This window comes from Argiope bruennichi, chromosome X2, assembly GCF_947563725.1.
Source record: "Argiope bruennichi chromosome X2, qqArgBrue1.1, whole genome shotgun sequence".
Taxonomy (NCBI): domain Eukaryota; kingdom Metazoa; phylum Arthropoda; class Arachnida; order Araneae; family Araneidae; genus Argiope; species Argiope bruennichi.
Window position 1 is genome coordinate 44054134 of NC_079163.1, and position 121896 is coordinate 44176029.

The following is a 121896-nucleotide window of genomic DNA, read 5'->3' on the forward strand; positions in this document are numbered from 1 at the left end:
TATTTAAATACCACTTTCTGTTCATATTTAAATGTGTTCTAATGTAAGGGATCAAAAAAAAGTTACTTGAATTATAAATTGGACCTCTGTTCATGAATTCGAGAAATGTGTCTTGATACAACAAATCATGAACTTATGGTATAAAATCAATGTTTTTTGCTTCTTGACACTTTCTATTTGTATTTTTCATTCTTTATTCTTGTTGCTGCTGCAACAGAATATTTGATCTCATTATTCTCAGTTTAATTATTAACTTCTAATTGTATTGTTCACTTAAAATGTTTGTATTCTATTTCTTTTGATATCAAATATTGGAACATTTCTGTGTGTTAGTAAGACTAATTATGTTTCTCATTCCACTATATTCTTTTCTGGGCCTATTTATAAAATTAAAAACTGAAAATATTGCTTTTTTATGATATAAGGTATTTGAAAAAGTAAAGCTTAATTTTTTACAATATCAAGAAAGTATGCTGAGTTGTTATTACATTTGAATTTTAATTATATCTAAAATCTCTGTTATATACTAATCTCAATGCAGAATAAAATCTGCTTTCTCTCTGATAAACTCCATAATTAATCTGTATTTTGAAAAACTGAGATTGGGATTTCATGTGTAAATATTTAATTGTATGAATTTTTAAAAATAATACTTTATGGCCTAATGTGTTTGTGTTTTACATTTCTTTAACAATACTGCATGTTGAATTTAACCATTTTTTGCATTTCCTTTTATAGGTATGGAAAGTTATGAAAGTTTCTCAGTTGAAATGCAAAGAAGGAGTTAATGTAATCCTAAGACATTAATCAGGTGTGTATATTTTTGTTTGTCCTTCCTATTTTTAATTTTTTTTTTATTTAATTACCACTTTTGGTTTATATTTAAATGTGTTCTAATGTAAGGGATCCAAAAAGAATTACTTCAATTATAAATTGGACCTCTGTTCATGAATTCGAGAAATGTGTCTTGATACAACAAATCATGAACTTATGGTATAAAATCAATGTTTTTTGCTTCTTGACACTTTCTATTTGTATTTTTCATTCTTTATTCTTGTTGATGCTGCAGCAGAATATTTGATCTCATTATTCTCAGTTTAATATTTAACTTCTAATTGTACTAATCACTTAAAATGTTTGTATTCTTTTTCTTTTGATATCAAATATTGGAACATTTCTGTGTGTTAGTAAGACTGATTATGTTTCTCATTCCACTATATTCTTTTCTGAGCCTTTTTATAAAATTAAAAACTAAAAATATTACTTTTTTATGATATAAGGTATTTATAAATGTAAAGCTTAATTTTTTGCAATATCAAGAAAGTATGCTGAGTTGTTATTACATTTGAATTTTAATTATATCTAAAATCTCTGTTATATACTAATGTCAATGCAGAAAAAAATCTGCTTTCTCTCTGATAAACTCCATAATTAATATGTATTTTGAAAAACTGAGATTGGGATTTCATGTGTAAATATTTAATTGTATGAATTTTTAAAAATAATTGTTTATGGCCTTATGTGTTTGTGTTTTACATTTCTTTAACAATACTGCATGTTGAATTTAACCATTTTTTGCATTTCCTTTTATAGGTATGGAAAGTTATGAAAGTTTCTCAGTTGAAATGCAAAGAAGGAGCTAATGTAATCCTAAGACATTAATAAGGTGTGTATATTTTTGTTTGTCCTTCCTATTTTTAATTTTTTTTATTTAATTACCACTTTCGGTTTATATTTAAATGTGTTCTAATGTAAGGGATCCAAAAAAACTTACTTCAATTATAAATTGGACCTCTGTTCATGAATTCGAGAAATGTGTCTTGATACAACAAATCATGAACTTATGGTATAAAATCAATGTTTTTTGCTTCTTGACACTTTCTATTTGTATTTTTCATTCTTTATTCTTGTTGATGCTGCAGCAGAATATTTGATCTCATTATTCTCAGTTTAATAATTAACTTCTAATTGTACTGTTCACTTAAAATGTTTGTATTCTATTTCTTTTGATATCAAATATTGGAACATTTCTGTGTGTTAGTAAGAATGATTATGTTTGTTATTCCACTATACTCTTTTCTGGGCCTTTTTATAAAATTAAAAACTGAAAATATTGCTTTTTTATGATATAAGGTATTTGAAAAAGTAAAGCTTAATTTTTTACAATATCAAGAAAGTATGCTGAGTTGTTATTACATTTGAATTTTAATTATATCTAAAATCTCTGTTATATACTAATGTCAATGCAGAATAAAATCTGCTTTCTCTCTGATAAACTCCATAATTAATCTGTATTTTGAAAAACTGAGATTGGGATTTCATGTGTAAATATTTAATTGTATGAATTTTTAAAAATAATTCTTTATGGCCTTATGTGTTTGTGTTTTACATTTCTTTAACAATACTGCATGGTGAATTTAACCATTTTTTGCATTTCCTTTTATAGGTATGGAAAGTTATGAAAGTTTCTCAGTTCAAATGCAAAGAAGGAGCTAATGTAATCCTAAGACATTAATCAGCTGTGTATATTTTTGTTTGTCCTTCCTATTTTCAAGTTTTTTTTTATTTAAATACCACTTTCTGTTCATATTTAAATGTGTTCTAATGTAAGGGATCAAAAAAAAGTTACTTGAATTATAAATTGGACCTCTGTTCATGAATTCGAGAAATGTGTCTTGATACAACAAATCATGAACTTATGGTATAAAATCAATGTTTTTTGCTTCTTGACACTTTCTATTTGTATTTTTCATTCTTTATTCTTGTTGCTGCTGCAACAGAATATTTGATCTCATTATTCTCAGTTTAATTATTAACTTCTAATTGTATTGTTCACTTAAAATGTTTGTATTCTATTTCTTTTGATATCAAATATTGGAACATTTCTGTGTGTTAGTAAGACTAATTATGTTTCTCATTCCACTATATTCTTTTCTGGGCCTATTTATAAAATTAAAAACTGAAAATATTGCTTTTTTATGATATAAGGTATTTGAAAAAGTAAAGCTTAATTTTTTACAATATCAAGAAAGTATGCTGAGTTGTTATTACATTTGAATTTTAATTATATCTAAAATCTCTGTTATATACTAATGTCAATGCAGAATAAAATCTGCTTTCTCTCTGATAAACTCCATAATTAATCTGTATTTTGAAAAACTGAGATTGGGATTTCATGTGTAAATATTTAATTGTATGAATTTTTAAAAATAATTCTTTATGGCCTAATGTGTTTGTGTTTTACATTTCTTTAACAATACTGCATGGTGAATTTAACCATTTTTTGCATTTCCTTTTATAGGTATGGAAAGTTATGAAAGTTTCTCAGTTGAAATGCAAAGAAGGAGCTAATGTAATCCTAAGACATTAATCAGGTGTGTATATTTTTGTTTGTCCTTCCTATTTTTAATTTTTTTTTTATTTAATTACCACTTTTGGTTTATATTTAAATGTGTTCTAATGTAAGGGATCCAAAAAGAATTACTTGAATTATAAATGGACCTCTGTTCATGAATTCGAGAAATGTGTCTTGTTACAACAAATCATGAACTTATGGTATAAAATCAATGTTTTTTGCTTCTTGACACTTTCTATTTGTATTTTTCATTCTTTATTCTTGTTGATGCTGCAGCAGAATATTTGATCTCATTATTCTCAGTTTAATAATTAACTTCTAATTGTACTGTTCACTTAAAATGTTTGTATTCTATTTCTTTTGATATCAAATATTGGAACATTTCTGTGTGTTAGTAAGAATGATTATGTTTGTTATTCCACTATACTCTTTTCTGGGCCTTTTTATAAAATTAAAAACTGAAAATATTGCTTTTTTATGATATAAGGTATTTGAAAAAGTAAAGCTTAATTTTTTACAATATCAAGAAAGTATGCTGAGTTGTTATTACATTTGAATTTTAATTATATCTAAAATCTCTTTTATATACTAATGTCAATGCAGAATAAAATCTGCTTTCTCTCTGATAAACTCCATAATTAATCTGTATTTTGAAAAACTGAGATTGGGATTTCATGTGTAAATATTTAATTGTATGAATTTTTAAAAATAATTCTTTATGGCCTTATGTGTTTGTGTTTTACATTTCTTTAACAATACTGCATGTTGAATTTAACCATTTTTTGCATTTCCTTTTATAGGTATGGAAAGTTATGAAAGTTTCTTAGTTGAAATGCAAAGAAAGAGCTAATGTAATCCTAAGACATTAATCAGGTGTGTATATTTTTGTTTGTCCTTCCTATTTTTAATTTTTTTTATTTAATTACCACTTTCGGTTTATATTTAAATGTGTTCTAATGTAAGGGATCCAAAAAGAATTACTTGAATTATAAATGGACCTCTGTTCATGAATTCGAGAAATGTGTCTTGTTACAACAAATCATGAACTTATGGTATAAAATCAATGTTTTTTGCTTCTTGACACTTTCTATTTGTATTTTTCATTCTTTATTCTTGTTGATGCTGCAGCAGAATATTTGATCTCATTATTCTCAGTTTAATATTTAACTTCTAATTGTACTGTTCACTTAAAATGTTTGTATTCTATTTCTTTTGATATCAAATATTGGAACATTTCTGTGTGTTAGTAAGACTGATTATGTTTCTCATTCCACTATATTCTTTTCTGGGCCTATTTATAAAATTAAAAACTGAAAATATTGCTTTTTTATGATATAAGGTATTTGAAAAAGTAAAGCTTAATTTTTTACAATATCAAGAAAGTATGCTGAGTTGTTATTACATTTGAATTTTAATTATATCTAAAATCTCTGTTATATACTAATGTCAATGCAGAATAAAATCTGCTTTCTCTCTGATAAACTCCATAATTAATCTGTATTTTGAAAAACTGAGATTGGGATTTCATGTGTAAATATTTAATTGTATGAATTTTTAAAAATAATTCTTTATGGCCTAATGTGTTTGTGTTTTACATTTCTTTAACAATACTGCATGGTGAATTTAACCATTTTTTGCATTTCCTTTTATAGGTATGGAAAGTTATGAAAATTTCTCAGTTGAAATGCAAAGAAGGAGCTAATGTAATCCGAAGACATTAATCAGGTGTGTATATTTTTGTTTGTCCTTCCTATTTTCAAGTTTTTTTTATTTAATTACCACTTTTGGTTTATATTTAAATTTGTTCTAATGTAAGGGATCCAAAAAGAATTACTTGAATTATAAATTGGACCTCTGTTCATGAATTCGAGAAATGTGTCTTGTTACAACAAATCATGAACTTATGGTATAAAATCAATGTTTTTTGCTTCTTGACAATTTCTATTTGTATTTTTCATTCTTTATTCTTGTTGATGCTGCAGCAGAATATTTGATCTCATTATTCTCAGTTTAATAATTAACTTCTAATTGTACTGTTCACTTAAAATGTTTGTATTCTATTTCTTTTGATATCAAATATTGGAACATTTCTGTGTGTTAGTAAGAATGATTATGTTTGTTATTCCACTATACTCTTTTCTGGGCCTTTTTATAAAATTAAAAACTGAAAATATTGCTTTTTTATGATATAAGGTATTTGAAAAAGTAAAGCTTAATTTTTTACAATATCAAGAAAGTATGCTGAGTTGTTATTACATTTGAATTTTAATTATATCTAAAATCTCTGTTATATACTAATGTCAATGCAGAATAAAATCTGCTTTCTCTCTGATAAACTCCATAATTAATCTGTATTTTGAAAAACTGAGATTGGGATTTCATGTGTAAATATTTAATTGTATGAATTTTTAAAAATAATTCTTTATGGCCTTATGTGTTTGTGTTTTACATTTCTTTAACAATACTGCATGGTGAATTTAACCATTTTTTGCATTTCCTTTTATAGGTATGGAAAGTTATGAAAGTTTCTCAGTTCAAATGCAAAGAAGGAGCTAATGTAATCCTAAGACATTAATCAGCTGTGTATATTTTTGTTTGTCCTTCCTATTTTCAAGTTTTTTTTTATTTAAATACCACTTTCTGTTCATATTTAAATGTGTTCTAATGTAAGGGATCAAAAAAAAGTTACTTGAATTATAAATTGGACCTCTGTTCATGAATTCGAGAAATGTGTCTTGATACAACAAATCATGAACTTATGGTATAAAATCAATGTTTTTTGCTTCTTGACACTTTCTATTTGTATTTTTCATTCTTTATTCTTGTTGCTGCTGCAACAGAATATTTGATCTCATTATTCTCAGTTTAATTATTAACTTCTAATTGTATTGTTCACTTAAAATGTTTGTATTCTATTTCTTTTGATATCAAATATTGGAACATTTCTGTGTGTTAGTAAGACTAATTATGTTTCTCATTCCACTATATTCTTTTCTGGGCCTATTTATAAAATTAAAAACTGAAAATATTGCTTTTTTATGATATAAGGTATTTGAAAAAGTAAAGCTTAATTTTTTACAATATCAAGAAAGTATGCTGAGTTGTTATTACATTTGAATTTTAATTATATCTAAAATCTCTGTTATATACTAATCTCAATGCAGAATAAAATCTGCTTTCTCTCTGATAAACTCCATAATTAATCTGTATTTTGAAAAACTGAGATTGGGATTTCATGTGTAAATATTTAATTGTATGAATTTTTAAAAATAATACTTTATGGCCTAATGTGTTTGTGTTTTACATTTCTTTAACAATACTGCATGTTGAATTTAACCATTTTTTGCATTTCCTTTTATAGGTATGGAAAGTTATGAAAGTTTCTCAGTTGAAATGCAAAGAAGGAGTTAATGTAATCCTAAGACATTAATCAGGTGTGTATATTTTTGTTTGTCCTTCCTATTTTTAATTTTTTTTTTATTTAATTACCACTTTTGGTTTATATTTAAATGTGTTCTAATGTAAGGGATCCAAAAAGAATTACTTCAATTATAAATTGGACCTCTGTTCATGAATTCGAGAAATGTGTCTTGATACAACAAATCATGAACTTATGGTATAAAATCAATGTTTTTTGCTTCTTGACACTTTCTATTTGTATTTTTCATTCTTTATTCTTGTTGATGCTGCAGCAGAATATTTGATCTCATTATTCTCAGTTTAATATTTAACTTCTAATTGTACTAATCACTTAAAATGTTTGTATTCTTTTTCTTTTGATATCAAATATTGGAACATTTCTGTGTGTTAGTAAGACTGATTATGTTTCTCATTCCACTATATTCTTTTCTGAGCCTTTTTATAAAATTAAAAACTAAAAATATTACTTTTTTATGATATAAGGTATTTATAAATGTAAAGCTTAATTTTTTGCAATATCAAGAAAGTATGCTGAGTTGTTATTACATTTGAATTTTAATTATATCTAAAATCTCTGTTATATACTAATGTCAATGCAGAAAAAAATCTGCTTTCTCTCTGATAAACTCCATAATTAATATGTATTTTGAAAAACTGAGATTGGGATTTCATGTGTAAATATTTAATTGTATGAATTTTTAAAAATAATTGTTTATGGCCTTATGTGTTTGTGTTTTACATTTCTTTAACAATACTGCATGTTGAATTTAACCATTTTTTGCATTTCCTTTTATAGGTATGGAAAGTTATGAAAGTTTCTCAGTTGAAATGCAAAGAAGGAGCTAATGTAATCCTAAGACATTAATAAGGTGTGTATATTTTTGTTTGTCCTTCCTATTTTTAATTTTTTTTATTTAATTACCACTTTCGGTTTATATTTAAATGTGTTCTAATGTAAGGGATCCAAAAAAACTTACTTCAATTATAAATTGGACCTCTGTTCATGAATTCGAGAAATGTGTCTTGATACAACAAATCATGAACTTATGGTATAAAATCAATGTTTTTTGCTTCTTGACACTTTCTATTTGTATTTTTCATTCTTTATTCTTGTTGATGCTGCAGCAGAATATTTGATCTCATTATTCTCAGTTTAATAATTAACTTCTAATTGTACTGTTCACTTAAAATGTTTGTATTCTATTTCTTTTGATATCAAATATTGGAACATTTCTGTGTGTTAGTAAGAATGATTATGTTTGTTATTCCACTATACTCTTTTCTGGGCCTTTTTATAAAATTAAAAACTGAAAATATTGCTTTTTTATGATATAAGGTATTTGAAAAAGTAAAGCTTAATTTTTTACAATATCAAGAAAGTATGCTGAGTTGTTATTACATTTGAATTTTAATTATATCTAAAATCTCTGTTATATACTAATGTCAATGCAGAATAAAATCTGCTTTCTCTCTGATAAACTCCATAATTAATCTGTATTTTGAAAAACTGAGATTGGGATTTCATGTGTAAATATTTAATTGTATGAATTTTTAAAAATAATTCTTTATGGCCTTATGTGTTTGTGTTTTACATTTCTTTAACAATACTGCATGGTGAATTTAACCATTTTTTGCATTTCCTTTTATAGGTATGGAAAGTTATGAAAGTTTCTCAGTTCAAATGCAAAGAAGGAGCTAATGTAATCCTAAGACATTAATCAGCTGTGTATATTTTTGTTTGTCCTTCCTATTTTCAAGTTTTTTTTTATTTAAATACCACTTTCTGTTCATATTTAAATGTGTTCTAATGTAAGGGATCAAAAAAAAGTTACTTGAATTATAAATTGGACCTCTGTTCATGAATTCGAGAAATGTGTCTTGATACAACAAATCATGAACTTATGGTATAAAATCAATGTTTTTTGCTTCTTGACACTTTCTATTTGTATTTTTCATTCTTTATTCTTGTTGCTGCTGCAACAGAATATTTGATCTCATTATTCTCAGTTTAATTATTAACTTCTAATTGTATTGTTCACTTAAAATGTTTGTATTCTATTTCTTTTGATATCAAATATTGGAACATTTCTGTGTGTTAGTAAGACTAATTATGTTTCTCATTCCACTATATTCTTTTCTGGGCCTATTTATAAAATTAAAAACTGAAAATATTGCTTTTTTATGATATAAGGTATTTGAAAAAGTAAAGCTTAATTTTTTACAATATCAAGAAAGTATGCTGAGTTGTTATTACATTTGAATTTTAATTATATCTAAAATCTCTGTTATATACTAATCTCAATGCAGAATAAAATCTGCTTTCTCTCTGATAAACTCCATAATTAATCTGTATTTTGAAAAACTGAGATTGGGATTTCATGTGTAAATATTTAATTGTATGAATTTTTAAAAATAATACTTTATGGCCTAATGTGTTTGTGTTTTACATTTCTTTAACAATACTGCATGTTGAATTTAACCATTTTTTGCATTTCCTTTTATAGGTATGGAAAGTTATGAAAGTTTCTCAGTTGAAATGCAAAGAAGGAGTTAATGTAATCCTAAGACATTAATCAGGTGTGTATATTTTTGTTTGTCCTTCCTATTTTTAATTTTTTTTTATTTAATTACCACTTTTGGTTTATATTTAAATGTGTTCTAATGTAAGGGATCCAAAAAGAATTACTTCAATTATAAATTGGACCTCTGTTCATGAATTCGAGAAATGTGTCTTGATACAACAAATCATGAACTTATGGTATAAAATCAATGTTTTTTGCTTCTTGACACTTTCTATTTGTATTTTTCATTCTTTATTCTTGTTGATGCTGCAGCAGAATATTTGATCTCATTATTCTCAGTTTAATATTTAACTTCTAATTGTACTAATCACTTAAAATGTTTGTATTCTTTTTCTTTTGATATCAAATATTGGAACATTTCTGTGTGTTAGTAAGACTGATTATGTTTCTCATTCCACTATATTCTTTTCTGAGCCTTTTTATAAAATTAAAAACTAAAAATATTACTTTTTTATGATATAAGGTATTTATAAATGTAAAGCTTAATTTTTTGCAATATCAAGAAAGTATGCTGAGTTGTTATTACATTTGAATTTTAATTATATCTAAAATCTCTGTTATATACTAATGTCAATGCAGAAAAAAATCTGCTTTCTCTCTGATAAACTCCATAATTAATATGTATTTTGAAAAACTGAGATTGGGATTTCATGTGTAAATATTTAATTGTATGAATTTTTAAAAATAATTGTTTATGGCCTTATGTGTTTGTGTTTTACATTTCTTTAACAATACTGCATGTTGAATTTAACCATTTTTTGCATTTCCTTTTATAGGTATGGAAAGTTATGAAAGTTTCTCAGTTGAAATGCAAAGAAGGAGCTAATGTAATCCTAAGACATTAATAAGGTGTGTATATTTTTGTTTGTCCTTCCTATTTTTAATTTTTTTTATTTAATTACCACTTTCGGTTTATATTTAAATGTGTTCTAATGTAAGGGATCCAAAAAAACTTACTTCAATTATAAATTGGACCTCTGTTCATGAATTCGAGAAATGTGTCTTGATACAACAAATCATGAACTTATGGTATAAAATCAATGTTTTTTGCTTCTTGACACTTTCTATTTGTATTTTTCATTCTTTATTCTTGTTGATGCTGCAGCAGAATATTTGATCTCATTATTCTCAGTTTAATATTTAACTTCTAATTGTACTAATCACTTAAAATGTTTGTATTCTTTTTCTTTTGATATCAAATATTGGAACATTTCTGTGTGTTAGTAAGACTGATTATGTTTCTCATTCCACTATATTCTTTTCTGAGCCTTTTTATAAAATTAAAAACTAAAAATATTGCTTTTTTATGATATAAGGTATTTATAAATGTAAAGCTTAATTTTTTGCAATATCAAGAAAGTATGCTGAGTTGTTATTACATTTGAATTTTAATTATATCTAAAATCTCTGTTATATACTAATGTCAATGGAGAATAAAATCTGCTTTCTCTCTGATAAACTCCATAATTAATATGTATTGTGAAAAACTGAGATTGGGATTTCATGTCTAAATATTTAATTGTATGAATTTTTAAAAATAATTCTTTATGGCCTTATGTGTTTGTGTTTTACATTTCTTTAACAATACTGCATGTTGAATTTAACCATTTTTTGCATTTCCTTTTATAGGTATGGAAAGTTATGAAAGTTTCTCAGTTGAAATGCAAAGAAGGAGCTAATGTAATCCTAAGACATTAATCAGGTGTGTATATTTTTGTTTGTCCTTCCTATTTTCAAGTTTTTTTTTATTTAATTACCACTTTCTGTTCATATTTAAATGTGTTCTAATGTAAGGGATCAGAAAAAAGTTACTTGAATTATAAATTGGACCTCTGTTCATGAATTCGAGAAATGTGTCTTGATACAACAAATCATGAACTTATGGTATAAAATCAATGTTTTTTGCTTCTTGACACTTTCTATTTGTATTTTTCATTCTTTATTCTTGTTGATGCTGCAGCAGAATATTTGATCTCATTATTCTCAGTTTAATAATTAACTTCTAATTGTACTGTTCACTTAAAATGTTTGTATTCTATTTCTTTTGATATCAAATATTGGAACATTTCTGTGTGTTAGTAAGAATGATTATGTTTGTTATTCCACTATACTCTTTTCTTGGCCTTTTTATAAAATTAAAAACTGAAAATATTGCTTTTTTATGATATAAGGTATTTGAAAAAGTAAAGCTTAATTTTTTGCAATATCAAGAAAGTATGCTGAGTTGTTATTACATTTGAATTTTAATTATATCTAAAATCTCTGTTATATACTAATGTCAATGCAGAATAAAATCTGCTTTCTCTCTGATAAACTCGATAATTAATCTGTATTTTGAAAAACTGAGATTGGGATTTCATGTGTAAATATTTAATTGTATGAATTTTTAAAAATAAATCTTTATGGCCTAATGCGTTTGTGTTTTACATTTCTTTAACAATACTGCATGTTGAATTTAACCATTTTTTCCATTTCCTTTTATAGGTATGGAAAGGTATGAAAGTTTCTCAGTTGAAATGCAAAGAAGGAGCTAATGTAATCCTAAGACATTAATCAGGTGTGTATATTTTTGTTTGTCCTTCCTATTTTTAAGTTTTTTTTATTTAATTACCGCTTTCGGTTCACATTTAAATGTGTTCTAATGTAAGGGATCCAAAAAGAGTTACTTGAATTATAAATTGGACCTCTGTTCATGAATTCGAGAAATGTGTCTTGATACAACAAATCATGAACTTATGCTATAAAATCAATGTTTTTTGCTTCTTGACACTTTCTATTTGTATTTTTCATTCTTTATTCTTGTTGATGCTGCAGCAGAATATTTGATCTCATTATTCTCAGTTTAATATTTAACTTCTAATTGTACTAATCACTTAAAATGTTTGTATTCTTTTTCTTTTGATATCAAATATTGGAACATTTCTGTGTGTTAGTAAGATTGATTATGTTTCTCATTCCACTATATTCTTTTCTGGGCCTATTTATAAAATTAAAAACTGAAAATATTGCTTTTTTATGATATAAGGAATTTGAAAAAGTAAAGCTTAATTTTTTACAATATCAAGAAAGTATGCTGAGTTGTTATTACATTTGAATTTTAATTATATCTAAAATCTCTGTTATATACTAATGTCAATGCAGAATAAATTCTGCTTTCTCTCTGATAAACTCCATAATTAATCTGTATTTTGAAAAACTGAGATTGGGATTTCATGTGTAAATATTTAATTGTATGAATTTTTAAAAATAATTCTTTATGGCCTAATGTGTTTGTCTTTTACATTTCTTTAACAATACTGAATGTTGAATTTAACCATTTTTTGCATTTCCTTTTATAGGTATGGAAAGTTATGAAAATTTCTCAGTTGAAATGCAAAGAAGGAGCTAATGTAATCCTAAGACATTAATCAGGTGTGTATATTTTTATTTGTCCTTCCTATTTTTAATTTTTTTTTATTTAATTACCACTTTCGGTTTATATTTAAATGTGTTCTAATTTAAGGGATCCAAAAAGAATTACTTGAATTATAAATTGGACCTCTGTTCATGAATTCGAGAAATCTGTCTTGTTACAACAAATCATGAACTTATGGTATAAAATCAATGTTTTTTGCTTCTTGACACTTTCTATTTGTATTTTTCATTCTTTATTCTTGTTGATGCTGCAGCAGAATATTTGATCTCATTATTCTCAGTTTAATAATTAACTTCTAATTGTACTGTTCACTTAAAATGTTTGTATTCTATTTCTTTTGATATCAAATATTGGAACATTTCTGTGTGTTAGTAAGAATGATTATGTTTGTTATTCCACTATACTCTTTTCTTGGCCTTTTTATAAAATTAAAGGCTGAAAATATTGCTTTTTTATGATATAAGGTATTTGAAAAAGTAAAGCTTAATTTTTTGCAATATCAAGAAAGTATGCTGAGTTGTTATTACATTTGAATTTTAATTATATCTAAAATCTCTGTTATATACTAATGTCAATGCAGAATAAAATCTGCTTTCTCTCTGATAAACTCCATAAATAATCTGTATTTTTAAAAACTGAGATTGGGATTTCATGTGTAAATATTTAATTGTATGAATTTTTAAAAATAAATCTTTATGGCCTAATGTGTTTGTGTTTTACATTTCTTTAACAATACTGCATGTTGAATTTAACCATTTTTTCCATTTCCTTTTATAGGTATGGAAAGGTATGAAAGTTTCTCAGTTGAAATGCAAAGAAGGAGCTAATGTAATCCTAAGACATTAATCAGGTGTGTATATTTTTGTTTGTCCTTCCTATTTTTAAGTTTTTTTTATTTAATTACCGCTTTCGGTTCACATTTAAATGTATTCTAATGTAAGGGATCCAAAAAGAATTACTTGAATTATAAATTGGACCTCTGTTCATGAATTCGAGAAATGTGTCTTGTTACAACAAATCATGAACTTATGGTATAAAATCAATGTTTTTTGCTTCTTGACACTTTCTATTTGTATTTTTCATTCTTTATTCTTGTTGATGCTGCAGCAGAATATTTGATCTCATTATTCTCAGTTTAATAATTAACTTCTAATTGTACTGTTCACTTAAAATGTTTGTATTCTATTTCTTTTGATATCAAATATTGGAACATTTCTGTGTGTTAGTAAGAATGATTATGTTTGTTATTCCACTATACTCTTTTCTTGACCTTTTTATAAAATTAAAAACTGAAAATATTGCTTTTTTATGATATAAGGTATTTGAAAAAGTAAAGCTTAATTTTTTGCAATATCAAGAAAGTATGCTGAGTTATTACATTTGAATTTTAATTATATCTAAAATCTCTGTTATATACTAATGTCAATGCAGAATAAAATCTTCTTTCTCTCTGATAAACTCCATAAATAATCTGTATTTTGAAAAACTGAGATTGGGATTTCATGTGTAAATATTTAAATGTATGAATATTTAAAAATAATTCTTTATGGCCTAATGTGTTTGTGTTTTACCTTTCTTTAACAATACTGCATGTTGAATTTAACCATTTTTTGCATTTCCTTTTATAGGTATGGAAAGTTATGAAAGTTTCTCATTGAAATGCAAAGAAGGAGCTAATGTAATCCTAAGACATTAATCAAGTGTGTATATTTTTGTTTGTCCTTCCTATTTTCAAGTTTTTTTTATTTAATTACCATTTTCTGTCCATATTTAAATGTGTTCTAATGTAAGGGATCCAAAAAAGGTTACTTCAATTATAAATTGGACCTCTGTTCATGAATTCGAGAAATGTGTCTTGATACAACAAATAATGAACTTATGGTATAAAATCAATGTTTTTTGCTTCTTGACACTTTCTATTTGTATTTTTCATTCTTTATTCTTGTTGATGCTGCAGCAGAATATTTGATCTCATTATTCTCAGTTTAATAATTAACTTCTAATTGTACTGTTCACTTAAAATGTTTGTATTCTTTTTCTTTTGATATCAAATATTGGAACATTTCTGTGTGTTAGTAAGACTGATTATGTTTCTCATTCCACTATATTCTTTTCTGAGCCTTTTTATAAAATTAAAAACGAAAAATATTGCTTTTTTATGATATAAGGTATTTATAAATGTAAAGCTTAATTTTTTGCAATATCAAGAAAGTATGCTGAGTTGTTATTACATTTGAATTTTAATTATATCTAAAATCTCTGTTATATACTAATGTCAATGCAGAATAAAATCTGCTTTCTCTCTGATAAACTCCATAATTAATCTGTATTTTGAAATACTGAGATTGGGATTTCATGTGTAAATATTTAATTGTATGAATTTTTAAAAATAATTCTTTATGGCCTACTGTGTTTGTGTTTTACATTTCTTTAACAATACTGCATGTTGAATTTAACCATTTTTTGCATTTCCTTTTATAGGTATGGAAAGGTATGAAAGTTTCTCAGTTGAAATGCAAAGAAGGAGCTAATGTAATCCTAAGACATTAATCAGGTGTGTATATTTTTGTTTGTCCTTCCTATTTTTAATTTTTTTTTATTTAATTACCACTTTCGGTTTATATTTAAATGTGTTCTAATGTAAGGGATCCAAAAAGAGTTACTTGAATTATAAATTGGACCTCTGTTCATGAATTCGAGAAATGTGTCTTGTTACAACAACTCATGAACTTATGGTATAAAATCAATGTTTTTTGCTTCTTGACACTTTCTATTTGTATTTTTCATTCTTTATTCTTGTTGCTGCAGCAACAAAATATTTGATCTCATTATTCTCAGTTTAATATTTAACTTCTAATTGTACTGTTCACTTAAAATGTTTGTATTCTATTTCTTTTGATATCAAATATTGGAACATTTCTATGTGTTAGAAAGACTGATTATGTTTGTTATTCCACTATACTCTTTTCTGGGCCTTCTTATAAAATTAAAAACTGAAAATATTGCTTTTTTATGATATAAGGTATTTGAAAAAGTAAAGCTTAATTTTTTGCAATATCAAGAAAGTATGCTGAGTTGTTATTACATTTGAATTTTAATTATATCTAAAATCTCTGTTATATACTAATGTCAATGCAGAATAAAATCTGCTTTCTCTCTGATAAACTCCATAATTAATCTGTATTTTGAAAAACTGAGATTGGGATTTCATGTGTAAATATTTAATTGTATGAATTTTTAAAAATAATTCTTTATGGCCTAATGTGTTTGTGTTTTACATTTCTTTAACAATACTGCATGTTGAATTTAACCATTTTTTGCATTTCCTTTTATAGGTATGGAAAGTTATGAAAGTTTCTCAGTTGAAATGCAAAGAAGGAGCTAATGTAATCCTAAGACATTAATCAGGTGTGTATATTTTTGTTTGTCCTTCCTATTTTTAATTTTTTTTTATTTAATTACCACTTTCGGTTTATATTTAAATGTGTTCTAATGTAAGGGATCCAAAAAGAGTTACTTGAATTATAAATTGGACCTCTGTTCATGAATTCGAGAAATGTGTCTTGTTACAACAAATCATGAACTTATGGTATAAAATCAATGTTTTTTGCTTCTTGACACTTTCTATTTGTATTTTTCATTCTTTATTCTTGTTGATGCTGCAGCAGAATATTTGATCTCATTATTCTCAGTTTAAAAATTATCTTCTAATTGTACTGTTCACTTAAAATGTTTGTATTCTATTTCTTTTGATATCAAATATTGGAACATTTCTGTGTGTTAGTAAGAATGATTATGTTTGTTATTCCATTATACTCTTTTCTGGGCCTTTTTATAAAATTAAAAACTGAAAATATTGCTTTTTTATGATATAAGGTATTTGAAAAAGTAAAGCTTAATTTTTTGCAATATCAAGAAAGTATGCTGAGTTGTTATTACATTTGAATTTTAATTCTATCTAAAATCTCTGTTATATACTAATGTCAATGCAGAATAAAATCTGCTTTCTCTCTGATAAACTCCATAATTAATCTGTATTTTGAAAAACTGAGATTGGGATTTCATGTGTAAATATTTAATTGTATGAATTTTTAAAAATAATTCTTTATGGCCTAATGTGTTTGTGTTTTACATTTCTTTAACAATACTGCATGTTGAATTCAACCATTTTTTGCATTTCCTTTTATAGGTATGGAAAGTTATGAAAGTTTCTCAGTTGAAATGCAAAGAAGGAGCTAATGTAATCCTAAGACATTAATCAGGTGTGTATATTTTTGTTTGTCCTTCCTATTTTTAATTTTTTTTTTTATTTAATTACCACTTTCGGTTTATATTTAAATGTGTTCTAATGTAAGGGATCCAAAAAGAGTTACTTGAATTATAAATTGGACCTCTGTTCATGAATTCGAGAAATGTGTCTTGTTACAACAAATCATGAACTTAAGGTATAAAATCAATGTTTTTTGCTTCTTGACACTTTCTATTTGTATTTTTCATTCTTTATTCTTGTTGATGCTGCAGCAGAATATTTGATCTCATTATTCTCAGTTTAATAATTAACTTCTAATTGTACTGTTCACTTAAAATGTTTGTATTCTATTTCTTTTGATATCAAATATTGGAACATTTCTGTGTGTTAGTAAGAATGATTATGTTTGTTATTCCACTATACTCTTTTCTGGGCCTTTTTATAAAATTAAAAACTGAAAATATTGCTTTTTTATGATATAAGGTATTTGAAAAAGTAAAGCTTAATTTTTTGCAATATCAAGAAAGTATGCTGAGTTGTTATTACATTTGAATTTTAATTATATCTAAAATCTCTGTTATATACTAATGTCAATGCAGAATAAAATCTGCTTTCTCTCTCATAAACTCCATAATTAATCTGTATTTTGAAAAACTGAGATTGGGATTTCATGTGTAAATATTTAATTGTATGAATTTTTAAAAATAATTCTTTATGGCCTAATGTGTTTGTGTTTTACATTTCTTTAACAATACTGCATGTTGAATTTAACCATTTTTTGCATTTCCTTTTATAGGTATGGAAAGTTATGAAAGTTTCTCAGTTGAAATGCAAAGAAGGAGCTAATGTAATCCTAAGACATTAATCAGGTGTGTATATTTTTGTTTGTCCTTCCTATTTTTAATTTTTTTTTATTTAATTACCACTTTCTGTTCATATTTAAATGTGTTCTAATGTAAGGGATCAGAAAAAAGTTACTTGAATTATAAATTGGACCTCTGTTCATGAATTCGAGAAATGTGTCTTGATACAACAAATCATGAACTTATGCTAGAAAATCAATGTTTTTTGCTTCTTGACACTTTCTATTTGTATTTTTCATTCTTTATTCTTGTTGCTGCTGCAACAGAATATGAGATCTCATTATTCTCATTTTAATATTTGACTTCTAATTGTACCGTTCACTTAAAATGTTTGTATTTTAGAAAATACTTCTATGATTATTTCTTTTGATTTGAAATATTCGATTATTTCTGTGTATTATTAGGTCTGATTGTGTTTCTCATTCCAGTATATTCTTTTCTCAGCCTTTTTATAAAATTAAAACCTGAAAATAGTGCTTTTTTTTATGATATATGGTATTTGAAAATGTAAAGTTTATTTCTTTGGCATATCAAGGAAAGTATGCTCAGCAGTTATTACATTTGAATTTTAATTATATTTGAAATGTCTTTTACATACTAATGTCAATGCAGAATGAAATCTGCTTTCTCTCTGAAGAACTTAATATTTAATATGTATTTTGAAAAACTGAGATTGGGATTTGATATGTAAATTTTTAAAAATAATTATTTATGGCCTAATGTGTTTGTGTTTTACATTTTTTTAACAATACTGCATGTTGAATTTAAATAATTTTTGCATTTAGTTTTATAGGTATGAAAAGTTATGAAAGGGACTTAGTTGAAATGCAAAGAAGGAGCTAAACTAATCCGAAGGTATTAATCAGGTGTGTATATTTTTGTTTGTCTTTCATATTTTCAAGTTTTTTTTATTTTTTTAATAACCACTTTCTGTTCATAAACTTATGGTATAAAATTAATGTTTTTTGCTTCTTGTCACTTTCTATTTGTATATTTCATTCTTTATGCTTGTTGCTGGTGCAACAGAATATTAAATGTCATTACTTTCACTTGAATATTTTACTTCTAATTGTACCGATCGTTTAAAATGTTGGCATTAATGAAAATACTTCTAAATCTATTTGTTTTTATTTCAAATTTTCAATCATTCCTATGCGATATTAAGATAAATTATTATTTTTTTCTTGGAGTACATTTTTTTTCAGCTTTTTTTATATTAAAAACTGTGAATATATCTCTTCTTAGACTGCAAACTATTAAAGCATGTAAAGTGTTATAGGAAGATTAAGAAAAGCATACATATTTTTATTACAGTTTGAATTTAATTATTTTTATAATCTCAGTTTCATTCCGGTATTAATATTTAATATTGATGTAAATTATTTATATTTACTGATATCGTATAAAATATAACAGACACATAAATTAAAAAAGAGAATATAAGAATTTAAATACTTGTCAAATCAAAATTTAAATAAAGCCATATTTTCAGTAATACAAGAATATTTATACTCCAAATATTAAAATTACTCATAATGCTAAAATAAAAGGAAATAATGATAATTTGCAAATAATTTCTTAAATATTCATAGAACTTTTTAACAAATGTTGAAATAAAATGGAAGAATGTAATTTATGTCAATAATTAAAAAATGAAATGTGTCTTGAATATCAGTTTTTTGTTCCAACAAGTAAGTGAATTTTTCTTGAACTTGTTTCATTTGACACAATTTCAAATGAATATGTTATCTACATAGAGAAAAAACTTTATATTGCAACTGAATAAAACTGAATTTTCAAAACAGAAAATAAAATGTAATGAAGTTTTGACACCATATGAACAATAAATGAGGTCATCAATTATGTTCTATTTAGTAATTATGCAAATTCGTTTTATGTTGTATTCATCAAAATGTAATAAGGAAACAAGCTTATTGTGCAAAAAAATCAATATTCTAAATACTTAGTAAATCAAAAGTAAATATATTTTTAAAATATTAGTTCAATCTATTGACCTAGATGCAAAGTCAATCAAATTATTTAGATATCAAGGAGATAAAGTCCAATTTGATATTGGTGTAAATCATTTATGATCCTTGGTATAAAATAAAATATAGCAAGTAGTCAAATCCATTAAAAGAGATAAGAATTTTTTTCTAAATATTTAACAAAACAAAATAAAATAAAATACATGAACAATTTCAAGAGAAATTTTGCCTCCTAATAATAAAATGTTGACTCATCTGTCCTGTAAATAATATGAAATCAAAATAATTTGCACATAAATTCTTAAATATTGATACAACTACTAACAAACGGTTGTTTGAATACAGTGGGAGTATGCTATTTATGTCAATAATTGGAAAACGTAAATGTGTGTTGAACGTCAGTTTTTATCCCATCAAATGAATATGTAAACTACATGGTGAGAAAACTTTATATTGCAATTGAATAATGCTGAATTTTCAAAGCAGAAATTAAAAACTGAATGAAGTTTAGGCACGATATGAACAATAAATGAGTTCATCAAGGATGTGCGAATAAATAATTATGCAAGTTAGTTTTGTTATGTTGTATTATTCAAAATGTAGCAAAAAAAAACAAGCTTATTGTGCAAAAAAAAAAATCAAATACTTATTGAATCAAAATTAAATATATTTTTATATATTAGTTCAATTTGTTGGCCTAGGAGCAAAATCAATCAAATTATTAAGCTCCCAGTGGTATGAATTCCATTTTAATATTCTTGTAAATCATTTATTCTCCTTGGTATTTAATTACAAGTAATAACAGAAAATCAAATATATATAAATGGAGAATATTTTTAGTAAAAAAATATACAAACCTTAACTTTTATGGAAAACTTTTTCCCCAGTATAAAACTACAAAGAATTTTCGTGCTATAAACAAAAGGAAATGATAATCATTTGCAAGTGATTACTTAAATATTTATATTTAAATATTATTAATAGTGATTACTTACATATTTATATTTAAATATTATTCATAGTGATTACTTAAATATTAAAATTGGATAATGAAAATGAGTTTTGAACATGAATTTTTATTCCAAGATCAAATGATTATGTAATCTGCTGAGAGAGAAATTTTATATTGCAATGGAATAAAGTTGAATTTTAGTGGAATTAAAAACTAAACATGATTTGACACCAAATGAACAATTTTCGAGACATTCACTGAAAATGTGTTATGTAATAATTAAGAAATTATCTTTGATATGTGGTATCTGTCAAAATGTACCACAGAAACAACTTATTGTGAAAAAGATTAAATATTCCAAATTCTTAGTAAAATTAAACAGATTTTTAAAATATTAGGCCAATCTGTTGACCTAGGAGCAAAATCAATCAGATTGTTTAAGTTATCATTGGCATAAAGTCCAATTTAATATTCATGTAAATTATTTATGATACTTGGTATCATATAAAATGTGCCAAATAATCAAATCCGTTAAAAAAAGAGAGCAATTCATTCTAAGCATTTAACAAAACAAAATAAAAGCAAACACCTATGAAGTTTAAAAAAAAAAAAAAATGCCGCCAAATAATAAAAATTAGACTCATCATGCTATAAATAAAATGAACTGATAATAATTTATAAATATTTTTTTTAATATTCACACAATTATTAAACAGTTGTGTAAATATAATGCAGAATGTAATTTTTGTCTGTAATTGAAAAATGAAAATGAGTTTTGAAAAAAATGAAAATGAGTTTTCAAAAAATTTTGAACACTTGTATGCTCTTAATGATAGAATACTACTCAAATATTTCCAGGATTTAATTATTAATTGATCATTAGATTTAATTACCTTTGAATTCCATACGGGGCAAACAATTGTTTGTGAATTTGAGGGGAAAAAATGATTTTCAATTCCATAATATTGATTGTGTGAATTCTTGATTTTTAAGCATGAACAAATGACGAGGGAAACACCTGAGCTGTGCTTCATATCCAAATTTTTACACCACCAAATAGTACGAAGTAAGTGAAATAGCCAATAATAAAGATTTTCTGGGTTACAGCTTACATTCTCTAGACTTCGGAAATGCAATCCGATTCGAAATTAATGAACAAAATCCAAACACTACATTATTTTAATTCCTAGCAAAAAATTTTGAAATAACAAAATTGTTTGTAATTAAAGAAGCGATAAAAGAGATAAATAGCAAAAAGCACTAAAAAAGCTTAAATATCGTAATTCGCTATAATATATCCAGGCTGATTCATTTACATTGAAATCGTTAATGTGAGTGTATTTCTTGCATAGTAAAAGTTAGGTTGAAGAATTAGTAATAAAGTAAAAATTTATGTACGCAAGATATGACTTTTTTTGAAAATTAAATTTAGTTTTTATGAACTATTTACTTATTTAGAAGAAAGAATAATCCAGGACAAAGAATCGTAATTCAGGAATTTCCCGCATATCTGTAACATTTGGTTAGTTCATCGCAATGTAATGCTACTAGTGTAACTTTAAAACGAAGTGCATTTATTTTTTGCTTCAAGAAATTGTTTAGTCTCTTTCTATCCAAAAGATATGGTTTGAAATAGTTGTTTGCAGTAAAATTGTGAGAAAAAGTGTTAAAAAAATGATTTATTTACATAAGATTTTATTCAGAAATTTTGGGCTGTTTCAGAGAGCTCCGATTTAATTCCGCTTTGACAGAATTAACTGCTTTTTGTTCAGAACAGAATCTTTTTAATAAATGACGAAAGAAACCGTTATTTTCTAGTAATTTTTCATTGCACAAGTAGTTTGTAATTTCATTCCTTTGTATGTCAACATTTCAGCTAACTTTCAAAAAAGTTTCAGAGCGGTTTTCATTCTTTTTGAGAGTGAATATTGTAGCTGACACGCAAAAAATTTAAAAGAGTTTTTATTTCGTTCAACCTTGGCAGAAAGTTAACAGGTTTTTTTTTTTTTTTTTTGTTATATTAACAATTTTTATATTGCAGTAAAACAGTTTTAGTTTATTTGTTGTTGTTGAATAAAAGGATTCAGAAAAGAATATTCTTCTCAAAACGGCAAAAGAAATCATGAATTTTTTGTTATTTGCACTGTACAAGCGATTTGTAATTTCATTCATTTATTAATGAATATTTCAGCTAATACTCAAAAAAATTCTGAGTTTATCTCCTAGATATTATCATCATTTCTTAGCCTCACGTTTCTATGATTGAAAGCACCCTTTCGGCAGCTGTTATGGTGGGTTTTTCTATAGCTAATTACAACTGATTTCTTTTTATTTCAAATATCATTGATTATTCATATAATATAATACAAAACAGAATTAAGAAACCATTTTGAAGTAATAAAATTTTGAAGTAATTTCTAGTAATTTTTCATTTTGCGAATTTCTAGTAATTTTCAATTTCGGAAAAACATTTTGAAGTAATAAAATTCCGAAAATTCTTTTTTTCGGAGAACTAACATTTTTTTTTTTTTTTTAATTCTTAGAAAATACTTTTTTTCATTGAATAGGAAGATAAAAGTTTGATTTTTTTATACATATTTGATGCTTTTGATATTTGTTTAAAATAGATCAAGATATTATTATTGCAGGGTAACAAGTATTACCTCGTTTGTTTTATAAAAATATTCGGATGTATTTAGATTTAAGTAAAAAAATTATTTTTAGTTCAATATATAAAGCACGTAAACAATCTTGCGAAAACACAGTTTCTAATTTTTTCTAGTTTATATAATTTTACGACTGCATACGATCGTTGAATCTCAGTTCTTAAATAAAAATGTTTTATATTTTTCTAATCAGTATATAACAAACTTGTCGCTAGAGCAATCGGGAAAAACTATAAACATCTGCCATTCCTCGCTTAATATTAAACATCACTGACTAAAAATATTGTTTTTAAGATTACGTAGTCTTTATACCATTGAAAAATGAAAGTTTGCAAATCAAACAGTTGTAATTTTACTTCTGTAAACAATAACTGGATTCTAAGTCCACTCATAGCCCTTCCGCGACGGTTGTGCCATATATGCATCACCTACGAAAGTCTCTCACAGCCGTGCGTACCATTCGTACATTTCTAGAAGTCGAACTCAATGGGACGATGATGCATATGTGCATTTTAAATTGGAACAAATTTTAAATGCCACTAGACAACTCCCTGAGTCCATTATTTTTGAAATAAATATAGTTTTAGTATCCTAACCTTCAATTTGATCATATTCAGCCTGACTTTGGTATTTTACTCATCAACTATTGCGGGGGAGGAGTAAGAGTATTGTACATAAACAAAACTGGGTTGTGTAACTTTCCACCTGATAAAAACAATCGCGTTTTTAGTCTCCCTCCGAAATCTTTTTTTTCCCCTCCTTCTTTTCTTGTTATAACTGTGTAACTGTAACTTTGTTGTATTTTTCGTAGCTTTCGGATACATTTCGCACACTTCTCTTTTTATTACGGAAAGCCTTGGTTTCGATTTATTCTGGCATGAAAACGTTGTTTGTCAGAGGAAGAATGAGCCCGTATTATGAATGAACTAACAATCTAGAAAAGTAGCAAAAATGACGACGTTAGGGCTTAAAGTTTTTTTTTTTTCAAAGCTAGGCTTAGCTACGCAAAACCCCCGTCTTTTCACATATGCTCCGCCCCGTACGTGCATTTCGGATAGACGCCTCCCGTCCCTAAACGGATAGAGATTGGTCTTCAAATTTGAAATAACTATATGCTCGATTCTCACCTTAAAATTTAACAACAAGACTAACTGCTTAAAAACAAGAGGATGCTAATTCAAATAAATAAGACATTTTTCTTTTGATGCTTTGACTCCTCTAAAGTGAAAATTTATGAACTTAAATTTTTCAGGCAAGAAAGCAAATATTGCTAGAACTGTAAATAACTGTAAACAATGACTGTTTTATTAATTTTATTCTAGATTAGTATGATTTTAGAATTAATCGCTTTAAAATTCAAAGCATTTATCAAATATAAATAAATGAATAAAACTTGTTATATCTGTTTCTGTTTATTTCTGTATAAAAACATTAGATAAGAAGATGTATTCAAAACTTTATTCATCCTTGAATTAGCTGCCTCTAGCGAAATAGTGCAGCCTCTCCTACCACTGCTTCATCAATTCTCAAACGCCTCGCTGATTGGTCCATTCATCTACCCCAGCCACCATGCCCTTCTCCCTTACCCAAGAGAACTGCGCCTTCAACTGGTGTCATCGATTCTGTTTGCTCTCTGCGAGTTTTCTACAGCTACCAACAGATGGCAGTGTAAAACCAGTTCTCCTCTCTTCTCTACTGTTAGATTTCCCTAAATCGCAGCATTACTAATGCAAATTGGAATCCATGGCAGAATCTTTCTTGCTGTAATTATGGAAAGCTCAATAAGTATTTTTGAGGGGAAAAAAAGCAATAAGAATAATTTTTGTGAATTTGCATTTTTTTTCTTGTATGAAACATACAAATTTGTAAGTCGCTTCCGTTTTCACATAAAAAAAAGCGAAAAGAGATTATTAGGAAAAAATTTGTACTATATTTCGTAATCCAAAATAATAATAATAATAAATAAATAAATAAAATAAAAATAATAATTCTAAATGAATTTTAGAATCGTATAAATCAGAATTCTAAATATAACAATATTATTTTACAAAAAAATCGCTAAATTTGTAATCGACCACACAAAAGTGAATATTTACTATTAACTTTTCTATCAAAATACAGTTATTGAACCCATTCCCTTGGATTTTTCTAGAATAAAATCCTTCCTTAAGAGCAAAAAATCGAAATTTTGGAACTTAAGAAACCAATCTATAAAACTAAAAAATCTACCCCTGAAGCTGACAACATACCAACTATATGGCTCAAAAATCTCAATAACGATCAATCAACTTCAAATTATTTTGAAATTATTTCAACATCAATTTGATTCGGTTGACATCCTTAAACAGTGGAAGCATCATTCCGATCATTCCGATTCCCAAACCAAACAAAGACAAAACCAAGACTTCTTCCTATCGTCTCAACCTCAGTTTTTTGCAAAATCGTCGAACACATCCTCATTTAATGCTATACTTATTATTTAACTTGTAATAAAAAAAATTACAAGTAGCCTGCATGATTTTATACCCTTCAGAGATATCTAAACTGCAATTTACAACATTCATACAAAAATCGCAAAAGCTCATGAACAACAACAACAAAAAAGATGTAAATCGAATATTAAAAGTGCTTATGGTACCGTCAATATTAATGGCCTTCGTTTTAAATGCTCACAACTGGCAAAATGGTTGACCAACTTCCTTCAACCCAGAACTTTCCAGATATCTAAATCCTGATCAGAGACTTACCTCAGTGTGGTGGACTTCCATCTATTTATTCTATTTGCCATCTTTATGCACGACTTCCATGAAACCCTAAAGGAAGGGGTTGAATGTATTCTCTTTGCGGATGATATTTTTGTTTTCTATAGCCATCATTCCTGGGAAATTATTTTCAAAAAAATTCAGAACACATTGGAAAACATATAAAGTGGTGCAACTACTGGAAATTAGAAATCACTTCAGAGTAAAGTGCAATAGCTGAATTGTGCAAGAAAAAATTGCATCGTATCCATGCGTTTCTTCCCTTTAAAACGGAATGAACTTATTAAATTTCTTGGTATGCATTTTCTATAAAAGGAATCAAAACTTAGTATTTCTTATAAACCATGCACTCGAAAAGATAAATAGTCTGAAGATATTTGCATCAAAACACATGGCCACAGAACTAAAGATATTATTAACATTACAAATAACATAATTTTCAGCATATTTTATTATGCTTGTAGCCTAAACACTAAGTTTTCTGAGAGTCAATTTAAAGCATGCATCACTATTCAAACAATAGCTATGTGAATTGATCTATGTCTCCCAAAATGAACTCCGAATATCATTCTCCTAAAAATTGTTCCACAGGAAATTCTCTCTGATGTAATCAAAATGTAATAAAGAAACAAGCTTATTGTTCAAAATAATTAATATTGTAAATACTTAGTAAATCAAAAGTAAATATATTTTTAAAATATTAGTTCAATCTATTGACCTAGATGCAAAGTCAATCAAATTATTTAGATATCAATGATATAAAGTTCAATTTTATATTCGTGTCAATCATTTATGATCCTTGATATGAAATAAAATATAACAAGTATATTGCAGTTTGCAGTCAAATCCATTAAAAGAGAGAAGAATTTATTTCTAAATATTTAAAAAAAAATAAAATAAAACACATGAATAATTTCAAGAGAAATTTTGCCTCCAAATAATGAAAAGTTGACTCATCTGTCCTGTAAATAAGATGAAATCAAAATAATTTGTAAATAATTTTTTAAATATTGATACAACTACTAAACAGTTGTTTCAAGACAGTGGGAGTATGCTATTTATATTAATAACTGGAAAACTAAAATATGTGTTGAACATCAGTTTTTAGTCCAAGATCAAATGAATATGTAAACTACATGGTGAGAAAACGTTATATTGCAATTGAATAAATCTGAATTTTCAAAGCAGAAATCAATAGCCGAATGCAGTTCAGGCACCATATGAACTATAAATGAGGTCATCAAGGATGTGTGAAATAATAATTATGCAAGTTAATTTTGTCATGTTGTACTGTATAATAAAAATTAGAATCATCATGCTATAAATCAAATGAAATGATAGTATTTTGTAAATAATTTTTTTAAATATTCACACAATTATTCAACAGTTGTGTAAATAAAATGCAGAATGTATTTTTTGTCAAGAATTGAAAAATGAAAATGTGTATTGAACATCAGTTTTTATTTCAAGTTACAAATGAATATGTAATCTATGTAAAGATATATCTTTATGTTGCAATAGAATAAAGCTGAATTATAGCGAAATTACAAACCAAGCATGATTTGACACCAAATGAACAATAAATTAAAGATTTAGTTATGATGTGTGATATAATAATTATGTTTTGTGGTATCGACAAAATGTAACAAAGAAACAGGATTATAGTGCAAAAAAAAAAAAAAAAAAAATCCTAATTCTTATTAAATCAAAACTAAGCAGATTTTTATAGGGAACCTCTCGTCTTTTTGCTTCTTTTCGAGAAGAACTGAAATTCAACTTGCTTCAATACCGATATTCTTCTAAATCTTAATGGTATTCTGATGGAATTTTTATGAATTTTCCTATACATCTGACTTTGAATTATGGAAAAGAAATATATTATATTTTAGGCATACGCATTATTATTTTTTTTTCTGAAAAATTAAAGTCAAGATTATGTGGCCAAAGATGGATAGCAATGACATCATTGAGCTGACGGAAGAATATAGAAAGAACTCCTGAAAAACTTATGGAAGTGTATTCTGTACCAGGAGCAAGAAATTGCAGAGGAGATTTGATCCGGAAAGAAGAAAATAATAGCTTCAACAGATCAGCAGCCTTCCATTGAAATAAAGGAAATGCTGAAAGCTACTGTCTTATCACCCTGATAAGGTAGTAGCTATACACACTCCTAATTAATTTACGAATAATGCTGTGCTTCATTTTTGTCAAATTTCGAAGCGTATCCTAAAACAAATGTCTTTAGACAGTTTTCTTGTGAAAAAAACATGCATTAAAAATAGTAATTTATATTCTAATATTTTTTTTTCTTCTTGAATGGAACAGATTGTCCTATTTTAAATGGTTTTCTCTGAATACTTTTTTTTCTTTTTTTTATTAGTGCGCAACAAGGATGTAGCATTCTTTCGAGAAAGATTCTGGAACGAATTACGCCTATTACGCAAGGTACCACTGTACATGTTTCTTTAAATATATAAAAAATATTACAAAAGTATTTGATCAAATAAGTGATTTGATAATGATTTAAGACAATGAAGGAAAAAAAGGGACAAGTTAACTAACAGCCATCCATGAACTGAAAATAATCTTTGTGAATTTGGACTATAATGAACCAGTGGCTCTCAAAGTATTTATATTAATGCTGAATGACATACGAACAATGAGATTTAAGAGTCCCCTCAATAAACAGAAGGGTTAATATAAAAATGTCTTAGGAGAGTTGCATTCAGCAACATATCCAGACAAAGAATCCACAAAATATTTAATTTCATTCTTCTTAACAGAGCATTTTAAAATAATTCTTTACTTTTAAATTGTCTTTACTTTTAAATTAATAAATACTTTTAAATTACTTTTAAATTGTTACTTAAAAATTGTCACATTCAATTATTTTTCTAGTAGTACATCATCCAATTATCATAACCTCAAAGAAATTTACTAATAATGCAAAAGAATGCTCACTTTAATTAGTCGTCAGTTGCAACCTTGATTCTATAAAAAAAAAGGTGGGAAAAACTTGAGAAACTGAACATTTAATATATCTCGAAGAAGCACTAGAAAGCCATCTAAGAAAGTAAAACTATTTACTTTAAACTATTTACTTTCTCTCTAAAACAATGCTATATTCAGTAATAAGGAAAGTTTAGATACGCTGAATATTTGTTCTGTATATAATCATAATGCCTTCCTGGTTGTGGAAGAATATAATCATCGTTTTTTCGAATCACTAGCATCCTTCTAGTAACTGCGTTTACAGAAAGAATTCAATAGCAGGATCATTTAAACTTATATTTTGGCTAATTTTTCAAATTAGTCTCATGCTAATGTACGAATAATCAGTCCAAAACTCAACATTCTATAACCGACAGCGTAGAATTTATTCCAATATAATAACTGGCATCCATAGAGAATACACACAGTCCATGGATTTTTACAACAGATTCAGAGACAACTATACGATCGATGTCTAAAATATTGCAGTTGGGCCCAATAGTAGGTATATTTAAAATCCTCAATTATCTGAATATGGTGAAAAGAAAATCAAACATTTTGAACTTAAAGTAATACAATGCTGAAAAGATATATAGTGAAAGAACAGAATATTTATTATAATGAAAGAAAGAAATGTAATCAATGAACATTTTCTTTTTTCAAGTAGCATTAATTTAAACTGGTAAAAAAAAAAAAAAGGAATTTATTGCAGAAAATGCCGCATTACACAAAACAGCAAGGTTTTAACTATTAATTTCTCCGTGAAAATTTCTATATATAAGTTAATATAATCTTAATAAAAAATACACCTTGAATGACTCCGCATTTTAAGGACACTCATTTCAAACCGATTAGAAATACATATTACATTTCATTCAAAAAGAAAGAAATTATGAATCCCGCCTGAAGACTCTGAAGGGTCACCTTCAGATATTAGCGTTCTCTAGATACAATGCATCTTTTATTATAGTCTATGTATTTTCTGTAGGCGGTTCAAGGTCACGTTTTCTCCCTCGTTACTGGTTGTCTGCGTCGCAGCGCTAAAGCAGATAACAGAGTCAATCTTTTTTTTTTTTTTTTTTTTTTTTTTTTTACACATCTGTAAGGTACTTCTAAATTAACGTCCTTACTGAAACGTACTGGCGTGGAAAAAAAAAAGCCTTGTTGAAACCATGGCAACGCAGAAGGAGAAAGAAAGAGTAGTAGGGAAAACGAGTGTCCTTGAAACGCCTACAGAAATTAGACAGAGTATAGTTTGGTCCAGAAAAAAAAATTTATTTTTAATTGAATTTCATAATGATTGCATTTTTGATTAATTTCAATTAAAACCGATATTTAACTCATTAGATGTGGGATTATTCAATTATATGTACAAATACCAAGAAGGATTGCAAACTTTTCTAAATTCTTTTTCGCCAAAACTGATATAATTTCAAACAAGAAAAGAAAACCTGAATCAAATGGTACTAAATAGTATATTAAAATGCGAAATAATTATTTTCCAGTTTCGCAATGGTTCCAACATTTAAACCAAGTGTCTTGACATCCCAAATTTTAGACTGAATAATTTAAATATATGTTGCCGTAAGTTATGGATCATCCTCTTGAAATTTCAATAAATTTTTAATCAGAAATTCTTCAAAGAAAGATAAGACACAGAGATGACCATTATCGATTTCACTAGAACAAGATTATTAAAATTTCGCGATTCAGAAAGGGATTCATGTGCGTTTAGTAAAATTGACATCCCGTTTAGAATTTATTCTATGTCTGTGTTTATATGGACCGGGGAATTTTCAATCGTAATTAAATGATTAGAACGATACCTGAGGAACACCGCAGTCCGTAGAGAACTTATCAATATCGAAAATTATATCGTACGGTCTAAATAATTATTTAATGTTATCTAAAAACTAGAGTAATAGGAATATTTGTGACTTGAGACTCTATTTTTTTCCCCTCTAAGCAACTCCTTTCATTGTTTTCTGTGTAAAAAACGAAGTAAAATCTTTTCTTGCTCCGCCACGAAAGTTCATGGTAAATGCCAATAACTATCACCTAACTAGAAAGAAGAATGGAACACTTTAGTACATGATAATATTGATTATTGCAACTGATTAAAACCTTAAATAACTTAAAATTTATTTAACAAAAGGGCATTTAAAATTATTTTTCATTTTAAAGTTTTCGAAATTTAGTTTGAAATTATGAAATTAATTTGATCAAAATATAATAATGTTGTCTGTTATTAATATTTAAAAAAAAACTCTTTTATTGATTTTCAACTGAAATATCATTATTATATTAATTATCAATAATAAAATGTTTTGTCAGATTATGAGAATTTGCTACATAAAACTGCTCACACAAATAATTAAAATTAAAAAAAATTACCTGATTTTAGTAGGAATGACGAATATTTTACGAGCGGTAATTACGTAACCAATGTCAAAAAGTCACAAATACCAGTGATCAATACTTTTCAAAGAGGAGTGTGATTCAAATTCTTGATACGATCTTAATGGTGATATTCCGATTACAGGTCTTGGATCTCATTAGAATGTAACAATCGATACGATCTGTCCAATGGAAGCTCTCGAACAAGAGTTCAATCATGCATAGGGAAAGTCCCTTACCCACTAAAGTGAACGAACCGGTTATTCTTGGAATTATCGTATCATTGAATTGCATATCACTGAAATTTATCGGAGCCTTGACTTCGCTGGAATGTGTGAGGCTTCACTGGAAAGTGCGGAGACACTTCATGGGAGTGACCTTGACTTTCCGATATTCGCATTTGACGATGCACTATTCCATAAAGATCATTTTTAATTCCTTTTGATATGACTTTGATTGCATATATTCTGTTTACTACTGGTGCCATCTGCTGGTAGAATAGAGAACTAAAGTCAACATTTTTAAGAAATGACTTATATATATAATTCAAATTTTTTCTGAAAATTGTTTACTCCAATAAAAAAATTAAATAAATAGTTTAAAAAAATCAAATTGAAGAAGTAAGCTGAAATGGATAAATTAATTCAATGGCACGTTACTTAAATTAGTAAATTTAGTATTAATTACAATTAATAAACTTTGTATTTAATACTAATTAATAAATTTTAATTAAAACTATGATTTAAATAACAGATATTTGGAACAAAAATTAAAAAATAACAATAGCAAAATTATTTGTTATTCAAAAAATCGTGGATTATGCATCTCTAGATTTCAGTTAGGAAAGTCTAATCTCTAACTTTTCAGGAAGTTCGAATTTGCCAAAACAAAGGCCCAAGAAACGTAAGGGATTCTAAATGTTTAATCGGAGCCTAAGGAAATAACTGAATACCCTCATATTCTTAATGGTTTCCCTGAAATGGTGAAATATGGGGAAAAGTAACAATGTTCGCTATTACTTTTCATAGTTGTAACATTCTTATAAGCACTAATAATTTATGGTAAAGTTTGAAATATCAACTTTAAGAGAATTAACTAACAAAGTAATAAGTAAATTTATACAAATGTATATTTTGCAAAGCGATGAATAAGAAGAAAAAAAAAATGTTACATACATTTGTGGTGAAATATATTCATTTCAGGATAGCGAAGTGAACTGAAAAAATAAAATATTTCCTGTCTACATTTACAATTTTAAATTATTTTTTATTTCTAGCTTAGCTGGGTATGTTGCAGTTATGACAGTTATAAATTGTATCTGAGTAATATCTCTGTGATATTAAGATTGGATTTGCTTATTATTTCTTTCGAAATAAGTACGTACGCAAAAATTGTGGCAATCATTTGCCAATAAGGTTGGGGACTTAAAGATGAGTTCTTCGATATTGGACTCAGTTTTGATTAATGTTCATCACCACATTACTCTTCCTTTAATGAGTCGGAGGTGAGACGAACGATATTTTGTTCTGTTTCTTGCTATTATTAGTGGTGATATTTGCTGTTGCGCCTTACCCATTTTTATTGTCTGAATATTTATCAGCTTTATTTATTTATTTTTTCGTTCATTATTTATCAGCTTGATTTATTTGTTGGCGGATTATTTATTAGCTTGATTTATTAATTTTACAGTATTCTTGATTTTGGCAACTTTTTTAGATGGTTTCCTGGTCTTCGTTTTTTTTCTTGGTGGAGATTTGGATATCCGTTTCTTAGTTGTGAGTGGTCGCTTTGGACTTCTGATGAGTTTCTGTTTCTTAGATTGTGGTAATCATGGCCTAATGTGTTTGTGTTTTACATTTCTTTAACAATACTGCATGTTGAATATAAACATTTTTTGCATTTCCTTTTATAGGTATGAAAAGTTATGAAAGGGAATTAGTTGAAATGCAAAGAAGGAATAAATTTATCTTAAGTCATAAATAATCAGGTGTGTATATTTTTGTTTTTATTTTAATATTTTTAAGTTTTTTTTTTATTTAATTACCACTTTGTGTTCAGAATTCGAAAAATGATACAACAAATCATGATTAATAATAATATATAACTTAGGATAAACAAAACTGATAAATATTCAGACAATAAAAATGGGTAAGGCGCAACAGCCAATATCCCCTCTAACAACAGCAAGACACATGACAAAATATCGTTCGTCACAACTCCGACTCACTTGAGGGGAAGTAATTGGTGACGCTTTATAAGCCAGACAACAACTACGAGACATGAGTAATTACTTCTGTCTTGTAGTCATGTTACTTGGCTACAAAGCCAAACATTGCAAGTTCGGTCCTCGCTATAACCAAATCGCTACAGAGCTAAACTAATCTTAAGACATTAAGAGGTAGGTGTGTATATTTTTGTTTTTCTTTCGTATTTTCCAGGGTTTTTTATTTAATTAACACTTTCTGCTCATATTAAATGTGTTCTAATGTAAGGGATCAGAAAAAAGTAACAAATTATAAATTGGACCTTCGTTCATGAATTCAAGAAATGATAGAACAAATCATGAACTTATGGTATAAAATCAATATTTTTTTTTTTTTGCTTCTTGCCACTTTCTATATGTATTTTTCATTCTTTATGTTTGTTGGTACTATAACAGAATGTTTGATCTCATTATTCTCATTTTAATATTTCTTCTAATTGTACCGTTCACTTTAAATGTTTGTATTAAAGAAAATACATCTAAGACTATTTCTTTTCATTAGAAATATTCAAATATTTCTGTGTGTTATTAAGACTGATTATGTTTTACATTCCAGTATATTCTTTTCTCAGTCTTTTTATAAAATTAAAAACTGAAAATATTGCTTTTTTAGGGTATAAAATAGTTCAAAATCAAAAGTTTTTTTTTTTCTTTTTCACATATCACAAAAAGTATGCTCAGTTGTTATTACATTTGAATTTTAATTATATCTAATATCTCTGTTACATATTAATGTCAATGCAGGATGAAATCTGCTTTCTCTCTGATGAACTTAATAATTAATCTGTCTTTTGAAAAAACAGAGATTGGGATTTGGTGTGAAAATATTTAATTGTATGAATTTATAAAAATAATTATTTATGACCTAATGTGTTTGTGTTTTATATTTCTTTACAAAAATTCATGTTGAATATAAACATTTTTTGCATTTCCTTTTATATTTATGAAAAGTTATGAAAGGCACTTAGTTGAAATGCAAAGATGGAGCTAAACTAATCTTAAGACATTAAGAGGCAGGTGTGCATATTTTTTTTCTTTCATATTTTCAAGGTTTTTTTTTTTTTTTTTTTTTTTTAAATAATGCTTTGTGTTGATATTTTAATGTGTTCTAATGTAAGGGATCAGAAAAAAGTAACATGAATTATAAATTGGACCTTTGTTCAGGAATTTGAGAAATGATACAACAAATCGTGAATTGATGGTATAAAATCAATGTTTTTTACTTCTTGCAACTTTCTATATGTATTTTTCATTCCTTATGTTTGTTGCTACTGTAACATAATGTTCGATCTCGTTATTCTCATTTTAATATTTTGCTTCTAATTGTACTGTTCACTTAAAATGTTTCTATTAAAGAAAATACTTCTAAAACTATTTCTTTTTCTTTCAAATATTCGAACATTTCTGTGAGTTATGAAGAGTGATTATGTTTCTCATTCCAGTATATTCTTTTCTCAGACATTTTATAAAATTAAAAACTGAAAATATTGCTTTTTCAGGTACATGGTATTTGAAAATGTAAAGTTTATTTTAGGCATATAAAGAAAAGTTGTTATTACATTTGAATTTTAACTATATTTAAAATCTCTGCTACATACTAATGTCAATGCAGAATGAAATCTGCTTTCTCTCTGATGAACTTAATAATTAATCTGTATTTTGAAAAACTGAGATTGGGATTTGATGTGTAAATTTTTTATATGTATGAATTTTTAGAAATAAATATTTATGCCTAATGTGTTTGTGTTTTACATTTCTTTAACAACACTGCATGTTGAATTTAAACATTTTTTGCATTTACTTTCATATGAAATATTACTTTACTTCATATTACTTTCATATGAAAAGTTTTGAAAGGGAGTTTGTTGAAATGCAAAGAAGGAGCTAAACTAATCTTAAGACATTAATCAAGTGTTTATATTTTTGTTTTTCTTTCATACTTTGAAGGGTTTTTTTTAAATTTATTTACCGCTTTGTGTTCATATTGAAATGTGTTCTAATATAAGGGGTAAGAAAAAAGTAACATGAATTATAAATTGGACCTTTGTTCCTGAATTTAAGAAATGTGTCTAGATGCAACAAATCATGAACTTATGGTATACAATTAATGTTTTTTGCTTCTTGCCAATTTCTATTTTTAATTTCATTCTTTATGGTTGTTGCTGCTGCAACAGAATATTAGATCTCATTATTCTCATTTTAATAGTTTTATTCTAATTGTACCATTCGCTTAAAATGTTTACATGAAAGAAAATACTTCTAATTCTGTTTGTTTTTATTTCAAATTTTCAATCATTCCTATGCTATATGAAGAGAAATTATGTTTCTCCTTTGAGTATATTTTTTCTCAGTTTTTTTAAAATTAAAAACTGTGAAAATTTATCTTCTTAGACTACAAAATTTTAGAAGGTGTAAAGTATTATTGTGATATTAAGAAAAGCATGGCAAATTGTTATTACAATTTGAATTGAATTTATTGCTATAATCTCGGTTATATTCTGATATTAATATTTTATATTGATGCAAATTATTTATGTTCCTTGGTATCATATAACAGACAAATCCATTAAAAAAGAGGATATATGAATTTATATATTTGTCAAAGCAAAATTTAAATAAAGCCATATTTGCAGTATTATAAGAATATTTATTCTCCAAGTATTAAATTCACTCATCATGCTAAAATAAAAGAAAATAATAATAATTTGTAAATAATTTCTTAAATATTCATAGAACTTTTAAACAAATGTTGAAATAAAAAGGCAGAATGTAATTTACGTCAATAATTAAGAAATGAAATGTGTCTTGAATGCCAGTTTTTTATTCCAACAAGTAAGTGAATTTTCCTTGAACTTGTTTCATTTGACACAATTTCAAATGAATATGTAATCTACATAGAGAGAAAACTTTATATTGCAATTGAATAAAACTGAATTTTCAAAACAGAAAATAAAAACTAATGAAGTTTTGATACCATATGAACAATAAATGAGGTCATCAAGTATGTTCGATTTAATAATTGTGCAAGTTAGTTTTGTTGTGTTGTATCAATCAAAATGTAATAAAGAAACAAACTTATTGTTCAAAATAATTAATATTCTAAATACTTAGTAAATCAAAAGTAAATATATTTTTAAAATATTAGTTCAATCTATTGACCTAGATGCAAAGTCAATCAAATTATTTAGATATCAATGATGTAAATTCCAAATTTATAATCGTGTAAATCATTTATGATCCTTGGTATGAAATAAAATATAGCAAGTAGTGAAATCCATTAAAAGAGAGAAGAATTTATTTCTAAATATTTAACAAAATAAAATAAAACACATGAATAATTTCAAGAGAAATTTTGCCTCCAAATAATGAAAAGTTGACTCATCTGTGCTGTAAATAAGATGAAATCAAAATAATTTGCAAATTATTTCTTAAATAGTGATACAACTACTAAATAGTTGTTTGAAGACAGTGGGAGTATGCTATTTATATTAATAACTGGAAAACTAAAATATGTGTTTAACATCAGTTTTTATTCCAAGATCAAATGAATATATAGATTACATGCTGAGAAAACTTTATATTGCAATTGAATAAAGCTGAATTTTCAAAGCAGAAATTAAAAACCGAATGAAGTTTTGTCATTATATGGACAATAAATGTGGTCATCAAGGATGTGGGAAATAATAATTATGCAAGTTAGTTTTGTTATGTTTTATTATTCAAAATGTAGCAAAGAAACATGCTTATTGTGCAAATAATAAAAATAAAAAAATCGAATACTTATTGAATCAAAACTAAATATATTTTTATAATATTAGTTCAATTTGTTGGCCTAGGAACAAAATCAATCAAATTATTAAGCTACCAATGGTATGAATTCGATTTTAATAGCCTTGTAAAACATTTATTATCCTTGGTATCTAATTACAAGTAATAACAGAAATTCAAATATATAAGTGGAGAATATTTCTAGTAGAAAAATTTACAAACCTTAACTTTTATGGAAAACATTTTCGTCAGTCTGAAACTACCCAGAATTTCCATGCTATAAACAATAGGAAATGATAATCATTTGCAAATGATTACTTAAATATTTATGCAATTATTAATTGCTCGTGGGAATAAAATGACTGTATGTAATTTAAATAAATAATTGGAAAAAGAAAATGTGTGTTGAACATGAGTTTTCCAAGATCAAATGATTATGTAATCTGCATAGAGAGAAATTGTATATTGCAATGGAATGAATTTGAATTTTAGTGGAATTAAAAACTAAACATCATTTGACAGCAAATGAAAAATTAACGAGGCATTCACTGAAAATCTGTTATATAATAATTAAGGAAATTATCTTTGATATGTGGTATCTGTCAAAATGTACCACAGAAACAACTTATTGTGAAAAAGATTAAATATTCCAAATTCTTAGTAAAATTAAACAGATTTTTAAAATATTAGGCCAATCTGTTGACCTAGGAGCAAAATGAATCAGATTGTTTAAGTTATCAGTGGCATAAAGTCCAGTTTAATATTCATGTAAATCATTTATGATACTTGGTATCATATAAAATGTGCCAAATAATCAAATCCATTAAAAAAAGAGAGCAATTCATTCTAAGCATTTAACAAAACAAAATAAAAGTAAACACCTATGAAATGTCAAAAAAAAAAAGCTTCCAAATAATAGAAATTGGACTCATCATGCTATAAATAAAATGAAATGATAGTAATTTGCTAATATTTTCTTAAATATACGCATAATTATTCAACAGTTGTGTAAATAAAATGCAGAATGTAATTTTTGTCAATAATTGAAAAATGAAAATGTGTATTGAACATCAATTTTTATTTCAAGTTCAAATGAATATGTAATCTATGTAAAGATATATCTTTATGTTGCAATAGAATAAAGCTGAGTTTTAGCGAAATTACAAACCAAGCATGATTTGACACCAAATGAACAATAAATTAAAGATTTAGTTATGATGTGTGATATAATAATTATGTTTTGTGGTATCGACAAAATGTAACAAAGAAACAGGATTATAGTGCAAAAAAAAAAAAAAAAAATCCTAATTCTTATTAAATCAAAACTAAGCAGATTTTTATAGGGAACCTCTCGTCTTTTTGCTTCTTTTAGAGAAGTACTGAAATTCAACTTACTTCAATACCTATATTCTTCTAAATCTTAATGGTATTCGGATGGAATTTTTATGAATTTTCCTATACATCTGACTTTGAATTATGGAAAAAGAAATATATTTTACGCATACACATTAAATTTTTTTTTTTTTCTGAAAAATTAAAGTCAAGATTATGTGGCCAAAGATGGATAGCAATGGCATCATTGAGCTGACGGAAGAATATAGAAAGAACTCCTGAAATATACACTCCTAATTAATTTACGAATAATGCTGTGCTTCATTTTCGTCAAATTTCGAAAAGTATCCTAAAACAAATGTCTTTAAACAGTTTTCTTGTAAAAAAAACATGCATTAAAAATAGTAATTTATATTGTAATAAATATTTTTTCTTGAATGGAACAGATTGCCCTATTTTAAATGGTTTTCTCTGAATATTTTTTTTTATTATTATTATTAGCGCGCAACAAGGATGTAGCATTCTTTCGAGAAAGATTCTGGAACGAATTACGCCTATTACGCAAGGTACCACTGTACATGTTTCTTTAAATATATAAAAAACATTACACAAATTATTTGATCAAATAAGTGATTTGATGATGATTTAAGACATCATTTTTGTTTTCTTTTGCTGTTGTGGTTGTTCTTTGTCTTGAATTATTTTTCGCCATCTTGCCTTTGTTAAAGTTATTCATCATGATCCATTGCTGAATTAGAGCAAAGAGACATACGTCTGTAAGTAGCAACCAGAGCAGCGTAAAATAAAAGCAAACATTCTGATGAGAAATTAGATCAACATTTACTAAGTATAAATTGCTTTTTCAGCATTTTAAAGAATTTGCAATGAAGAACGATGTAATGTAAATATTGTATTATTACCATTAAGATGTCAAATATTAGAGTAATATGTGAAATTTCAATGGAAATTTGCAAGATATAAAAAATTAAACAATAAATTTATTAAATAATTTTGCGCAAAATATAGAAAAAAATTTCAATATTTTTCATTTATTACTTTATCTTGTGATCAAAAAGAAGATTTCTTATGATTTTAGAAAAAAAAAAAATTATCATTTACAGGCAGGAATATATTACATTCTACACACTTTGAATGTTGTCTTGGCTCAACTTCCCTAAAAGCATTCATTTCATATCTTCCTCGTAATGAGACATATATTTCAAATAGTGGTGCATACTTGTGCCGCCATCCATAAACTGAAAATAATCTTTGTGAATTTGGACTATAATGAACCAGTGGCTCTCAAAGTATTTATATTAATGCTAAATGCCATGAGAAAAATGAGATTTAAGAGTCCCCTCAATAAATAAAGAGTTAATATAAAAATGTCTTAAGAGAGTTGCATTCAGCAACATATCCAGACAAAGAATCCGCAAAATATTTAATTTCATTCTTCTAAACAGAGCATTTTAAAATAATTCTTTACTTTTAAATTAATAAATACTTTTAAATTGTTACTTAAAAATTGTCACTTTCAATTATTTTTCTAGTAGTACATCATCCAATTATCATAACCTCAAAGAAATTTACTAATAATGCATAAAATTGCTCACTTTAATTAGTCCTCAGTTGCAACTTTGATTCTATAAAAAAAAAGGGTGGAAAAAACTTGAGAAACTGAACATTTAATATATCTCGAAGAAGCACTAGAAAGCCATCTAAGAAAGTAAAACTATTTACTTTCTCTCTAAAACAATGATATATTCAGTAATAAGGAAAGTTTAGATACGCTGAATATTTGTTCTGTATATAATCGTAATGCCTTCCTGGTTGTGGAAGAATATAATCATCGTTTTTTCGAATCACTAGCATCCTTCTAGTAACTGCGTTTACAGAAAGAATTCAATAGCAGGATCATTTAAACTTATATTTTGGCTAATTTTTCAAATTAGTCTCATGCTAATGTACGAATAATCAGTCCAAAACTCAACATTCTATAACCGACAGCGTAAAATTTATTCCAATATAATAACTGGCATCCATAGAGAATACACACAGTCCATGGATTTTTACAACAGATTCAGAGACAACTCTACGATCGATGTCTAAAATATTGCAGTTGGGCCCAATAGTAGGTATATTTAAAATCCTCAATTATCTGAATATGGTGAAAAGAAAATCAAACATTTTCAACTTAAAGTAATACAATGCTGAAAAGAAATATAGTGAAAGAACAGAATATTTATTATAATGAAAGAAAGAAATGTAATCAATGAACATTTTCTTTTTTCAAGTAGCATTGATTTCAACTGGTAAAAAAAAAAAAAAAAAAAAAGGAATTTATTGCAAAAAATGCCGCATTACACAAAACAGCAAGGTTTTAACTATTAATTTCTCCGTGAAAATTTCTATATATAAGTTAATATAATCTTAATAAAAAATACACCTTCAATGACTCCGCATTTTAAGAATACTCATTTCAAACCGATTAGAAATACATATTACATTTCATTCAAAAAGAAAGAAATGATGAATCCCGCCTGAAGACTTTCTGAAGGGTCACCTTCAGGTATTAGCGTTCTCTAGATACAATGCATCTTTTATTATAGTCTATGTATTTTCTGTAGGCGGTTCAAGGTCACGTTTTGTCCCTCGTTACTGGTTGTCTGCGTCGCAGCGCTAAAGCAGATAATAGAGTCAATCTTTTTTTTTTTTTTACACATCTGTAAGGTACTTCTAACTTAACGTCCTTACTGAAACGTACTGGCGTGGAAAAAAAAAAAGCCTTGTTGAAACCATGGCAACGCAGAAGGAGAAAGAAAGTGTAGTAGGGAAAACGAGTGACCTTGAAATGCCTACAGAAATTACACAGAGATAGTTTGGTACAGAAAAAAATTTATTTTTAATTGAATTTCATAATAATTGCATTTTAGATTAATTTTAATTCAAACCGATATTTAACTCATTAGATGTGGGAATATTCAATTATAAGTACAAATACCAAGAAGGATCGAAAATTTGCCAATTTCTTTTTCGCCAAAACTGATATAATTTCATATAACAAAAGCAAACCTGAAACAAATGGTACTAAATAGTATATGAAAATGCGAAATAATTATTTCCCAGTTTTGCAATAGTCTCAACCTTTAAACCAGGTGTCTTGGCATCCCAAATTTTAGACTGAATAATTTAAATATATGTTGCCGTAAGTTATGGATCATCCTCTTGAAATTTCAATAAATTTTCAATCAGAAATTCTCCAAAGAAAGAAAAGACAGAGATTACTCTTATCGATTTCACCAGAACAGGATTATTAAAATTTCGCCATTCAGAAAGGGATTCATATTTATTTAGTAAAAATGACATAGCGTTTAGAATTTATCCTATGTCTGTTTTATATGGACCTAGTAATTTTGAACCGTAATTAAATGATTAGAACGATACCTGAGGAACACCGCACTCCATACAGAACTTATTAATATCGAAAATTATATCGTACGGTCTAAATAACTATTTAATATTATCTAAAAACGAAAGTAATAGGAATATTTGTGACTTGGGCGTCCTCATTTTTTTAATTTTATTTATTTATTTATTTTACTCTGCAAGCAACTCCTTTCATTGTTTCTGTGTAAAAAACGAAATAAAATCTTTGATACAATGATATCTTATAAAACGGCTGGGAATTCAGCCGTTTGATATTAGAGTATTGCAGTGGAAATGATGACAAATAAAAAGTCTCCATAGATTCGGTCCGACAAAAGGAAATGTTTAATTTAAACACACATGATGAGCTATTTACAGATATGACGGGGAAAACTTATAAATACATAAACGGTCATTACAGGACCTGAAACCAGTACCGAACCGAACAATCTTACAAACATAATGACACGTATTTATATCATGTCTTAATTCTAAAATTTTTATATAAGCTACAATTGCCAGGTTAAATAAATGTCAGATACGATACCGATTTAATAGTTAAATGTTTAATGTCACGTAAAGTGATTTACTCATACTAATGGCGCACAATATCAGGTTCAAAATGCATTGCATCATTTTTCAGTAAAGTACGAGAGACAAAATAATTTGGAATTTAGAACCTTAATGCCGAAATTTCCTAACAATGGCCCGCCTCTCACGTACTTCCAAAAAGAACTTAAAAATTTGATTCACTTCACCCGACATTATACATTACAAATATTGACATTTTAAGATTTATAACAAATTTTAATACATTCACAGAAATAACATGCTTGCAGTCCATCTGGATTCAAGGGGGACATATAGGAGTTTCCAATATTATAACATGGGACTTACAAAAATAAAATCTCCTCTCCAAAACGACGATGCATCCCTCAAAACGAGCCAACAAAGACCTAGTAGAAACACTGACAGATTACATTTTCACCTCCTTCGAAACGGTATTGGAGGCCGCTCGTACTCTTCGGAAAGTGTGTACTCGATGAAAGATTGAATCGACGTGGACATTAATTTCCTCTCATCCATATAAGTAGCATCACATGAAAATAGAAAAACATTTTAGTATAACATATATATATTCAAAAAAAAAAAATTGCCACAAGGCAAATTATGAACAATTTGCCAGTATACAAACTGGACGTTGACATTTTAAATCAAAATTTTATCTAAACATTTGGACAAACCCCTTTTAGTTAAAGGTTTTGTAAAAAGGTCAGCAAAATTCATTTTAGTATTTATATACTTTAAAGTGAAAAGTTTTTCTATAACTAAATTTCTGAGATCATGATATTTTATGTCAATGTGTTTAGTAAGCGAATTTTCCACAGAAGATTTAGAGAACTCAACTGCAGCTTGATTATCACATAGAAGATAGCTAGTTAAATTAGCTTTTATTATATTATGTTTTTCGAATTACTTTAATATACGGATGATCCACACAAGTTCTTTTGCCGATTCACAGAACGATATATATCCACTCTCCATAGTGGACAAACTAACACATTTTTGTTTGAAAGTCCTCCAAATTACTGGTGAATGATCAATGAAAAGAATAAGACCTCCAATTGAAATTCTATCATCTCTATTAGCTGCGAAATCAGCGTCACTATAACAATTTATATTTATATCATTTATTTCAGATATTCTTAATTTATAAGTTTTAGTATGATCAATATAGCCAAGTAATTTGAGTAGAGTATTCCAATGTACTAATCCTGGATTACTTTGAAATTAAGATAAGATATTAACGGCATGACAAATGTCAGGTCTCGTCCTACCTGAAATAAACGATAAACATCCCAAAATATTTCTATACCGGAGTTTTGACATTTCCGTAATCTCAGCTTCAGTACTAGGACATTGGGTTTTGGAAAGAACTGTACCAACTGCAATAGGTAATGAAACAACAGGATAGTCATACCTTTTATATTTATTGCAAACTTTATGGATATATTGCAACTGATGAATGAAAAATTCATCTCCCATTTCTTCAAATTGAACCCCAAGCAAAGTACGTGTTTTGCCTAAGATTTTGAGATCAAAATGGGTACTTAAACGATTTATTACCTCTTCGATTAAGATGTCGGTTTTTGAAAAATGACTATGTCATCGACATAAAGTAGCAAAACGACATTATCCTGATAAGAATATACACAATTTGTCCAATCCAATTTCTTAAAGTTTAAATTTTCTAGCACAGTGAACCATTCCCTCATAGATTGATGCAAACCATATAACGCTTTATTTAAATGACATACGTGGTCAGGTTTATTAGGGTCAACAAATCCTTGTTGTTGTGTCATAAAAATACTTTCCTGTATTGTGGCATATAAATATGCACATTTAATATCAAGTTGACGATGTCGCCATTTTTGTTTACATACCAACACAGAAAAACACATCCTAATAATTGAAAAATTTACCACAGGACTGAAAACCTCATCATAGTGAATACCTTGAATTTGTCTAAAACCCTGAGCCACTAGTCTTGTTTTATATCGCACTATAACACCCTTTTCAATAAGTTTTATGGTATAAACCCATCGACAACCAATAACTTTGCCATTTGCAGGTTTTGGTACGAGATCCCAAATTTTATGTTCTTTTAAAGCACTAATTTCCTCTTCCATAGCTTTATACCGTTGATCACTCTGGGGGGTTCTCAAAGCTGTGTTAAAATTAACTGGGATTTGAACCTCTAGTCAATCTGATACGTTGGCCTCTTCCATATGTACAATTCCTAAATATTTATTTTTTCCAGAAAAGTTAAATAATGATTTTTCATACTTTAAATTATGTGCCTTACAGTATTCCTCAACATCTTTATGACGATGTAGGCGTGCTTTCAAACCTTGAACGTAATAATAAATGTCAGTTCTAGACTTATCTTTACGTGGAACAGCTCGTCTTTCCCAAATAACCTTATTGGAAGTTTGATTGTTATTCGATGTTCCCTCCCGTTCAGAGATATCTGGTTTTGGGGTACTAGGGATAACCGGTTGTTCAGATTCTTTCTCAGATTCGGTACTAGATTCAGAACTAGACCCTATTGATTTTTTACGAGGGTTCAGCTTAGCTCCACTGCTTTTTGGTTCTTGCACCCTATCATCATCAAAAGATACATTAATAGTTTCTATTATTTTACTCTCATTAGGTAACCATATGCGATATCTCCGGGTTCGTAATGCATAACCCAACATTATCCCTTTCTTATCTCTCATATTGAACATTTTCCTTAGTTGTTTAGGTACACCTAAATAGGCTGTGCTTCCAAAATTCTTTAGATGTTTTACAGATGGTTTACGACCACCATAAAGTTAAAAAGGAGTTAAAATCTGGTTACCATGACATACACGGTTCCAAACATATGTATGACATAACAATGCTTCAGCCCAAAAACCCTTAGTCAAACCACTAGTATTAAGCAGAACTTTTATTCCATCTACAGTAGTGTAGTTGTAACGTTCGGCTACTCCATTTTGTTGGGGCGAATATGCGTTTGTTCTTTCAGCCTTAATACCCAAATCATCTAAATAGGATTCAAATTCTGCATGTCAAAACTCAAGACCATTATCGGTTCTTACATTTATGACTTTTGAATTTAGAAACCTCTCGGCCCTTTTCTGATAGTTCGAGAAATGCTTAAGTACTTCACTTTTCTCCTTAATTGGGTAGACAGTTACTTTTCGAGAAAAGTTGTCAATAATACTCAAAAAATATCGGTACCCACCCATAGCAACATCAGGAAAGGGACCACATAAATCCATATGTAATAACTCAAGTGGTTTAATAGATCTAATTTTACTAATAGGTTTGAAAGATTTATGACGAGATTTAGCAATCTTAGAGGGTTCACAATTTAAATCCATGTCCTTTAATTCGGGCATTCCATTTACACTTTTGTTTTTACTAGTTCGTATAATGTCGTTTTTGTTAATATGACACATTCTGTTATGCCAAACAATTAAATTATTTGCATTGAAAGTGGAATAGTTTTGGACTTTTGATTTAAACTTATGCACATCTTTATCATGGGAATTTACCTTTACATTTTTATGGTCTGGATGCACTTCAATTTGGGGATTTACACAAAATAGACCATTAACCTTAAATACTGATTTTTCGGTATTTACTAGAAATATTTTAAATTGTCTCCATTATATATTCAGGGATCGCCAACATAGGAAAATAATATACCTTTTTGTTTTTATGTCTCCCTCACGGACGAAATTAATTAGACTGTGAATGCAAAGTTGCATAGTAAAATCAAGCGAAGTGATAAAATACTATTTGACAATGGATTATAAAACCTTCCGTGCTTTTGCGCATGCGCTAGTATGGGTTTAATTTGACAAAATAGGAGTGACAGGAAAGATGAAAGGAGATGTTTAGGAGGAGATTCTAAAACACGTTGGAACAGTTTACTCCTAATGATGGAACGATTTTTGAAACTGAGAAACCCAATCCAAAATGCAATAATCGACTTGAAAGTGCAAATTAATTTTTCAGATAGTGAATTCGACTTAATATCCGGAACAGGTTTTAATAACTTAATATAAACTTAATATTAAAACTGGCTGTTGAGGCATTATGTAGGATAGATTCTAATTTATTAACAGCTAATGCAACAGTAAATTTCATGTTACAGTCACTGAAAGAACAACACACATCACTATCTGGAGAATTATATATTGCATTGAAAAATCGCACAGAAGAAAGGCATGTCTTACAGTATTTACATAATTATAATGATTTTAAAAATGAAAATGAAGAAAAGCGATTAACCAATTCAAATCTGATCAAGTTTATGATAAATTTTCTTAAAATTTTTTTACCCACAAACCTATCGACATTCAGAAGAATTCAGTACTGTCTGTCCACGACAAGAATACTGCTAGACATTCGTCTATGTTTACGGCGGGCGTTATAGAAACAGGTTACTGTAGGAAACGTTCATTTCGCAGAGGTAGAAATTCATTCAAGTTTCTTACATTGGCACGTTTAGCGCCAAAGTGGCGATATTTGGTATTATTGCATTTAATTCTTGAAAACAAATTTAAAAAAATAATTCACTCAGCTGAAAATCATTTGCATACTCGGAATATTGAAAATATCCGGCATTCCTGTCATATGTATACAAAGAACAAAACAAATCAAATAGAAAAACTGAATAAATATTTGTATGTCTAACGACTACACAAGAAGAAAAAAAAAATTAAGAAGTAAAATCATGCATGACAAAACATTAATCGTCTTCATTTCATTTGTTCTAAATTTATATAAGTTATTAATATCAAATTCTCCGCAGCAAACGCGAGGTAATCTAATTTAACATAATTAATCGTAATTTAACATAATTAATCGTACTTATTTCATAAATTTTATAAAAGTGCTTTTATTTTGTTTTAAAGTAAAATGCTCATTGTTAAATAGGTTTGAAACCTTTCCAAATTTATATTTATTTTTCTGATGTATATAATATTTCCCGAAACACAAAATTAATGATTACCACACTATCAATTTTCAGATTTTTAAAAATCAAACTGTGATTTGTAACTTATTTTCAATATGCACAAGCTTTTTACAGCATAATTAATTTCGCAAAGTTTATATGTAAAAGTATTCTGAATTTGAAGATAATTCAAGTGTTCATTCATGCACGTGCCAGATGTCCCAGATTTAAAGGAACCCAACTAAATAAGCCCAATATCGCTTTACATTATTCTACGAAAAACGCGGTAAAAGTTTGTTTTTGTATTCCAGATTACCATTTATTCATTTCCCCCGGCTTGAAAAAGAAATACAATTATTTCAAAGAAAAAATTTTCTCACGAGCTGTCAATTCAAATAAGAGTGATAAATGAGCTTTTCCTTTCAATGTATCCTCGAAGCAATAAAGGATCCAAATTCCTGCATGCATTTTATCATTTCGGGGTTGAAAATTCTTCACTCCTAATGTTCTTCACATTTCTATTCAAAGCCTATCAATACCGTTTGAGAATACATATCTGCTACCGTTTTACTATCACAATCAGTGCACCTGAGTAGAAAGGAATCTCGTTAAATACTTTAATCCTTCTAACTCACATTAACGTGCATACAATTTTTAGATTCTTGGAATCCTAGTTAAGAAGGAAAGCTATTGAAACTACAGAGAGGCGAGACAACAAGTCTCAATAAATGACTATTTTTCTTTATTTTATTGAAAAAAAAGTAATGCGCTACCTATAATATAATATTTTTTCATACCATTATATAGTTGAATAATATTTAGCGATAAAAATTTAATAGAATTACTTCTTAATAATTGCATATACTCATTCAATTCCAGAAAAGAAATTAAATCGTTTTAATCTCTAAATATTTTCATATAGCATAATAGAATCACTATTTTGAATTTCAAAGTAATTCTTTTTTTTTTAAACTATAAATACAATTTCTCATAATTATTATTTAACACTAAGAGCAAAAGGTTAAAACAACGGGGTTTTTTTCCCCTCCTCATTTTTTTTTATCTTGACAATGATTGTGATAGTAGATAACTAAATTAATTATACCTGTAGATTTAAGGAAATTACTCAATAATTTCGATGAAAATAAAATACTGAATTGTGAAATATACTTGTTTAAAAAATAATGGAATTCAAAGTTCCCTGCAAGAACTTTTTTTTAATAAATTTTCAATACACTTTTCAAATAAAAAATTCAAAATGAATGATCAATTAATTTTACTTGAGTATAATTTGCTTTAAAAGTTTGAACTGTGCATTTTTTTTATAAATATAATCTGAAATGGATTTCTATATTTTCCAGTTCCATATATCGATCAATTCAAAAGGCGATCTTATTTATGCTAAAAAGTTAAATTCTAATTTACGATAATTATTTTATTAAATTTCAGTTTATAACATTAAATAAAAGTTTTTGATCCAGAAAAAGCTATAAAAGTATATATATAATGATATTTTAAACTCTAATTTCAATTTAATTAATTTCCAAGGTTTTATCTTAATTTAGCCCATAGTAACTTCATGCTAAAATATTCTATTATTTCCTGATAAATATTAGAATCTATTGTTTCTTTCTTCGTTTCACTTTCTACAATTTAAAGTATTATCATAACAATTATAAAAATTAATTAATCAGCAATTAACTGACTAAATTTCATGCTTTAAATTTAGTAAAATCTGCAAAATAAATAAATAAAACAGACCTTAAAAAATAAGGACAATCAAAACTATGTTAAACTGAAACTTTTGATTATTAACACAAACATGAATGGTAGAAATCAAGAACACATTAATGAAAAAAATAGAAAATAATAACAATGTATCAGAAACAAAATGTATTAGACTAAATACAATTCCATTCTGCTATAATCTATAATTGAATAATCGAAAAGAAATAAAAAAGCAATTTTAAAACTCACTTTTTATTTATAAAATATATTAATTATGATTAAAAGAATGCAAAACTATATTATTTTAAAATGACAAAACTAGCAGAGATCGAGTGACAGTTGTGTAGTTTCTTAAAAAAATTCTGAATCACTGTCACATGATTCCGTTTCTTCTGAATCGGAATCCGATTCAGTACTTCCAATTTGAACTACCAGTTCGTCTACTACTTCCTCTAAAATTCCATCTTTTTCCCAATAAGAATTTTCAAGTTTTTCCACATGACGGCAATGAGCCTCCCATTCCTTGGAAGACACTCCGCCCAAAGCATCGCACAACAGATTCTGTAAGTTTTCTAAACTTAAGTCTCCTGTTATATTTCTCTCTTTGATGAGTCTTTTGACTGAAGACCAAACGTATTCAATCGCATTTAAATCGCAATGGTAGGGGGGAAGTCGCAAGACATAATGCCCATTTTCTTTTATTATGCTGTCAATTTTATATATGATTTCTTTAGGGAGATTCCTATCAATTAGCGAATACAGTTCCGCTTTCCTCATTTTCCTATCGCATTCTATTCCGTTATTAATCAGCCAATCGGTCATTTCTTTCTTCGTACTGTATTTGGTAGGTGTCGGATTTGCAACTTTTGTGTGATATGGAGCATTGTCCATGCACACGACACTTTTTGGGCGCAAATTTGGAATGAGTTTTTCCAACACCCATTTCTCAAAATTTTCATAATTCATTTGGCCATGATAATCACCAGTTTTAGTTGACGCTTTGTAAATTAATTGAGCGCCAGGAATAAATCCCGTGGACGAGCCAGCATGCACAATGATCAATCGATTTTTGGAATTTACATTTATTTCGGCTCCTGAAATTGTATCACTTTGCCAGCATTTTCTAAATGTTAGATTACTGTCGACCCACGTTTCATCAATGAAAACTATCTGTTATTTACTTTTTCTGGACTGCCTCATTTTTCGCAAGTAGTTGTTTCTCCAAAACACAATATCAGGTCTTTCGATGAGAAATTTTCTTTTATTCGCGCATTTCTTCCAGCGAAAATTCATTGAATGCAAAACTTTCCTCAATGATTCCTTATTCCAATGAAAATTCAACTTCTCTCTCAATACGGGAAGTAATTTTTTTAAAGAAGGCACTTTCTTTTGCTGGACGTAAAAATCTTGAACTGTTTGACGAATAACACATTTGTCGAAGTCGTCAATTTCACAATTTCGGTCAATAGGCCTTTTACGGTGCTTTCCAGGAGTACTCAAAACTTCCGTTTTGTCCAGTGTCGAAACTTCATTTTTAATTTTCCTAATAGTGCCTTCCGACACTCCAGTCGCCTGAGCAGCTCTTTTCATGGCTTGTGGAAGAGGAACCTTCAAAGATTTTGCTGCAGCTTCTTCGGAGCAGAACTCTGCAACATTATGCACAATTTTACGTGCTTGTGATTTTAAAGTCTCTCCTTTCTTAAATCGAAAAGGCTTTTTAAAGGATGTCAAAATTTACGAGACAAAAAAAAAAATTAAATAATAAAATGCAGTTAATATTAACCAAAGAAAAGATTAATAAAATATAAAAGAAATAAGTTAAGCGAATATAAAGATACGTGCAACTGCGATTAAAGCGAGAAGACGAATGAGCAATAGATTTTCTGTTATCGCTTCACATTGACGCCAAGAAAAAGAATACCCCCCCCCCAGACTTCTTTCCGATTCCACCCATTGAAAATGGATCATCCCTACCGCAACCTGTTTCTATAGCGCCCGCCGTAAACATAGACGAATGTCTAGCAGTATTCTTGTCGTGGACAGACAGTACAGTTATCGGAGATTATGTTGGCACTAAGGTGAAAGGAATTGTCTCTTGAACAAAAATTAGAATTAGCGATAAAAAAAATTCAACAAACTAAAATACAATACAGAAATCAGGTATATCCAAAACCATCCCACGAGAAATCGATTTATTCGAAGATGAGGCATTTAGAGGTAAATATTTGGAAAAAGTATATCGCAAATTGCTAACAGTACCACCAACTATCGTAGATGCCGAAAGAGCGTTTTCGACAGCTGGTAATTTTTGCATAAAATTACATTCCAGGCTTAATGACAGTACAATTGATGCATTATGTTTTTAAGATCGCATTTCAAAAATTTGTAATAGTACCACAGACTGTATAGTGATGTTAACACTTTTTGGTGATTTAAATAAAGAAGATGCTCCTTTACTTTTTTGTGATTCTTTATATACTGTTATAATTTATTAGTTACAAATTATTTTTTGTGATATTTACATTCTGTGATAAAACTGGTACTGTGATAAAACTGTGATAAAAAAGTCACAAATATTAGTGATCAATCCTTTCAAAGAGGGGGGTTATTCAAATCCTTGATACTATCTTACTAGTGACATTACGGTTGCAGGTCTTGGATCACGATAGAGAGTAACAATCGATACGATCTGTCCAATGGAAGCTTTCGAACAAGAGTTGAATCATGCATAGGGAAAGTTCCTTACCCACTGAAGTGAATGGATCGGTTTTTCTTGGAATTATCGTATAATTGGATTGCATATGATTGAAATTAATCGGAGCGGTTACTTCACTGGAAATAGCGAAGACACCCCTCCACTTCATGGGAGTGACCTTGACTTTCCGATATTCGCATTTAACGAAGCACTATTCCATAAAGATCATTTTTCATTGTTTGTGACATGATTTTGATTGCATATATTCTGTTTGCTGTAAAACTAAAGTAAACTTTTGAAAGAAATGACATATATATTTTATTCAAATTTTTTAGAAAATGGTTTACTCCAATAAAGAAATTAAATAAATAGTTTTGAAAAAAATCATATTCGATAATACGTATCTCTCTACAACCACCCTGAAGTGGTAAACACCTTTACCGACGAAACTCTGAATCTCTCCGACAGGGTGGCGATTGCCTCCCTGCTACCACCGCCTCTGACACACACACACACACACACAAATAATCAAGAATAATAAATCTCTCTTGTTATGGACCACTTTGGTATCGTGTGGAACGAAAAAGTAGATGCTCTTACAAAATCAGTCAAGGAGTCCACGCATTTCATAGAATGTATCTTTCCCTAAGATATGATCTCCAATCTGAGAAAGAATTCTACCCAAATTGCCTCAAATAATTATCACAAGCGCAAATGTCTAGCCGAATATCTAGCAAATATCAGGAATTTGCGATCTCAGCACAATCACTAATGGACAAAAAGTAGGGTTCAAGATAAACTTATTGAATGGTGATTTGTAAAATGATCTTACAGGTACAAGTAGGGATGACGAATATTTTCAGAGCGGTTATTACGTAACCAATATCAAAAAGTCACAAATATAAGTGATCAACACTTTTCAAAGAGGGGTGTGATTCAAATCCTTGATACGATCTTACTGATGATATTTCCATTACAGGTTTTGGATCACGATAGAAACTACAATCGATACGATATCACTGAAATTTGCCGGAGCGGTGACTTCACTGGAAAGTGACAATCGATACGATCTGTCCAATGGAAGCTCTCGAAAGAAATCTGTGATTGGATTGAAAAGTGAACGGACCGGTTACTGGAATTATCGTATCGTATCATTGAAATGCATATCACTGAAATTTATCGGAGCCGTGATTTCACCGGAAAGTGCGAGGCTTCACTGGAAAGTGCGAAGTCACCGCTCCACTTTACGGGAGTGCCCGCTATTCGTATTTGATGAGGCACTATTCCATACAGATCATTTTTAATTGCTCGTGACATGATTGACTTTGATTACATGTACTCTGTTTACTGCTGGCTCCATCTATTGGTAGAATATAGGACTAAAGTAAACATTTTAAAGAAATGACATATATTTTTAACTCATCTTTTCCAGAAAATGGTTCACTCTAATAAATAAATTAAATAAATAGTTTTGAGAAAAAAAAATAAAATTTAAGAAGTAAGCTGAAACAGATAAATTAATTCAATCACACGTTAATTAAATTAGTAAATTAAGTATTAATTACAATTAATAAATTTTAAATTTAATATTAAGTAATAATTTTTAATTAATAATATGATTGAAATAACAGATATTTGGAACGCATATTTAAAAGTAACAATAGCACTATTATTTGTTATTCAAAAAATCGTGGATTATGCATCTCTAGGTACAAGTAGGGATGAGGAATATTTTACGAGTGGTTATTGCGTAACCAATATCAAAAAGTCACAAATACCAGTGATCAATACTTTTCTTTGAGGGGTGTGATTCAAATCCTTGATACGATCTTATTTATGATATTTTGATTACAGGTTTTGCATCACGATAGAAAGTAATAATCGATACGATATCACTGAAATTTACCGGAACGGTGACTTCACTGGAAAGTAACAATCGATACGATCTGTCAAATGGAAGCTCTCGAATAGGGATGACGAATATTTTACGAGCGGTTATTACGTAACCAATATCAAAAAATCACAAATACCAGTGATCAATACTTTTCAAAGAGGGGTGTGATTCAAATCCTTGATACGATCTTACTAGTGATATTTCGAATACAGTTTTTGGATCACGATAGAAAGTTACAATCGATACGATATTACTGAAATTAACCGGAGCTGTGACTTCTCTGGAAAGTAACAATCGATACAATATCACTGAAATTTACCAGAGCGGTGATTTACTGGAAAGTAACAATCGATACGATCTGTCTAATGGAATCTCTCGAACAAACAGAAAAGGAGAAATCTGTGAATGGATTGAAAAGTGAACGGACCGGTTATTGGAATTATCGTATCATTGAATTGCTGAAATTTATCGGAGCGTTGACTTCACTGGAAAGTGTGAAGTCGCCGCTCCACTTATGAGAGTAACCTTGACTTTCCGATATTCGCATTTGATGATGCACTATTCCATATAAATCCATTTTAATTGCTTGTGACTTGACTTTGAATATATTCCGTTTACTCCTGGCGCCTTCTATTGGTAGAATATAGAACTAAAGTAAACAATTTAAAGAAATGACATATATATTTAATTCAAATTTTTCAGAAAATGGTGTACTCTAATAAAGAAATTAAATAAGTAGTTTTGAAAAAAAATCAAATGTAAGAAGTAAGCTGAAATAGATAAATTAATTCAATCACACGTTATTTAAATTAGTAAATTAAGTATTAATTACAATTAATAAATTTTATATTTAATATTAAGTAATAATTTTTAATTAATAATATGATTGAAATAACAGATATTTGGAACAAATATTTAAAAATAACAATAGCAAAATTATTTGTTATTCAAAAGATCGTGGATTATGTATCTCTATTCTCGAACAAAACAGAAAATGAGAAATGTGTGAATGGATTGAAAAGTGAACGGACCGGTTATTGGAATTATCGTATCGTTGAATTGCATATCACTGAAATTTATCTTAACTGGAAAGTTTGAAGTCACCGCTCCACTTCATGAGAGTAACCTTGACTTTCCGATATTCGCATTTGATGATGCACTATTCCATACAAATCCTTTTTAATTGCTTGTGACTTGACTTCGCATATATTCCGTTTACTGCTGGCGCCATCTATTGGTAGAATATATAACTAAAGTCAACAATTTAAATGGCAAAATATGACAGAATACAGAAATGACATTTATATTTAATTCAAATTTTTCAGAAAATGGTTTACTCCAATAAAGAAATTAAATAAATAGTTTTGAAAAAAAAATCAAAATTAAGAAGTAAGCTGAAATAGATAAATTAATTCCATCACACGTTACTTAAATTAGTAAATTAAGTATTAATTACAATTAATAAATTTTATATTTTATATTAAGTAATAATTTTTAATTAATAATGTGATTGAAATAAGAGATATTTGGAACAAATATTTAGAAATAACCATAGTAAAATTATGTGTTATTCAAAAAATCGTGGATTATAGGGATGACGAATATTTTCAGAGCTGTTATTACGTAACCAATATCAAAAAGTCACAAATACAAGTGATCAATAGTTTTCAAAGAGGGGTGTGATTCAAATCCTTCACACGATCTTACTGATGATATTTCGATTACAAGTTTTGGATCACGATAGAAACTAATAATCGATACGATATCACTGAAATTTGCCGGAGCGGTGACGATACGATCTGTCCAATGAAAGCTCTCGAAAGAAATCTGTGATTGGATTGAAAAGTGAACGGACCGGTTATTGGAATTATCGTATCGTATCGTATCACTGAATTGCATATCACTGAAATTTATCGCAGCGGTGATTTTACCGGAAAGTGCGAGGCTTCACTGGAAAGTGCGAAACACCGCTCCACTTTACGGGAGTGACCGATATTCGTATTTGATGATGCACTATTCCATGCAGATCATTTTTTATTGCTCGTGACATGATTGACTTTGATTACATGTACTCTGTTTACTGCTGGCGCCATCTATTGGTAGAATATAGGACTAAAGTAAACATTTTAAAGATATTACATATATTTTTAACATCTTTTCCAGAAAATGGTTAATTCTAATAAATAAACTAAATAAATAGTTTTGAGAAAAAAATAAAATTTAAGAAGTAAGCTGAAACAGATAAATTAATTCAATCACACTTTAATTAAATTAGTAAATTAAGTATTAATTACAATTAATAAATTTTATATTTAATATTAAGTAATAATTTTTAATTAATAATATGATTGAAATAACAGATATTTGGAACGCATATTTAAAAATAACAATAGCACTATTATTTGTTATTCAAAAAATCGTGGATTATGCATCTCTATCGGCCGTATTCACCAAACCGGTTGCTAAACATCGGATCGTTCAACCCATGATCAACGATTAATCATCAACCAATGATCATTGGTATTCACGAACGGTAATTTCACGACTAAGCATCAAGGTTACGACAATCAGCTTTTTCTGCCTTTTTCAACCGGAAATGGATCTTCATTGGTCTATATATATCACATGATTATCAGCTGATGGGTGGCGCTGTTTCGTGTTTTTGTTGTTATTTTGTTTCTTTCCCAGATGTGTACAAGGATCAAACGAGAAAACGAAGGTGATATTGCCTAGTGATAATCTCACCGATTTGCTTACATGATATTATAGCTTTTCGTAGGATTGTTTCTCTGACTATACATTATTAACCAAGTATATTTTAAATTTCCACTCTATTATTATGTAATAAAACATTTGAGCATTTGCTCTCTTTTGAATTGAGAATATGCATATTAGCTGTGCTTTGAATAGTTTTCCAATGAATTAAACTTTTACAAAAGGTCTATCTGAATTAAATTTTTGAAAAAAATGCATATTAACCTTAAATTAGTTCATTTACTTATGGAAATATTTAAACATTTTTTATATAATTATAGAGTAGAGATAAACAATAGAAATAACAAACTGCTGCAAACTGATTTCGCAAGTGAGGAGTTCATTGAAGTTTCTTCTAAACAATGAATTTAACAAAAATTGTAGTATCCTGTATTTTTAATATAATAAAAGAGGAGAAAATGTAGTGTATAAAATCTTGCTTACAAGTATTATGACTTTCATATTAGTAAATAATTTTCATTTACACAAAATATTTCAATTTCCAAAGGTTATTTAAATTGCAATGATATCTCTGGCAATCCCATATAATTGTTTGCATGAAGTTTATAGCATATATTACAAACTTCTCTTTAAGATTGTTATTAGACTTTCAGCATTTATTTTTAAACAAATAGGTTTTAAACTTCCTCAATATATTATATTTTAAAAAAAATACTAAGATTGTTTTTGGTGTCAATATTTAAATATGTATTAGCTGTCTACATATTCAGTAGTGTTTGAGATAATTTTTTTCCCTCAAAGCGGAATAAAAGTAAAAAATACTTATTCTGTGGTATGCTTTTATTTCCATCGAAAAGCAAATATGGAAAAATTTTCTTTTATTAACTATCAGAATATTAAATTTTTACATATATTTTGTTAAAAAAAGATATAAATTTATTGTTATAAATGTCAGAATATATACATATAAGAAGAATATATACATTCAGAATATATGCTGCAAATCAGAAAATTCAAATTATAAACAAAAGTCAGTGAAAATTGTATATGAATATTGAAGAATTCTTATGAAAAACAAGAGCCTTTTTTGCCAAAATAAATATTCATGCAATAATTTTTTATAATATTTTATTATTGTGGAAGTGAATTAGCTCATTTGTATTTCATATCTAAAACTTTTTATAAACAATGAATTTAACAACTCTTTAAATTTGAATGAGTTAATTGTCAGTTTGACAACATGTACTTCACAATCTTGCCATTACAAATCTGCATAAAAATAATATAAATATTGATGACAACCATACTTATTTTAGAATTGCTATCCTTGAATAAAAGAAATGATTAATTTGCACATCATAAGCACTCACCACTCACTTTTGTACAAATAAATTGAGTGGAAAAACATCAACAACCAACAATAAATTTTTTAACACTTTCTGCTTGATGATTCAAACTTAATCAAAAAGCAACACAGTTTAACTTGATTAGCCTGTCAGAAACTAGTAATGATATTTTAATTCTTTCAAGTAAATGTGAAATTCCATTTGTTTCAACAAGTTTTTGCCTTTTTTTTTTAATTTTTTTTATTCCCAGGATTTTGTACCAAAAAAGTTATTAATTTTTTGATATTTTAACATTTAGTTTCTACTCATACTTGAATAATATCTGTCACTTTATTATATTAATTTCCAACGATGTTTTAATTATTCATATCTTCATGACAATCATTACTTCCTGAAATCATAAACCTATGAGCACAACATCTAACTAAATACTGTTAAGTCAGCATAATTTCCTTTGTTTAATTGTCAAATTTTTCAACTCAGGATCTTGTGTATTTAAACAAGGAATCTCTTTCTATATTTAAATTTGATGAAAGATGATCCAAATTGAAATGTTTCAAAAAAGTAAAAGAATTTTTCACAAAATTTTTTTTCTTGAAATCATCTTAAATATTATTCTAATAGGTTACATTAAACTGTCAGTTAAATTAAGTTGAATTTTTAAAATAAAAACCTCTTTTTTAAAATTTTATATTTGCATCATAATTTGTAGAAATTTGAATTAACTCGGATAAGTTATTATCTATACTTGTTTTTCAAATTCCAAAATTTTCAAATCACAATTAATCTATTTTCTTTGTTTTTCACACACTTCTCAGAATGTCTTAAAATATGCAAAATTAAAAAAGGACTTCTGTATACAAAAATCTATTTTATTCAAATTTGACTCGAAAAGTAACATATATGAATTACAAAAGAAAATTCTGACAGAGAAGTTACAGCTTCTACAAGCATTAAAACAAAGTTCCATTAAAGGTACTTTAAAATATAACATTCATGCTGATTATTAATTCAAAATTCTTCTACAAGAATTACAAGAAAGTGTCAATAGAGGTGCAACATTAATGCTGATTCTTAATACAAAATTCTTCTATATGTGTCTTTTTATTTCTCTAATACATATACATATTGTAATAAGATAATGAGCACATAAAACCACTAAAAAATAACTACACTGATATGAGTCATACATGCATGTCATTTTCTATAAATCATAAAAAGAACAACATCAAATTAAAAATACATTTGATTTTCAAAGATGGGAATAAGGAATTATTTAGTCATTTCTATACAGATAAATTCAAAAAATAATCAGGTAGAGAATACATTAGAAATAATGTTAAAATTTGTTATGTAATGAGAAGGAAAACATTAATAAAAATTGGTAATCATTTTCAGCAGATAACAAAGGTCAAAATTTGATTTCTTTAAAAAATGTTAATTTTATACACATTGTTGAAGATTAAAGCTGAAGTAAACTGATATTGTAAAAGAGATTAGCTATATTGAGTAACTAAGCACATTATTATATCACACAATTTATAAGTAACAAAAGTAATTTCTTTAAATTTCTAATTATTAATCATAATAAAAACTGCAATAATTCTTTTTTTATAAAATAAATAATAACATAAAAAATCAATTTACTAAAAAAAAAAAAAAAAAAAAAAAACTTATATACCAATGTGAAAACAGTGTACAATCATGGAAATGAGTCATACAGGAAAGTTTCAAAAATACAAAAAGCAATCCTGTATAATCATCACCAGATAGATGAAAAAGATTTTTTTGTTTGTTGCTTTTCTTTCTTTCTTTTTTTTTTTTTTTCAGGAGGAAAAGGCTGTTCCTTATTTCTTCCATATCTTTGCAAGTCTTTAATCTGAGAAATGTGAAATAAGAATTAATTATATTATAAATAACTAATGAAAAAAATTGCTAATTTAACAATAATACTTACATGACATACTTAAAAATTGATAGTATAAACACAAATATTATAATTTATTTGATTATAATATTAAATTTTTTAAATATTATAATATTTGATATAAGACAAAAATTCCATTTTTTGTAACTAAATTTAGAATTCATTTATACAGTACTTTTTAAAACTTTTTTATATATATAAAAAAAAGACATAAGATATTCTATTCTCAATCACTAGAAATGTGCATTCTAAAATATTTGTAAGTGATTGCAGATAACTTTGGAAAATATTCTACAGAAAGAATATTTTTTTTCCTAATCTTAAAATATTATTTGTTCAACGAAAACATATTTATTATTTAGGTGGTTGTTTCTCAAAAACCCTTCTTGCTTTATTCATACAAAAATCTGCCATAATCTTTGATATACAGTGGTATAATGGTAGGGGTAGAAGAATAAGATTTTTCAATATGGAATAAAGCATAATTAAAATGTTAAGTTTATATTGCAAATAATCTTTAATACTTGAATTCTTTATTATATTTTTACAGATTTACAAAATTGAAAAATAAAAGGAGCAAGGTTAAAATTGATTAACATGTACACTGTCTATGTAAAGAATGGGAAAATTTTCTTATAGCATAACAAATGCAAAAACTGTTACAGATGAATTCTAGTTATAAAAGTAATATTAAAAGTTAATTAAAAATGATTTGAAAAAATATTACATACATACATTATCAATTTTTAATAACTTATATCGCCATAATAACATAATTAAAAAAACTATAAGACTACACAAATGATATGAATATGTATAGATATGAAATAACTTATTTTATTAGCAAGTCATTAGATTAACCAGATAGAAAATATGCAATAAAATGTTTTTAATGGAAGTATTTTAAGGAACAAAAAACTGTAAAACAGTATTGACAAAAAACAGTATAATCGTACTAAACTTGATGAGTTTTCTAAAAGGTATTAATAAGTTTAGAAAATTCTTTTAATTATAATTCCTTTGCTTCAAAAATTTGAATGTCCACGGAATTACACAAATGACAGATTCTAATTTTAATTCCAGAAAATAATAATCAAAAATCAACTCGGATATAATAACAATAAAAAGGGATTCCCATATGAACGATGTAAAAGGGATAAATGTAAACATACCTCAAGTCGCTCAGATTCATTATTTGGTAGGTAAATGAATCTTGGCCTCATTTCAGCTATACATCTAGATACTTCATTTATAGCCCGGCAACATGATGACTGGATAGTTTGATTGAAATCACCAATTATTTGTTGATGACTTCCTGAAGCAAAAAAACGTAAGGCAATACACAATTTCTCTTCAGTAGTTACAGCACTGTTTCGTAAAATATTGATGCTTAATTTCTCCTTCTCAAAGATAAAATGCATTGGAAACAAAATCACATTCATCTAACAAATCCAAATCAGAAACTCTGTCAGTGTAAATTATTCACCTCCTATCTAATATCAACTGCAATAGTTCCAATGTATCTAAATCCTCCATGTTTGTTTGAAAACTAAGGTAACAGTTGTAATTCTTGAGAACTGCGCATGCGGAAAACCGTTGATCAAATGTGATCATCGGAAGTCCATGAATCAAAAAATGGGGGAAAACAGGGGGAAATTGACAACGGGTTTGGTGTGGTGAATACCGATTTGACTGCTGAACAGCGTTTAATCATCAGCCGATGTTTAACAACGGTTGGTGAATACGGCCGTATCTCTGGGTTTGAATTTCCATTATTCTGTTTCTCTAATTTACTTTAAGATTTAAAAGAATACATTTTTTATTAATATTTTAATTGGCTGATTAACAAAAACTGACTACTTAATCATAAACGGTTTAATAGTAGGCTTTAAAACCTAATTTATTATTTTTTTTTGAGTATTTAGTTTTGGAACATGAAGGAGTTATCCTCTCAACTTCTTCCTTCAATTGTTTATGTACATTTTGTCTTAGCCAGCTCAGCTACTTTATTTATTTTTTTCTGTGATTTTTTTTTTAAAAACTTGTTCTTGAAAACATGAATTTTTGTTGAATATTGGTACTTAAAACAAGCATGACTGAAAATAATTCCTATCTTGGTTTTGATTTCAGTACTCAACAGGTTTGTTTCCTCCCCTTAAATAACCTTTATTTTCTTTTTTCTGTCAAAAAATTCTTCATTTATTTTTAATATTATGTGACAGCCACGAATTCATTTATTTCATTTTTGATGATACTGCTAAATATTCCATTTGGAAATAATGAAAAAGAGTTTTGTCTTTAAACATTTTATCTGTGATGATTGTGTGATATATAACACAAATTAAAAAAAAAACAAAACACTTTCTTATTTAGTAATATTTCTATTTGAAATTTCTGTAAAATAAAGTATGTTCTTTTATGTATATACTTTAATTACAACACTCTGGTTTGTTTATTTTTAAATATTATAGTTCATTAATATTTGATGTCTTAAATCATAGGATAGTACATTTTATATGAAATGCTGTATAAAAGTTAAATTTCATAATTGACAATTAGTTTTTCTAGTCAGATTTCTCTTTAACTTCTGAATTATATAGGCTCTTATTTTCTCACTCCAATACCAGAATGCTCTTTCAGCAAAATTCCTGTCTAAAGTTATGTAAATATTGACTATTTCCTCACTGTCACTTTTTCTGTTTTCTTTCTTCCTATTTGGGCTATGCCAGCGGTTTTTCATAATTCTAACAAATAACTTTTTAAATGCTTCCAAAAAATTAAAGGCTTCCTTAAAATGAAGAAAAATATTAAATATGTGAATTATAGTTAACTAAATCTATTTTCTGGTCCCCCAAGTATATCATTTCATGTATTTAATTTTGTACGACTATCTCTATATAGATTATTAATAATTGTGTTTGATTATAGTTAAAAGCAGTTGTTATCAATGAAGATTTAGAAGTTACTCACCAATCATTTGTCAACTTCGATTTTGATCTCCCTGAATTCAGGTAAGCTTTCTTGTGTGAGGAATTTTCCTAAGATAAAAAAGCTACTAGTCATACATATTTAATTTTAGTCATATATTTAATTTGTAAAGTTGTCATAATTTAGGTGTTTTTTTTAGTATTTTAGTAAAATTTTTAGACATTTCTATTTAAAAATTGCAGTGTTTATTTTTACTTAAATACAAATAAAATAAAGGATTGTCTCTAAATTTTTCATTTTTTATACACTATTATATATTATTGTACTTGTTTTATTTAATTCTAGCATTTCCAAAAGTTTCTGCTAAAACGATTTCTGTCCCGCTTGAAAATGTTAATGTTTTCATATTGCGAGTGTTCTTATCTTACTTTGGATGGTCAGGATATCGCCAATTTGTTTTTCTTTCGTATTGCCAAATTGAAATACTGCTAATTCACTCTACCGCATGGTTCTCTCCGGTAAACCCTGAATGAAGTGGTATGCGTAATAATATATTTTTTACGGTATACTGATACATGCATTTGTTATGGATGTATCATGACTCAGTATGGACAAACTGACAGATTTTTACCTTAGAAGTGTTTTTACTTCTGTTTCTGAAACTAATTCTCGACCTCGGTGGCAATAAAAATTGCCTGAAAAAAACTAAGGACAAGAAATAATGTATGGCAAATATAAATTAATGAATTAAAATAAACTAAGAAGGAGGGGGAATTCTTATGCACAATTTACTTATAACTTTAATGGTTTCTTTTCATGCAATTTTCAGTGAAAGTATGAAATTATAGAATGAAAGTGAAAATAAATTGATAATTGAAAAATATAAAGAAAAAAAGTTTATGTATAAAATTATATAAATAATTAATGAAAATTTGATTAAAAGATATCAAATTGAAAGTAAGAGATTAAAAAAAAAATATTGCTTACTCTTTATTTTCATTTATTTTATGTTTAATTATAAATTTATTTCCTTGAACTGGGCATTTTTTTCTAGAAATTGTGAAATAATTAATGTAATTCTATGCTTCTTTGAACACAATGCTGTAATCTTGCAAATTAACAGAAGTTAATAGTAATTTCATGTTACTGAATAGTTTCACTAACATAGCTATTATTCATCTTAAAAAATATTTGTTAGTATAGGCATTATTTCCAGTGAAACTAAAGAAATATTCCATAAAAAGTTTCTAAATTTAAAGAGTTCGTTTTTTAAAAAAGTAAGTCATTTCATAATTCTGTATTGAAAAATAATAAAATCCTTAGTATATCTTTTCACTCCATTTGCATCAACAGATCCTGGAAAGATTTTTAACAGAAGATAATATAGCGTACAATTTACCAAAAAAATAATAAACAAATACATTATACGATTAATAAATTTATATTTTTTTCTCTCGTTCCACTTCTGTTGTTGTATGAGGACATCACACAGCATTTAAAATACTTTCTTCCGTCTCAGAAAATTTTCTTCTTTTCAAAATTCATTCCTTTTTTTTGCCTGACCAAATCGAAGATTATATTCTATGTAGGAGAAGAGGATGGGAAGTAGAATTTTCAGAAGATTCCTGTAAAAAACAAAATCTAATATTTTCTGTATAAACTTTTACTTTTAAATTAAAAAAAAAGCATTTAACTCAATTTTTTTTTCAAGTCTAATGTAGGCATAAATATACAACTACCAATTTGGTGGTCTCATGCTGATCTGTTCACTATAAGCTGAACTTTTTTCTATTTTCCTGCAAAATAATGAATGACATTGATTGATTATACCCTTTGGGTAATGGATGAAAGATGACACACTCTCTCTCTAAATGGAAGAAGGAGGAGTGGAATGTTTTATGACCCTATTTCCTGCTTTAAATGGTGTGAAAAAAAGCTCCTTGTACACACCTGGATTTGAGAGAGTCAATAAGATGTTTCAAATTCAATTTTGAATCCACAATTCATTTTATAACCTAGGGTTTTTGAGAAGAAAAAGGGGGAAGGGACAGAAAAATATTTGATTTTTTAAAAAAAACAAACGTCTTACATAATAAACTATTATTTAAAGGAATTCCTGTTAACAGATCACATGAATTAAATTGTCAAAATAAGGATTTTCTTTTAATATATTTAAATTGTTTAACTTTTATTTATTACTTAAGATAAATTTTTATTTAAGTGTAATCTATTATTTAAAAGTTTTCTAGAGGATTAAAAATTTTATGAGTATTAACTCAATATTTTACTGTCTAGGTAATTATCAATGATTTCCTCAAATTATATATAAATTACAAACGAGACTACTTAAGAGAGAAATAACAAGCAGTTCTTCCCTTTTTTTTTCCTTTAATGAAAAACTAGCCATCTTTGTCAACCATTTGGTTCTCCATTATTAATGGTTGTAAAAAATTTTGCTTAAATATTTTATTATTAGTACTATTATTATTATTTTGTACTCATGACTTCTCATGCTTCTTCAGTAAAAGTCTTCAAACATTGATATATATGTTTTTAAAAAAATTTATTAATATATATATAACTCATACTATTTTAGAAGCCTTACATCGCTTAATTTATTTGCTTAATTTTCTACCCACGGATTTATACATTCAGCTATATGAAAGGAATGTCTCCATTATTTGATTCTGAAATTAAAACCTTAATTGTAAGAAAGCAAAATTTTATTAAAACGATATTTCATACTGGAAACTACTCAACATGGAAAAAGAAGCCAAATCCTCGTATTTTGTTCAGAAAGAATGGGGGAAAGGATGAAGTATTAATAGCAACAATGAAAACAATTTGAATTTTACTTCAATAATGAAATTTAACGCTACACAATATGCATGCAATATTTTAAAAAAAATTGATTTAGAAGAGAAAAAATCATGCCAATAAAAATATAATGTTTTGAATTTTAACATTATCTTTTTATGTTAATGTAAAAATTATCATTGTGTCAAAATATTTTCAGGAGTTATAGCAGAAAAATGCCAATAGTTTGCTTATTTTTAATTCATTAAAAGTCTAATCAAAATATATATATATATAAAAAAATCTCCCTGAAGTGTGCATTTCTTTCCCTCCAAAATACATAAATGCCTAGTTAAATAGCTCTAGCTCAAACGGCCTTGCCTTAGACTGTCATCAAAAGACACAAAAATTATATTTATTATTAAAAGGGATAGAGATAAAAATAGAGAATCTCAGAATTTTAGTAAAATGCTGTAGCATATAAATGAGGACTTTCAAATTCATAAACATTTTATTTATGAGAAGTGTTATGAAAATCATTCTCAACAAACTATTACTTTTTTTTTTTTTTGCTAAATGGTTATTATTTTAATCCTACTATTATATTTATAGTTTTTAATTTATTATTTTTATTGAAATTACACTCTGTAAAGAGTTCAATAAACCTTATAAATATTAAAGTAGCTGAAAGAAATCATTTAAAATTCACTGATTATTATGAAGATCATCAATGAATAATTTTCTTAAAATTTCATTTTTTAAAAAATTTATTTATTTTTTAAAAAAGAATTTAGACTTGATTTTGAAAATCAAGAGCTGCGAGTATGCAGTTTGATAACTGAGGCAAATTTTTTTGGAATGAAATCATTTAATTGTGACCATAACTTTTTATCCATTCTTTGAAGTATTTGATTTTTGGAGGATGTACTATTGGATAAATATTTGCATACGATAATTTTTCTGCATTGAGTAAATTTCCATTTCTACGTTTTATCATTTTAAATTTTCATTGTTAAACTTTCTATATTTGAATGAATCCCCATACAAAAAAATGTGTTTATACTGACTTAAAATTTAAAAAAAAAAAGTTAGCTTCATAGTAACACCAATTCCATCATCCTGCGAATTTTCTCTCATTTTTAATCAGTTTTCAGAGTTAATCTAAACAAAATTTGTGCGATGATATCGAAATGTTAAAATTAGTTTACTCTATAATCACGTATATCAATTGTACATTTCTACTAATGTTAATATTAAATTGCTTTCTAAAAATATTTTTATTTTCAATGCATAGAATAAAAGCAAAAATATGCACATGCAAAAATTAAACACTGTCTTTTAAAATTATTGCAATTTCTTCAACTCTAATTTATTTTTGAGTCATGTTTTCCCCTTTTGATTAAAAAATTGTAACGTGTTCAGTTGACATAACTCTCCTTGCCAGGCATGGCACCATAATCGAAATGCTTTTGTGGAACTTCTATTAAATAAATTTTTCTCCACTCACCCTCCCTACTTTTTAAAATTTATTTTATTCTCCTCACATCTACATATCTTCCTCTTTATTAGATATTTTGAAGTTTCTATTTTTCTCTACAATCAAAATCTTCCATATAGTTGCACATGTTCTGTATTTTCTCTCAACATTATTAGGACTGGAGGTTAAGAACTTCGAGTTCAAATACTCCGCAATCAATGCCTAAAGTCACCAATTATCATCTTTTTTTTTTTTTCAGGCTGAGTTCATAAAAAAGATTTTACTTTGCTTAATAAGTTTGTCAGTGTTAATTGCATTGTTATGTGCCATATGGCAAAACTAAAGCTGTTGTTTATCCTAAAACTTTAGTGTAATAATTAATTAATTACTACATTTCAGAATTTTAAAGGATCGATTATAGGAATATTGAAAGATGTTAAATGAAGAACATGTTTTGGCTTTATTTTCAAACAAATTAATTATGTTAGGGTCATGGGTACTGCGGCTAGTATGATGTAACATAACAATCCAGTGTATGTGAAATATTAATATACGCATTTTACCGAATAATTTTGAAATCTCGTAGCCATGCTAAAAAGTTAAGGGATGAGCTAAAAAGTTAAGGGAAAAGTTAAAAGACTGAGCTAAATGATTTTTAAAAAGCAAATGCATATTATTAAAAAAATATCAATACAAATTTAACTTATTAAGTACAAACAAAAACCTAAACAAAATGATAAGAAATTTGTGTCGTTATATCTTATTCCGTAAGTTAACTCCCTCAACTGCAATGTTACAATCAATGAGGAGCAGATATTTAGAATTTTAAAATTATGGTTTGAAATCAAGCCATTCGTAGATGTTATAATCCGATGCTAAAAAACAGAATCTATAAATAACTCAAGAAGATCAAACTATTCAAGGAGAAAATTCTATAAATTTTGATTTCAAGGAATGCAGTGACGAGTGTCCGAAGCAGAAGTTGTCATGTATTACGAAGAAAACGTAATATCCTGTACCTGAGATATTTCCATTTACCAAATTAGTTTAATTAGATGAATATCCTATTTTGAAATTCGTCCAGCATGATGGCTGTTTTGAGATAGACTTCATGATTTTCAATTGCAGTCAAGTGATGAGGACGGCAACTGCACTCCTCTTGAAACTTCCATACCACACCAATGAAATCATTTAACAAATCTAATTAAAAAGAAGCATTCTTGATGTGTATTCTGCCTTTTTTCTCAAGAGGAAATATTTATTTCAAATTAGCACAAATCATAAAAAAAAAAAAAAAAAAAAAATCCCATAATATTGATTAAATCATTTATTAATATTTTTTTCCCAGTGATTCTAGTCTTGAAAACTTCATCTCTCTCTCTCTCTCTCTATATATATATATATATATATATATATATATAAATTTTCTCACGATATAGTTTCCTAGCACTTTCCAAGTCAATCATTCGTATTCTTTTCAACTATATTTTCTTTCTATTTATCCATTTTTTTTTTCTGTTAAACAATCCAGAACTTTTTATTTTCTCTTATGTCACAGAAATGAATAGCAAAGTAAAGTGGTTTACATTTAGTTGATTTGATTTTTAATTTTTCCTGTAGAAAAACTGAATATATATTTATGACAAATTCTTATTCAGATTGTTTATCACTTTTTTTTATGAAGGATGAAACTTAATATTATATACCAAATACATAGATTATTTATTAAAAATTTATTGATTTAATTAAATTAAATCAATGTTAGATAACCATTAAAAAGTCACTTACAAAATTAACCTTTGAGAATTATAGATTTATAAAAACAGCATTGAATTAATTAGCTTTATTTGACATTCATTATATATTGATGTACAGTAGCTACCTCTTAATATGATCACTCTGGGACTTAAAATTTTTATAATATTAATTGGTTGATAGCAATAAATGAATTGGGTAGAATCAACTATACTTTAATCTGATCAAAAGAAAGGGGTGAAATAACGCTTCAGGAATTTCAATTATTTATTTAAAAAATAATAGTTAAAAAATTCATTAACTGTTACTTATTAACATTTATTCCTTAATAGTTCACTCGAATAAAGTTTGTACTTGTATCGATTTTTAAAACTTATTTACAGATGTTGAACACCGTATTTGAAAATATTAATTGCTTGACTCGTTTTGATTTTTATGAAAGAGCTTTCTCCGTCAGAATCATTAACGTTTATTGCTCACAAAAAAAATCGGGATTTTTCAAAATTTTAAAAAGAGGCTTTGAAAATTTTAGCTGTACTATAAGTCATTTCAGGTAAACTTTCATATCTGTTAAGGCTTTTCATTTTTGTTTGTTAACACTCAAATAAGTTTTCTTTTCTTTTTTTTTCAATCCATGTTTCTTTCATAATTCACTTGCAGGAAAAATCAACTATACATTCAGTGAATGTCTGTTTAATAGATTTCTGTAATCCAAATCGCTTTTGTCCCATAACAAAAGATTGTGAATCCCCATCTCATTGGGAAAATGACTCAGAGTGCAGATGTTTCCTTAGTAGAAGGCAAAGAATTCCATGAATGTCAATCTCTTGTTGCAAATGACACATCATTCAGTTCTTTGCTTCGAAACTGATAACATTAAATGATGTTGTGATCACATTAGATGAAAAATTTTCTAATACATCAGTTCGGGGTCAGAAGATTTTGATAATATAATGTGAATGTTAATATTAGCTGCAATTATATTAAAGAGACTTTCATTGTATTCTTTTTCTGAAAAGAAATAACGCAAAAAGGTTTATTTAAGCTTTATTGTTGAATTAATGTTTTAAAAATAATGAAAAGTGCAATAGAACTTTCTTTTCTTCGGAAATTAACAGTTGTGTAATTAACAGTCTAATCATTCTTCTTCCTCTTATCAAAAGAATTTCTTTTATATATTAAAAAAAAATCTCTATAATTTATTATATGGAATTTATGGATTTTATGAAAAATTTCTCTTGAAAGAATTTCAAACTGAAATAGCCAAATCAATTGAGCCAATGAAACACAGCCTGATACTTTACATTTCTTATGAATTGAGATTGAATACTTTACTTTTACAAGTTACTCTACTTTAATACTCTTTATAAGATTATTTTAAAAATACTTCGAGAAAGGGGTTTAAAAATGTATTAAAAGAACTATCGATGCAATGCCTATAAAGCTATTATAAAATTCAGAGAAATTTTTTCTTTGTATTAAATTTTAAAACATATGTTGACCATTAACGAAAATAAATTAACCAAACAATGGCGAAATAAGTAAAATAATTAGCCTTCTTATTTACCTTGTTTCACTACATTCCTCACCTTATTGTGGTATTAACTTAATTAATTTTCTGGAGCTTCAAAGAAGAATATAATATTGTTGCTTAGATTGTTTGTTTCAGATTTTATTTCGAAGAACTGTTTCAATCAGAAATCCTCCTGCATCTTTTCAAAAACTCTAAAAATTGTAAAGTTCTCTTAATTCCACGAGACAGATCTATACATATATTTTAAATTTAAAACTTATAGGTTTATTTTTCTTTATTCCAAGTTACTTTTGGATGTCAGTCTTGCACGAAATTACTTACAAATGAACTGTACCGCTCTGAAGTGGGCCTGATCTATTTAAGTTTTTTGTAAGAGAACACTTTCATTTATTAATTAAGTGACAGTAAAGAAGATAATTTAAATTAAAAAAAAAAACTTGAAAATATCCATACTATTTTAAGCTATACGAAATTTGTTTTTGGACATTCACTGAACTTTTAAGTGGAAATTGTTCATATCCTTTGATTAAAAAAAAGTCTTGTGCTTTTTAATAATAATTGCCTAACAATAAAAATATTTCCCAAAATTTTCAATTATTGATTTGAAAAAGAAAAAAAAAAAAAAAAAAAAAATGTAATTTTTTATATCTTGAGTAAACAAAAATTATAAATGCTCTTGGCTCAGTTTCTGGTTCAAAAAAAACTGTATCAACAGATTTAATAAAATTATTATTTGTAAACAATCCTGTAAAAATGCTATATTTATTACTTTTTATTGATATAAAAGCTTTAGCAATATGCAGAAAATGTTAATGACACGGATAAAATTAACGGAACTGATTAATTTGTATAAAATTTTTAATACAGGAATTTTTTACTTTCATAAAAATACATAATCAAAGGGTTAGAAAAAATGTAACTTGTTACTCCGGATTCTGTGCAAATTTTAGGCGGCTCCCCCGTTTATCTGAGTATTTCAGCCTAATTTCTGAAAACACACACACACACACACGCACGCATGCACACACACACACACACACAATTATCATTATAATGAACAAAGGAAGCCTAAAGATTACATAGATGTAACTGGAACAGGGGTAATGTAAGCACATTCCTATAGTTTTGCATTTTCTTTTTGTCATTTTTGTAGTTCTTCATTCATATAATAATTTTTTTAAACTTTCAGTTCTTTTGTCAACATTGATGTCAGTTTTATACCGAAACTTGAATTGAAAAGGAAGAGAAAATATTAATTGCTTAAAAAGTAAGTTTGAAAATAATACAAGGAATAATTATTCAATACAACTTAAGGAATAGAACACGATTAAATTAATGACACTAAATATTTAAAATATAATTAAAAATTGTCGGTATCATTAAAAAATAATAGCATATATTCGAACAAAATAATTAATACTATAGGGAATAATTTATTTAAAAAACGTTTAATTATATAAGTAATTAATTTACTAATTAACATATAACTAAGCTTTTATTATTCATTTTTATTAATATTCTTTTTTAATAATATCATTACTAAATGGAGCTTTTTGCTAAAACGGAAGCACAAAACCACATTACAGCAAAATTCTTTTTTAATAATATCATTACTAAATGGAACTTTATGCCAAAGCAGAAGCACAAAACCAGATTACAGCGAAGGCAAAAAAAAATTAGGATCTATTTGCTAAAGTGAATTTAAAAGAACCGCTTCACACCTAACAGATCAAAGGATCATAACACTCACAGGAAAGAAGCGATGGGAGACCGACATCGATGAGCTATCGCTCTCTTTGTTTGCTACTTGGCGATAATTCTTGGCGACCATCCACAGTAAGGTAAAAACGCCCCATATTACTCAGTAATAGTTTGTGTAACATTTCAGTACTCAAAACTTTCTAGTTGTTTTATTTCTTTCAGTCTTTCTTTTTTAAAAAAGAGAATCAGAATTATGTTTATTGGGTTGTTTATTTAAGGGCTTATCTTAATATTTCTGAGCATCAAACATAAACATAAAATAAAATCAAGGTAGTTATTTATGTTGTCTTCAGTATTCTTATTCTCATTTTTCATGGCAAGTTTTCAGGGAAGTGAAAAATATTTTAAAGATTAACATATCATATTCAAAACTAATATTTAACATTTTATGTACTTTTCTGTCCAACAAACATTAAGATCTACCTCCAAAAAACATTGGAATAATTTATTTTAAATTATAAAGTGATTGAAAAAAGAATTTTTTAGCTTCTGTTTAAGTCTTTTTTGTTTTCTGTCTCCGTTTTAAGCAAAAATAAATTGTAAACAATTTGTTGATAGAAATTAAGTCCTTTCAATACATGTTAAATATATATTGTTCAGATGAACAGAGAAGTATATTATAGATATAATGTGTGAGTTTTTATGTTTAAATATTGGTTTGTATGTATTTATTAATATAATATTTTAAAATTTTGTTTATATTCACTTTCTCCTCCTCACTTAATTTTATTTTAGACACTCTTTTTAGCAGTTATTTCTTCTTTCAGGACACATGGAGGAGTTCATTGCCAAGAAGATAATCTGACAGTAACAGCACCAACTATCATGTTTATTAAAGCATTAGATATGTTAATAGAGCGTTTGAAACTTGAAGGTGTAGATTTTTCTACTGTTTTGGCAATTTCAGGAGCTGCACAGGTTATTCCAAAGTTTTCTGTTTTGTAAACTTAAAATTTTGAAGTAGAATGCAGAAATTATATTTATATGGTGATCATTACATTATTTTAATATAAAGCTTTATTGCCTAGTTGATTTTTAATTTTTAATCAGCAAAGTATTAAAGTATATTTAGAGTGATTTGAAATCAACTGAAAATCTGATTTAAATTTTGAGGTGAAACAGCTTTATTGAAGAATAATCGTCTAAAATTTCTAATGAAATCATCATTAAAATAACAGATAGGGCATGATTTAAGAATTATTCCTTTTTTAAAAATTAGATAATTAGAAATATTTTCATAATAAAAGGAATTTATATAGTAATTTTTTGTATAATTATTCATAACTTGAAATGGCTGTTTCTGAATGAAATCAAAATGTAAACTTGTGAATGTATTACAATTCATGGATTGTAATTATGTAAGAAAAGTGTTCATGCATGCTTTGCTATTATATCCTTATGCTGGATACTCTTGATATCCCCTTTCTTTCTTTTTGTTCCAAAATGACCCTCTTACCTCCCAATCCTCAACTACATACATGTATTCAGGGTCATAACTACAACCCGAGTAGTATTTTGAGACCCCAAGCATAATGGGCCCCTGCCTGAGGAGTATATATATAAAAAATTAAAATTTGCTGATAATATTTATATTTTTACATTTCAAGCAAAATAATTATTTATCTAATTAGAAATGAAATTACATATTGAACAATAAATTGTTCTTTCAAATGCAGCAATGACTAATCAGATTATACATAATTAATAACTTCAAATACCATATTCTTTTTAGATTTGGAATAGTATTTAACAGGAATAAATAATTACCTACTGTTATACCCATCAACAAGATATCTATCAAAATTTTTTTCATTTGATTAGAATGTATGAAGATATTTAAATTGCTAAGAAATTGATCAAATAATGTGATTAAGGTTAGGAGAAACTATAAAGAGACGGCTCATTGTCATCTGTTGCCCTGGAGCTTCTAGCTGTCTAATTACAGTCCTGTATGCATTATTTTAATCCACGTACATTGCAAATAATTATTAGTATAAGCTGGAATTAAAATATGAACTACAAAAACAAGCAATTCAACTGAGGGGCAGAAACCAAGCAATTAAGAGTTACAAAAATAATGTCGTATAAAAGCATTGTTTAATTGCTTTAAAAGCAGTTGGAAATTGCTGCAGTGAATCTTTTGTTTTGTAGTCCCCAGATGGGACAATTGCTGTCTCACCGCCCTCAAATCTCATCAGAATCTCAAAATAAGAGCACTCACTGAGGATGAACAACTGACCATGATCATAGATGTGATAAGACCTTAATACTACATCTTAATACTGATGTTCATTTAATTCAAAATTCACTTATTAAAATAAACTTCTATTCCTACATAGTCTTTTGTATATTATGTTATTGAGACTTTCTTGATGGTCTCTTAAATTTGAAAACTCTTTTATGGAACAAGCATATATTAGTTTTAATGTTTCTCAAATTTTTATTTATTTTTGTTTTAGTTATACTAATTATATCAATGAAATTATGTGCACATTTCTTTTTTTAGCAACATGGAAGTGTATATTGGAAAAAAGGTGCAGAGCAAATACTTCAAGAAATATCTCCAAATAAGTTCTTGCATGAGCAGTTACAAGTAATATTTTATTAAAATTTTTATATGTGAATAATGGTTAAAAATAAATTATAACTGTTCATGAAAGAAAATAATGAAAGTTGCTTTAATTTATGAATTTTGATTTTATGCTAATAGTTGTATCGAAATACCTTTGATATAATGAATCTATCTTGCGAAATTATAATTCAAATTGATTTTTACTTGACAAAAATCGCTTTTATTATTATTTTTTTTAATTATTTAGATCTTATTTTTTATTATTATTTGGTATTTTCTTTTTAAATTTACTTTTAGATAAGTAATTTTAATCTAAACTGTCACTTCTGAACTTTGTTTATGAATATAATTTTTGAATCTTTTTAAACAAGAAAAAGTTTATGCTGTTATTATGACCCAAAAAATAGGATGGAAATTTGTTTGTTTGTCCATATTTTACACACAGCTGCATGCGTGAAAGATTCTCCCTTTCTGACCTTTCACCTCTTGAGGTTTTAAATTGGCCAGTCTTGTTACTGTAATGTTTCATTGCTGAAATCTGTTTTTGTTGCAAACACTTCTTTCAGGAAAATTATTCTGTGAGGTACTCATTAATTTAAATCCCTGATGTTTGGAAATTCTTTCTCATTGTTATAGTTTGAATCCTGATCTTCTTGACATTTACATGCTGAGGATGAGGTTTTAATTTTTATTGTTGAAGCTTTGATTGGATAAATACAGTTTGTTTTTCTAGTAGCTTTCTGATCTCTTCTTCCAATCACCCTTTCATTAATTTTGGTTGACCAATGAGTTTTGTTTTAAATTTGGTTGAATTGGCAAAATTTAAGTTTTTATAAGCACTTGAATGAGTTGAAGGTGATTAGCTTTTCCTGAGATTTTTTTTGGTTACATTCGGTTGCTAAAGAATTTTTTTTTGGTACACAAAAGGGAGATTGAGGAACTTTGACTGACCAAGACGCTTTTTATGATGGTGGATGATAAAGTTTAATATCCAACCTCATAGGGACTTGAGTTTTCGAGACTTTACAATTGGGCTAAATGAGATGACAAAGTAACAACAACAACAACAACAAAAAAAAAACCCAACAACAACAACAACAACAAAAAATCTTAAAGCTCTTGTGCCTTTTATTGAGTAGTTGCATGCCCTGCAATTTATCAGGAGATGATGGGAAAACAAGCAAGCCTTGAATGCAACCATTAGTGATTGTGCACTATGAGGCTTACTGTGGTGATTAAGTCTCAGGAGTCGAATCCTTGCCTCGTTCACTTGCCTGTACTAGCCAAGAAAATAGAAGACTTTGTCATCTTTAGCCTCGCCATTCAAAGTCTAAAGAAATCCTGTCTAGCGCTATGTAGCATTCAGAATACCTTTTACAAGAAACACTTCTGTGGAAATATTGCTCACCATACAGCTGTTTTCCATGCTCTACCAATTCAATAAACTTCTCTTCCACACCTTGGTTACGCCTTCTTGAAAACTAAGTGCATCTAACGGTTCTACGTTTCTATTTACCTTTGACGTTACTTAAAATCTAAATTTCGTTTTACCTAACCTTATTTATGATTTCTTTTTGCTTCAGTGTTAAGGGGATAATAACTTAGTTCATTAAAAGAATTTCCCTAATACCTTGATGATATTATTATTTTGAGATGCAGTTTACTATGTTTTTAAAATACTTAGATATTTTTGTTAAATACTGCAAGATAGTAGTGAAAGTGTTCTCATTATTATCCTGCTTTGTTTTGGTTATTTACATTCTGTAATTAAGGTAATTGCACAGCTTCTATCATAAATATTTAATAAGTTATGTCGAATAATATTGTGTTCTTGTTAATAGGCTGTTTAGAAAATATCAGTTACCTAAATTAGCTTGCTGAAATAATGACACCATGAATATGCAGGTGTACTAGATATGAGAGTTTAATATAGTTAAGAATTCAATTTCCCACACCACTGTTTTAAAAATATATTTGTTTAACTTTTGATGGTCACTTAAATGGTTATTTCTTGGACTAAATAATTAATGAAATGATTAAAGTAAAAGGAAAATAGTGGATTAATGCTTAAGCATAACATTATCAAGACACTTGTAAGGATTTTTTTTTCCTTCCATTTTTAAAACGATTGCTAGAGAAGTCAAGCAAATCTGCGGTATAACAACCAATTAAATACTGTGTATTGTTTATTATGTATTATTGATATTTTAGTACAACCATAGTACTTAATTCTTTGTGTTTAAAGTTAATTTTTCTCTTTTATGATTTTTAGAGCTTAAATGTGTTTTATTTGTTTGAACTTTGACTTTGCCATTTTTTCATTGACATTTCAGCACTATGGTGAGGATGCCTATAAAAAGAAATCTGGGTAGTTAATTTTTTTTAACATATCACAATGTGCTGTTTCATTAATTAATCTGAAAAACTAATTACTGTAAAACTCTTGATTAATTAGTCTAAAGATCTAATTGTAGAAACACTTTTGTTTGATATTCCCAGTGTTTTGTTTGTTTTCAACACCACACTTATATTTTGAAACTTAATTTAGTAATTCAAAGCAAATCATACCATAATTTTTTTATAAGTTGATGGTACTTGTTGAATATATTTAATATCAATTAATTTTGCTGTTAATAAAGAACTCCAAACACAAAACAAAAAGTTCTCTTGTGTAATTTTAGCTATAACTATAAACGAAGCCCTATTAAATATATTTCTAGCTTTAAAATGCTATCGCATTTTTTCTTATTGAAGATCTAGTGTAAATTGATGCTTGTGCTATTTCACCCAGTTGAAACTCTTCTGATGAAATATCATACTGTGATGGAGTTTGGTTTGGTTTGGTTTGGTTTAGCTATTTCAATGTCCCGTTTGAAGCAACACCTGGGCTATTTTGGGACGGACCTCGTAATTTTGAACTACTGTGATGGAGATTTTCTCTTCAAAGATCATGTTGATTGATAATTGTCACTTTTATTCTTTCTTAGAACAAAGTGTGAAATCTAATATATTCCAATCACAGCATTATCAGAGTTTTTTTCAAAGACTTAATAAATTAGTGTCCAAAAAATAATTTGAGCACCACCTAGAATTTGGTATGTTGCTTCTCATTTAAGAAATCAATTTTTGATAAAAATTTTTTTAAATAACTTAAATATTTTCAGCCTTGAAAGAAAAGAACTGAGGGTATTTGTTACCATTAAAGATTAAATAACTTTTTTGGATAATTTTTTAAAAGTTCACCCTGTATTTGGTTTGTGTATTTATTATATTACTGCTATTATTTAATAATATGGTATTCTTATTAACTGCTAACTGACTATTTCTTATTTGACAAAAAAGTTTTTTTATGATTTAAATCTCTAGGAAAAAGCAATTTTTCGTGTATAATTTAATCAAAGCTATATTTAAAAAAATGTCTGCTATTTTGTGTTGAAGTGTTTTGTTGGTGACTGTTGGCATTTTATAAAATTGTTATATAGATTGCTCTTAAAACAGATTGCTTTTGATTGTTTTTATTATTTTAAAAACTTTCTTTTATAGTTCGTTTAACGTCATTTTAGCTTACTTTTCCCCTATATTTATTATGATTCCCAGTTTTAAATACCTTAATGATGCATTGCATGAAATTTTAGTTCGTTAATAGTAAAAATTAATTTGTTCAAAGCCCTAATTCTAGAATTAAATCATCACAGTTTTTAACCTTTTCTGTAGAAATACACAGAGTCAGTTTGATTCTTAATCTAAAATTAACCCTTTATACTATCATTTTTACTAAATAAGATGTATTTGTGTAAATACAAACAAACATTACAGTAAACACTTTTTTATAAAAAATTTGAATACATAGTAAGTTTTACGATTAAAAAAAAATACAAGAGTTCAAAGAATAAAACTATCTGTTATAAAATAATAGACAAGGCGGAGTAAAGTGGATTTGATCGTTTTTAAAAACAAAAGCGAGTTTTCTATATGTATAAAATTAAATACTGAATTATTCTTCATTTGATACCAATTCAAAATTATACTGAATTTATGAATGATGAAGAAATTAATATCTGGTAAAATAATGAATAAATCAGGTAAAATAATAGTGTGGTAATAATTTCCACGAGTTGGCGCTCTCCCCTCTTATGACGATGTCAAGCTTCTGGAATAAATAGAGCTCATTACGAGACATCAGCCGAAAAGGATGGGAAGAAAAATTATCCATTGGAAATCCATAATTGGAAGATTTGCGTCGAAGAATTCTACTAAAATGTCCACTGTACCACATGTAGGTGGAAGAGATCATTCTGGATGGCCATATGTTCTTCATGTAGCATAAATTTCTTCTCCCTTATAGAATTTACGCATGCAGAAATCTTCATGATCATTTTTTCAAATCAAGAAATAAACGATTAAGTTATCAAAGTGGATTGATGAATTCATTAGAACCCTTCACACCAACAATCATGGGTGCTTGAAGTTGGTGATTCTAAAGTAGGGTGGCCAGCCGTCAAGGAAATTTATTATAAAATTGGAAATATTTTTTATAAAACAGTAATTTTTATCGAATTCGCTGGTATTTTTTTTGTAAGTAGAGTGAACATCGTTGGCAGCTAATGAAAATCAAATTTTTACTGATAGTCTAAAACAGACTATGGAAGAGAAAGATTAATCACCATATCTAATTTATTTCATATATGTATAAATATATATTTTCGCCGAAAGTTTTTGTTTGCTTTTTTTCAGATCGTCAAGTTAGTGAACATGGTTTTGCATACTGTGGGAAAAGACAGCCTAACTAAAGTCCAGCTCCTGTTACTTTTATGATTTTAAACTTTAATGGGTCTCTTTTATTTAAAAAGGTGTATATGGAGCTACCCTTCTCCTTTTCTTCCTTCGAACATCAAATCGATCATACCATGTGTTACGAGAGCGAAAGCATGAATTTTTTTTTTTTGTATTAATATTCAAAACTGGATGTAAAATATTGACCCATTATTATAATTCTAAAACAATTTATTTTAATTTAATGAATATTTTTCAATAATTATTTTTCCCCTCTTATCGGAAATCTTTTTGTTGAATTTTGAAGTGTCGGACTTTATTGCTATTATTGCCGTAAAACATAAAAAAAAATATTATGAACTCGTATTACTAATTTCTTTATTTTGCCGCATTGAAAAAAAAAGCAGTCGACTCTCCATGGCCGAATGGTCATAGCACTTGTCTCATAATCAAGAGATCATAAGTTCGAATCCTGCTAGAGACAATGCGATTCACAGTCTGTGTAAATATTTAATTCCTTGATTTTATGTTTTCCTTTATTTCATGTTCCAGAAGATTCTGTACATTTCTTTAGTTTACCAGACAAGTGTTCTGGACTTTTCTTACTGTCTCCAGAAAAGTATTCTGAAACTTTCCCTGCTAGTATAAAAGCAGAAGATCTCTCAGTCACTGTGTTCTCAGTTCAGAGTTGAGTTAATAAATTGGTTTAGCTCTACTTCTTGTGTGTGTCATTGCGTTCCACACTAAAGTATCTACGTGACAATATGAATGGATGCCATGGACGATATGAAATGGACTTAATTCCTAATATTTTTTAAAATTTTTTTTGTCTTCATTTAAAATTCCCCATACATTCAACAAAATATTCTATAATTTAAAAATAATATTAAACATGAGAAATTAATTTGTTTGATACATTATAGATATACTTGCCTCTTGTAATTTTTTCTAAAAAAAATTTTGAAAAGGGAAATGAGCAGCATTTTTCTTACACAGTTTGATATATATGAAAATGTTTGCCACAAAAATTTAAAAGGTTCATTTATACTATCTTTTTTGAAATTTATACCTCTAAAACAGTTTTATTTTTATGTAATAAATTTAAAAAAATGGATGAGAACCAATTCTCCTTTTTTCTCTCTCTCTATTTTACGAGTTAAGCATTGAGTCAGTGTGCAAACGATTTTTTATTACAATTGGTGAGCTAAAGTTCAATGCAATTGTGATATCATTGAAGAATTTTTCTCATTTTGATGCAGAGATTTCATTTTGTATTTGTAAATGGTTTTTTTTTTCTCCTGTTAGTAAGTTTATTGTTCAGTTGTGATTGGCGTGTTGGTAAGCAGTATGGATAGGGAATACCCCACTAGAAAGAAACAAATTATTTCATTCTTAAGTACTCCACCAAAGTGAATATATTTTTGTACTGCATTTTTCGTGAGTAAATTTGTCAAGCAATTCTGAGATATGACTGGTTGGTTAAAAGTACGGTTTCGATGGGCATGCATCTTCTAGTGTTGATAAATATATTTGCAAAAAAAGGCAATGGTTTTACTTAATTGAAGCTTATCTGAGATTCAATAAGTGAAAATGCTTTTTTTTCTTCTGAGAATTAAATTTTATTTTACATTGATTTTAGTTAAAAAAGTAGAACAGTTTTTCAAATACCGTTAAGAACATATTGTGCAGTAATTAAAAAGAATAAAAGAAAGCAACATCGTTTCGAAGATATTAGGAACCTCTGAAAAATGTCAAGGAAATTGAAACAGCAAAAATGCTGGCCACCCTGTAAAGGTACGATGATACTTCTATTTTATAATAATTCTACTTGTATTATTTCTGAAAATGGGTATTTTAAAGAAATGAACTTTAAAACTTACTTAAAAACTCGTAGAAACTGTCAGAAAATTCTGAAATTTTGAAATAAGAAATTTTGATGCATTTAAAATGGAGTAAATGTTGCTCGTTGCGTCGTCAAATCGATCATTGAGGATTGGATCGAATAAACGAAATTGGTCCAGTTTGAAAAGGTGATTGAACTGGAAAAGTTATATATATATAAACAAGCACTACCTGATGAGAGAACAAAAGCCCCCCTCCCCCCATTTAGAATTTAATTAAAAAAAAATATAAAAACACTAACGATTTCTATTCCTGAGGGTATCCGAACATTTGCGCTCGGTAAATCATTCCCTACCCCAGGGGTGTTTGTGCTCCGGGGAAACCCCGGAATTCCGGGGATTTTGAACTTCGATCCCCGGAATTTCCGGGGATCGTCGTTCAAAAGGAAGTAGGAATAATAATGAATTATTTATTTTGATCTGGGTAATTTTGTTTGCTTTTAAAGCAGAAAACGCAAGGTCAGTGTGTGTGGTGAAAACTTTTCCTTTCTTTCTCCAAAGGCAGTGATAATGCGTGAAAAGGGGGAAAAAACTTCTTTTTTGTTCTTTCCTTATTGCGAGTTATGACTCATTCCCCCGGTTCTCGGACATTCTCTTCTGGATTCTTTTCGGCAAGTAGGCGCGGCAGAAAAAAAAGGGGGAGACTTCGTTCGACCAGATGTGCGATAACGTGACTCTGGGTTCAAAGGTCTTATCTCTACTGGCGTGGCGCCAATAAGTAGAGAAGGGGGATTTTTCGCCGTATTAGCTATTTGTCATTGATCGCTTCGGAACTTTTTTTTCTTCGCTGTGTAAAATTTTCGTTTCATTTATTGATGCGCGTGTAAATTTTTCGTTTCGCTTATTGAAATATTTTTTTATTTATGTACGCAAGAGAATTTCATTTAGAAATTTCAGCATATGAAACAGAAATTACCCCTTAAAAATTCATATCTAATTAGTTTTACAGCATTAGATCCAGAGCTAAGAGGTAAACCCAGTACAATATTAGCTTTTGAAAAATTATCATCTTTTATGTCCCATATTTTTAGTGATAATGAAAAGTCAAAAGTAGAAGCTGAAATAAGGTTATACCAGAGTGATATTGATATCACCAAAGAAATGCTCTACACATCTGATGAAAGTGGAAATCAAGTCAAGTGTATAATTGATAAATATTGGTCTAAAGTTTTTAATTTAAAAGATGATTTCACAAATGATTATAAGTATCCTACATTGGCTAAATTGGTCAAAGCCTGCCTTAGCTGCTTCCATGGCCCATTAGTGGAAAGTGCATTCAACTTAATGGATACACTTGTCACTGACTATAGAACCTCTCTTAAGATTGATTCCCTAGATGCAGTGCAGACTATTAAATATGATTTAATGGCTTCTAAAGAAACCTCATGTGAAAAATATGGCTCAAAAAATCCAATGACTGATCCAATTCACAAAGATCTCTTACTGAATATGAACAGAAGTTGGAAAACATATCAAGAGGACTTAAAAACATGTATTTCAGATGAGTCACCTATAAAAGTCTCTGAAAAACCTTCTACATTAGCAGAAAAGCAAACTGCTTCTACCTCTGCATGTGCAGTTCTCGAGGAAATTTCTTCAACTGTAAATGAGGAAAATAAAAGTCAACCTTCCTGCAATTATGAAGTTCACCACAAAAGAAAGACAAGCCCACAAACATCAGAAAATTAAAAAAAAGCAGCAGAAATTAGATATTTTTTTTTAAAAGAATTAATTTAGGTAATTTAAAATATTTGCATAAAATGTAGTAGTTTATATGTTTGAAAATTTATGGTTATTAATTTTGCAAAAAAAGTAATTCATTGAACTTTTATAATTAGGTCATTCAATACTTCATAATTGTAATTTTTCATTTCTCCCCCCCCCCCCTTCTCGAAACTCCAAAATGCCGGTAGTAAGTCCGTAAAAGTTTCAGGGGATTTTTTGGGGTCCCACAAACACCCCTGCTACCCCTGTTGCATTGTAGGTTTACTGGAATTTGGACCTATGGCAAGAAAACTTGGCGCGGTTGACGGTTTTTAGTTTTCCATAGCTGCATTTCCGGTCGGGCTAATTGGTAATAAAGGAATGGCGATAATTTTTGTAAAAATTTTATTTGATCTTTCATTTATGAGATCTTGTACATACATTTATCTTATTCATATATCGTGCAATAAATGATTATTAATTCTATTATTAATAGAAAAGTAAGACTGTTTTTATCAGAAAAATAAATAGCGGAATTAAATGCATTTAAAAAGAAGCAAGATATAAGAGAATCTATAGCTGTTTTATTTACTAATATTTGAACAATCTCATATTTCTGAATGAATTTTCTTCAAAATCGCTATTATCTTTACTCATAAAAGGGAAAAAATGTATGTGTATGTATATATATTACAATAGTTCACTTAGCAATTTTATGTTTTTTAATCTCAACAGTACTCATGTTTTATGTCATAAAGTAAAATTGTCTTAACATTTATTGAAATTAAATTCGTAATGGAAAAGAAATTTTAGTAAAAAAAAAAAAAGTACATAAGTGGATTAATTTGAACATAGGATTCTGCCAATTATCTGCCAGTTTTATATTATAGATTTCAAGAATTCTTTTGCCTTTTTCTTTCAATACATTAGTTTGGAAAAACCTACTTTTGTTTATTTCAACTCCCTTTTTTGTTAAATATTCTTTTAAAAAATATTTTAAATCATGTAAATTCTATTTACAAAATCAGTTCTGCTTTTATGCAAAGAAATGTCTTATATCTGATAAATAATTATGTTTTACAAAAAAAGATAAAGAAAATAGATGCCTAAAGAGAACATTTTCACATACAAAATTTGAATACTATATCTTGGATAGAATAGGATATCTAATACACAGGGAATTGAATTTTTAGGCTACGACAAGACATAAGTTTTGACTTCAAATTCAGGTTTTAGTGATACAATTATATCAATTAACAACAACAACAAAAAATCTAATGTAATTGGCCAGTAAATAGAATGATTAGTGCGTTTCACATCATTTTATAGATTTTGATTCCTTCGTAATTATATTTATTGGTTAAGAAAAAAATTAGTTTGATATTGCTTACTTTAATAGAAGTATTTTCAAAATAGTAGAAATAAGGGAAGTGTGTCATATTTGAATCACCAAAATAGTTTTTAATGAAATCTGACAGAAAAATAATTTCAATAAAGGAAAACAGTAAGTTTATTTACTTTTAAAAATGTAATAAACACTCTGGGAAATACACTTTGATGTAGAAAAAAATATAGCCTATTAAAATCGTTTCATCGGATCAATTAAAGAAAATGATTCCACAAATTACATCACTAATTTTTTTAAGCTCAATAATGGAAAATAGGTTTTGATTTTCAAGCTCATATCAGCATATAAAATCTGAACTCAAGTTTGATATTTTATGAACGATATCATTTCCTTTTTTATTTGTTTGTTCCTCAAGATATAAAAGAATACAGCCTTAATTTTTCTATTGATTGGTGGCTTTTTATATTAATTATTATCTTTTTGCTTTATACTTTTCCAATTAATGATAATGTTTATAACTGCTTTCTGAGAGCTACGATAGACCTCTTCAAATTCAGGTAATAATTTTAATTCCAATTTAAGCCCTTTTTGGAGGACCTCCCCCCCCCCCCCCAAAAAAAAAGAATAACCTAACCTTATCTTTAAAGTATTTGAATAAAATTATACTATAATATGTACTAAATTGTGGTTAATAAAATTTACTCTCAAAGGATATAACATGCTTAATTTCAAGCGGTTGAAATTCTATCTTTCCTTTGATAAAACATAACATTTATTAACTTTCATTACATTTTTTTAAAAAAATAGAATGATATTCTATTAATTAAAGTGCTTAAAAATTGGTTCCAAATTAACACCTTCAACACCTATGCAGAATTACATTAACTTAATAATGCTTGAGCACATGTGATTGAGTTCATGTGACATGAGGACTGGCTTTTTGAGTTAGTCAGCAAAGATTTATCAAATATCTATTCATAAAGTTATTTCATTTCTTAGTTCAGATATATATGATATAGTGCCAATAAAAATTAACTGAATCTATCGTTACCATACAATATACTTTTGTAGAAAATGAGACCAACTCAAGGACTTCTAGAAACGGCAGTTGTAACATATGAACAGAAAACTGCGAGTGATGATGAATTTCTTGCACGAAAAATTGTCTTCACTTTTCCAAACGTGAAATTTTTTCAAATTAATGTTTCTATCTAGATTAAAGCAACATTCCTCTCTCCAAATAACATTTTTCAGAAAGAAAAAAAAGTTTTGATTTTGCATTGCAACAAAAACAATGCTTTTCTTGCTGAGTATTCCAGTAAGTCTCTGAGATGGTTTAAATGTTCAGTTCCCCAAGTTTCTCTTCCCTTCTTTATAAAGACGATAGTGCAGCTGCCGAAGAGTGAAAATGAACAACGTTATTATTATCAAATTTTTTTAAAGCCATAATGACTTGATGATGTACTAATTGCATTCCGAAATAAACGCTTTGTTCCACATTTGTGGCCAGTGCTTCGAAATTTAAAACTAAGCATATACCTACAAATGTTCTAGATAGAAATGTGAAATTTTGTATAGATGAAAATAAGAATCAATATATACTAATTCACTGTTGAAATTATGATGGATATAAAAAAATTTAATTTTTGCAATTTTTGTACAATTGCCTATCTTATTTAATAAAATTTTGTAATTCGAAGTATGTTTAGATGCAATATTTACAAAAAAAAAAAAAAAAAAAATAGTGACTTTAATATTTAAATATTTACCATTGTAATTTCAATTTTGATTACGATAAAGGTCCAATCTATATAAATCTATACTTTTGGCAAGAAATTCAGGGGCGAAAAAAACAAAAGAACGAATAAAATATAAAGTAATATATTTTATTTTTAGCTTTCTTTCGTGCATAGATTTAAGACAAATTGAAAATTAGTAATATATCATTGCCAGCGCTTTTAAGAAAATAGGCAGACATTTGCTACTACATTACTTGCGAATAAAATTTAAGTTCATGATACTGTATTTGAGAATTAAGCGTTTTAATGTAGCACGTTTAGATGTTGCATTTAAATTAATTATCAACATTTTCTTATTGAAAATGTTTTTTTTTTCTCCTGAGAATTAACCAGCAGCTGTTTTTAAAATTATTAATATGATTCCTATAATTCTTTTAGCCAGCCAAAAAGCTTATTTTTTTTGCAAAAAAAAAAACCCTTATTTGAACAGCTTTAACGTAAAAATAGCTCATTATTAGTATCAGTTTGTGGAATGTATATACATAAAAGCATACATACATATAGAAAGAATTAAACATTATTGATATCCATTTAAATTTGAATTTAAAACCCTTTCTATGTATTTTTTTTCATTTTGTTAAATAAAGTTAAAACGTAAGAGATATAAAGATTAAATCCTCATAAAACTAAAAATTATAATTCATTTTATTAGATTAAATTTGTATTATGCACATCAGAATTATAATTTTTATAAATGTGTTCCGTGTGGGAAAATTTTAAACATATTCCTTTTAATAAATACATTTTTTTAAAGCAAATTTTTCACACTTTATATTTATTATATTCAACACTCGTTTGAAACGTGGTAAGGTCATCAGCATTTTTCTCAAGGAAGTTTCGTTTCGTTATCAGAGACAAGGAGTATCTTTCTCATTCATAGTGAGTTGATTACCATTTGGCGTACATTGTAAAATCGCCAAATCTTACATGCAAAGATAAAGTTTATAATGTGGTAGTCTTTCTTGACACTTGAGCGGAAAGGGGGAAATTTACCGAGCGCAAGTACCATAGAACCATTCCTGAGAAACCCGAGGTATTGCATTTTTTTTTTATTTCCTTAGAAAAAGCATTCACTATTAAAGAAGTTTCTTAACGTTTACAAGTCGAGTACTACTTAATTCGCTTGGGGTTAAACCTAATAATGTTTTAATGTATGCAGCTGAAGAGGAATTGTCAGATTATGAAAAACTAAAGAAGTTATTTTTAGCTCAATTTCACCCGACATCTTGAGAATGTTGCAATAATTTTAAAAATGCTCGACACTTACCAACTGAATCGCATGTACAATTTGCCTCGCGATTGACTGTAGCATTTGAATACTATTGTCAAGTAAAATAAAAAAGGACTTCAAAAATTTATGTGATTGAATTGTTGAAGATAAATTGTATGAAACATTAGATTTCAAAACTAAAGAACATAGGTCATGATATATATATATATATATATATATATATATATACATACAGAGAGAGAGAGAGAGAAGTTAAATAGGATATAAAGAGGAGTTGAAAGAAACACTTTTATGCTTTCACATAATTTTATAATTCAAAATTGATATGTTAAAGAAACAGAAAAAAAAAAGTGAAACATGCATGTAACAATGAAGTTGGGAATAAAAATTATATAATAAATGCTGATATGGAAATTGATTTTCCTTTATTATTGACCTTTATTTATTAAAACAGAAATCACTGAGATGCACAGTGTTATAACAGGATATTATGATAACAGTGAATTTCATTTTTAACTATAGAAAAGATGTTTGATATAAATTCACTTTGAATCCATCACAAATCTGCAAATGTAATTAGAAAACTAGTAATATTCACTTCCACCTAAGTTTAGCATTATAGCAGTTGTTATTTTTAGGGAGTTTTTTTACTTACATTAATTAAATTTAGATAAGATTTTGTAAAAAAATGTAATGTAATATTCATGTAAACATTTTAAAACCTTCTAAGCGTATTCAAAATTATCAGAAATTTCATCAAATGTGAATGAAGTAAATTAGAAATGCACTCATGCTTTTGTTTGATTGTTTTTGGTGGCAAATCTCTTACCGCTTTCTTTTTCTTCGAAGAGTTTTTCTAACAAATTTCCCTACTGGGGGGTACTTACGAAGATCTGGATGGTCGCCAAGGGTTATCGCCAAGTAGTAAACAAAGCGAGCGATAGCTCACCGACTTCGAAGGCTTGAAAAAATCTATACCAAAGCTATCAACCCAAGTCAGGATTGTTGAAAGGAAAATAAAAAAAACATTTTATCATGACAGTCACTCTTGTGTTTCGCATTAAAGCATGCATCCATCAGCACACCAGTATTTCCTCTGTTAACACATAATAAGAGAAAAGAAAATGACTCAAAAATTATAACTTCAAATGTAAACAAAAAATCCGCTTCGTACTTGGCGGAGAACGTTAATGGCAGACTGATCGACGAGAGCGGCGCGGATGAAACTTAAATGCCATGCGCAAGTGGTACATGACATGTGACTTTTACGTCACATGAATTGACCCCCATTGTCGTTCACTCTTTCTAATGTTGCTGACGATTTTTTTTCACCAACTTCATTGACGCCACTGACTTTATAAATCCCGATTATGAATTGCTGATGGAATCATCCTCGTATTCAGCAAACATCTTTTTCTTACTTTTTACATATTTTTTATATTTTTTCTGGTGGTAAAGGTCTGATATTTTCTTTTTTCAGCGTTTTCTTTGAGATAATCAAAATTTTTTTATAACGCATTTATTACATGTAAAGAGTACAGAATGGCAAACTGAAGTCATTCTATGACTACTCTCTACCTATTCTATTGCTAGTAGAAAACCTCCTAGATTCAGAGTTTAAAATTATATTTTGAGCTGGAGACAACAGATCATATATGAACAGCTTCTGGTCAGCAGCTAGGTAAAGCATGCTTCTTTTTCTTAATAATAGCAGGATTTCAATTGAGGGGGATTCTGCAAATTTCTGATCTGTTGCTAAATAAATCTTGCCGATCTTCCATTATCAGGTTGAATGTGTTTGTTCTAGATTTAGGTTTTAATTTTTGCTTTGTAAAATTGTCTAAAACTTTATAAAACTTATTGCACTAATCAAAATTTTCCAAATCAAAATTTAATGATGTTAATGTGTTTTAGGGATGTTTTAGTCTCAGAGATTCTCCTGTATGGATGGATTCAAGTACGAAATCTCAGTGCAGTAACTTAGAAGAAGAAGTTGGTGGTGCTATGACATTAGCTCAACTGACAGGTTCACGTGCCCATGAAAGGTTTACTGGAAATCAGATTGCAAAATTTTATCAAACCAAACCAGGAGCTTATGACTTGACAGAGGTAAGTGATTGTTTAATTAAAAGTTTTTTCACAAGTATATTTTTTAGTAAATCATTAGACAGCAGTGATAAAATTAAATCGTGTGAGTTTTATTATTATTATTGATTGCTATATTATTTTATTTATTATTTGGATTAGTCCAATAATTGATTAGTTGGTATGGTGTGGAAAGAATGAATTATCAACTCTGTTACTCATTGTTCTCAGAGGCATATTTGTCATTGAACTCGTAAATAGTGCTCTCCCATTGGAAAGAATTTTTTTTGTAACCAATAATTAAGCAACAAATAAATATTAAATTGTTTTTAAAACATACAGAAGGAATACACCAGTGAGAGTTTTAGTATAGATATATGTAACAAGGCTTTTGCTATATGCAAGTTGAACTTACAGTGGATAGATGTTATTAATTGGCTTCCTTTTATTATAGAGCAGCTGATGAATTTAAATCATTGCAATTCTCTGCCGATCCTTAATCACAGAATTTGTTTCTTTTAGCAAAATTTATTTTATAATTTTACTTTCATGCATAACTAATTTACTTATGACTTACCAAGTCTCACTGGAAAAGATAAGTGAATTATAAGTCTGCCGAATGTAAAATAACGATGCAGTTGCATTATATCAAACATTTACATAATAAATATTTTATGGATTCTAGAGTATGAATAAAACTTTCTTATGTAATGAAAAAGTACATTAGGAAATTTGATTAATTTAAATACTATTTAGTTTTGAGCTTTATTTAAATTATTTTTTAACCTTAAAGAAAGTTTATAATGTGATACTTAATATCTGGATTCTTATAGCATTTTATGTTTCTCCTCTTTACATTTGAATGTCTTAAAATAATTGAAATTAATGATTTTATATGAATGAAATAATATGCAATTCAATTTAATTTTATAGAATTTATTAAAAATATTTCTTTTAAGGAAACTTCTAGTTCATATAACACAACGCAATTCAATTTATTTATTAATTTCTGAATTAACAATGAAAATAATCTGCCATAAATTATTCTTTTTTGTTCTCGTGATCTAATTGCATTTTATAACTGTAAAATTCATTCTTCATAGTCCCTGATTTAATTTCAAAATTTACTCTTATTTTTATTAATAAGATCAGCAATGGGGTCTAATATATTCATACAAATTTCTGTTAAAAAATAATTTAAAAATTAATTTTTAAAAAATACTTTACCCGTAACAAATTCTATTTAGTTGCTTGTTATTAATATTCATTTTATAGATATTCGAAAATTTGTTTTATATTTTAAAATGTTCAAGTATTCCAATTCAGTTTAGACTCAAATGTAATACAAACTATTTACAGGGAATTGCTAATTTACCTTATAGAAATACCTGCTAGTTACATTTAAAACTAAAATATTTAATTCATTTATTCCTGAGTCATTTTCACATATTGAAGGTCAATGTAATGACACGGAAGAGATTTTAAAGATAGAACTTTCTAATTGATTAAAAAAAAAATCATTTGAATCTTCTTATCTTTGATTGAGTATTTTATCTTTTCATCTCTAGTCATCCCTAATCTCTAAAATCTTTTTAATAACTTTCAGGAATACCAATGAACATTTAGATCTTAAAAGCATAATATATGTTCAAGTCCTGTAAGATGTGAAACATTATTTTATTTTGCTAAAATTTATTCTTTCAGGCACAATTATTATATAATCTCCTGAGTAAATTCAAGTATTCCATCTCAAATTAGACTTAAATGTAATCAAACTATTTACAAGGTTCTGATTTTCAGGTTAGTGTTCAATTGGTTTTTGTGCACAACCGTTTATGCATGCTTAAAATTCACTGGCATATCAATTTAACTCTATTCTGCTAATTATAGAAATTAGTAAGGGATAACTTTCGTTTCATTTCTGCAATATATATACATACAGGGCTTGCAAGAAATAAGTTTCCCATTTCAGAGGGCTCTAAAATGCGTTCTATTGGTCCAAATAAGATAAAATTTGAACTAAAGATTATTCAGATGATGCGCTTTGCATTTATTAATTAAAAAAATAGTACGAAAATTCACCAATAAATGTCGCTGTAACACAAATGGCATTTATTTGCATATATTGAAAATGTAAAACATTATTTGCTTACAGCGCATGTCTATTACCATTTTTCTGTAGATAAAAAGAAGGCGGATTCTGCACGAACATTAGTTTCTTCTGTGTTGGCCATGCCCACGTTGCAAGAAAAAGCACTACTAGTGAAATTGTTTTACCAAAACCAACAAAACTCCGTTGCAGCTCTAAAGGAATTTCGTCATACGAAGCAGATAAAAAGAGGTCCATTGTCTCCTGGTGCTGTATGCAAGATGATGCAAAAATTTGAAAAAAAAAAAAAAAAAAAAAAAAAAAAAAAACTGATCAACTTGGCATTCTTCCAGGTAGAAAAAAAATCCCGCCTTCCTGCGTCGAAAATGTTGCGACCGCGCTCGTTGAAGCCAGCAGTCAGTCGTCGCATAATAGTGTGATTTTGCCAGTTGTTTCCCGTATTCAACTGTATGAAAAATCGTATGACAGATTTTGCATTTTTATCCATACAAAATCAAGTCTGTTCACCTGTTGCAGGACGGGTATTTAGAGGTCCGTAAAACTTTTGCACTTCAGTTCCTTGCTCGAATGGTGGTTGACACAACTTGGCCATGGAACATTCTGTGAAGTGATGAGGCCCGCTTTTACCTCAGTGGGCAAGTTAACACCCACAACTTTCGAATTTGGGCAGAGGAAAACCCTCACGTTATGAATCCTGAAAAAGTGACAGTATGTTGTGGTTTTACAGCTACCTTTATCATTGGACCGTATTTCTTTGAAGAGATAACTTCAAATGGAATCCAAACCTGTTCCGCCACTGGACAACGGTACCATGATATGCTGAGGAATTTTGTAATCCCAACTCTTCTACAGCGTGGATGCCTTCAAGACACCATTTTCATGCAGCATGGTGCACCACCTCATATTGATCGTCGTGTAAAGTGATTGTTAATACAGCATTTAACAGAAGCATGAGTTATCAACCATCATATCCCAATAGCATGGCCTCCTCGCTCGCCGGACCCTACCCCTTGCGACTTTTGGTTGTGGGGTTATTTGAAAGACAATATCTACCTTCAAAGGCCACCATCTCTACCAGATCTGAAGGACAACATTCAGCGCCATATTCTTAATATTCTGACAGACTCACTCCGGTCATCTATAGAAAATGATTTTCCGATTAGAGCATATTGTTGGAAATAAAGGAGGACATAATGAACAATTATAATTTTACTTTATTTAACAATTATAAACCGTGTTAAATGGTTTTATGTGTATTACAACGCCACCTAACGGTGAATTTGTGTACTATTTTTTTATTTTATTTAATAAATGTAAAGCGCATCAGTTAAATAATATGTAGTTCAAATTTTATCTCATTTGGATCAATAGATTGCATTTTAGAACCCTCTGAAGTGGGTAACTTATTTCTTGCTAATCATATATATATATATATATATATATATATATATATATATATACAGGGTGTTGCCGAATTCGACCGACAAATTCAGAGGGGTGATAGTAGGCATTAAGCGGATAAAGAATCACCATACAACATGGGGTCATAAACGACATTTAAGGGGTGAAAATCGCAAAATATAGGGAGTCGGTGAACTGTTGGAAACTGTAAAAAAATAATAAATGGTGTTTCAACTATGAATTTTTTTTAAGTGAAAGCACATTCTTAAAGGCCATTTTTCATGTAAGTAACATGCCGATTTGATGACCTAGGGGGTCGTAAATTATTGAAAACGAAAAAGTAGTTTAGAACTCTTATCTGCAAAAATATTAAAATTTGAAGCAATAAAAAAAAAAAAAAAAAAAAAAAAAAAAACCCCTTGAAAATATAAGGAATTTTATACTCTTTAATTTGATATAAGTCTGTAGTGTGGACACGGGGGAGGTTTTAAGATATTCAAGAAAAACTAAAATGTTAGCCGGGAAACATCGCTGCAACATCGGCACCGATGTTTACCGAAGGTTTTGCAAAATTCTACCGAAAAATTCTGAGGAGTGGTAGTAGGCATCAAGACGATAAGAATTTCTAAAGAAATATATAGTCGCAAAAGACAGTGAAAATTTATTTGGTGGAATACAGATACAGCATACATTTACAGCACAGACATTTTAACATTAAAAAGTAGACAAGGAGAAACTTATGAAAATTGCTCAATGTGGCGGCCGCAAAGGTTATTATACAACCGATATCGACGTTTAAAGGACAGCCTGACGCGCACAAACATATCAGAAGTGCTTGCGATTTCTCCAGCAGCGACAACGATCCGTGCTACGAGATCTTCCACTGTATCCAAAGATGTCTGATAAACAAGAGTTTTCATGTGGCCCCAGAAAAAGAAAGTACGAAAGTTGAGGTACGAGGAACGTGAAGGCCAATCAATTGGAGGCTCCGCCGCTTCCAATTCACCTTCCAGGATATGTATAATCTAGGTAGTTACGCACAAAAATCGAAAAATGCGCTGGTGCACCATCATGCATTAACCACATGTTCTGGCTTGCAGTGATCGGTACTCCCTGCAGTAAATTCGGAAGGACGTGCTGCAAGAAAACTAGGTACTTTGTGCCACTAAGGCCTTCGGGCATAAGATACGTTCCCAACAGATGATCTCCGAGAATTCCTGCTTAGATGTTAATACTAAATTTGTGTTGCACGTTCGACGAGATAGTGATATGCGAATTTTCGGATGATCAAATATGTGCATTGTGCATGTTGAAGACGTCTCCTCTAGTTAAGCAGGCATCATCTGAGAATAAAATTATTGCAGCATCTTCCTGTGTGGCACCAAGCATCCAGCGTGCCACTCCATCCGACGTGGGAAATCGTTATCGCATAGGAGTTGGGCGTTCTGCAAGTGGAAGGGGTACATGTTTTCAATCGGCAAAGCGCTGCAAAACTCGGTTTTCTGTTTCAGGTGTGTGCGCACACTGCGTTCTTGCCCTGCATTTGGTCTCGTTATTTGAAGAATCCTGTTCTCCCGCAACCGTCGATCAATATTTCCAAAGGTGCTGTAGTGTGGACAACGCCTATGGATATTGCTCTTGGTATATTCTTTGTGCTAAGCGTCCATTACCATCCGCTCGGCCTTAAATTAAATGCATATCCGCATATTCGTCATTCGTGAAATCTGATATGTTGTTTGCGAATGAAACTTATCAACTATCAATTCTGCATTGCTCTGTAATGAATACAAGCTGCTTTTATACTCTTCGAACCATCAGTTTGGCAATGCTCGCTGCTTTTATATTCCTAGAACGCATGGAAAATTTACATACGAGAAAGTTTCTACTTCTCGACTACCTTATTCCAAATCCTCGCATTCATAGGGCCATTCTTTTCGCCAGGTTAATTCTCTCTTCGATGTCTGTTTTTACGATTTTCTCAGAATAAACGTCTCCTGCGACCCTATGTTTTATGATAATTTTTCATCTCCTTAATGCCTACTATCACTTCTCTAAATTTACCTTTTGCATTTGGGAACACCCTCTGTAAACATCGGTGCCTATTTCATCGATGTTTCCCGGCAAACATTTTAGTTTTATTTGGATATCTTAAATCCTCCTCAGTTTTCACAATACTGACTTATATCAAATTAAAGAGTATGAAATTCCTTATATTTTCAAGTTTTTATTTTTCTTAAAGTTTTAATATTTTTGCAGATAAGGGTTCTAAACTACTTTTTGGTTTTTAATAATTTACGACCCCCTGGTTCATCAAAGCGGCGTGTTACTTGCATGAAAAATAGCCTTTAAAAATGTGCTTTCACTTAATATAAATTCATAGTTGAATCACCATTTGTTATTTTTTTATTAATTTTTTACAGTTTCCAACAGTTCTCCGACTCCTTATATTTTTGCGATTTTCACCCCCTAAACGTCGTTTGGGACCCCATGTTATATGGTGATTCTTTATCCTCCTGATGCCTGATATGACCCCTCTGAGTTTGTCGGTCGAATTCGGCAACACCCTGTATATATTATTGATTTGGAGTGAATGTTTAAATTATATTGCATGTAGTATTTGCTAATAGCTAGGATGAGAAAAGTCTTTAGGGAAAAATAAAAAAGGAAAGGAAATTAATTTGTCTACACTTTTTTAAATATACATAATTAGAAAATGTTTATTGTTTAATAATTTTTCTATCTGGTATTTTAACTACAAAATTTTAGAATCTTTAACTGTTTTTGATAAACTACTAAATGTGCTGTTATTGCAGTTTTAATGCATTTGTTATTTGCTAATCATTCTCAATAACATACCATATTTTTTTTGTTAAATTAAAATGATTCTTCTTCCTCCATGTTAACACATTCGATGGGAGGATAAATAAGAGCTTATATAATATTTTAAATAAAAGTCTTAATTTGTTTTACTAATTTATATTTTTAATAACTTTATAAATATTAATTGTGCATACATTCGTTCTTTTTCCTTCACTTTTCTAAAATGTAATTTAACTTCTTTCATTTATCTACATTATTAAATAGTTTATAAGAAGTTGTCTTAAGTCGCAGAACCTTAATTCTATAATAAAAAGGAAGCATGTTTGGAATGATCTGAGTCTTGTATGTTGTTTGAACATTGAAATTGCCTTGCTTGCATCCTATGGGGGAAAAAAATGCAAATAATTGTAATCCAACCTCACAAATTTTTCTTTAAAATTTTTCCATAGGAAAGATTTGATTTATTGATAGTGCAACTGTAGTTTGTTTGAATTCTTCAGTCGCCATGTGTATAGACAAATGTTTACTTTGTTTTTGCACTAGCTATTATTTCTAAAAAAAATATAATCAATTGATTAATTTTAGAATTCTTGTTTTCTCTGTTAGTAGTTTTGTAGCAGTTTATTTCATGTGGTTGAATCAATTTGGGTCTTCGAAAATGTTGCACTTTTATTTTGTGTCTCCAAATTGTTGAGGAAGGAGAGATTTTTAGCTTTTAATTACTAAGGAAGGGATTGTAATCATCCCTTTCATTCTCATTAATTTATGAAGTTGCTGAACATTTGCAATCTTTAAAAACAAAGTTATTATATTATCAGATGTTTCTAATGAAATGTCGATTAGTGAGCTCTAAACTGCTGAAGATTCAAAAAATTATTACATACTCAAGTATATTATTTAATGTTAATCCTTGAAATTGTGTAATTACTTTGATTGTCACAGTATTTCTGTATTTGCTAAAGATTTATAGATACTTTTTACAGTTCTGTAAGATAAATAAATAAATAAATCTTATTTAATATACTTTGATTATGTTATATGCAGACATGACTCATTTCTGTATGTACTTGGATTTCAGTTTATCCGGATTCAAATTTTAAGTTTTTTTAATGTAACAATTCTGTTGTATTTTTAATATCTCAAGCGTTTTTTAAATTTAAATTTATTCATTTTATTGTTCAATTAATCATTCTAATTTTTACTTCTTGGCGTTTATGTTTGACATAATTTATTATTTTATGAAATTCAGTTTTTCTTCCAAGCCTGTGTGATATCTGATATTTTATTAAATTTCTTCATATCTGGAGCTCAAGTTGAAATACAATTCTTAAGCCGTATGAATGTAGTAAGACGTAAAATATTTTTAATTTAATAAAACATTTTGTAATTATTTTCAGAGAATTTCCTTGATCAGTAGTTTTGGTGCTACTCTGTTCTTAGGACGATATGCTGCTATCGATCTGAGTGATGGTTCTGGTATGAACTTATTGGACATTAATACAAAAGATTGGTCTGAAGTATGCCTGGAGGTATTCATTAATATGTTTTAAGCAACAAATCCTTTATATATTTACATAGTAAGATTGTTGAATGCTGTTATTTGAATGCAATCAATTAAAATAAAATTGGAAATGAATGCATGTGTTAAGAAAAATTTCCTGACATACATATTAAGAAATATCTGACTCATTAATTTTTTTTTTTTTTTTTTTTTGTAGTCAAGTGTTTTCTTTCTGTCACCATTTTAAAACTGTGCCTCATTTTGACGTTTCTTAATATCTGTAATTCGAATGGACTACCTACAGATCTAAAAGATGTCACATATTAAATTTTTTACGAAAAATAGACACAATTTTTTTTATTTTTTATGTCAGGAAGTACTAAAATATTATAAATAATAAAATAATTTATAATAAAAGTAATTAATATTCAGTGCGTAATAAGACTACTAATAAACCTGTAAGAGTTAATATTCTGTGCTGTAAGAGTAAAGGAAAGGTTTGTAAAAGGAAAAAATTACTGAAATTAAAGAAATTCTGCATTTAAAGCCATGTCATGATGTAAAAGTATTTAATAACATTGATACAATAAGTTATTCACTGAATTTGCTATTACTGAAAAATTTGATTTTATACTAAGCATACCAGGATATCTTTAATATGTATCTGTGATCTCAGCTTATAACTTTTCAAAGCAACTAACACATTTATGATTAAAACTTATTCCCACATGTTGCAGTGAGCTTCACTAGTCAAAAAAAAAATTTACATTTGTGTTCATAATTTTTAAGAATTTAATAAGTTGAAATGTTTTTTTAAATTTAAAATCTCACTGTAATTATCTCGCAGTTGTGATTATAAAATTGAGATAAGAAATTAATTTATTAATTTTTTAAATACAATTTACAAAATTATAAATCAATTCTAAAATGTCAGTTTCAATAAATTACTTGCAAAATTATTGAAATTAGTATTATATTTTTAGTGCTTCTTATTAAGCTGAGTAAATTTTAGTACTGCTATATCTGTATTTAGTTTCTCTTAAGACACGCTTTTATAAGGTTGTATTCACTATAACTTCCTTCAGAACTGATGCATTTTATTACTTTTATTTACTCTTACATTAAGCTGTAGTAAAAAAATATTTAAATTTTTATTCTCAATCACTCATTTTAATGATTTTTTTAATTATTATTGCAGGCATGTGCACCTTCTTTAAGAAAAAAATTGGGACAACCAGTGCCAGCATGTACTGTTTTGGTATTGTTAAAAGATTTTGTTTTAGTTATTGCTATAGCGATCAAATTAATCTGCAATTTGATAATTATTAAACTATTTACGAAATTGTACTTTAGAGGAATCATAATTTAGTGAGTTGTTTATTATATTCCTGATTATATGTGATATATCTTTTTTTAAAAAAATTCATTTAGCTTATTCTCTTATTTTATTTTTAATGTTGCTTAAATGAGGGTTGTCACTCAAATCTGGGGAAAAATTCCTTGTGTTTTCTCTTTACATATATTCACGATAAGAGGAAATGGAAGAATAGCACTCGTGCTAGTTATGATGGAATATGCTTTTAAGGAGTGGCGGAAACAAGAAAAAAACTCAACATTATAATAATAGCATATTAAAAGAAGGTTTATATTTACATACAGACATTTTTTTTCTTTATTTATTATCTAGAATTTAGCAAGACAAAATTTGCATAGTAACAAAGGAGAGGCAGAATATATTACCTCTCATGCACTTTAATTGTAAGTCACACAAAATTAAGGAGTCGGGTGAAATAAAATACAAAACATTTTTGTTATGGTAAAATCATTTAGTTATTACTTAACATAAACATTATAAAGCAAGTTACTTTTATTATTTATTCATTTTTTGCCAATTCAAGTATGTGGATATCAACTTCTGTCCATCAGCCATATGTTTCATGGAGCTAATGCACCTACTCTATCACAAATAAAGTGCAAGATTTTTGTACTTGTCTAACATACACTCTTTAGCTATTTCACTTTCAGTGAACTATGTGGAAATATTTTCGATATATCATTAAATGTATTAGAGGACGAATGTGACGCAACAAGTTTTAATGCCCATCAATTTTCAGCTTTAAATTATTGTTCTTGAACTAAAGAGTTCGAAATCGTTTTGTTTTCGGACTTTAAATTTGACGTTACCTGTTTCGACGTGTCATCTTTTCCTGTATTCTTTTTAGATACTAAGTCCAGCATCAATGATGACTCTTTTAAACTAGCACGCAGTCTGATATGTTTTCTTCTATTGGTGCCTTTAGTAAAGTGCCTGTTTTCCCATATTACTTAGGCATATTATCTTCTTACAAAGCGAGCAGTACGGAACAAATGGATTTTGCAGAACTTTTCGAACCCATTAGCAAAATCAAGATTAATTTTTTTTCCCCGTTCAATTTTTATTAAATATGAATTTTGAGTTTTGTTTTGTAAAAAATCTTTTAATCTGCTTTGAATAAGCTCACAGTTTCTGAAATAACAAACAAACCATTCAATAAATTCAGGTATGGTAGATTAAACATCACCGCGCTGCTTCCGCAGATTGAATGTTGCTAATCTTACTAGGTAAATGTATTCTATCCATTCACGCAGTTACAGAAGTCTCGTTCATGCTTATTAGCTGCAATTCAAGAATCTCGTAAAAAAAAAAAAAAAAAAAAAAAAAACTGTCTCGCAAGTTGGAAATTGAATGGTCTGAACAGAAAAAAAAGTGGTGAGTTTCCGCGTTAAACAATTACGAATGGTATTGTTTCAATTTTGGTAACTATGATTACGATTTTTTTAATCTGTAGAGATCGGCATTTTTTAGATGCAAAAAAATAACTAAGAAATATAAAATTCCCTCTATTTTCCGAGATTTTATGAAAATGCCCTGCATTTTCCCGGTTTTTTAGATAATTTTTAAATTCCTTGTGCTTTTTCGGTGGCTTGGCAACTCTGTTAAATATTTAACAAAATATGTATATCTAGCATTTTTTATGCCATTCAATTTAGTTTTTTAAATCATGACCGCAAATTTAAAATCTAAATTAATTGATAGAATATAGATATCAAGTTGCATTAATGAAAATTTAAGGCTATTGATAATAGTGAGAGATTATTCTAGATAATGTAAGTGATTTAATTTAAGTAAGTTAAGAACTTTTCCCCTGAAGTACTTATTGCATTTATTAATTCATTAAAAACTAGTTTTGAAATTCATTAAATGCTATTAATTTGAAATATGCTAATAAATAAATGAAATACCTAATAGTGGCTTAAATGCATCATTTCTTCTGTAGTTTTTCTTTTAGACTGTTCTGCCAAATATGGTATTGCATCACCGAGAAGAAATATTTAAACATTCTTCTGTGTTTAGGAGCATTATTATGTTGCAGATTTTATGTTTGGTTAATGATTACAATTAGACGATTGTATCAGTACTGCTTTGTTGCCTCAGCTACTATGCTTTTACATTTTGTTTAGTATCTGTGAAATATTTTCTACCTTAATTATATCGCTTTTTTGCATATATATCATACTTTAAACATTGCCTTTTTTGTTTTTTCCTGCTTCCAGGGTTCTGTGTCACCTTATTTTATAGAACGTTATGGCTTTTCTGAAAACTGCAAAGTAGTTGCATTTACAGGTGATAATCCAGGTATGTAAATTCATGGAAGTAAATATATAGATATGGAATTTGTTGCTTTTTATTTTTATTTATTTGCTTATCTAATTTGTTAATAATAATATGAATACATTTGAACTACATTTTCCTGAAATATTGTGTAATAGTATCTGTTTTTATAATTCCTTTGTTTTCTGTCTTATATCAAGCTTTTAATTATCTCATTTAGCTACAAAATAAAATAAAAAAACCTTAAATTTTCAAAAATTAAGGTGATTGCTTTAAATTCTCTAATGATATATTAACTTCTTCTGCATGATTTATTTATTTAAAGTTTGCTTATTTCTGATTTCTAAGAATGAAAACTCCATCAAAATAATTTGACCTTATGATTTGCTGTTTTTTAAAAAAGAAATTTGTGTCAGACAAGAAGCTTTTATTTTTATGTTAGGTTGGCTGTATAATTAGTCTAAATGATAATTTTTGTTTGAATATAGCATTAAATTGAAACTTTCGGAACCTAGTCTACATTCATTATAAAATCTGTATGTAATAAATTATGTCCATAAATGTGATTGATTAGTGCTGGTATTCTCTGAAATTTAAAAAGAAAAAAAACTTGAAATGCTGGCTTACAGAGATTCATGAATTATTACATTCTCACTTATATGATAAAAAATAATTGTAGAATCATTTTTTAATCTTATCTTTTTATTTAAAACCGTTTTTTGAATTAAAGAGCAGTAAATAAAGATTTCTTTAAGAATCAGGTAAGTTTTCCTAAAATAGCAACTAAAAGAATCTCCTTGAAAATTTATTGTAAAAATATTTTTTCCTTTTTAACTCCATCTGTATTTCTGAATTTTGTTAAATTTTTTTTGAAGAATTAAGGTGTTTTTTTTAATTACAAAATGGAATGTTTGAAAAATTTAAATTATACTTTCATTTTATGTATAAAAATGATATATGAAATGATGTTCCTGGATCTAAATATGTTTTTAACCCTTAACTGGGGAGGTGAAATTTTAGGACTTAACTGGGGAAGTGCGGTCTACGAGACCGCATTTCATTTACACTCAAATTAAATTTTTTAATGAATGTATTAGTATGAAAAACTACCAATATATTTTACAGATATTTTTCTTGATATATACATATGTTTTAGAAATTTTTCAAAATATATTATCATTGAAAAAAGTAAATGCGTTGGAACATACATTTTCTCCTTAAATTGCATGTTACAATAAATAATATTCTTGAAAAAGTATATTACTTTTTACTTTTTAAATCATATTTATTTTTACAGTATATGAAGGTATATAGAAAACAATATAATGTAAAAATCGGCAATTATATGAAAAATAAAAAAATTGACAAAAGGTAAAATTGGCCCTTTTATTATCGGTTTGTGTGACTTTCATAGCGCGGTTTTCTAGGGCATTTTAAACATATAAGTTAAGGACTAGTATAAAAATCAACCTATAAATTCTGTATATATATATCTCTTGATATATTAATATATTTTATAAATTTTTCAAAATACATTATCACTAGAAAAATTAATTATGTTTGAGCATACATATGAAAATCAGTTGAATGCGAACTTTCATCAAAAAAGTCTTCTATACAATTATTCTTATCACTAAAACCACTTTCTGCTCCATTTAAAAGTGTCTGGAGCACTGCTTCATAATAGGATCAGCAAACTGTATGATATTTCGGGCCTACGTTTTAGCGCTATCTGCTAAGCCTTGTTCATCACTGGGTCACTAACAGGGAGATGCGGTCTTAGAGACCGCACTCGAAGAAATAACTGAATTATTTAAAAAAGCATCTGCTGAAATCGGTTGAAAAAGTGCACGTGTATTGAAGGTCACAAAACAATAAGCTACAGGGTCAATCCATTCAATTGAGCTAAAAATAGAATAGGGGTGACAGAAAATCCATCGCTAGCGGTCTCACAGACCGTACGTCTCCAGTTAAGGGTTAAAAAATATTTTTAAAATAGAAGTCTGCTTTTTACATAGCTGTTTTGAAGAAAATATTTATTTAATGATTTTTAGTCTTGTAATTCTTACTGATGTTTTGCTCAAAACTGCAAGACTATCTTAATTCTTTGTTTTATTATTCAGTATTGATTTTAGTTGTCAAATTATAGCCTTCATTTTGAAAAACCTTAGTAGATGACGCCATAAAATTTTTTCATATGGTTCATTATTACATTCTTCTTTAATTAAATAGTAAGTTTCTTAAATAATGGATGAACAGTTTTAATATTTGATATAGGCATTTGGAAAATGTTAGCCAATAAAAAAACTTTAAAATATAAGACTTAGGGGTAAATTTGATAAATTATCTTCTGACTTTATTGCATTTTGCTTAAAGTGTAAACTTTTATGTGTTAAAAACTTTTTTTTTTCATTTTTTATAAATATTTTTACTTTGATATGCAGTTCTGGTTTCCTCCACTTTGTGTATGATATGTCAGTAAGAAAGATCGTAATTTTCTACGAATCTTTTGTTATAAATTAACATGTATCTGAAAGATAGATATTTACGGACAAAAAGAACCCAAATTATTAATTCCATTTTTATTCTCCAATCTTTTCAAGCGGAAGTTTCCCATATTTCAATTGTAATAGTTAAAATTAAGTTGAATACCGAGACATAGATATTGTCAGTGGCTAGTGGAAGTTCGTCTTGTTTTTACCAAAGCCAGAAGCAGAAAATTGCCAATATTCTGTAGCTTACCTTTAGAAAAATCTAAAAAATAGGAGCAGCGTTAAATATGGACCATTGGGAGGATGAGGAGAGAGAAAAACCCTGGAGTTATCAAAACTGTAACTTCGTCATTGTGATTAATCATAGATGATATATTTACTTTAATGATATAGTTGCTGATTATTTAAAATCATTATTTAGATTCAGTGTTTTTAAAGTGAAGCTAGCTATTATTTATATGTAACTTTATAATAGTGTAATGTGAAGTTGTAATAATAAAAGATAAAAACATTTACCTGTGAAAATCACGAGACGCATCGGAAAATAAACCATTTTCCATCCCGTGGAAATCGCGGTATAGGCACTTGTTGAGTTAACATCTGTGGGGAAAACTTGATTTTAACATATTCCTTTCATTAAATACTTACATCTAATGAAAGATTTTATCACATATTTATGCATATACTGCATAATATGCACATATTTATGCATAACATGTTAGTTTGGATGTGATGGGTAACTTTTGAACTTAATTTTTATAATTTCTTTACAGCTTCTTTAGCTGGAACACAAATGAATAAAGAAGACATGGCAATAAGCTTAGGCACAAGTGATACTGTGTTTTTATGGCTTACAGATCCAAAGCCATCTTTATCAGGGCACATTTTATGTAACCCCATTAACAGCAAAGAATTCATGGCTTTATTGTGGTGAGTTTCTATAGGGAATAATATATTTGTATGTAATAGTTACTAATTAATATACGATTTAAAAATAATTTCCTAATTACTTGAACTCTGGCTTCATTTTAATTCCTGATTTGCACAGGCTATTATTATCCCACAGAATCAAAATATGTTGCTTTTCAAAAACTATGTTTCAAAATAATTCCCTAGAATCTTTCCTTCCTTCTTTCTCCTTCTTCAGTTTGCTACACCATGCTCGTCACGGCTTCTAAAAAGAAATCTTGATGGCAGATGAAAGTTCCACTATTTCTTTAAATCATGAATAATAAAAATTGTAAATGAACTCCACATATACATCTTCAAAAGATGTTTTACACACACCTATAAATGTATATGATTTGGGCATCTTTTGTAATTTTTCTTTTTACTAAATAGTAATTTAGAAATTAACTTGCTTTCCAAACAATGCAAGAGAACATGCATATTTATAGATTATTATTTAATTGTGCACTTAAGCAGATAATACATTTTTATTTCTTCTGTTTATTTCATAGCAAGTGATGTTTTTAATTAATACTAATTGTTGGATATTTTGAAATTTTTAAAAACTAAACTTGATTTCCGATCCGAGGTGCAAAATGTCTCTGTTAATTTGACTTTCCCAGCCATGATCTCAAGTGATTCGAACCTGATCTTCACGTGGTTTTTTATACTGTGACTAGCAACAATTCAGACGAAAGGAACATTTGTAAAGGTTGCAGATATAGAAAGAGGGTGAAACGTGTACGAGGTCGGGGTTGTTTTGCAGTAACAAAATATGGTAGAGTAGTATGTATACTTATTGATTTTCTTTACTTTTCTTTCAAATTAGATTGTGTTTTATTTTATTGTTAGTAAATCATTTAAAGAAAGAAAGAAAAACTGATCTGGTATGTGAGCCACCTTTACGACAGTTCATTGTGAACTAACTCTGCTGAAACTTGTCTTGGACAACAAAAGAGTTATGGACCCAGCTCACACCGTTTGTAAAGGTAGGCTACGCAGTTTCGAAGCATTTCCAGTTTTTTATGAGTTCCAGTTCCTTGATTATTAGATTAATTGGTATAATAGCTGGCAAGAGTAGTAAGAGATGGAAATTAATAATTCAGTTCCAGTTCTTACTCAGAATAATTGGAACATGTGGAAGCGTGACTTGTAAGTCATACTTATGCACAATGGATGATGACAATTTATTATAAAGACTGAAACAGTGGATCTTGATGTAGGATCAACCTACAAAGAAAAGTATGTTTTCCAGCTTTGTAAGGATACAACCTATACTCTCATCTACTCAATTATAAGTCCTGAACTTAAAAGTCTGATTTCTGAAACAACTGATGGTGCAGTAGTGGGGAAGATACTAAAAGAACATTTTGAGCCTATGACGAGAGCAAGGGTAATCCAGCTACTAGATGAATTCTTCAGCACCGAGTATCAACCAGGAAAGGATGTTTGAATTTTTCTATGTCGAGTAAAGACAGAGGTAGCTAGGCTACAAGAGATAGGCGCTTAAAGTGGACGACCTATATCTAGTCTTTCAGATGATCAGGTACCTTCCTCAAGAATTCCAGTCAATGGTTCAACATATCTACAGATGGAAAGATGAGGAATTTACTGCTAGCAGGATAGAGGGAGAATTGATACTAGAAGCCAACCGTTTACAGCTCATGATGCAAGATCTCGACAAAACGGAGGCCATTTTCTTTAGCGGTGCTTCAATCTCTGGGAAATGGAATGCAATTCCTGATGGCACGGTTGTAGTTCCTGGAGTTTCTAGTGGAAATTATTTGAATCAGAAAAAGGACGGCAAAGTATTTCTTAAACAAAGTAAGATTATAAAAAGGGACTATTAAGAAAATAGGTCCTTGTTTCCAGTGCAAAAATTATGACCATCTTAAGGTAAATTGTAAGGATAAGAAGTCTCGTCAAAAGTTTCTTAATGAAAATTTTAATACAGAGTTTAAGATAAAATTTAATGAAGCAGAATGCAGCTTGATAGAAATAAATGCTCAGTCAGAAACCAGCTGTAACTTATCCGAGGAATACTCGGAAGAAGGGGTTTAGGTAATAGATACGAGTGCAACGACCCGTTTTTGCAATGATAAAAGTTTATTTTTAGATATTAGGACAGTTATGGAGATGCAAATGTTGTTAGCCACTGGAGATAAAGAATGTACGATAGAAGGGATCGGAACAATAAGATTTGTGTTTACATATAAATATTCCTTTAATGAGATAACTTTGTCGGATGTTTTATATAAAGATTCCTGTAATGAGGTAACTTTGTCATATGTTTTTATATAAACCCAAGTTGAGGAGAAATTTATTATAGGTTCTAGGTTAGAAAAGAAAGGCGCACATTCTGTGGGTTTCTAAAAGAAAAATTAACATTTATAATAATGATTGGAATAAATTATTCTTGGCTGAACGCCGGGAAAACTTGTATTTCTTTAAACTAACAGAGTATGTTACCTCAGAACCTAAAGAGACAAATTCTGTTAGTGATGTAAGCAATAAAACAAAGAATGAATCAATTCCATTTGGCACGAACGTTTTTGACATATCAATAACGAATACCTTAGGAAAAATAGCAAAAATAATAGTGCGAGAGGTCTCCCGAGTGTAATTGATAATAAGCCGCATCGTATTCTATGCAAATTATCTAAATCGAGGAGAATTTCAATTAAAAAGACAGGGTCCGTCAAATCAAAATCACCACTGGAGTTGCTACACATGGACGTTTGTGGACCAATGCCAATTTTGAGCCAATGTGCGAATAAACATTTTTTTACAATAATAGACGATTTTTCTATTCCCAATTAGGAAAAAGTCTGAGGTATTTCATACCTTCTTGAGATTTCAGAGAGGGCCAAAACGGTTTGTAGATAGAAAAATAGTCTTGGTCAAGACTGATGGATGACTAGAATTCTGCAATAAAGATGTTGACAACTTCTTAGAGGAACTACGTGTAAATCCTGAGAAAACAAAACCTTATACATCCGAACAAAACGATGTTGCGGAAAGGTATAATTTAACAGCTTTAGATGGAGTTAAAGCATTATTAAAATGTAATGGAGTAGAGCAAAAATTTTTGGGACGAATCTTTACTTTTCTTGACATATATTTGGAACAGAGTGTGTCACAAAGACAGTTATAAAACTCCGCTCGAAAAATATTCGGGTAAAAAGCCATCGGTATCGTATTTTAAACTTTTGGCTGTTTAACATATGTTGGTGTGCCCAAACAAATTAGGAAGAAACCAGATATGCGAGCCAAACTAGACATAGTGATGGGTTATTCTTTGTATGCCATCATTATGCCTAGGTTATCGATATGGATGAAGGACGAAAACAAATTAATTGAAACCATTGATGTACGGTTTGATGAGAATATTAAAGAGTTTGACGCAAGACAAAACTCGAATCGATGCCCCAAGTTTAATTTTACGATCTCTGATTACTCAGGTGAAGAAGATGAATTTAATACAGTTATAGATTCATTATTTGGTAGTTTAATTCCAGAAAGAAGTTCAGAATCTCTCTTTACATCACGCGAAAAACTTAGTGCATCTACCGATATTAGCTTAATCCCATGTTCAGAGATTAAGTGGATTCGAAAAACGGGACGAGAAGTTACTAGAGCAAATATTTATTATAGAATTGAAGGTGCAGTAACCCGTTTAAAAACATTTAACGAAATAGAACGGTGTTGTAGAGATCACAAAATTAATTTTGATACAAATTTCTTTGATTTTAGTAAGGCAAATACCAAATCCGAAATTCTATCGAATTCTGCTGCAAGTTATCAAAAAGCTAATGTAGTTGAAGTGAGAATTCCCACCTGTTACCAACAGGCAATTAGATCCAGAGAAACGTCCGAATGAAGTGATGCAATGGATAAGGAAATCAAAGTAATGATCGAGCATAAAGTTTGGGATTTGATTGATCTTCCTGAAAATGTGAAAGTGTTGGGAAATCGCTGGGTTTACACAATTAAACGTGATGAAAATAACAAAATGTTGAGATACAAGGCACGTTTAGTGGCTCTGGTTAATATTCAATCAAAAGGATAATCTTTTGAAGAGATGTACATTCCAGTCGTAAACTTTTCTATTGTAAGACTATTTATTTCTATCTATATATTTGTGGAAATGGGCTCATGTTCAAGTGGACATAAATGATGCTTATATATATGTTAATTTAGATGCAAGAAGATTCATGAAACAACTAACTGGATATGAAACAGAACCACTTAAAGTTTATCTGTTACGAAAGGCAATGTACGATCTTCATTAAAGTGGCCGCCGATGGTTATTAGAGTTGGAAGATATTTTAATTAAATTAAAATTTAAAAAGTTAGATTAGTGTAATTGTGTATATACTTTTAAAAGATTTAAGATTTAAATTGTAAATTATGTATTAAATTTACCGCAAGACAATTTTGATATAAAAATATTGGGAAGAACAAAGAAACTTTTAGGGATAGAGCTCAAGGAAATAGTTTATAAACAAAATGTCTTATATTGAATTAATTTTTAGTTAGTTCCCTACCCATATCAAAAGGTCAAATTCTTTCTAGATTTCATTCACCTAAGACTAGCAAAGAATTGTAAGATTTTCCATATTAAAATTTCATCGGCTCTTTAACATTTATTGCTGTTCGAGCAAGGCCGGATATCATGTTCACAGTAAATCTCAGGTCTCAGTTTCAATCCAGCCCAGGTATAAAACAGTGGAATTGTTTGTTGAGGTTATTAGGTTATTTGAAATACACACAGTTACATGTTTTAGCTTTCAAGAATTAAATCTTTTAAAATTGAAATGTTTTTCAGATTCGGATTTTTCAACAAATTGAGATGATAGAGTATCAATAAGAGGTTTTTATAACTTTTATTGATGAAACCTTTATCTCATGGCGAACTTTTAAACAAAAATCAATTAGTTCATCTTCTACGGAAGCTGAGTATTTTGCTCTAACAGATGCAGCAAAAGAATTTATATTCTTAAAGAACGTATTGAATAATGAAAGTTTATTTCCAAATTAATAGTGTATAAAGCCACCATAAATTTCTTGAAGTCGCATGCTGAAAATTATAGGACGAAACACATTGACGACCGTTACCATTTTTGAGAAATTTAATTCATGAGAGGGTATTTAAGATTCAATATGTTAACATTAAAATTAATTTGGCAAATGTAGTCATTATGGTTAAGAATAAATTGTTAAAATTTTGTAGAAAAATCTTTTCTATTTAAGATAGTTTTTTTGTTTGTTTGTTTGTTTTTTTCTTGTCTTTTACAACGCAAAAATGTAATTTTTGTAGAGTATTATCTATTCACAAATAAATAACATAAAAATTTTATAAATGTTGATTTGTAAGGGATCTCGGTGTGGAGAATCTTAAAAAAAAAAAAAAAAGGGGGAGGGGGAGGGCGCTTGATGGATATTTTGAATTTTTTTTTTTTTTAACTAAACTCGATTTTGGATCCGAGGTGCATAGTGTCTGTTTTTTGATTTTCCGAGCCATGATCTCAACTGATTCGATCTCGATCTGCACGTGCTTTCATACTGCGACTGGCAATAATTCAGGTGAAAGGATGATTTATAAAGGTTGTAGTTATGGAAAGAGGGTGAAACTTGTACGAGATCGGAGTTGTATTGCAGTAACAAAAAATATTACAATAATATGTATGCTTATTGTTTTTTACTTTTATTTCAAATTGTACTTTGTTTTATTTTATTGTTAATAAATCATTTTAAAGAAAAACCTGATTTCGTATTTGAACCACTTTTACGACAGTTCTTTTTGAACTAACTCTGCTAAAACTTGTCTTGGACAACGCTAATCACCATGTTAAATTTCACTTGTTATTCACTGATTGTTATTATTACAATCATAAAAAAAAAAATTCTTATTTAGTGTACGCAATATGCTCTGTGTACATCAATTTGGTAATTTTTTTTTTGTTTATAATTTTAAATGTGATTATGCTATCAATTGAATAAGAATTAATTCTGTGACCAGAAATTTTCTTCATTGTGCTGCTAAACAAGTCCTCATTTCTTTTATAGTTTTAAAAATGGATCGCTTACTAGAGAGAGAATAAGAGATGAATGTGCTGAAGGTTCATGGGAATTATTCAACGATATTTTAGAAAGTACGCCTCGTGGAAATTTTGGCAACATAGGTAAGTTTTATAAACTCAGAATATTTTTAAGTTGATTTATCGAATGTGTATTAATTTGTATAATTTTTACTCAAATTTTCATTTCAAATTTCAGGTATGTTCTTTGATTTGATGGAGATTCTTCCAACTGTGATTGGGGACTTCAGATTCAATAAAAATAATGAATCGGTGAGTTCAAAGACCAATGATAAGCTGATTATTCATTTCGGCGATTTAGATAATCTTTCTGCAATTTCTTAAAATTTTTCTTTCTTTTTTGCTATATAAGTGCAGTTTAAAATATCAAGAATTATTTATATTCTGCTGTTATAACGAGTATAAATTTGTATTTGATATCTTGTATATGATATAAAGTTTTGGTAATATGTGCAGGATTTGAATATGACAGATATTTATATAACTGATAATTTAAAATGAGTTGATATTAATGTGATAAATATTTTACTATTGTGTCAAAGGAAAGGTTTGTAATGAAAACTGCATTGAATATCCCTAGGTTGTAACTGTATTTTAATGAAAGAAATAAATCTTAAACCCAGTTATCCATTTTAAAGTAAGATTTCTGTCATATTAATGAATAATTTTGATTATTTCTTATTTAAAATGTTGATAAATACTACATAGAATCTCAAAAGTCTCTATAAATAATTGTATACACATTTAAAAATAGGCTTAGTTTAAAATCGTTGATTCTTGAATAGATGTTAAAAAGAGTTCCATACAATGAAAAAAAAAAAAAAAAAAAAGGACTAATTGTGGTTTTTGTTATGTAGAAGTATCTTAAGGGATTTCAGAGGAAAATAATCTTCTTGAAAAATAATCAAGAACTTAATTGACTAGGACATGCAAAATTTTATTTTGTTATGGTACATTGTGATGAATATTCTTGAAGGAAAATGTTGAAAAAAATTTAATAGCTGTATGTTTATTCTTGAAGAGATCGTAAGAATAACAAAGGGAATTTGTCTCATCATTACTTTGATTTTCATTGGAAATAATAAATTAATATTGCATCTTTTATTTTTTAATAATTGATATTTATATATCTTATACTTAGTATTTATATATCTGATATTAAAGGATTAATACTTCAATGCATTATTTTGCTTTTCTATTCAATTTATTATAGTGATTAATTATACAATCAGTAGTTTCATTTAAACTAAGTTTATTCAAAATTTGAAGTATTTATTCACATTTTTTATTTATTTAATTTTTTGTTATTTTTATTGCAACAATTGCTTTATATTGTCCCATCTTAAATTTTTAGTTCATCATAGCCTTTCAATTTTTATTATTTTTATTTTTAGTTTATTCAAATAAAATTCTGATTGCTTTGTACAGGTACAACGATTTTCAAAAGAAGTTGAAGTAAGAGCTTTGGTTGAAGGACAGTTTCTAGCAAAAAGAGTGCATGCAGAAGATTTTGGATTTAAAATTGGTTATTTACTTTTAATATTCTTTTTATTTTGGAAACTTAATTTACACTTGCCTCCAAAATTTAAGGTACAAGTAAGGTAAGGCTTTCTAAGCTCACAATTAAAAGAATTGTAGTAACATTTAAATTCAGTTTATATTCATGATAATAAAGAACTAAGGCAGAAACAATAACTACCACATTTATTTAAAAAAATTGAGTATTTATATAGGCATGGGAGGAAATGTGAAAAAAAAATCTAACCTTAGTAATTTCGCGTGTAAGTTTTATGCATGACTGTTGATCTTCACTTTTTATTAGCATTTCGTTGACAATAGCCAGGAGAATATAGCAATATCTAGAAGTCGTTTGCCAGTTTTGTTAAGTTAGCGGGTGGTCGGATGGATTGAAATGGGGTTATCGGAAGTTGATGCTGCTAGGCGTCTCACTGTGGTCGTTATGTGGTCAAATGTTTATGGGATCAGTTTCAGTCGAAGGATTCTGTGTCTAGAAGACATGTTTCAGTCCTTCCATCTGTTACAACACCTTTATTTAGTTCTTTCGGCCCGAAGGAGGAGAAACGCTACTGCCCCTAAGCTCATGCCATATAATTTTATAGCAACAGGGACAAGAATCTTTGCTACTACAGCTTGAAGATGGCTTCACAATATAGGTCTGTATGCAAGATTACTAGTTATGTGTCTCTCTTTGAAACCAAGACACAGATCTGTTTGTTGACGCTTAGCAAGAGAGATGGTCTCCTGGACCTGTTAACAAAGGGCTTCTGTACTCTTCGTAGACGTACATTCTGGCCGTCAGATAATCTGGAGGGAACATCGCACCAGACACATCTAATCCAGCATTATTGAAAGTCACTGTTGTAGAGGTGGTGAAATATGGTTTGGGCAGTAATTTCTCTTAGACACTCACCTACATATGTACCGTGGAGGAACTTCGAATGGTATGAGAGATCGAAAATCCATATATCCGTCTATGTGCTACTGCTATTGGTAATGAATTTCGCTTGATGGGCGACCGCACCACATTCGGCTTATTGAGGACTATCTCGAGTGCCACAATATGGAGCGAATGCAATGGCCAGCTCGATTCCCAGACCTGAATCCGCTAGAGCTTCTTTGGGTTTGCCTTCGTAGAGAGGTTGCTGTTTTAAGACCTCCTCCAAAATCAATAGATGAGCTGTAACATAGACCCGTGTCTGGTTTTCGCTTCCCATTTTGGTGTCGATAACTTAATTATTAGCATGGAAAGGCGACACTGCCAATGCATTACTGCTTGGGCACATTCCTTACATTAGAACCCATTTTTTAAATGTTTCCACAACATTTTTTCCACATAAAGCAGAAACTTCATTATCCAAGAATAAAGTTCTCTGCCAATATTGCATTTTTGTTGTTGTAAATCATGCTTGTTTTGCCCTTAAAAAATTTTCTGTGTTGCATTCATTAAAAAAATGTTTAGTGCATGTTTCCTCCTAATTTCTTGTTTCTTTGTTCACTCATTCTCTAATTATTCAGAAAAAAACAGGTTGTACCTTAACTTTTAGAGGCCAGTGTACTCTTATATTTTCTTCTGTACTTTTAATTCTGGTTTTTGTTGAATATATGTAGACATTTATATTCTATATAAAGTTATGCTAATGTAATTTAATAAAGAAGGAGAATATTTATCAGATAAGTGCACATTTATCTTATTTATCTAAATAATTTGTTTTTTTAATGGATAGAATTGTATTATGCATATTTTTTCAATGTTCGTTACATTGTCGCCAAAATTTTAATTTGGAAATATAAAATGTTTTGCTTTAAACAATATTGGTATATTGTATTGACTATCATTTTTTTCTTTAGATTCTTCAGCCAGAATTATTGCAACGGGTGGTGCATCTACTAACAAATCATTAATTCAAGTAATATTTTTAAAGTTTTTTTTATGTTTCAAACTTTCTCAATAATAATAATAATAATATAAAATAAAATAAAATAACTCTTTAAGATTTTAAAGTTTGTTTTTACTTCATGTTAATAAAATTATATTTGCTCTTTGCTATTCCAATAAAACATTTTTTTTTCAAAATGCATAGCTTCTTTAAAAATCCTTAGAGAAGGCTTATTTTTTATTGTTATTATATCTTGAACCTTAAAGTTTTTTGTTTTGTTTTTTAAATTCAGTGTTTATTTTCCTTTTTGAAGATCTTTTATTAATAATTTTCTTATCTGAAGATACAGTAGACTCCCGATTATCCGCGGTGCGGAAATTAAAAGTAACATTTCCTTTAGAGAAACCTGCTAAATAGTTAATGATAGAACACCCAAGTCGGGTGTATCATTCCTCTCTTTTAAAATCGAAACCAGAAAACGCGAATTCAACTCAAACCGAAGAATTATTGACAAAGGTAGTTTGTCCTCCCCTCAAAAAATTGCAACCTTTAGAAACCAATACAATACAGACTGAAAAAATTTCAATTAAATCTGCCTATTATGCGCCTAAACTTGTAACGCCTCAAGATACTATTTCTAGTTGTACTTCATCGGTTACAGCAATTGTCTCACATACAGACTGAATCTTTTATTAATAACAAACCAGCGAAAGGACTTCGGAAAAAATTAAAATCTTCTGAAATTAGCAATGCACATCTTTCTGAAGAATTTCTATCTATTATCTCATCCTCTTCAGACTTATCTGAAATGGATTTGGAGCCTTTTAGGCAGCTCGACGAAGTTACTGCAATCTAAGTTAAGAAGAAAACCCCAACGTAAACACTGACTTGACGTTATGACTACATTTCATGGAACTGTCGTGGCTTTCTCAACAAATTGCACCAAATCAAGGACTTTATTAGCAATTTTTACCCTGTCTGCTTGGCATTTCAAGAGACTTGCTTAAAATCAATCGATCCAGCAAAAATTATACGCTATACTTTGATTTGAAGAGACGGTAACTCTGATAGAGCCTAGGAGATGTTGCTCTCCTCGTCTCTTATGACCATCCCTCATCTGAAGTTCCACTTCACACAAAATTGCAAGCGGTCGTGGTCCGTATTGCGATTCCGCGTTTAATTACAGTTTGTTCTCTTTACTTGCCTCCTAATTCCGCCATTGATAAACACGAACTTGACAGATTAGTTGCTGAATTGTCAGCACCGTTTATAATAGGTGATTTTAACGGTCATAGTCCTGTTTGGGGGTAACAATAGCACGAATCCGCGAGGAAGACAAATTGAGGAATTTATTTCTGATCACTCACTCTCTTTGTCTTTTGAATAATGGTGACCATACGCACTTTCATTTGAGTAGCAAAACTTACAATTGTTTAGATCTTACACTCTGTTCAGCACCTATTGCTCCATTTTTCACTTTTCCAGTGGGGAATGACTTATGTGAAAGTGATCATTTCCCGATTTTCCTCGCTCAAGTTAATATACTTGTTACAGTTCCACAACGACTTGAGCGGTATATTTTTGATAAAGCTGATTAGATGAGTTTCACTCGCAGAGCCAAAATATGAAAGGACATGGTGGAATACCCAGACCTCGATGTTGTTGATAATGTGACTTTTTCAATACTCAGAGCGGCAGATGAAACTATTCCGAAATCTAGTACTGCTTTCCCTAAATTTCGGAAACCTCGGTGGAATAGTCAATGCACAGAAACGAGCTGGAATAAAAAAATTGCATGTAATAAGCTCCAAAGATGGCCTTTGATAAATTTTCTTTTCTTTCAAAGAGCTAAAGCTATGGTAGACGTACTCGGCGCCAAACTCAACGGAGCTCCTGGATTAAACTTACACCTAATATTAATTCTGTATCAGTGGTAGAAATGTGGAATCTAGTAAAAAAGGCGTGTGGAATTTATTCTGAATATCCTGTATCATATTTAAAAGTGAATGATCAGGAAATTTACGACTTACAGGAAATGATTAATATTTTAGCTGCAACATTTGCATCTGTATGCGCAGCACATAACTATACAGAACTATTTCTGTCTTATGAGAACAGAACAGAAAAAATTCTCCTTCGCTTCAGCAGAAAAAAATTCTCGCATATAATGTCGATCTAACTATAGAAGAATTACGTAAATCATTGTCCACAACTAAGCAAATTTCACCAGGTCCTGATGGCATCACTTATTCCATGATCTCACATTTGTCAGATGACTGTCTTGGTAATATTTTATATATGTTTAATAGAATATGGATGGAGCATTATTTTCCGTCGAAATTAAAATATACCACCGTCATTCCAACATTGAAGCCTAATAAAGATCCTTTAAACCCTCTCAATTACCATCCATTTGCATTGACCCGCTGCATGTGCAAATTCCTTGAAAAGATTGTAAATGCACGTTTGACCTATATCTTGGGGGAAAAAAAACGGATCCATTTCACCATTTCAGAGTGGTTTCTTCAAAGGCCGCTGTACAACAGATAATCTAATTTTATTAGAATGTGTAATTCATACAGCCTTTCTCAGTCGACACCGCTTGGTCTCAATTTTTTTCGATATAGAGAAGACTTATGATGGAGTATGGCGATATGAGATTTTGAAAGATCTCTTCGAGCTTGATTTTCGTGGGCATTTGCCTATTTTTATACAAAAGTTTTTAGAACATCTTTATTTTAGAGTTAGACTGGGAAATACTTATTCTGATGTTTATTGTCAAGAAGAGGGTGTTCCTCAGGGCTTAGTTTTAAGTGTAACCCTATTTATTTTAAAAATTAATAATATTTTATCAATTTTACCTTCCTGTATGCAAAGATCACTTTATGTGGATAATCTTCAGTTCTCTTGTTCTGGTAGAGATGTGAGATTTATTGAGAGGCAGCTGCAAACTGCACTCAGTAATATGGTAACTTGGACAAATAAAAACTGTTTCACATTTTCTGCTCAAAAAAGTTTTGGTGTTAATTTTTGTAGAAGATTGTTACACCCAGATCCGGAATTGATTATTCACGACACGTCTTTAATCATGCAAATTCCTTGGTGTAATTTTTGACAAAAAGTTGACTTTCCTTCCTCATATTACATATTTGAGGAAGACATGTCTTTAGTCTCTAAATATTTTAAGAGTTCTCTCAAACACTGCTTGGGGTGCTGTCGCACTTGCTTACTACGTGTCATATGTTCAAAACTGGATTATGGGTGCATTGTTTATGGATCCACGCGACTTTCATACCTCTCATTGTTTTTCATTATGTCCACCATCAGGCTTTAAAGCTATGTTCAGGCTCTTTCCGCACCTCTCTAGTCTTGAGTTTGTGGAAAATTTTGAGCCAGTTTTGATTCGCAGAATACATATTCTATCCTTTTGTTTTTATTTTCGAATTTTATCGACCGAAAATAATCCTTTGAGGACAGGCTATTCAATAACATGTCTTCATTTATACCTTCTTTGGGAATACCAATTCGCCAATTACTTCCAGATGAATTTCACTCTTGATGCCAACAGTAGTATTTCACTTGTAACTCCCCTTTGGATTTGCAATAACATCGCCTGCTTAAATCCTATTAAGGATCTGTGTGAATCAGAAATTTGTAGCTCTATTTTCAAATCTATTTTCTTTTCCCATAGACATTTATTTCATGATTATCTACCCATTGACAAAATGACTGGAGTCAAGAAGTAAATAATAAACTCCACGAAATAAAACCTTATATTACTCCATGGACTTCATCTTTCAACCAGAAGTATAATGATTTTAACTAGATTGTGTATCGGTCATTCACGTATCACACACAGACATTTACTATTTGGAGAATCTCCACCTGTTTGCGGTTCATGCAATGTTCCACTAACTATACGCCACATTTTAATTGAGAGTCCTGATTTTCACAGAGACACTATCAACTTTTTTTTAACTCGTCTGATTTTACCTTGTCTTTCCTACTAGACGAAACACCACTCAAATTTATTTCTGTTCTCGAAAAAAATTGGAATTTTTAGTGAAATTTAAATTTATTATTTTACTTTTATTTACAGTTTTACCAGCTTTTAAGATGAATTTTATGGAACTAAATACACAAACTCAATAAGTAAATCGTGTTTTCGGTGCAGCATATCTTTAGAAAAGGATCTTGCGCCAGGAAATTACCACGTCCAGTCCAATCCAATTTCCCCTTAATACAGCTAAGTGCAGTGTAATAAATTTATTTTAGTGCTATGAAAGTGCTTATTAAGATTTTGATAAGAACTTTGGCGAAAAAATATTTTAAATAACTTTGCTTCGGTGTTAATGAAAAAGATTCATGAATTACAGGCGATATTCTATGTTCACATAAAACTGGATATTTTCTTCTTCAACTTAGTAAATTTCGTTGTAACACACAATTCTATCATTAAAATTACTACGTTATTGTTGATTCTTATTTTTTTTCCTAAAGGTTCTTAAAAAGTGATTGTTTTTCAACATAAATTTGACTACTCGCTTTCTTTTGTAGGTATTGGCTGATGTTTTTAATCTCCCTGTTTTTATCTTGGATTTTGCGAATTCTGCTTGTTTAGGATCAGCTTTGAGAGCAAAACACGGTATGTGATATCCAGAATTCTTCTGCTTAAACCATTTTTGCATATTTAGAATATATACAATATGTTTTTAATATCGTTATTGTATTTTTGGTTTTGTGCTTCCCTTTGTTTGTGATTCTGCAAAATGAACAATGGACGACTAAATTCATTTATAAGTTAGTTTCAGAATGCTCTAAACGATTAAATTCATTTATAAGTAAGTTTTTGAATGCTCTCAAGATTATTTCTTTCTCAGCATGGCTGGTTGTTGATGTTCATTTCCTTAAATTTTTGATTTTGGTTTACAGAATAATATATATTTTATTGCTGCATACTGCATTTATTACAACATTTCAAACTTTTATTTAAAATTTATATTTCAGCTCTTTTAGGGGAAGATTTTTGTTTTCAGAACATGTTTAATAAACCTCTTGGAATTCAGTTAAGTGCTACGCCTGCTAAAGATGCTGATGAGGTAACAATTATAATGATAATATGTCAATGAATATCGGTTGTTATGTTCTCATTCAATTGATTAACAATCTTGGATCATTCTAATTGATTTTATTTATAAATTGCAGGTTTATGGTCCAATGCTGGCTCGCTACAGAATTCTTCAAGAAAGAGTAATTAAGATCTGTAGTCATTCAAAGTGCTAGATTCTTGTTTCATAGATATTCATTATATTTTTATACTTAACAAATGAGTAACATTTTAAATTTTTATATTTTTACTAGAACATTTTTACAGAATTTTATTAAAAATCATCTTAAGCAAACTTGCTGAACATTTCAAATACTGTGCATTCCATTTAATCTTTTGATTCCTTAACCTTAGTGAGATATAGTTTACCTGACTGTGATAAACCCCATTGATATTTTAATATCGAAAATAAAATAAATTAGTGTTAGTCTTTGAAATGTTTTTTTATCTTGCAATTATTTAAAATTTTATTCATTCTAATTCCTTTGGGGCTATTAATTATTATTCTTGAAGTAGTTTTAATTAAAAGCAATTGAACTTTTTTTTTTGTATTCGATTGAGTTACTAAAAATAAAGAATACTTGGCTGATATCAATTTTTGTTGAATATTTTGATAAAATTAGATATTGCAGCATTTGAATTATTATTTATTTTGTTACGAATATGAATTAAAGTTTAATTTTAATTGTCCCCATAAGAATAGCCCTATTTAACAGAATCTTGAATTAAACGCTATTTAATTGTTAAATCAAATTGCTGTTAGTTTTTGTTGCATTAAGTTATACATGCAAAACATGTTGAAGTTTTTTTCTTTATTTTTATTGCTCACTTGATTTAATTTAATTTTTTTTTAACAAAAATTATTTAAAAAAATTTTGTTATTGAATTTTCGTGTGTTGTACTAATTCTTAGTAAGTTTTAATTGATTTATTTGGCTTAAAAATTTTCAGATTTAAATAAATTTTTTTTGAAAAACGTTTCTAATGTATAATATGAGTTGCTATAAAATGTGCTCTCTTTTTGATATTTTGGTAACCTCCGAATTGCCTTGTATTATTAGTATTTTGTTTATCTAAGCAACCTATTTTACTCTTAGTATTATTATCAGTTGTTTTCTGAAAATTGATAACGTTTTTCATTCAACTATTTGTGATTTATAAATCTTTAAAAATCTCATTAAAACATATTTACAATTTTTTGCATCTTAGTAGGTTTTCCTTGTTTAAAAAGTTTTTTAAGAAAGAAGAGTTTTCATTGATCAGTTTTATATGTTAAAATTTATAGAAACATTTTTATTCTTGCTACAGCAAGTAAATATTTATTCTGTTTATTGGTGTACAGCTTGGTAGGTATTATATTTAAATTATTTATCATATTACACATTGGTTTTTTTGAGAATTATTTATTTATTTTAAAAATAATTTTTATCACAACCTAACCAATGAAAATAATCATTAGGGCAATATTCTATGCTTAGAATGCTTGTGAAATCTAAAAATTTTAATTTTCTGTGAAGTCAATGTTTATAATGGTACAAATTTTTTCTTATTTATTTAAACTTGCTGATATTATGGCAGCTATTTTATTTTTTGCATTCTGCTATTATTAGTTTATATTATATCTTAATTCATGCTTATGTAATATTTGTACGGTTTTGAAATTATCTTTCTTAAAATTAATTTCTAATTAAATTTACACCAGCTTATCGTGACAGTATTTAATGTTACATTATCCCTTTTAAATCTCAGAAAAAATTAGTGGAAATAGTGGGAGTTTTTTATAAATTGTTCTGTCTAAATGTAATAGAAAAAAAATTATTATTTGGAAAAAATATTTTTTATATTTATAAAAATAAGTTCAGATTTGTTGTTTTGTAGATTTATTGTAAGTGTACTTTTAGCAACCTTCACTATTATCATAATTTATATGGGTAAATATTGAGTTCAGGGTTGCCATCTAGATTAAACGAAACTTGTTTTTGTTCATTGTGCTTGTTTTTAAATTGCCTTTGATAGTTTTATAAATGCGAATGTGCCAAGTTATATTCATTTATTCCATTTTATTTCAACTATCTAAGATATGTAGCATTCAATAAAAGTTCGTTTTTAGGTACCATCGCGTATTTGTTTTATTTCTGATTAATGAATTCAACAAATATGATATATATTTGAATTGTAATGGGATGCCTTGTACATTATAATAGTGAATCTGTTTTGAAAAATTATATTTTTTACTGTGAATAAATGATTAAATTTTCTTTTTGCTTAGTTTCTGTGTGTCTCATATTTTAAAAAATGAAATATGCATTTTTTACAAAATTATTGTAAGATACTGGGCTTAACATTTATACGAACGCATGACGTTTGAAAGGAATCTGAAATTTCCTTTCCAGATTAATTTCATTCAACTTCAAATGACATTTGTGATAATATAAGATGAACGTTTCTTTTATTCAT

At 28.3% G+C, this 121896-nt stretch overlaps 3 protein-coding genes and 2 long non-coding RNA genes across 6 annotated transcripts; 3 read left to right on the forward strand and 2 right to left on the reverse strand.

Moving 5' to 3' along the window:
- The first annotated feature begins 18667 nt into the window (after window positions 1-18667).
- Window positions 18668-25348, forward strand: LOC129960823 (uncharacterized). Its single transcript, XR_008783695.1, has 3 exons — window positions 18668-18750; window positions 21818-21890; window positions 24967-25348. It is a non-coding gene; the product is annotated as an uncharacterized LOC129960823 (long non-coding RNA).
- Window positions 25349-32895: 7547 nt separating this feature from the next.
- On the forward strand, window positions 32896-35575 carry LOC129960739 (uncharacterized). Its single transcript, XR_008783681.1, has 4 exons — window positions 32896-33144; window positions 33357-33464; window positions 33553-33627; window positions 35403-35575. It is a non-coding gene; the product is annotated as an uncharacterized LOC129960739 (long non-coding RNA).
- A 14445-nt stretch (window positions 35576-50020) lies between these two features.
- LOC129959724 (uncharacterized) lies at window positions 50021-51677 on the reverse strand. Its single transcript, XM_056072614.1, has 3 exons — window positions 51644-51677; window positions 50851-51315; window positions 50021-50763 (listed from the first exon to the last, which is right to left on the reverse strand). The coding sequence occupies exons 1-3, from the start codon at window positions 51675-51677 to the stop codon at window positions 50021-50023; spliced, it is 1242 nt and encodes a 413-aa protein (XP_055928589.1).
- An 8386-nt stretch (window positions 51678-60063) lies between these two features.
- On the reverse strand, window positions 60064-61700 carry LOC129959631 (uncharacterized). Its single transcript, XM_056072504.1, has 2 exons — window positions 61419-61700; window positions 60064-60198 (listed from the first exon to the last, which is right to left on the reverse strand). The coding sequence occupies exons 1-2, from the start codon at window positions 61686-61688 to the stop codon at window positions 60082-60084; spliced, it is 387 nt and encodes a 128-aa protein (XP_055928479.1). The 5' UTR covers window positions 61689-61700; the 3' UTR covers window positions 60064-60081.
- Window positions 61701-62221: 521 nt separating this feature from the next.
- On the forward strand, window positions 62222-121673 carry LOC129960000 (xylulose kinase-like). Of its 2 annotated transcripts, XM_056072979.1 has the most exons (17): window positions 62334-62386; window positions 63175-63257; window positions 71926-72003; window positions 73265-73415; window positions 75004-75090; window positions 89740-89934; window positions 97639-97770; window positions 98941-99000; window positions 101337-101418; window positions 104660-104816; window positions 110904-111019; window positions 111114-111187; window positions 112364-112460; window positions 114305-114363; window positions 118891-118978; window positions 119341-119432; window positions 119539-121673. In XM_056072979.1, the coding sequence occupies exons 4-17, from the start codon at window positions 73323-73325 to the stop codon at window positions 119614-119616; spliced, it is 1410 nt and encodes a 469-aa protein (XP_055928954.1). In that variant the 5' UTR covers window positions 62334-62386; window positions 63175-63257; window positions 71926-72003; window positions 73265-73322; the 3' UTR covers window positions 119617-121673. The 2 variants fall into 2 exon arrangements, with proteins under 2 accessions (XP_055928953.1, XP_055928954.1); XM_056072978.1 differs by lacking the exon at window positions 71926-72003 and having other exon boundaries at window positions 62222-62386.
- Window positions 121674-121896: the final 223 nt, after the last annotated feature.

Excerpts from the sequence above, each read along its gene's own strand:
- LOC129959724 (XM_056072614.1), bottom strand. The coding sequence starts at position 51,677 with ATGTTTACGGCGGGCGCTATAGAAACAGGTTGCG. Across the intron at positions 51,316-51,643 it reads CGCTATAGAAACAGGTTGCG|AGTTCTGCTCCGAAGAAGCT; the intron begins GTAGGGATGATC and ends ATAATGTTGCAG. Across the intron at positions 50,764-50,850 it reads AATGAGGCAGTCCAGAAAAA|GAGCCGAAATAAATGTAAAT; the intron begins GTAAATAACAGA and ends ATACAATTTCAG.
- LOC129960000 (XM_056072978.1), top strand. The coding sequence starts at position 62,339 with ATGACTGAAAATAATTCCTATCTTGGTTTTGATTTCAGTACTCAACAG. Across the intron at positions 99,001-101,336 it reads TGCCAGCATGTACTGTTTTG|GGTTCTGTGTCACCTTATTT; the intron begins GTATTGTTAAAA and ends TCCTGCTTCCAG. Across the intron at positions 114,364-118,890 it reads CTAACAAATCATTAATTCAA|GTATTGGCTGATGTTTTTAA; the intron begins GTAATATTTTTA and ends TTTCTTTTGTAG.
- LOC129959631 (XM_056072504.1), bottom strand. The coding sequence starts at position 61,688 with ATGAATGTGATTTTGTTTCCAATGCATTTTATCTTTGAGAAGGAGAAA. Across the intron at positions 60,199-61,418 it reads ATGAATCTGAGCGACTTGAG|ATTAAAGACTTGCAAAGATA; the intron begins GTATGTTTACAT and ends CACATTTCTCAG.